This window comes from Delphinus delphis, chromosome 19 (genome assembly GCF_949987515.2).
Source record: "Delphinus delphis chromosome 19, mDelDel1.2, whole genome shotgun sequence".
Classification (NCBI taxonomy): Eukaryota; Metazoa; Chordata; class Mammalia; order Artiodactyla; family Delphinidae; genus Delphinus; species Delphinus delphis.
Window position 1 is genome coordinate 24,081,052 of NC_082701.1, and position 142,542 is coordinate 24,223,593.

Below are 142,542 nucleotides of genomic sequence, written 5' to 3' on the forward strand. Positions count from 1 at the left end.
ACGCACAAGGTCCTCCCAGCCCCCTCCAGGCGCGGGTTCAGAGGTGCCTGGAGAAGGGGCGGTCCCGGCAATGTTGTTTTTCACTTGGGATGAATTCGATGTTAAATCCCCTGCGGCTGTTGGAGTCTTCAGCGCCCAGTCTTCCCCCACCCGGCCCCCTAGGCTACTGTCTCTGAGAAGAGAGGTTTTGGGACGGGACCTCCTTGGAGCCCCCTTCTCTCTCTGCCGGGAAAAACTTCTTTACATCAGACTAAAACTGAATCGTCGAGCAAGTTGAAAGGTGGAATTATGGGTATTTAACCCCCAAAATGTTTTTAAGAGTTGGAGTAAGACTTTTTCTACGATATATGGAAACGAGCCCGAAGAAGCCCCTAACTCCTCCACCTGTGCTCTGGGTTCTCTCGGAGTCAGTCCCCTCAGTCTATAAACACGCTCCCGCTTCCCGCATCCTAGGACACCTTCTCTGAGCCCGCCACCCTCTCAAGCCTCTGTCCTCTCGCCTTCCCCGTCTAACTCCAGAGGCTGGGAGAAAGAAGTTCACCCCCTCCTCCCTCCCACCCTCAACCAACCCTGCTGACCTCCACCTCCCCACCCCCGTCCCGCCCCAAGCTGGCCTCCCTCCTTGTGGGACCCCTTGGGTGCTCCCAGGCTTCACCCTCCCAGCCTCCCTGCCCCTGTGCTCCAAGGGCCTGGTTGCCCCCGAAACGCTGTGCCCCCTGAGCTGCCAGGACACAGCTACCTCTCCACCTGCTCCTCTGCCCAATGACTGCCCCAGGACCAAAGCACTGGGTCCCCTTCTGGGCCTTTTATTCTCTCTAGCCCTGCTGTCTTCCTGGCTCACGTCCCCACTCTAAATGGCTCCCAAGTCTGTTACCTCAGCACCATCTGTCTCCTGATTTCCTCAGCTTTCTGGTTGCCTGTAAACACTGCCTTTTGCATGTTCTACTCATACCTCCAGCTCAACGCGCTCAAAATGCAACAAGAATTCCTTCTTTATCTACATCACCCCTCCAAAACCAAAGCAACAATAACAAAAGTTCCTCCCTCAGAGCTCTGTATTGTTTTTTAATATATATACGTATATAATTCAAAAAGCAGTTTTAGGGCTTCCCTGGTGGAGCAGTGGTTGAGAGTCCGCCTGCCGATGCAGGGGACACGAGTTCGTGCCCCGGTCCGGGAAGATCCCACATGCCGCGGAGCGGCTGGGCCCGTGAGCCATGGCCGCTGAGCCTGCGCGTCTGGAGCCATGCTCCGCAACGGGAGAGGCCACAACAGTGAGAGGCCCGCTTATCGCAAAAAAAAAAAAACAAAAAACAAAAAACGGAGAGGAGGACCTCAGATTGGGACAGGGAGAATTGTTTTTCTCTTTAATCTCTTCTGTTTAATTTTTTAACCATATGCATATATTGCTTAGTTAAATTATAAGTGTTTAAATAATTTTCATTATAAATTTCAACTGAAGAATTTTTTTTTGGTTTTCTTTAAATTTTTTTCTTTATTGAGGTATAATTGACATATAATAAACTGCACATATTTTAAAGTATGCAACTTGGTAGTTTTGACATATGTATACAACTGTGAACCTCTCACCATAATCAGGATAGAGAATGTATCCATCGCCCCTAAAAGTTTCCTTATGCTCTTTTTTTCTTTTTTTAATATATATCTTTTTCTAAATTTATTTATTTATTTATTTTTGGCTGCGTTGGGTCTTCGTTGCTGTGCGCGGGCTTTCTCTAGTTGCAGCGAGCAGGGGCTACTCTTCGTCACGGTGCGCGGGCTTCTCATTGCGGTGGTTTCTCTTGTTGCAGAGCACGGGCTCTAGGCACACGGGCTTCAGCAGTTGTGGCCCACAGACTCAGTAGCTGTGGCTCACGGGCTCTAGAGCACAGGCTCGGTAGCTGTGGTGCACGGGCCCAGCTGCCTCGCGGCATGTGGGATCTTCCGGGACCAGGGCTTAGAACCCTTATCGCCCGCACTGGCAGGCGGACTCCCAACCACTGCACCACCAGGGAAGTCCTCCTTTTGCTCTTTTAAATCCCTCCTTCCCGTTACCCCCAGTGCAGTTACTGATCTGCTTTCTGTTACCATAGGTTAGTTTCTGTTTTCTAGAGTTTTCTATAAATGGGATCGTCTAGCATGTGCCAGGTTTTTCGCTTGCTTGTTTTTTGGTCTGGCTCCTTTCACTCAGAATAATTATTTTGAGGTTCATACATGTTGTTGGCAGTATCAGTAGTTTATTCCTTTTTATTGCAGTGTAATATTGCATTGTACTTCAGTTTGTTTATCCACTCAATTGTTGAATGAAACATTTGTGTTGTCTCCAGATTTTGGCTACTACAAGTAAAACTGCTGTGAACTTCCATGTGTAAGTCTTTGTATACCTTTTTTAAAATTAATTAATTAATTAATAGTTTATTCTTTTATTTTATTTATTAATAGTTTATTCTTCTATTTATTTATTTAGGCTGCGTTGGGTCTTCATTGCTGTGTGCGGCTTTCTCTAGCTGCGGTGAGCAGGGGCTACTCTTCATTGCTGTGCACAAGCTTCCCATTGCGGTGGCTTCTCTTGTTGTGAAGCATGGGCTTAGTTGTTCCACAGCACGTGGGATCTTCCCGGACCAGGACTCGAACCTGTGTCCCCTGCACTGGCAGGCAGATTCTTAACCAATGCGCCACCAGGGAAGCCCTGTATATCTTTTTATATTCTCTTTTCTCTTGATAGACACGTCAGAGTGGAATGGCTGGATCATATGGTAGGTGTATACTTAACTTTTAAGAAACTGTCAGTTTTCCAAAGTGATTGTACCATTTTACATTCCCTTAACCGTGTATGAGAGTCCCAATTCCTCCATATCCTTGCTGACACTTAGTATAATCAGTTTCTAATTCTAAAATTTTAGCCATTAATAGGTAAGTTGTGGTATCTCATGGTAGTTTTAATTTGCATTTCCCTAATGACTAATATTGTTAAGCAACTTTTCATATGCTTATTTTCCATCTATATATCTTCCTTAAAAAAAAATCTCTTCAGATCTTTTGCCCACTTTTTTATTGGTGCTATGCGGCTGCTTCCCACTAGCTATTTGTTTTCTTACTGTTTTGAGAGTTCTTTATGTATTTCTAGATTCAAGTCCTTTATGAGATATAGGCTTTAGAAATATTTTCTTGTCTTTAAAAAAAATAAACTTTTGCAGTGGTTAAGAATCCGCCTGCCAATGCAGGGGACACAGGTTCGATCCCTGGTCTGGGAAGATCCCACATGCCGTGGAGCAGCTAAGCCCGTGCACCACAACTACCAAGCCTGCCCTCTAGAGCCCGCCAGCCACAACTACTGAAGCCCGCGTGCCTACAGCCTGTGCTCTACAACAAGAGAAGCCACCGCGATGAGAAGCCCACACACTGCAACGAAGATCTAATGCAGCCAAAAATAAATAAATAAAACACATAATTTTAAAAAAAATAAGCTTTTAATTTTAGAATAGTGTTACATTTACAGAAAAATAGTGCAGAGAGTTCCCACATATCCCACACCCAGTTTTCCCTGGTACATTAATATTTGTAACATTTGTTACAATTAATAAACCAATATTGCTACATTAATATTAAGGCCCATACTTTATTCAGATTTCCTTACTTTTTATTTAATGTCCTTTTTCTGTTTCAATATCCCATCCATGACACTACATTAGTCTTCTTAGGCTTCTTAGGCTGTAACAACTTCTCAGACTTGCCTTGTATTAATAACCTTGAGAGTTTGAGGAGTACTGGTCAAGTATTCCGTAGAATGTCCCTCCACTGGGATTTGTCTAATGTTTTTTTCATGATTAGACTGGGGTTATGGGTTTGTGGGGGGAGTGCCATTTTTATCACATTATATCAAGAGTACATAATACTAGCGTTACTTATCACTGGGATGTTAACCTTGATCACCTAGCTGAGGTAATGTTTGTCATGTGTTTCTACTGTAAAATTACACATTCCCCCCCACCTTTCCATACTGCACTTTCTGGAAGGAGCTCACACTTAAGGGATGGGAAACTATGCTCTACCTCAAGAGTAGGGTATATGTTATTTAGACTTCTTCTGCATGAGAGATTTGTCTATTCTCCCCCATTTATTTACTTACTCAATAATTTATTTATATCAGTATGGACTCATGGATATTTATTGATATTTTATACATTGAGTTATAATCCAACACTACTTCACTGATTTTGTTGTGCAAATTATTCCAGCTTTGGCCATTGGGAGCTCCTTCAGTTAGGTCCTGTGTTCCTTTGACATATCTTCATGACTGTGTGTGTGGGGAGGTTGTTTATTTGTTTTGTTTGAGCATTTTCTTACCTCTGGCACTACAAGCTTCTTCAGGCTCATCTTGTGTATTTCCTGCCCAAGTCCTCAAAGCAATCATTTTTCTAAGAATCCCCAGTTCCTTTTATTGGAGAATGGTATTAGAAACCAAGATCTGGACATGAAGTGTGCTCCTTTCTTTTCTTTTTTTGGTAACATCTTTATTGGAGTATAATTGCTTTACAATGGTGTGTTAGTTTCTGCTTTATAACAAAGTGAATCAGTTATACATATACATATGTTCCCATATCTCTTCCCTCTTGCGTCTCCCTCCCTCCCACCCTCCCTATCCCACCCCTCCAGGCAGTCACAGAGCACCGAGCTGATCTCCCTGTGCTATGCGGCTGCTTCCCACTAGCTACCTACCTTACGTTTGGTAGTGTATATACGTCCATGCCACTCTCTCACTTTGTCACAGCTTACCCTTCCCCCTCCCCATATCCTCAAGTCCGTTCTCTAGTAGGTCTGTGTCTAAGTGTGCTCATTTCTAATGGGTGTGGTTTCTTCTGGGCCCTCTCAGTTGACATAGCAAAGAAATATATGTATACTAACCCATGTATATAGATATGTCTGTAAATATTTCTATATATAACCATCTGTATCTATTTAAGCTAAACATGAGTTTATACTAATGGCTCCAACTCTAACCCACAAATTGTTCTGTCATTCTAGCCTCCTCTCCTTGCTCACCTATACCACTACACAGTAAGAAACCCGGCTCCTACACTCACTACCCATTTATTTAGTTGCTCAGTTCCAGTATACATACGTACCAGTATCAGAATTGTGAACCTGTACCCCTCCAGAAAATAACTTTATCAACTAGAACCAGTGCTAATGTCCAGTTTCTTCTGACTTTAGTCTTACACATGAAACTCATTCCCATATTTCCCAGAACTCTTTCTCCCCATCTCCTTTAGTGGGTTGTTTCATACATTTGTAATAGATTATTTTGTCACAATCTGCATTCTTTTGTAACTGAGCAGGACCCTATGGGGCCTTCCCAGGACAGACCCCCTCCCATGTCCTCTGCCTGCCTCTTGTTTAGCCTCCTAGGCCTTCCCCAAGTTCCAAAGAATAAGTTTAATCAGAAATGTGAGAAAATGCAGAAAGAAAGGAAACCAGTCAAGCAAGACAAAATAATAATAGTTTTGCCATTAAACAAAATCAAGGACTCTTATTTCCTCCTAAAGGGCTATAGACAATATTCTGAGCCATATCCTTTAGCAGTTTTGCAGATACTGAAACCAGGTGGAAAAAGTTAACTGTATGCTGCCCACAAGCCATAGACCCCGACTGGTTGGAACTAGAAGGAACTAGAAGGTTGATGATGTTGACTCCTGATTACCTCACCACCAACCAATCAGAAAAATGCCCAAGAGTTGATCACACACCCACAACCCCCTCCCTCAGCCTGTCTTTAAAAACCTTTCCCTGAGGGACTTCCCTGGTGGTCCAGTGGGTAAGACCGCACGCTCCCAGTGCAGGGGGCCTGGGTTTGATCCCTGGTCAGAGAACTTAGATCCGGCATGCATGCTGCAACTGAGAAGTCTGTATGCCGCAACTAAGAAGTCTGCATGCCACAACTAAGAAGTCTGCATGCCACAACTAAAGATCCCGCACACCACAACTAATTCCCGGTACAACCTAAACAAACAAACAAATAAATAAATAGATATTTCAAAAATAAAAATAACAAAATTAAAACCTTTCCCTGGAAGCCATTGGGGAGTTCAGGTCTTTTGAGCACTAGCTGCCTGGACTCTGCTTGGCGTCTGCAATAAACACTGCACTTTCCTTCACCACAACCTGGTGTCAGTAAATTGATTTTGCTGCACGTGGGGGAGTGGACCCAAGTTTGGTTCAGAACAATTTCCTGAGAGCTCTCAACTTCCTAGATGATTTTGTAAATTTGTATGCATTACAGTTCACTCTTTGTGCTGTAAGGTAATATGGGTTTTGACAAATGCATAGTGTCATGTGTCCAGAATTACAGTATCACTATCCTAAAACAAAATCCCCTGTGCTTCACCTGTTCAACCCTTCCTTCCTCCTCACAAACTCCTTGCAAACATTGATCTTTTTACTATCACTATAGTTTTGCCTTTCCAGAATCATATAATTGGAATCATACAATATGTAGCCTTTTCAGATGGGCTTTTTTGACTTAAAAATATGCATTTAAAATTCATCCATGACTTTTCTTTCATCACTGAATAATATTCCCCCGAATAGATGTACACGGTTTGTTTATCCATTAACTCACCGAAACATCTTGATAGCTTCCAGTTTTTGGAAATTATAAATAAAGTTGCTAAAAACATTTTCATGTAGCTCTTTGTGTGGACATACAGTTTTCAAATCAACTGGGTAAATACGTAGAAGGGTGATTGCTGGATCATATATTTAGCTTTGTATAAAACTGCTATACTGTCTTCCAAAGGGGCTGTACCACTTTGCAATCCCACCAGCGATCAATGAGACTTCCTATTGTTCCATATCCTTGCCAGCAGTTGGTACTGTCAGTTTTTTAAATTTTAGCCATTCTAATAGATATACCATTTGCGTTTTAATTTGCAATTTCCTAATGACAAATGATGTTGAGTGTGTTTTCATATACTTAGTTGCCATCTATGTATTTTCTTTGGGAAGGTGTCTGTCCATATCATTTGCCATTTCTTAATTGGTTGGCTTGTTTTCTTACTGTCAAGTTTTAAGCGTTCTTTATATATTTTGGATACAAGTCCTTTTTTAGAAATGTGTTTTGAAAAAAAAATAAAAAATAAAAAAAAAAAAAAAAAAAAGAAATGTGTTTTGCCAATAATTTTTCCCAGTCTGTGACTTGTCTTTTCATTCTCTTAACAGTATCTCCTGAAAAGAAGAATTTTATTTTGGTGAAGTCCAATGTATCCACTTGTTCTTTTATGAATCCTGGTTTTGGTGTCATATCCCAGAAATGTTTGCCTAACTCAAGGTTATAAAATGAATTATATTTTATTAATATTAATAATTAATATTTTATCAATATAATAAAAATCTTTCATTTTCTTCTAGAAGTTTTATAATTTTACGTTCAGGTCTATGACAGATTTTGAGTTTATTTTGTATGTGATGTATCATATGAGTCAAAGATTTTGGGTGGGGCTTCCCTGGTGGTGCAGTGGTTGAGAGTCCGCCTGCCAATGCAGGGGACACGGGTTCGTGCCCCGGTCCGGGAAGATCCCACATGCCGCGGAGCGGCTGGGCCCGTGACCCATGGCCGCTGAGCCTGCACGTCCGGAGCCTGTGCTCCGCAACGGGAGAGGCCACAACAGTGAGAGGCCCGCGTACCACAAAAAAAAAAAAAAAAAAGATTTTTGGGTTTTGGCTTGGGGGTTTTTTGGCATAGAACTGTCTAATCATTCCAGCACCATTTCTTGCAAAGACGACGCTTTCTCCACTGAATTGCCTCTGTACCTTTATTAAGAATCAGTTGCCCGTATATGTGTGGGTTATTTCTGGACTCTGTTCTGTTCCATTGATCTATTTGTCTATCTCTGTGCCAATACTATATTGTCTTGATTACTACAGCTTTATAATTAAGTCTTGAAATCAGGTAGCATTAGATCTCCAACTTTGTTCCAGAGCGGTACTCAGTCTAATCATTCCCCATCACTGAAGTAACACCTTCCTTGGTAGTCTACTCAATGCTGCGTGAATTATGGCTTTTTCCAGTCTGGCTGGTGGGAACAGGCACTATTCCTTGACGGACACTGCTCTCTAATCCTTTTGGATTGTCTTTCCCGGCCAGGGGTGGTTTTCTCACCCACATGCGCTGATCGGTTCTCTGCGGAACACCTGAGGGGTCTCCTCTGCAGATCTGGGGGTGACCTCTGAGCAGGTCTCTCCTCTCAGGTACCATTTCCTGTTAACTCTAGACTCCTTGGTCTCCCTGGACTCACCTCCACTCCTCCTCTGCAGGAGCCCCTCAGGCTCTGCCTCAGTCTCTCCCCGTGCACAGCCTGAAAACCCTCCCCAGGCAGGAGCTGGGGAAACTCAGGGCCCAGTTTCCTATCTCTCAGGGATTACTGCCTTCACCGCCTGATGTCCAGCGCCTTGACAACATTGTTTCACATATCCTGTCCGGTGTTTTGGGTTGTTTGGAGAAGGTGGGCGAACACGATCCCTGTTACGCCATCTTTAAATCTTGCCATTTATCTGGGACTTCCCTGGCGGTCCAGTGGTTAAGACTCCACGCTTCCACTGCAGGGGGCACGGGTTCGATCCCATCCCACATGCCGCGCGGCACACCAAAAAAAAAAAAATCTTGCCGTTTATCAAGACTTCTGATGATCTCCCTCTCCACACATGCCTCCTTGCTGAGTCTAAGATGACCCTGCCAGGGTGCAGGAGGGCGAGGACATGTTAGGCAGAATGAAATGTGCCGGGCATGGAGGGGGACCGCAGGGCAGGGTTTGGGGGCTCATGCCAGTAGGAAACAGAAGAGAGAAAGGGGAGCAAGGGAGAGAAAGTCACATGGCTATAGAAGAGCAGATGGAAGAGGCGTGGGATCCAGGGTGGAGCTGAGGAAAGGAGACCCCGGGAGGCCCAGTGAATCACCCTGGGGCACAACTGGTGCATGGTAAAGCCACGGCTGAATCTGGCTCTGTGTGACCCAGGAGCTCAAACTCTGAACTGCTTGCAACTTGCCCTGCTCTGAGAGCCCGGCAAGAAAGATAAAGAGGGGAGAGAGGGGCTTGCAGGGGCCTAGGTCAAGGGACCCTGCTGGAGGCTCACAGCTCCCAGGAGTAGCAGAAAAGTGGGAACAACTGGGTTTTCCTGGGCCCAGAAGGGCCTCTTCCCTCCAGAAGGCTGAGTGGAGCCCCTGTTATGTGAGAGGCTTAGCCTTGGAGGCCTCCCAGGAGCCCAGAGCTCCCGCCTGGTGCCCCACGTGGTGCCGAGAGCAGGGGAGCAGAGGCGGTGTCTCATGGGAGGTACCTTCTTGTGCCCCTGAAGATTCTGGGGGTCAGAACTGTTGTGGCCTGTAGTGTCAACCTGGCAACTTGCTGAACATTCAGAAGCCCAGCCCCCTGCCCCCTACGGGAGATGGAGATTGGATTCAGTTGGGCTGGGCCTCTGAGTCCCAGCTGATTCTTTGGCAGCAGGTGGTCTGGGATTCCATTCTGAAAGGCCACGGACATCTTTCACCCAAGAGTGCCTGGGGAGTTGAGGCCTGGGGAGAGCACAGGCAAACGTGGAGGGAAGGAGCCCAGGTAGGCAGGCAGAGGTACGTTTGGGAGGGGGCAGCTGTCAGCATCCCTTTAAAGTCTGCCGTACCCTGGGCTCCCCCCCATCCCAGGTCTTATCTCTGGGTGCTGTCCCCGGACGGAGCTTTCTCCAGGGCACCTTGGGGTCCCTGGGGCAGGAGGAGGGGACAGATCAAAGGGCAGGCGCCCTAACAACGGAACTTGAGATGGCCTCTTTGCATCCTGGAGAGGCCCAGACTGAGACAGGATGGATGGGAGCCCTGGGCCAGGGGGCAGGGAGGGGGTGTGAGTGGAGAAACCAAATCCTGGCGCATTCACTGTGGACAAAAGGAAGGACTTGGAGAGGGGCTCAGCCTCCTCTCACAGCTGCTCTGGCTGGAGGCTTCCGGAAAGGTCTGGGGACATCTGGTTCAGGTTCCCTTCAGGGGCAGGAAGGACCCAAAGGGGGTGGTGGTTTGCACGCCTATTGGTTGGGGACCCAGGCCCACTTGCTAAACCCTGTGTTTAGCTGATTCCAAGTTACCCATACCCAGGAGGGGGCCTAGGAGCAGAGCTGGGGGCAGGGGAGAGTAAGAAGTAGCCCCCTCCCAGATTCTCAAATCCCAGACATCCCTCCTGGGAAAGCAGACTAGCCACTTGGGTGTAATGCTATCCCTAGGCTTGGGGCTCCCCCACATCTGGAGCCCCAGCTGCCGACCCACCATGGAGGCTGGGAACTCTTCCCCCCAAATTCTGCCTGGTCCCAACAACAGTAGCAGAGCTGAGGGAGTAGCAGCTGTCTGCTCCGGGGCGTCTGGGCCACAGGCGGGCGCCAGGGCTCGGTAGGGGGTGATGGGGGAGAGGATCCGTGTTTCACCTGCCTCTGTGGTAATCTGGGGCCTTGCAGTTGGTGTTAGGGTTGGGAGGGTATTTGGGATACAGTTATCCTTCTGCCAACTTTGGTCTGAGTTCAAGGAGACCCAGAGACACTAGGACCCTCAAACTATGTACACCGCCCCCCCCACCCCCCGCCGAGGCCCCCACTGAGACCAGTTGGATTCCACATAGATCACCGGACCAAACACCCGATTCAGCCAGGCCAGGTCTGGAGGTGGAGATGGGTGGGGACTGGGCCGGGTCAAACCAGCGGCAGGTGGGATGTGAAGGCCTGAATTCAGCCCCCTCTCCTCCAGGTTCTCTCATAGCCCATGACCCTCCCCCCAGCATTCTCCCTGAGCCTCGTTGTTCTCAAGCCCACCTGGGCTAGTCGCTGAGTACCAAGCGCCACAATTTGGCAACCGAAAACGATGCCCGTTTATTAGCTCACAGTTTCCATGGGTCAGAGTCCGGGTCCAGCTTAGCTGGATGCTCCGCTTGGGTCTCACAGGCTGCAGTCGAGGGGTCGGCCAGGCTGCATTCCTGCCTGAGTTTGGTGTCTTCCGAGCTCGCAAGGTCGTTGGCAGAGTGCAGCTCCTAAGGCTGCAGGACTGAGGTTCCAGTTTTCTTCCTGGCTGCCAGCCGGAGGCTGCTCTCAGCTCCCAGAGGCTGCCCACAGTTCTTTGCCAGGTGGCCCTCTCCCAGGCCCTCTCACTACAGGCCAGGTTACTTCTTCAAGAAAGACCAACAAGAGAATCTCTCTGACCTCAGGGAGGGCTTCATTCTCCCTTTTAAGAGCTCTTATCTGATTAAGCCAGGCCCACCCAGAATCAGCTCCCTTTGGAGAACTCATAATCAAAAGATTTGGAACTTAACTACAGCTGCAAAACCCCTCCGTGTTCGTCATAGTCTATTGGCTAGAAGCAAGTCACAGGTTCTGACCATGCTCATGGGGAAGGGATTATACGCAAGGGTTTGACTCACGGGGTGTCCCCTTAGCCTTGCCTCTGCCCATGCCACCCACTGAGGGTCTTTATAACGTGGCCACCCTCCTTCCTCAAAGCTCTGCCATCTCTGGACTGTGGCAGTGAGAGCCTGGGCAGGGGCCAGTATGGACTCTTCTTTTTTTGCCTTCCAGTCAGCAAAGAGCTGTGAGTGGGCACGAGGCATGCGGGGGGTAGGGGGGGTAGGGGCAGGTGGGGAGGCTGGGACCCCCATCCTCAAGGGTGAGGCCAACCCCATAAAGAAGTCACTTTAGACCTTTAGGAGAGTCCAGGAAAGCTTCTGAAGGGAGGGATGATCTGAGCTGAGTCTGGTGGGATTTTGAAGGCAACCAAGGTTGGGAGTGGGTAGGGAAAGGGCTGCGCTCGCCGAGGGACAACCTGACCGAGGTGAATTTGGGGAACCGTGTGGCTGTTGACCGACCACAAGGCTTTAGATGGAAGGACCAGGCTAGAAGGCAGATGCAGGAGGGCTGAGCACGGCAGGCTGGGGCGGCGATGGGGAGCCATGAACGTGAACTTCTGTGAGCCGGGGAAAGACACGCTATCCTGCCATGGACACAGCCGGGGAGGCCTGTCCTCCTCTCTAAACTGAGCCCCCACTACGAGCCAGATGCTCACAGTTTGGCGCTGTGAACGCAATACTGAATCAGCAGAGAGGGGATTTCAGGGATCTGCGAGATGAGTCAGGGACACAGATATCAACCAAATCATCAATTCCATCTGGAATATGAGGTCGGAGGAGAGAAGAGGGTATTGTATGAGCGTAGATCTGGGTTCCGACCTAGTCTGGTGAGTCCAAGGAGGCCTGGGGGCGGTGAAGGTGGCCGGTATATCACACCCCAGCAGAGAAAGGAGGAAGCAGGAGAGTGCCCCCGGATTCAGCCTGAAAGCAGCCTTCCTGTCCCCAGATCACATCCTCTCTAATAGCAAAGGCTATCAGCACGTGCCCCTCCTGTGCGCCTAGCCCAGAGCCAGCACCCTCCCTCTGCCTTCACACCCTGAGAAGGAAAATCCCCTGTGTGGGCTCTCCTGCCCGGGGGGCACAGCGGTGTGTCCCCCAGAGCGGTGGGAGACCCTCTGTGTGACCACAGCAGGCCCAGGGGCCCTGCCCCACTGCCTCGCTGCTCGACACACCCAGCCCCAGATGTTCTCACGCCCCATCGCCCCAGACACAGCCCCGGACAGCTGCACAGCTGGCCGGCCTGTGGGAGAGTGGGCCTGCCAATAGCCCTGGGAAGGAGGACAAAAAGGGGACACCTCAGACAAACAGAAATGGCTCCCGGAGCCAAAGCATACACCCCGGTCAGAGGCCTGAGCAAGCAGGCTTGGGGGGGAGGCCTTAACCCCTTCTCTCCCAGCAGGGCTCCAAGCAGTCCCCAATACACTCATCTCTGCCATTCCCCTGCCTCCAGCCGGATGTCCCCGCCCCTCGGCCAACCCAGCAGACTCCTGGCTGGACAAGGGGAATCTTTCCCTGCTCCCTGGGGGCAGGTTCATTCATTTTCCTAGAAACAAGACACGGGTCTTGTCCCCAAGGAGCCAGGGTCTGGAAGTTCTTTCTGCTGTCTGACCTTGCTGCCACTCTCTGACTTGGTCACTGCTGTCCATCTGCTCCCCCTTGATCTCCAAGCAGAGAAACAGGAAACGCGTCCAGTTAAGGCAGGAGCAGAAGTGGCGGAGGCAGGGTCTGGAGGAGGCCCCAGGGCCTTGGTGTCCTGAGGGCGTCCCCTTGTTCTGGACGAGGCACATGCAGCGGGTGAAGCCTGGGCTCCCGACACAGTCCCCCACCCGCTGACAGCGTGTCCCCAGGCAAGATACCGAGGTCTCTGCTGACCTGTGTGTCAGATGGCAGTGAATGTCGGAGCTGCCTCCCTGGGGCTCAGAGGAAGCAAGATGCATTTTGTGCAAAGAAACGGGCCTAGACCCCTGGGGGCCACGGTAAGCGTTCAGACAGGGCTGCCAGCCACTGCTCGGGCGACAGCAGGGCCAGCGCGCTCCAGGCAGAGACACACCCGAGCCGTCTCGAGCTCCCACGCTGGTGGCAGGGGCAGACATGGAACATGTCAGCAATCAGCAAACGAGATCATCCCAGGCTGTGACGGGTGATAAGAAGGCATTCAGAGCGGGCTGGCTGGGGGCCTGGACAGATGGATAAGAGGCAGCGTGGGGAGGGCCAGGGTGCCAGGGAGCACCCACTTGTCCATCTCTCTGAGTCTGTGTCCCACTGAGCAGACGGAGACTTAACGGTGAGTGGCCGCCAGGCCCCGTGACCGAGACCTCGCAGTGCTGACAAACGCTCAGAGAGACATGAGGTTACAGGAGCACAGAGCAGGCATCCTTCATCCCCGGGGCAAGCAGAGGGAGAAGAGAGGCTTGGGGCTCTTGGAGAGAACGTTCAAGGCTGGGATGAGGCAGGGAAGCCCTGTGAGACCAGGTATGAAAGGCTCTGAATGCCAGAGAAGGAGCTGGGCATGGTCTCCTAGGGCAATGGAGAGCCATGGGAGGTTTGGGCCCAGAAGAGACAGTTCAGATGTGGGTTCTGGCTGCGGTGAGGAGACGAAATTGGAAAGGCTGGCCTGAGGGGAGGCAGGGAGCCCAGGCAAGGGCCAAGCCTATGTTTTATGGAGGAAAACCAGTAGTTCCTGGTGACTGATGGGACCTGCAGAGCAGAGAAACACTGGGTTTCCCTGAGCGGCACTGTGACTCTTCCTGCCCTGTTCAGTCCAACACATCTCAACACATCTGCTGGGGGCGAGAGACAGCCGCGAGCAAGCCAGGTGAGGGCCTCGAGGAAATCTTAGCTGGTGGGGAAAAACAGACAAGACACAAACCGCACTGAGAGTGGTGGTTTCTGAATTATTAAAGGAAAGTGGGACGGGCTGTCTGCTTTAGACCTGAGCTCCCTGAGGGCAGGGGCTGTGTCTCCCCTCCACACTCCAGATGCCTGAGGTCGGGACAATGTTTTCTCCATGAGGCTGGAGGCTCCCTAAGAGAGGGTCTGTTTCCTGCCGGTCCTGGGGCTGTGGTCTGGCAGCCAGGCGCCTGCCCACTCCCCACCCTTCCTGAGGGGGCAGGAACAGAGGGAGCGGGTCATGTCATTCTGAAACACTCGCCAGCCGCCCACCATTTCCTGAAGCCAGCCCACGGCTCCCAGGGTGGCAGGACCACCCGCTCTATCTCAGAAGCATCTCTTGGGGTGTGACCGGGCCAGGGGAGGATCAGTTCCCCATGGAGGGTCTCCGCTGGGGCTCACCACCCTCCCCCAGCTCCAACCTTACCTGCCTGCTCTCCCCCAGCTGTAAGCTCACTCAGTTGCCCATGTCAGGGGAGACTGCTAAAAGGGCCCCGGTGGGCGCTGGGCAGAAGCTGAAGGTCCATAGTCATCCTCAGGAGGGGCCTGAGGGGGCAGGACCAGGGTTGGAAGAAGACACTGGAGAGATTTTGCTAGAACAAGGAGGATCTAGGAACTAGAGCTGGGAGACAGAGCCCCCAGCCTCTGCCCTCCATTCCTGTGGGCCTAGGGCAAAGCTCTTCCATTCTATCAGCCTGTTTACCCACAAGGTGATGGGCCTGGGGTGGTCATTGCCGTCCCTCTGGCCCTCAGTCTTTTTTTATTCCAACAGGGACAATCATCTTAGAAAACTGTAAGGTCAGGAGACCTCATGTGAGAGCGCCAGAAAGCCAAATGAGAGGAAATGCTGCAGAGCACGAGGGATGTGAGGCTGACACTGAGGAAGACTTCCTGGAAGGACGGGCAGGAGCCCCTGGACAGGCCCTGGGTCACTGCTGTCCAGGGCTCCATCTGGCTGGGCAGCAGGAGGGACCTGTGACCGAGGCATCGGGGGCTACCTCCTGCCCTTGTCGCCGGGATGGCCGGACTTCGTCCTGGTCCGGCTGGATATCCCCTCCTGGCACGCATGAGGTTTGACCTTTGACCTTTGGCTTAGTCATGGGGCGAGGCCGTTTGTCCACTCATCCCATGCCATTAGGATCGTGCGGAGCCCTTTGCAGGCTCTGAGCGGGGCGGGCAGTCTGTCTGACGGGGAAGACACAGCCTCTGCCTTCAGGAGCCCAGTGGAGGAAAGGAGGCAGCCCCTCCCTCAGGGGAGAGGCCTATCACCTGGAGAAATGACCTAGGAGTTAGGCAAACACCAACCCCCCCTCCTCTGGAGGCAGCTGGACCCCCAACTGCGTGTGAATCTGAAACTGGATCAGGGAAGCAGGGCTGGCAGCATGCCCAGCAGTGAGTGCAGTGTGTTGGGGAGCTGGTGGGGGTGAGGAAACCCCCATGCATCCCCCCGCCCCCGGCCTGTCTGCAGACATGTGCACGGGTGTAAGGGAAGAGGGCTGGGTGGGGGACTGTGTGCGCATCCTTGGGCAGGTGTCCTGGTACCTGTGTTCAGGCCCGGGAGATGGGTGTGGTCACCATGGGGGCGTGGTCATGGGGGCGTGGTCCTCAGTGCTGGTGACGTGCTGTGCACAGGCTGCATGGAGGGTCTGCAAGGGTGTGAGGTGCAGCTGTGTGACTGCTCCTGCAACATGTGTGCGTGAGTCAGGATGCAGACCCCCCGGGGGAGTGGGGAGACTGGGTCCAGTGTCTGCCCCACGAGGTCATGCTGGGTAATCTGCCCGCCCTCCCTGGACCTCGAGTCCCCTGCACACAAGGAGGTGTCAGCAGAAGGCTGTGTGAGGCTTCCCCAGCTCCATCAGTCTGTGCTCTGAGCACCAGGGAAGACCCCAGGGGCCCTGCCTGCCCACTGCCAGGCCTTCTGTCTGCCCTTGATCCCTCGCTTTGGCGCCTGAACAACTGTGCCTGACCAGCGAATGCAGGCCGGGCCAGCTGTCACTGTGACATCCATTCTCCTCGGTGGGCCTGGGAGCTCCCACCCAGCTCCCCCAGCTCCTCTCGCCCTTCTCCCTCCCTGTTGCACCCACATCTGGAAATTAGGCAGGGTGACACCTGGAAGCATCCCATGGCCATGGGGTCTCGTGGGGTTCTGAGCCTTAATCCAAGAGCTGGGAGAGACGAAGGTGACTAGGAGTTCCGCTCCCAGCGCCCCCAGAGCCCCACTTTCCACTGTCTCTGCCCCCAGCGTTCCGGGAAGATTCCTGGGGCCCCAGCCCAGACCAGGAAGAAGCCTTCTTATTTGCATATCACGTACATCTGATTTGCATGTGCCTCCTGGTTAGCCATTTCTAAACAACCCTGGAATTCGGATCTCACAGGACGCTGAGCCTTTTCTAGGAGTTTGCTTCTCTCTGTCTCCCCTTGACCCAGGTGTCTCCTAAAGGACAGTCACACACACACAGACCCCTCCCTACACACACCTGTTCCTGCACACAGGCACAAGAGTATACCAGCCTCCACCTACATGCAAAAATGCAGAGTCCTGGGCTTCCCTGGTGGCGCAGTGGTTGAGAGTCCGCCTGCCGATGCAGGGGACACGGGTTCGTGCCCCGGTCCGGGAAGATACCACATGCCGCGGAGCGGCTGGGCCCACGAGCCATGGCCGCTGAGCCTGCGCGTTGGAGCCTGTGCTCTGCAGCGGGAGAGGCCACAACAGTGAGAGGCCCGCGTACCGCAAAAAAAAAAAAAAAAAAAAAGTGCAGAGTCCTGTTTCTTATCCCTGTGCACCCTCCCCCTTGCCCTGTGGAATACGTGCTGAGTATACCTCACACATGCAACTGCACAGATGCCCGTGCTTCTGTCCTCACACACACTCAAAACTCACACACATTTGTCTACACACATGCCCCCACAGCCCCAGTGCACAAGCAAACACAACTCAGCTTCACGTAGGAGTTGGGGGGCTGCACACAGATGCTGCCAGTGAAGTGCCCTGAGCAATAGATCCCTCCCAGACCCCCAAGTGGGCAGGACTAGCAAGGGCGCTCCCGTGTGATTGGCTGGGAGGAGACAGCGCGGGTCAGGTGGCTGTTTTCAGTGGTTTTACCACCAGTGGGTCCCTGGTGGTAAGAGTAGCACAGTCAGAGTAGCGGTCCTTGAGAGTTTTGTCTTCCCTGAAATATGGCTCCATCCTGCATTTTCTGCATCATTTCTGTTGCTCTCACCCCAGGCCTCCTCCCCTTATTGGTCCCCAAACACAGCTTCCTTGGGTGGCCCTGCCTCTGACCTTTTTCTCCCTGCTCCCCACCAAGAACACCTCCCTGCCTTCCTCCACCATAAACACTCACACCTTTTTTTTGTGCTGTGCTGTGCCCTCTTCCTGGATGGGCCTCTTTCTCTGTCCACCCAGCACACTCCTATACATCCTTCAAGTCCCACCTCGAATGTCACCTCCTAGGTGAATCCTTCTCTAATCTTACCAGGCAGAAGTAATCTCGTTCCTCACTCTGAACATCCAAAGGCAGCGCAGTGGGGTGGAGAGACATGGTTGGTCCTAAATATCTGTACAGGGGATGCCTAGGGGCTTGGAGGCTGCAACCTTTCATTTGTATGGAGGGGACAGACTTTTCTGAAAATTGCAATTACATGGTGAGCACTTCGACTTAAATGATATTTTGTGTTCATTTTCAGGGGAAGAGAATAGGCACAAGAATCAGAAAATGCTGCTTCCATCCCTTCTGCTGTGCACCTTGGGGTGATTGTTGCAGCCTCTCGGGGTCTCAGTTTCCTTGTCTGTAAAATGGTCTCACTGTTGGGGATTATGAGAAGCCAATTAGAACTTGAACAGTTATGGCCTTAAATTCTCATTTCATTGAACAGTAAAGATTATTTTTGCTCAAAGGATTTTTGCTCACTTCTCTGTCTCCCCACTGGACTAGAAGTTCCTTCACAGCAAGGGTTATATCTCTATCTACAAAATGGGGATAATAATGGGATAGACCTCATTTGTGAGGATTAAATGAATTAACTCACGTAATATGCTTAGAAGAGTTTGCTGGCACTACTCAGTGTTTACTATTATAGTTATTACCACATACCTTATCATTTAATTCTTACAGCCATCCTGTGTCGTTGGAGATATTGTTATCCCACTTTACATAGCATTTAGGAGCTTCCTTGCCAAGGTCACACAGCGAGCAAGTATCAGAATCTAGATTTGAACCTGGATTTAGCAGAGTCTTAACCACCGATCAGGATGTGACAGTTCTGGGCAGACAGATCAAATGTCCAGCCCACGACTTCCTGATACAGTTTATTTGCACATGCCCACATCCCTTACTGTGTCCCTACAGCACATAGGCCTGTGTTCCATCTGGACTCAGCAACTGATGACACCCTGAATAGGGGCTGCCCATTGGCCCAATCCCCACAGCTGACTGAGGTTCGTAGGTACCACCCTGAGAATAGGATTCCACCTGGGGAGGGGGAGACAGGGTGATGGCCCGGGGTGAAGCCTCTGTCCACACTGGGCCAGGATGCTGGTTATTCAGCCCCACCCCACATAGCCATTCAGCATCCCAGCCCAGAGCACCTGGATGGAGAGACACTCTCTACCCCACATGTCATCCTGTGAGTGCCGGACACTCGTGCTGGAAAGCTTGACCTGGAATGTGTTTCCGTGCAGCAGGCCAAGCCTCACTCACACCACCGCGCACCAAATACTCTGGTGCAACAGCCTCACGGGGCCCCCCAGTCCTGCTGGGGAGAGCCCTGGGGGCAGCAGAGGTCCAGGGAGGAAGGGAAACATGGAGTTCCCCAGTGTGCGTGGCAGCTGAATTCCTCCAGATCACACAGCCCGGCTCCCGGAATCAGTGGGAGCCCCTTTTCCTGGGCCTGCTGGGGGTTTGGCCAACAGGCAGCTGGAGTCCTTGGATGTTCTGCTGAGGGCCTCTCGTCCTATCCGTGTGCCCAGTAGCTCCAGAGAGCATGGCCCAGATGGCCAGAATCCCAGGAGGGAAAATCTCGGCTGGAGCCCAGCCAGCTCTTGGGCTTGGGGAGGGCTGCAGGGAGAGAGCAGGGGAGCAGAAGATTAGACGCAGGTGCATGGAAGGAATGATTTCTTGAACCCCTTCAGGCTCCAAATCCAGTCTGCCCACTTCGGCCCAGGCTCAGAGAACCGGACACCCGAGACCTGTGGACACGGTCGTGACCAGGGCTGTGGAGAGAAGAATCTGACGGATGGGGAGGCAGCGGACTGCGGGGCACACCCAGGAGGACCTCAGCTTCAGCAAACGGCTCAGGGACGCGCTGAGCCCAACCAAGTACTGCGGTGCCGCAGCGCCCTCTGTTGGCCAGAGGCGGAGGCCGCCTGTCCAGAGCTCTGCAATGGTTGGGGGAAAGCGGATGCCCGCAGGACTCCGGCCCAAACACAAGTTCCCTAAAGGGCCCCAGGAGTCAGCGCCCATTGAAGTGGTCATCCGAGCTGGGAGAACCTTGGCGACTCCTGCGTCAATCCCTATTGTGTCGCTGGGAAAACCGAAGCCAAGAGAGGGGAGATGATTGACCCCAAAATGGGCTGGCGCCAGGGACTGGATTATGGGGCTGGCTAAGTCCCAGTGCTGGTGCCATGGGATGGCCTGGGATTTCCCAGTCACCCCCACCGCCATGCTCCCCACCAACCACCCGGAATCGACCTACATCCGGGCAACTCCAGACAGGTCTCCCAGCCCCGCCTCTGCCCCCACCCCTTCTACCCAGACCCCTCCTCAGACACCATACCCTCCAATCTTCAGCACCCCCGTCCCCCAGACTCAGGAGACTACCTGTGCTCCCCAACAACCAACGATTTCCCACGTAAAGCCTTCGGCTTTTTTCTCATTTTTTTCCCCAGGAAATGAAAACTTGAATTTATTTCTTTTCTTTTCTTTTTTTAAATTAACTTTATTGGATTTTCTTTTTAATTACAAACCACAGTACTACATGTTCTTTGTAACAGCTAAACAAACCAGAGGTATCTAAAGAGAAAGTCGAGAATCTCCTCTCTCCCTTTCCAGCCCCACATCCCTGAGATCACTAACGTGGTCGAAGGAGTGTTGTCTTTCCTTATTGCTCTAAGGCTGTTCACTCAATAGGTAGGATTGAAACCTGCTGTGCATCGGGCCCTGTGCTAAGCCTGGGCTACTGAGGAAAATAAGACAACAGCCACGATGCCCACTGCCCTCAAGGGGCTTACATTCTAGAAGCGGGAGGAGATGCAATAGAGAGTAAATAAGAATATTTCAGGCAGTGACGAGTTCTCTGGGGGAGAAATGGTGGGGTGATGGGCTGGGATTGATGGGTTCTGAGTCAGAGACCTGGCCGCTTTGGGTGGAATTGCAAGAGGAGGGACATTTGAGTTGAGGCCCAATAGAGGGCACTGTAGGCCACTGTTCGAATGTTATTCTAAGGGCACCAAAAAGCCACTGAGCATAGGAAGGGGTTGCACAAGGACCCCTTGGGAGAATGGATTGAGGGTGGGCCAGTATGGCTGCCATGAGACAGAGGGAGAGAGAGAGAGATTTCTACTTTTAGATATTCCTTCTTTTTTATATAAAAATGGGCTTAGACTACATCCATTGCTCTGCTCATGTTCTTTTTCCTTCCAGTGCTTCAGTCAGAAAATGCAACTCCAGTTCCAAAGGGTTGGCAGGTCACACACACCCTGGGCAGCCAGCACCCCTCAGCTGCCGTAGCCCTGGTGGTTAAATCAATCTTTTAATTTTTCCAATCCAAAGGGTAAAAATTACATCACAGCAATTTAAGCAACAAAATTAATAAAGGAGTATTGGATTATAACCCAAAGTATAAAATAAATATCCATGAGTCCATACTGATTTAAATACATGATTGAATAAATTAATAAATGGGGAAAGAAGAAAGACATCTCCGGTGCAGAAGAATTCCAAGTAAATGACGTAGATACTTCATCCTAAAAGAGAAACGTATAATCCCCCACTCCTTACCTGGGGGCTGCACATAACGACTTCCTTCTAAAGGCATAATTTTACAGGGAAAAAGCCTGGCAATTAAGTCAAGAACTGTCATAAGTCACGTTGACAGTGTCTGTGACCGAGTCCAAATTGGCTCGTCCTGCTTGCCACACAACAGGCCAATGAGACGATGAGTTGTTCAGGGCAAGGAATAGCAGCTTTATTTGGAAAGCCAGCAGACGGAGAAGGTGGTGGACTAGCGTCCCAAAGAGCCCTCCTGGCTGGGTTTGGACGCAGCTTCTTTTATAGAACAAAGAGGGGGAAGTGAGGAGGTGAAGTTAAAAAGGCGATAAGTCACTGCAAATATTTCCTAGTTCCGGCCAGACTCTGGAGGGGATGTGTTAATTTCTTCTTTCCTGCAGACCTGGGCAGGATGTTTCCTGTGAGCTAAGGCTCAGGCATGGAGGCAGGTTTCCCAGAGATGAGCCATTACGTATACTTTAAGCTCTGCACAACATCATTTCACTGATTAACTTGTAGCAAAAACAATATAATACAAAGGTTAATGTGAAAGAAACAGATCCAATATGGAGTCAGGTTTGTTCTTCCCTATTACGTATGTACCCTTGATATGATGTGATAAGAATGGCGCTTTACCTCTGTGGTCAACCTCCCCAAAAGGCATAGCCCCCGCCTATGAGAAAAAGATCAAATTCCAGCAGAGGGGCATTCTACAAAATCCTGACCAATACTTCTCAAACTGTCAAGTCATCAAAAATAAGCACAGGGCTTCCCTGGTGGCGCAGTGGTTGAGAGTCCGCCTGCCGATGCGGGGGACACAGGTTTGTGCCCCGGTCCAGGAGGATCCCGCGTGCCGCGGAGCGGCTGGGCCCGTGAGCCATGGCCACTGAGCCTGCGCGTCTCTGCAATGGGAGAGGCCACAACAGTGAGAGGCCCGCGTACCGCAAAAAAAAAAAAAAAAAAAAAAAAAGCACTGTCTGAGGAAAGGTCACAGCCAAGAGGAGCTTAAAGAGATTAAATGTAATGAGGTATCCTGGATGGGATCCTGAGACAGAAGAATGTAAAAACTAGGAAGATCTGAATAAAGTATGGACTTTAGTTAATAATAATATACCAGTATCGTTTCTTTAATTGTAACAGATGCACCATGCTAATATAAATTGTTAATATCAGGGGAAACCGTGTATGGGGTGGGGGGAGGGGTGCCTATGGGAACTCTCTATCTGCTCAATTTTTTCTGTAAGTCTAAAACTGTTCTGAAAAATAAAGTCTACTAGTTTAAAAAATACATATCTCATGCAACTGACAAGGGCTTAATTTCCAAAATATACAAACAGCTCATACAACTCAACAACAAAAAAAACCATAAACAACCCAATCGGAAAATGGGCAGAAGACATAAATAGATATTTCTCCAAAGAAGACATACAGATGGACAACAGTCACATGAAAAGATACTCAACGTCACTAATTATTAGAGAAATGCAAATCAAAGCTACAATGAGGTACCACCTCACACCGATCAGAATGGTCATCATTACAAAATCTACAAATAACAAATGCTGGAGAGGGTGTGGAGAAAAGGGAACCTCCTACTTTGTTGGTGGGAATGTAAATTGGTGCAGCCACTATAGAAAACAGTATGGAGGTTCCTCAAAAAACTATAAATAGAGTTGCCATATGACCCAGCAATCCCACTCCCGGGCATATATCCAGAAAAAACTATAATTCAAAAAGACACAAGCACCCCTATGTTCATAGCAGCACTATTCACAATAGCCAAGACATGGAAACAACCTAAATGCCCATCAACAGACGAATGCGTAAAGAAAATATGGTACATATATACAATAGAATACTACTCAGCCATAAAAGAGAATGAAATAATGCCATTTGCAGCGACATGGATGCAACTAGAGATTACCATACTAAGTGAAGTAAGTCAGAAAGAGAAAGACAAATACCATATGATATCACTTCTATGTGGAATCTAAAATATGACACAAATGAACTTATCTACAAAACAGAAACAAAATCAGACGTAGAGCACAGACTCGTGGTTGCCAAGGGGTTGGAGGAGGGATGGATTGGGAGTTTGGGATTAGCAGATGCAAACTATTATATATAGAATGGACAAACAACAAGGTCCTATTGTATAGCACAGGGAACTATAGTCAATATCCTGTGATAAACCATAATGGAAAAGAATATGAAAAAGAATATATATATGTATAGCTGAATCACTTTGCTATACAGCAGAAATTAACACAACATTGTAAATCAACTATACGTCAATAAAATAAGTTTTAACAATACATATCTCATTGTTGTTTTAAATTGTGTTTCTCTGACACCTGCTGAGGCTGACTGACTTTCCATATATATTTTCTGTTAACTGCTTGTTTATACTTCTGCCCACTCTTTTATTTTTTGCCTTTTTCTTATTGGTTTATAAAATTTTTTTCATAGTAAGGATATTAACCGTTTGTCTATTACACATGTTGCAAAGGTATTTTTTTTCAGTGTGTTGTTGACCTTTCTATTTTGTTTGTGGAAACTTATGTCCCTCTGAAATACTTTCTTCTGTAACCAAATCTTTCTCTCTCTCTTTTTTTTTTAAAGAGAAAGTCTTTTCTTTTTTAATTAATTAATTAATTAATTTGGCTGCATTGGGTCTTAGTTGCGGCATGCAGGATCTTCATGGTGGCACACGGGCTCTTTGTTGTGGCACGCGGGCTTCTCTAGTTGTGGCGCGTGGGATCTAGAGCACACGGGCTCAATAGTTGAGGCACGCAGGCTTAGTTGCCCCTTGGCATGTGGGATCTTAGTTCCCTGACCAGGGATCGAACCTGCATCCCCTGCAGTGGAAGGCGGATTCTTAACTACTGGACCACCAGGGAAGTCCCTTTCTCTCTCTTTTTTATGGCTTCTGGGTTTCCTGTTCCCGCAAGGTTAAAGAATTATTCTTCTAACTTTTCTCCTAATATTTTTAGCTTTTATTTTTCACTCTAAAACTTTAATCCATCAGGGGTCTATTTTGTAGGTGTTGTCAGGTCAGAGGGAAGGATTTGGCTTTATTTTCTTCCCGATGGGTCACCGATACGGCAGCATCATTTATTAAATAAATCGACTTTTCCCCTAAATTGACATTCCCCTTTAATAAATAAGTTCCCATACAGATCCTTTACATCTGCGTCTGGAAGACTGAATTCCCCAGTTCTCCATGCTGCCATCGACATCCAGCTCAAGAGCCCATACCCACCTTCTCCTTAAAGGCTGTAATCCCCCACCCCATTCCTCCCAGCTGGAATCTGCCTTATCCCCACCTGACTTGCCATGGAATTCATTCATTCAAATTGCATACACGTTTATTGAGCTCCTCCTGAGTGTCAGGCATTGGACCAAAGAAGACTGTCCCTGTCTTCTAGGAATTCACAGCCTGGGGAGAGAAGGGAGAACAAAGTGAGGACAGGTGACTCTGGGGGAACAATGGTGGGAGAGGTGTCAGAAAAGCTTCAAGAAGGGAGTGCTGCCTGAGGTTGGTGAATAGTCCAATGGAGAGCAAGTGTTCACCCGACAGCCACGGAGGAAGGGGCCGCCAGGTGGCAAGAACTGTGTATACAAAGGCACGGAGGCAAGGCAAAGCCTGGTGTGTTTGGGGAGCTGCAAGTGGTTCAGAGGCCCCAGGAAAGGAGTGTCGGTAGAGAAGAGAAAGCAAGGGGCAGTCTGCAGAGTGAAGCGTGAGACAGGCTGGGACCTGGAATCTGGGACCCTTTGCTGCCATGCTTGCACCTGGACAAAATACAAAGAAACTACAAGGGACTAAAAATAACTGCGTGCATGTACAGTTGGGGCAAATTATGGACAAAAAGATACAAAAAGACCAAAAATCCCGATTGCCACTTCTGAAGAATGGAGAGCAGAAGCAGGGTACCGGGCATGCCCCCTGCACACAACACCGCCGAAGGGGTAGGCAAACCCCCTAAGCCCCCCCTCAGGCATGACCCCTGGACCCAGCTTGCCCTCCCTTTGGAGCGAGTGAGCAGGGGAATCTGTTGCTTGTTCTCACTCCCCTCTGCTGCAGCAGGGGTCCCAATAAAGCCTTGCCTGAATTTCTTGTTTGGCCTCTGGTCAATTTCTATTGATTAAGGACGTCAAGAACCCTGGTCCGTAACAAGTGGGGCCAGAGCACATGCAAGCGTACTGCAGAGTCTGCCATTTCTCCCGAGAAGCACAGCGTCGCAGCGAGTGCACCGACGCTCATTTCCCAGCTCCACATTCCGCCCAGGCTGTCACGTACTTAGTACTTTGCTTTCAGTTAGCTACTCTTTTCCCTTAAAATAAATTAATTTTAAAGGGTCACTTTGTATCACCTCCATAAATGGGAAACCAGTATCCCTTGCTATAAATAAAAGAAAATAGAACAAAAGCCTTAAAAGGAAACATTTCTATGAAAATTAAAATTGTTCATCTGTACTACTTTTTTTTTAAAGGAATCTCCCAGCCAACACAACAAATACTTCACTTTAGGACACACTGGTGTGGTGAGTAAAAGCATGGGTTCAGCAAGCCAGGCCGCCTGGGTCCAAATCTCAGCTCTGAAGAGTATTAGCTACGGATCCTCGGGGAAGCCAGCTTATCTCCTGAAGCCTCAGTTTTCTCATCTGTAAAATGCGGTAGTAATAGAAGCTACCTCAGTAGGTTGTGTGATTAAATGAGAGGATGTTGGTACCATTTCATGAATGTTCTCAATATGCATTGTCTAGTTTGGGGCTGTGGGAAGCCTTCCCAGGATTTGAAATAGGAGAAGGAGATCATCTAATTTGCATCTTGGAAATTAATCTCCCTTTGGCGTGGGGTACGTAAGGAATGACTGGGAGAGACCATTCCGGGCTACTGTGGTCCCAGTGAGCAATGATGGAGTCCTGAAGCCTCCAGTGGGTTGGAGGAGAGGCAACTGGACGTTGGGAAGAGAGGCAGGGGGCAAGGCTGGCACCAAGATTCCAATGAGGTGGATGGTGGCGTCCTTCAAGGAGGGAGGAACACAGGAGGCCACAGGACTGTGGCTCAGGATGTGAAGAGGATGATTTTGTATACTTGGAGTTGGCAGAGTCTGTGGAATCCCATGTCCAGAGTTGGCTGACTTTGGGCCTGGCGTTCAGGAGTGAGTAGGTTATGCCTGTGGGCTGAGGTCATTCCCCGATGCCCAAGCCTGAAAGGCTGCAGATCAAGCCAGTGCTGAGTCTGCGTGAGGAAGGTGTGGGCAGCCGTGGTGGTCCAGGGCAGAACAGGGGTCAGAAAAGCACCCCCAGTGGCGTCCTTCCTGCTGCCTCTTCATGGCTGCGCTGACCCTTCCAGGAGTGGCCTGACTGAGGTCCCTTTCAGCCTGTGGCCACTCCCAGGCTCATTCCCCCCATGTTCTGCCCTATATTGAAATGTGGGAAGGGCTATGGCACCAAAGGGGAACAGTGATGACCCCAAATGGGGTGGAGGGAGAATACTAGGGAAGTCTTCCTCCCGAACTCTCTGGGGTCTCATCTGGCTACCACCCCAACCCTGCCCCCCTCCTCAGTGCCCTTCGACTCCCCCTGCCCCTTTGATCAGATTTGGAATCGGAAGGTCTTGATGGCATCTCCGCAACAGAAGCTCAGGTCAGTGCTGCTCTGGGAAGCCCTTCAACCTCCTGGATCCCCCTGACACTGTCTCCTCATCTCCCCCACCCCAACGCCCCGCCCCCACCCAGCGGTGCCCAAGAGTTTAGATAGGAGTTCCTTGAGTGGAGGTTCCGGTTGTCCTTCCTTCCGCCGCCAGGCGTCACCATCGGCCTGGAAATGGAAGGTGCAGGCAGGCCGTCTGGACGCCCGGGCGACCGTCGGAGGGCGAGGGGGTGATGCGCCCCGCCAGCCCTATGGGGGAGGAGGGGAAGGGACCCAGCGGGGTGGACGCCTCGACCTCCGGAGGAGGCTGCCACGGGGGGCTCTGGACCCAGTGTCCGTTGGGGGTCCAGAGGGGCGCGCGCCCCTGAATTCGGGCCGGAATGGAGGCGAACCCGAGGGCCAGGGTGCAGGTGAGCGTGGCCTCTACGCCCACCCTGAACCCCTTCCGTGAAAAGGAAGCGGGAATTTCTCACTACAGATGTTGTACTGACCCTTTCACAAATAAAGAACTCGAGGCTCCCTTCGCGTGCCCGAGGGGGCACGACCCCCCTCCCCGTCTCAGTCGAGGCTATTTTCGCTCCAGAGCTGCCTCCTGGTCCGACAGCGACGTGAAAGCCTGTGGTTGACTGAATAACTGAATGCGTATATAAGAATAGGCGGCGTTTATTGAGCACTAACTATATGCCAGACGCCGTTCCCAACAAATTTATACTGTTATTATCCCTATGAAGAAACCGGGCACAGTGAGGCGTAATCATTTGCCCAAGACACAGTGGCAAACGCAGGATTGGGACCCAGGGGATCTGGCTCCAGAGCTCGATCGCGCAACGACATCTCTGAGCAGCACAGGCCCTTCATTGTCTTAAAGCGTTGTCATCAAACGCCTGGGCACCGGGCACTGGCGAGCGAGAGGGGGCAGCGCGGCGGTCAGGTGAATCCTCGCCTTCCTCGCGGCGCAAAGCGCCCGCAGGCAGCGTCCCAAGTGCCCACCAGGCGGCGCGCTGACCCCACTCACGTCCGACACGACACGCCAGCGCGGTCTCCTTATCATCCCCCGGGGAGTTGGCTTTGACCACAGCGACCTGTGTCCAGCCGACAGGTGGAGAACAGATGACCTGGTGCCAGGTGCGGGGCCCCTGCCAGGTGCCCTGCAGTCTAGCGGTGCAATTCAGGCCCTGTTTCTCCCCCTTGCTTCCCACCTCCGAAGATAACTGGCGAGTAGCTGGAAGGGGCGCGGCCAGACTCCTTTCGCTCAAGTGCTTCGCTGTTTACAAAGCACTTTCCACCAGCTCGATGCAGATAAAGGACCAGGGTGTACATGTGCCCAGTAGAGAGCCAGACGCTCTCACCCTCACCGAGTCCTCACCCCAGGAGAGGGGCAGTGTGATCCCCCTTTACAGACGGGGCAGCTGAGGCCCAAGGAAGACAAGAGGTTCTCCCAGATCACCCGCACAGCCGATCTCAGAGCCAGACCCTAATCCAGGAGGGCTGGACCCCACGTCCTTATCCTTTCCTCTCAACAAGAGCACACGAGGGAGCCTTTTGAGCAGGAGGGCCCTCCTGGCTGGAGAGACCTGTGAGAGGCAGGGGCATAGACAAAATGACCCCTCAAAGCCGGAGGCAGGAGGTAGGTACAGTGTGGGATGTGAGTAGCTTCCCTCAGGCTTCTGAGGCCAGGGGGTTCCCACCTGCTTCCTGGCTCCCCTGTCCCTCCCCTGCCCCATCCCCCCTCTCTTCCATCACTCTTCCCTACATGACTGGCCCTGGCAGCCCCATTCTGCACCCTCGCTGTGCTCTGTCCTTTGCGACTTCCTCCCACTCTCACCTCTGATAACTCTCGAGGCTCACACGCCTCCCAGTCTGGTCCCTTCAGTGGGAACTCCACTCTGCACCCAGCTCTTTGCTGCACCTGAAGCACCTGACGCCACCTGTCCAGGGTGGGACTCTGCATCCTCCCACAAACCTGCCCTCCGTCCTGTGTCCCGCGGGCCAGAAAGCTGGGGGCATCTTTGACCCCTCAACCCCAGTCCTAGAGCCTAACTCCTCTGCATTCCACTCCTTAAATGTCTGTCAAGGCCATCCCCTCCTTCCCATCCCAAGGGGTTCTGCCCTAACCCAGGACATCATCACCTCCCAGCTTCCAGTGTCACCCGCTCTCTTAAATCCTCTGCCATCAGAGTGATCGTTCTAAAGTGCAAGTCTGCCCCTTGTTTAAAACTTGTAAATTAAAAACCTGTAATACAAAACAAACACCTTTATCACAGGAGGAAGCCCCAAACCTTTCACTAGACCCATAGAGCCCTGAGCCGTCCAGCCCCGGCGCATCTCTCTGGCTCTGGCTCACTCCCCACTCCTTCACAATCCTTACTGCCTATGGCTTCTCCAAAGCACCAAACTCTCCCTAGTCTCTGAGCCTTAGCATGCGCTGTTCCCTCTGCCTGGAAGCCCCCACCCCAGCTCAATGGCTGGCGACGCCTCCTCGCCCTTCTGGTCCCAGCTGAAACGTCACATCTCACAGAGCTTTCCCTGACCACTTCCAGGTAAAGTGGGCCCCCTACTTGGTTTCTCTCTTACTCAGAACTTGGTGATCTTCATCCTTCATACCACCTTCCAGCATCTCAGAGCTTGTGTTTTTGTATGCTTAGCTATTTAATCTCTGTCTCTCCCAGAGCCCCAATTCTCCACGCGAATAAGGACTGCCATCTCTCAATCACAGCTGTACCCTCACACCCAGCCCAGGACCCAGACATACAAGTAGACACCCGATAACTATTTGTGGAACAAACGAGTCTTTCATCTTGTCCTCATCAGAACCCCATTCTCAGCCTTTCTTTCATCTCTGGCCTTTGCATGAGCTGCTTCCTCTGCCTGGAAGGTTCTTTCCTTCCCCTCCCACCTGAGCTGATCCGCATATCACAAGACCAATTTCTCTGGGATTCGTCCTTGGCCCCCTCATTAGAATTAGGGTTTTCCTCTGGGCTCCCCTGGTTCCCTCTATGTAGCATTCTATCATAACACTTAAAAATTGCAATTTTCCAGGTAAACATGAGAGATTGTTAGCAATAATGAACTACTCCCCCCTCTCCCCCGCACCTCTCTGCTCCAAGCGGCTCAAGGGCATCCATTCTCTGCCTTTCAAAGCATCAGGAGCCCCATTTCCTATTTATTCAATAAGCGCTGACCGGGCACCCCTCTGTTGTTTTCTTTCCTCCAGCACTGGGGTGGTAGGGAGGAGGGGAGGCATATAGACAGGATTCTTCCAAAGGTGAGACTGAGGCAGGCGAAAGCATCAGGGGTGCTAAGCAAACGCCCAGTCGACCGACATCCAGGGTGCAAGTGGGTGCCAAGGAGGCTGGGGGCCGCGGGGCGGTACTAGCAGGTTGAGTTCTTCCCCTTTCGTTGGGCATCTGCTGTGTGCAAGGTGTGGTGGGGAGGGCGTTGGGGGTAAGAGGAGAGGTGAGCCTGCATGGCAGACACACCTGGGGTTACCTCCAGCACAGCTGCGCACAGAGTTCACTGAATCTGCCATCTGTCTCCCCACCCTGGGAGCAGGTGGAAGGACCGAGGTTGGGTACAGTTGCCGGAGGAATCTCGGCCAAACCTGTGGTCACTTTTTTGTCTCTGCCTTGCCAGGCTGCTCTGCTCCTCTGAGCTGCTGCTTGTTCCCTCTATCCTGACACTCCCCATACACCAGTTTATCAAAGTGAAGTCCAGAGACCACCTCCATCGGCATTACCTGGGAAGGGGGCAAAAATGCCTGGTTCTGAGCTCCCATCTGCTGACCCTGGGGTGGGACCCTAGCATCTGCATGTGTACAATAACCTCTGCTTGGCACTCTCGAGTGTGAGAGCCCCAGTACTTCTGCTGCTTCCAGGATCAGCCCACACGCCCTCCTTGCCCCTGGCTGCCGGCTCCTGTCTGGGATCCTTTGGGGGCTGTTCTTCCTCTGCCCACCCCTTAAATGCCAGGGTGCCCAGGGGTCCTCCATCCAAGCCCCTTATTCCTCTTTCACATCCACACCTCCAGTACCCCCAGCTAGACTTTCATCTGCCCTTGTTTGGCCAACAGCACCCAGATTTGACATGACTGATACTGACCTCCCCACTTCCCCAGAAGCCACCTTCTACCCCCCAACACATCCTCTCGCATGTAGTGCCCACCTCAGCGAGCATCCTGCCTATTGCCCAAGCCAGAAACTTGGGTATCATACTTGACTCTCTGTCTCCCTTCCTTCCTCATTTCAGCAACAACTCAATCCTGATTTGCCTCCCTCCTAAAGATGTTTTCAGTCTACCCCTCTCTCTCACCCCAGACCATTGCATTTATCCCCTAACTGGTTCCTTTCCTCAAGTCTTTCCTCTTTCCAGTGAATTTTCCAAAAGCTTTCTAAACTGCAAATCTGACTACACTCACCAGCCCCCTTAAAACCCTTCAAACGATTTTCAAGGTCCTAACCCCCTTGACCTGCAGGAAGGACCTTCCGCCAGCTGGCCCCAGCTTGCCGCTCCAACTTCCTCCCCTCCCCACTGAGCTCCAGTAACAACAAACTGCTTCTTGTTCTGGCCTCCAGACCTTTGACCATTCAGTCAGTCCTTCGGCATCACCTCCTCCAGGAAGCCATCCCTCTCCGATCCCCCCACCGTCCCCGCCACCCCCCACCCCACCCCACCCCACCCCGCATGGTCCTTAGTGTATCCATCCTGCCTGGTAGAGGGATCTGTTATTCTACTCACCACACTGAGTTATACTCATTGATTTTCATGTCTCGGTTCCACGCTACGCAGTGAGATCCTTGAGGGCAGGGATGGTGTCCAATTCGTCTCCGTGTCCCAACCCCTGGCCCGGTGCCTGGCACTGAGGACAGGCTTGGCCGATGGATGATGGATGAATGCAGAGGGGAAACTTGAAGGAAGTGACAGCCAGGAAGAGCCAATAGGGCAGTGAAGGCCAGCCTGGCAGGAGGCGCAGCCAGAGCAAATGTGTGGGTAGTAGAAAAGCAAGAGCTTCCCTTTATCGAACGCCATGACTGCCTGCCAGCCATTGCGCCCGGGCTTCGCTTGCACATTCGGTCTCATTTAGTTCCTGCAACAACAGATCAAGACACTGGCATCAGAGAACCAAAGCAACTTGCCCAAGGTCACACAGCCAGGCTTGGAGTAGAATCCAGGGCTGTCTGGCCTGAAGACCTGTGCTCTTTCTGCTGGGTCACACTGCTCTCCTGGGGATAGGACCTCCTGGAGATGGACAAGGAGTGGGCCCAGCTACACACCTGCCTAGCTGAGGGCCAGAACCAGCTGCTCACGCTCAGGCCGACAGCTTCTTCCTCCCAGCCGGACCAGAGGCTCAGAGGCCAGACAAGGATTTATCTGTTCCTCCCTCCCCAGGCTTTGGGTGGGGGAGGGGGGTCTTTGACTAGACATGCACACACCCCCACCGCCACCACCAGGGAGGGGCTGCTGCATCCCATACTGCCCAGGGTGCCTGGGGAATGCAGGGGGCTCTGTGATGCTGTCTGCGCTCTGCAGAATCTGTCTCCCTCATCGCACTTGGCCCAGGCTGATATTAACATTCATCTGCATTCCCCGCGCACCCGCCTGGCAGATGGTGGGGGAGGAGGCTGGGTGTGTGCTGGGGGCTGCAGCCAGAGACCAAGCTGGGCCTCGAGGGCCAGAGCGGAGTGCCCACCCATCCTGCCCCATGGGCCCAGCCCAGGCTGGGGCTGCTCCAAATGCTGGGGTACCTCCTCACCCTCACAGCCTCTGAGGGGTGCTGGGTGCTAGAATCCGACCTTTGATTTTTCTAAGGACTAAAGGGGCCCTGCAATTCCAGGAAGAAAACCCAGAGGTGTGGGGGGATGGGGGATGGGCCCCACCTTTGGGAATCTTGGATGAGGGTCATTTTCTTCCTCCTCGCCTGGGAAGTTTGCAGAGACCGGAGATAGAGACCCTGCTGGCATAGGAGCCCCACATCCCAGCCTGGGGCTCCCTGGATCACAGGGAGGGCAGTAGTGAAGAATGGAGGTACAGCCTCCAGGGAGGCCTTGCCCACCTGGCTCCCCAGCTTCTCAGGAGGCTTACCCCTGACCCCAGCCCCAGAATCCAGTCTGGACCCTAGTGGCCTTTTCAGCCCAGCGCTCCAGCCAAAAGTTCCCTGTTACAGCGACTGGACTGAGAGGTATTGGGGGGAGGCAGGGAGGGTTATCCCTGCCCCTCTGAGTAACGTAGAAGAGGAAAGGAACTGACTCCTGAACAAAAGGAGTACAGGCTAGACATCTAGAAGAACTTCCCTCAGCACAAACGCAACTCTTGCGGAGAGAAGTGGACTTTGGGCTGTGGGAATAGGCTACAGTAAGGAAGACGTTCTTTTCTGGCTCTCGTAAAGAGTTCGGGAAAAATGACCTTTCCAAATTCCAGGCCTCTTGGGATTCAGGGCAAGGCAGCGGATCCCCAATGCTCGCGACCGGGGACAGGCGCCCTGCCAGAGGGGTGGAAAAAGTAGTGCCCCTATTCCCGAGGCCACCACCCTCTCCCTTCCTCGCCCAGTTACTCCGCCCCCACATCCTGCCCCTCGCGTCCTAGGTCCCTGGGTTGCTGGCCGGCAGGGGAGGAGTTAACTCTGGAGGTACCGGCTGGGCTCACAGTACCTGCCGCCGCCGCCGCCGCCGCCGCAGCCGGTGGGAGGGACGAGGAAGCGGGAGCCGCCTGGGCGCCAGAAGCGCTCCAGTCTGGCGGGGCGCTGCGCGGGTAGCGGCGGCGGGTCTCGGCGCGGCCAGGGGCGTCCGCCAGGGGGCGCGCCGCGACGGGGCGGGAGGGGCCGTCTGGTCTGGGGAATTAGCACAGGGACGAGCGCGCGCGCGGGTCCCCAACACATCTGGGCGAGAGCGGCGCCGCTGGAACCGAGGGGGCATATCTGGAGCGGCGGAGCCACCGCGCAGCTGGGGCCCTTCGAGGCGCTCGGGGCACCCATCTGGGACCTCGAGAGGGGGCCGTGCCGCGCACAGCTGGACCAGGGGAGGGGGGCGGCGGCTGCACAGCTGGACCGAAGGGGGCGGGGTCGGTCCTGGGCGGCTGGCAGAGCGAAGGGCCGCGAGTGGCCTGGGACTGGAGCATGGGACGGCGCGCCTGAAAGAGCAAGGGGTGAGGAAGGGCCTGGTACCCTGAGGGGGAAAGACGAGAGAAAGGGGCACGAGAGCAAAGGAGGAAGATGCAACTGACTCGCTGCTGCTTCGTGTTCCTAGTGCAGGGCAGCCTCTATCTGGTGAGTGGTCCGCGGGGAGCGGCGCGGAGGGGCGGGGGCCGGGAGGATTGGGGGAGAGCGCGGGAAGCTTCCAAGCCCGAAAACTTTCTCCCTTCCCCTCAGCATCCCGGGGATGGAGCGGAAGCCTGGAGGCTGGGGGAGAGGGCGGGGCCGAGGCCAGAGACTGGACAGTAAGGGTTAATAGGGGCGGGGAGAGGGTGCTGGGCTGGCCCACCCACTCGGCCTCTGGTGGCGGGAGGTGCGACGGGCACGAGGGAAAATGCCCGCAGCCGTCGCCAAGGGTTACTCGACCCCTTCCCGGGCCCCGGGCCGTGCGGAAGGGTGGTGGGGGATGGCTGTGGAGCTGATTACCTGCCAGAGTCATCAGAGCTGTGGGGCTCTTCCCTGACCTAGGGGCCCCGCGCTCTGGGTCCATCAGCGTACGAGCCAGTACAGGCGCGGGGCGGCCCCCGCGTCCCTCGCTGCCGCCTTCCCTCCCGCTCCCTCCCTCCCCGCCTGTTGTTTTCCTCTTCTCTCCCGGCTGCGCGCAGCCGGAGCCCCACAGGACCTGGGCAGGCGGCTCCCGCCCCGGGCTCTCGCGGCAGCTGAGCGGAGCGCCCAGAGCCCGCTCCCCGAGCGCTCGCTCGCTCCTCCCTGGCGGCCCAGGACGCGCGGAATCGACCCCAGACCCCAGCCCAGGGCTCAGCTCCCCTCCGACCCACCAATTGGGTCGGGTGGCCAACCGCCACCCACCAATCCCGTCTTGGAGAAGCCTCAGCCCCACACCTGGGTCTGCCCTTCTCCTCAAAACAATAATTATCTTTGCCACCGTGTGGAAGAAGCCCTCCCTTATCACATCCCCACCCGGGGCCCTTCTCCCCATCCTCCAGCCATTCAGCTGTGACCCCCGGCGGCCGAGTACACACAGGTCTGCCGCCTTGAGCCCAGCCCTCAGAGCTTCCCCTCCTACTGTCCCTCCGCCCCACCCTTGGGTCCTGGCAGGCAGGGCCACCGCACACAGCCCCAGGCATGGCCAGGGCCAGAAAAGAGACCACAAACCCCTTTGGAGCCCTCCAGACCTCAGGCATCCCCCACCCTCATCCCAGGGTCACCAGCAAATCCAGATGCTGCCCAGCTGTGAGCTGGTGCCCCGGTGCTCATAACGAGATACGTAAGGTAAGTACTCTCTTCAGAAGCTGAGCAAACCCACACCAGACAGCTGTCCTCAGGAAACCCGGTTCACTCCCTGATGCCCTCCTGAGCTGTCCTGTGTTTGAGCTCGTCAGGCTGTCCTGCTGGCCTTCCCCACAGCTCCTTCAGGAAGCCTCCCCAGATGTTGCCTGTCAATAGAGCTGATGCAGCAGAGGCCAGCCAGGCCTCCGCAGTTTACAGGAGATCCTGGGTGGGGATGGGGCTTGGATGAAATCCCAGTAGAAGGACCCATCTGGCTTGTGCGCCCGGGAGTGCAGTGGCTTGGGAGGTCTGACTCTGTGTGACAGCCTTGTAGTGATGTAACCTGTGAGTCTGGTGTCCCCATCTGTGAAGTGGGAATAATAAGAACTCCTACCTCCTAGTATAAGTAATGTCCTGGCAAGTTATCACCAGTGGTCCCCGGAGGAGAGTGTGGCCCTCCTGGGTATGGAACTCACCCCAGGTCTCCCTCAAATCCTCCTGCCAAAACCTAAACTGCATGTGTACTTGAGAGAGAATTTTGCTGGGTTCTGTTTTCTTTTCCATCATCTGTTGGTTCTCTTCGCCTCTGAAGGTAGAAACTACCCCAGGATAGGGGTGGTGTCTCATCCAACAGACTAGAAAGTCCCCAAAGGCAAGGGCTGTTCCTCCCCTGTCAAACTAGGGGCTCTCTCAGCATAGAGATGGAGCTCTCCTATCTGACTTGGGGCTTTTTGAGGGCAGAGACTGTACCTCCCCCATCAGCCTGGGAATTTCACAGAGTGGGAGACTCTACCTCTCCTATAAGAAAGGGGTGCTCTGTCATCACAGCTTCTTCTATCAGATGAAGGCTCTCCCAACATCGGGAGCTGGGCCTCCCCCATTAGACTTGGGGCTCCCTAGGAGCTGGGGCCATGTACCTCTGCTGCCGTGGTCTACTGGAGAGAATTCTCCACCATCCTTCCAAGACTTTGAACAGTGACCAGAGGCAGGACAGTGGGGAGAGGAGCTAGGGGTGACCTGAGTGTCAGAACATGAGAGGGAACCACGACACAGGCCAGAGTGCATACCCAGCCCCCAGAGTAGGTGGGCAATGTGCAGGGCCCCCTCAGCCCCAAGTCAGAGTGGAAGGGAGGGCAGAGCGATGATGCCGGTGGTGGGAGGCAGTGAACCAGAATTCCTGGGTCTTCTGGGGACCCAGGTGCTCATTCTCCTCCCAACTCCCTCCACAGGTCATCTGTGGCCAGGATGATGGTCCCCCTGGCTCAGAGGACCCTGAGCATGACGACCCTGAGAGCCAGCCCCGGCCCCGGATGCCTCGAAAGCGGGGCCACATGTCACCTAAGTCCCGCCCCATGGCCAGCTCTACTCTCCTAGGCCTGCTGGTTCCACCTGGGGAGGCATGGGGGGTCCTCGGGCAGCCCCCCAGTCGCCCGAACCACAGCCCCCCACCGTCGGCCAGAGTGAAGAAGATCTTTGGCTGGGGTGACTTCTACTCCAACATCAAGACGGTAGCCCTGAACCTGCTCGTCACGGGGAAGATCGTGGACCACGGCAATGGGACCTTCAGCGTCCACTTCCGACACAATGCCACGGGCCAGGGCAACATCTCCATCAGCCTCGTGCCCCCCAGTAAAGCTGTAGAGTTCCACCAGGAGCAGCAGATCTTCATTGAAGCCAAGGCCTCCAAAATCTTCAACTGCCGGATGGAGTGGGAGAAGGTGGAACGGGGCCGCCGGATCTCGCTCTGCACCCACGACCCAGCCAAGACCTGCTCCCGAGACCACGCTCAGAGCTCAGCCACCTGGAGCTGCTCCCAGCCCTTCAAAGTCGTCTGCGTCTACATCGCCTTCTACAGCACAGACTACAGGCTAGTCCAGAAGGTGTGCCCGGATTACAACTACCACAGCGATACTCCCTACTACCCCTCCGGGTGACCCTGGGCAGGCCACAGAGGCCAGGCCAGGACTGGAAGGACAGGCCTGCCCACACAGGAAGCCATCTGTCTGGATACTGGGCAGGGAGAGGAAGGGGCCTCAGGCGGGGAGCGCGGGGGTGGAGAGGGCGCCAGGGCCAAGCCTCAGGTGGCGGGGAAGGGGGCGCAGGTGCTGGCCCCAACCTGAGGCTGTGGAGCAACCAGGACACAGGAGCGCTGGCCGAGGAGTGGCTTCTCTGGGCGGCCTCCCAGGGCTTCCCCACGGAGCAATAGAGAGATGCTGGGTCCAGGAGGTCCCTGGAGCAAGCAGACCAATAAAGTCATGGAGGGGAGCCCAAGACCTTGGCTCCCTCCCTGCCATCCTGCGGAAGAACACAGCAAGGAGAGGGCTATTTCATCGGTGACGACAGCACGCGGGCACTGAAGGATGGCGGAGCTGGGGCTTCCTGGGAGCCAGCACCGGAACTCTCCAGCCCCACCCAGTGGGCCGACCTGAGCCCTCATCCTGGACTGTGGCTTGAGGCTGAAGTGGTGACCTGTGGAGTCTTCGATGTCTTGACAAAGAGACCATCTGCCCCCAGCCAGGCCACCCCTTCCCAAAATTCCCTCTCTTGCCATTGCTCCCCACCCCCACCCTTGTGCTGAAGGGGACCCTCGTCCTTAAGCTGAGACAGGGGGCGATCGTAATTCTCGCAGCACCAAGACCACACGTGGAAGCCCACCCGTGAGCCACGTGCATCCCACTCCTTGCTGGCTCCTCGGGGAATGACCTTATCCAGAGAGTGAGCCTTCCATAGCCAGCCTTGCCCATCAGCCCAGGTCTTGCCAGGACAGAGATGCTGCCTCCCCTGTGGCCCATGGGACCATCTGCAGCTCGGGGCAGGGTGAGGCCACACCGCGGCGGGTGTGCTGGGCCTGTCCCGTAGTGTCTGTCTGTGGGGGTGGGGAGGGGGGAGGTTTTGTGAAATCATCAGTTTGTTGACTTCTGTGTGCAGACTCTCGTTCTCAGATCAAGGAATAAAGCTTTCCTGGGCACTGGACTCTGAGTTATTGGGGAGGGGTATGGGAGCGGGGGTGGGGAGGGCCACAGGCACCCTGTGGTCCGGCCAGAGTTTCTCAGATGGCAACAGGACATTTTCTGGAGTCCAGAGCTGCAGGGCTCCAACAGCTACTGGAGCTGATGCTCCAGGGCTTCCCTCTCCACCCCCTTTCCAGCCACGAAAGCTGGGCCGGTGTTGTGCTGGGGCTGGTAGGGGGTGAGGGTGGCATCTGCGAAGTAGCTGGGGAGGAAGAGGTAGTAGGTGGGATGGGCCACATAAGGTGTTCCCTGTCACCTTCCTGGATATCCGTCTGATGGGCCCACTGGGGTCCCAACACTCTTGTCAGTATTTTGCTCTGTGGCCTTGGGCAAGTCCATTGTCCTCTCTGGTTCTCTTTTCATTTTTTTTCTATAAAATGAGGAGCTTGCCATTTGAGAACCCAGAGGTTCTCAAATGTGAGTGGGCTTCTGCATCACCAAGAGGGTTGTTAAAACCCAGATTTCTGGGTTCTACCCCAGAGTTTCTAATTCAGTAGGTCTGGAGTGGGGCCTAAGAATTTGCCTTTCTAACGAGTAATGAGTGCCCAGGTAGACACTGATGGTCCCAGCCCAGGGACCACACTCTGAGGGCCTCTCAGATGTCCTCTGAGTTCCCTTCTGGCCCTGGCTTCCTGGGACGAGGAGACACCTCTGATGCTTCTCCTCGTGATTTCCAGCGGCTCCTCCTGCAGAAGTCTCCTGGGAAGGGTCCCTTCAGAGAATCAGGGGTATTGGGTGTTCAGTCTGATGACATGCTCGGGGAGAAACAGGCCAGGGTGGGGTAGGGACGGAAGGGGCTTGAAAGCAGCCATGCCCCTGCCCCAGCCCATAGGAGGGCCTCAGAATGGAGGGCTGCCCGGGCCACCTCATCTGGGAGTTAGCTGGGCTAACTCCATTTAAGCTCCATGTGGGGAAGGCTGGGCCCCCGCTACCAAGATCACAGTGCCCTCTCTGGAGGCCACTGGAGATCTGCTCTCTTGGGAGGGTGGCGTGCAGGCCCCCTGGGTCCCTTTTGGCCAGGTAGCCAGAGTGAGGAGAGTCCTAGCGTGAGGGTAGGGAGCTCTGGCCACCCGCAGCCTGTCTCCCCTGCCCAGCAGCACTCAGCGCGGACCATCGCCCTCACACCGCAGAGCAGAGCTGGGTGGGGTCTCAGAAGCCACCTTGCTGTCGTCCCCTTCATAGGAAGGGACCCAGAAAGGGTGAGTGACTTGAGCCCACACTCCTATCCCAGCCTCTTCCCCGCCCAGCCACGCACCTTGCTTGCGGGGTGTCTCTCCTGAGCGGAGGTTTGAGACTCCCCAGCTCCTTCGCGCCACCCTCTCCCTCCCCACCCTAGGGACAGGGCTCGGGCCCTGCCTGCCATGGGGGGCTTGGGCTTGCTGGGCTCTGGTGCGTTGTCCCACCTGTGGACACACACTGGAGACCGACCACGAGCACCTCCCACAGTCCTGTGGCTGCGCTGGGCCCCTGCTCTGTCCCCCCTGACTGAACTGTCAGCAGGGCGGGGGGCCCTCTGGCCCCCGCCCCCCGCTCCTCTCCTCCTGTAGAGAGCCAGATGCTGCCGACAGCTGGAGGGCTGGCCTGCCTGGCACACAGTTCTGCCTGCACGGGGCGGGGGGGTTCATTTCAGTAACTTCATTTTGCCCGCGTGCTCTCTGCAGCCTCTCCCTCCTTTTCCGCCTTCCCCAGTAACACGGGCGGCTCGTCTCAATTAGGACCTTACTAACAGATTTCCTCCCGAATCATAATTCTGCTGGAATAGACTTTGTGCTCTACTAGTCTTGCCATCACCAGATACTTCCTGTCCCCCCTGGTCCCCACAGAGGGAAGGGGTCCATCTAAGCATCTGGCTATGAAGAAGCCAACCTCTTCCTCCTTGGTGAGCAATGTCTAGGCATCTCCTGGGCATATAGACCCCCAGTCCCCATCAATTGCTTGGACCTCCCACTCTTGCCATTCAAAACACAGGAGAGGGCTTCCCTGGTGGCGCAGTGGTTGAGAGTCCACCTGCCGATGCAGGGGACGCAGGTTTGTGCCCCGGTCTGGGAGGATCCCACATGCCACGGAGCGGCTGGGCCTGTGAGCCATGGCCGCTGAGCCTGCGCATCCGGAGCCTGTGCTCCGCAACGGGAGAGGCCACAACAGTGAGAGGCCCGCATACGGTAAAAACAAAAACAAAACAAAACACAAACACAGGAGAGCAGATTCCTCAGGAACAAACCTGTCTCCTGTCCCAGGAAGAAGCTCTAGGTTCCTATCCTCACCCCCAACCCTTGCCCCCTCCCACTGCCCTTCAGTGGCTGGCCTGCTGGCCCCATGGCCCTGTTCCCCCATCTGCTCAACTTGGCTGGGGAGCCGCCCCAGGGCAGGGGCCTTGGCTCCTCTGTTCGAGTGGAGCCTCTGGGACAAGCCTACCAGACTGGGGGCTCTTTGGGGACATGACCTGTATCTCCCCACCAGACTGGGGAGCCCCTGGAGCCAGGGTCTGTACCTGCCACGTCAGATCGAAGAGCCTCTGAAGCTGGGATCTGTGCCTCCCTCATCAGGCTGGAGTCTCTCTGAGGGCAAGAACTGCAATTTGGAGGCAGTGGGGAAAGCTTATTCTTTCCTGAGCACCGGAACACCTGGAGGTGGTCTCTGCCCTCAGCCCTGCGCATGTCTGGGCAAGGATTCCCACCTGGGCCTCGGCATCCCCATCTCTAATGGAGTGAATATTCCCAGCGGTCTGTGAAGCTAATAAGAGGGAATACATGTTAGGTCAGCTGGCAGCAATGCTGAGTCTTCCTCTTGATGAAGTTTAAGGCAAAAGCAAATGGGTGCCTGGGTCCCTCCTCCCTCCCTCCTTACCCACTTCCCAGGGATGAGCAAGCAGGAACTGAGTCACCCACTTTCCCATCCTTGGCAGGAATGCTGGTGACCTTGCATGTGGCAGACTTGTGTGGCGAGGCCCACTGCTCAGAGATGCACGAGGTGGTAGGTGGGTAGGGAAGCTGGGGGAAGGGCGTGTATGGGGGTGGAGGCAGCTGAAGGTCGTGGAGTGACCAGGGTGCTGGATTATTGAGTGGGTATGTGTAGGGGGTCGTGGGAGACACAATGAACCGGCTGCTCTGTGCTGGGAAGTGATCCAATGTCATGGCTGGGAGTAGGAGAGAGAAATGTTACTTCCGAAGGTTCTGAGTCCTCTGGTACTGCCAGGAGAACCAGGGGCTGGGGTGACGGGCAGGGAGAGGCACCACCAGCCCCGCTAGGCGGAGGCGAGATTGGCACCTGCCAATTATACCAAAGTCCTGGAGTGGCAGCTGCTGCCATCGCCAGGACACAAATGCCAGAGGAGACACGGCACTCAGCAGCCGGGCGCTGGGTTCTGGTTCCACAGAAGCCCCTGTTTCCTGTCGGCCTGCCAAGCTCAGAGGCTGACCTGAAAACCACCCAAGCTAAGGTGCCTAGTTCAAAGCCTCCCAGTTCATCATCTCAGGGCCGCCTGGCTAGATGGTCCCAAGGGACAAGCTGGCACCTCCTGAACCAATGAACTGACAACAGGAGAGTTGCAGAAAGATATATCTGGATCCCAATTCTGAGTCTGTAATTTATTAGTCGGGTGCCCTGGACAAATGACATAATCTTCCAGAGCTTCCTTATGTGAAAAACCAGGGACCTACTACCTACCTTGGGGCATTGGTGGGAAAAATAAATGAGTTGCTCGACAAATGTTCCTCTTCTTCTTTGCTTCTGGAGATGGGGGTCTGTGTTAACTTCAGCCTTGCTCCTGGTGTGGAGAGGCAAAAAGGCCCCAGGCTGGAGGTAGGCGACCTGGGTTCCCATAATAAGTGCGGCAGAGACCACTAATATCCATTTCCCCTCTCTCCGCAGTCATGGAATTCTCCATTTTTAGTTGGGCACTTGGCTGCCTGAAAAACATACATTTCTTTGCCTCCCTTGTGCCTAGATGTGGCCACGTGACTAAGATCTAGCCAGTAAGCCAGTTAGGTGGCAACTTCCAGAAATCTTAAGAAGTTGATATACACCCTTTGCCCCGTCTTCTTTGTTCTATCCTCTGTCCTGCTGCCTGGAACATGTATGTGATTGCTGGAGCTCTACCTGCCACCTTAAACCACGAGGGATAAGAGCCATACCCTAGAAGTGGCCATGAGCTGGAAGAAGTCCTGGTCCCTGAAAATTTTGTGGAATAGAAATATCATACCAGTCCTAGGCTCCTACCTTCAGACTTTTATGTGAGAGAAAAATCAAATTTCTATCTTACTTCTATCAAATTTCTCTTATTGGGTCTCCATCTCTAGCAGTTTAGTCCAGCTCCACTTGATTCAGTGGATGTGGTTGAGCACTTCACTTCTGTGGACCTCAGTTTCCTCATCTGTAGAAATGAGAAAATGCTCACATATCTCGCCGCACTTCAGAGAGATGTTATCGACTCACGGGCAAGAAGGAACTTGGAAAAGCTCTGGTTCTCTGCCCCCTCTCCAGCACTGAGGCGCACGGCCGCCATTTGCGAGTCGGAAGAAGTTGCTGCTGCACGGCAGAGGGCTCCCAAGAAGCTGAGAAGCATCCTCTAGCCCTGTCTGAAAGGCCTCCAGTCCCCAAATTCAGCCCCCACACATCTGAGTCCCCATCCACATTCTGATGTTGGTGACACAAAATCGTTGTTCAGGGCCTGACTGATCCCAGCCAGATGGGATCCTAATTTAATTAAAACCCTTTAATTACCTGCAGCAACACAGCTTTGGAAGTCCAGTGCAGAAGGGGGCCTGTAACGGGGGGGGGATCGTTGACAGGGCAGAGTAGGGGCTGCCCTTCCATCACTCTGGGAACCTGGGGTTGTAGAGCGTTTCTCCCACCAGGGTGGGCACAAACCGTACAGAGCAGCCTGTGTGGCCCGTGCTTCTAGCTTGGTTGGTTGACTGCCAAGCGGGGAGTGAGGCCCTTGGGAGCAGAGTACCAGCCACTTGAACCTGAAGCTGTCAGTGTTGGTTTTGTGCTTACACTGAGACCAGCACAGACTGTGTAAGCTCAGGTCTGAGTCCCTCAAGACGCTGGCGCTGCCCGGGACAGTCTGGGTAGGAGCAGGTACAGTTCTGATTCCTGCTAATTGGCCTGGCTTAAGAAACAGGGGTACCTCTGTCTCCACCAAGGAAAAGCAATGCCCCTGTGAACTCAGGGTGTTATCCATCTGGGGAGGGAGACGAAAGGGGGTGACTTAGGTGGGCTGCAGAGGAACCATGTGGTTTCTTCGGGTCTAGTAAGGAGCTCCCTTCCTCCAACGTGGTGCTGGCCCTCCACTGGCTTCTCCCTGTGAAGGCAGAAGGCAGTAGCCCAGGCCAGGCCAGAGACTGCCAAGCCCTGGCAGGGCAGACGCAGAAGCCCAGACTCCATGAGCTGGGCTGTTTTTAAGCCTTGTGGACATAACACGTTAATACCCTTCAGTTCTCCCTTAGTACTTATTCATTTAACGAATATTGTTTAATAAAGTCTCTGAAAGCTCCAGCTGGTCTCCATGGGGCCAGATCACTGGGGGAAGAGGTTCAGTTCGCACTTGAGCCATAGCCTTAAAGGACATGTTCTACTGCGGTCAGCATGATGTCAGTGGCTAGAATTGAAGCAAGAAACCCCAAGAAGAAGAAAAAACTCAAGGGGAAAAGGTAGGAGCCGTGAGGCCCCCCCACTCCACACCCCCAAATTTCTCCTTCCGTAGCTGAAGCCGGGAGCACTGCAGTTGAACGCGTTCCGCGGTACCCAGGCCTGTTGGCTCCCGCCTTCCCACCCCCTGCCTCTCTTCCTGCATCCAGCCGCAACTCCCCACTCCACCCTGCTTCCTCTGTTATCCCCCAGCATCCACGGCCTCTTGAAAGAGACTGCTCCTGCCTCTGACCCAGGTTGAGTCTGGAGTGCTATGTAACTGACAACCTGGGGACTGTCACGGCGGGAAATGTGGATGTGCCCCCAGACTAACTAGAGACGGGACATAGGAGCTGTCACTCCCCATCACATCGAAGACTTGTGAGCGCAGGGGCCGTGTGTCCTGTCCAGCTGGCCTGCAGGCTCCCCAGAGACAGGAGGGCCTTACTTTGAGGCATATCTGCTCAAAGGTGTCCTGCACACCAAACTCTCCCTGGGGAGTCATCCCTGATGGGCCTCACTGGACGGTGTGCTGAGGCATGATCACAGCCTTCACTCTGCCACCTTGGGAGAGGAAGTGACAACAGGGGGACAATCTGCTGCACTGTTCTCACTCCAGCAGCCCAGGTCCTCCTGGCTGGAGGAGAGGGTGGGCAGGAAGGGTGAGGACAGCAGAGGAGGAGGGCAGCATGTGGGTGTTGGCACACCCCTCCTCCCAGCTGTCCCGATATTGTGTGTTGTCTTCTCTAGAACAGCCTTCTGAGACCTGGCTTAGCTCCGGGGACACAGTGAGGGGCACTGAGCGTCACAGGAAAAGCCAGGGTCTTCTGGCTCCTAACCCGGTACCTGCTTTTTCCTGACCCCAGGCTTCCTTGATCCGATCCCCTTCATGACTTGAGGGGTGGCCCCACCTGGGGTAGGATGGCCTGCACAGCCCCAGGGAGACTGGGCTCCCCCTCCTTGGGTTCAGAGCAAGGCCATTCCCCAGCTAGGGTGCGTTTGGAGAGAGTTGGGTTTGAGCTGGTTGCCGTGTGACCTCGTTCTGGTCCCCTCAGCCCTCTGGGCCTGGATGGCAGTCCTTCCCCCACCTGCTCACATGGTTCCTGCAGAAACAGCCCTGGCAGCGGTGGCTCCGGGTCCGTGTAGGGCTATTGCCGTCTGGCTGGGGCTCACGGGCAGCGGCAGAGGGCTGGTTTCTCCTTCTTCCTGGGGGAGGCTGTGGAGAGCAGCAGTTGAGAGCACAGGTTCTGGAGCCAAGTTGCATGGATTCAAGTCCTTGCTCTGCCACTTCCTAACTGTAGACTTTCAGCAAGTCATTGAACATCTTTGTGTCTCAATTTCCCCATCTGTAAAATGGGGGTGTGGTCTTTACCTGTCAGAGGGCTGTTGTGAGCTGGAATGGGTAAAGCAATTGAACTGTTTGGCACAGCTGCCCTGAGTACAGTCCCAGCCTATGGCCCTCTCTGTTCCTGGCCAAGCCTGGGTGTGAGGGAGGGAGAAGTATGGCCATGGGCAGGAATGCGCAGGAAAAAATACCCACAGGGAAGGTCAGAAGTCTACAAAAGATGACTCACACAAAGGAATCTACTTTTCTTTTGATTCCAGTTGAGAAATGGAGCTCTTGGTTGTATTTCTACTGATCCTTGGGCCAGGAATCTCCCACTTCTGCAGTCCAGAAGCCCCTGGGTACTCCCCCTGGGGACCTCGACTGGTGAACACGACACAAGGCTCGGGGAATGCAGGGGGCCAAAGGGTCTTTATTTAGAAGCAGAGTTAAAGACCCACAGCAGTCAGCCAAGTGTACTCCCCAGGCGGCTGAGGCAGCCTGCAGGGGCCCCTCCTGCCTTACTTGCCCCACCCTCACCTCACCTGCCTTTATCACCTCCACCCAACGGATCAATTTCTCATCAGCCTGGATGGCCTGTGGTCCTTTGATGGTACTCCTGGGAACTGGGTGTGTGAAACAGGCCCATCTTGGACTGTAGCCCCGAGGGTGACTCCCTGAGGACTGGGCCTTACGTGACCCATTTCTTCTACACTTTGAGAAGGGCCAAGGGCATGGGGTAGGCACAGGGCCTGGCAGTAAATCTGCGACTCGCAGAGGGACTCTGAACGCTCTCTATCGTGAGAGTCTTTCACAGGGACAGAGAGGAGGAGATGGGAAGACACAGGTCAAGGGGCAGCTAAAACCCCGACAGGCGGCATCTGCACTTTATAAATGAGGAGGATGCTGTTTGGGGAAATCGCGGGAAGGTGGAGGATACAAGAGTGTGGAAAGGTATATGAATGCCCCATTTACCAGCCTCGGCAGCTCCCAGGCCTGGGATAGGAGGGGCCTGCCGCTGCTCAGTCAGGCGTTGCCATCTGTCACATCTCAGCGGAGATCAGCACTGGAGGGCTCATTGTAGGCAGGTTTTTATTATTATTTTTTTTAATGCTGCAGGATCAGGCTCAAGACGTCACTCTATTGAGCAGTACTGGAGACAGGGGAGAGAAATGTCTAGGAAATCATGGAAGCTTCCATGCTCCAGGAGGAGGGAAGGACAGGGAGCGGAAAAGGAAAGAAAAAAGAAAAGAAGCCAAAGAAGGAAAACCATGTAGAAAAGACGGCCTTGAATTAGCAGGTGTGCATCATCCCTCTCCCCCTGGCCCCTCAGGAGGCAGCAGCTGCCCAAGAAACTGGGCTCCAGGGTCCTCAAGTTACATCCTCTCCCCAGTCCCTATTTTCACACCTCCAAGCCGAAGTGCTTCTGCCCTGCCTCTTACCTTCCTCTCTGGAATGCCTACTGTCAAGCACTCCTAGCTTTTGGAGATTATAACAAAGATGATGGTGATGATCATAGATGAAGAGCTGTTCCAGGTGACTGAAAGGTCTGGGGCAGGCTGACTCTTCCTGAGCCTCCCCCACGCGTTACAGCAGGTGAGAACCTCAGAGCTCGCAGGACACAGGGCTGGCCAGGGGATGGCTCTCCCTCTCCCCACAGGGAATTCTGGCTCAGAAGATCCCCACACTCCCAAAGGTGCCCATTTCAGGGTCTCGTCACAGATTTACCTTCCATTCCAAGAAATCCTAAAAGGCCATGGACTCTAAAGGCTACATATGGCTTAGGGTAGGACCAACAAGAAGTACACGGCAATAACAATAGCATCAGTGGCAGTTAACCTTTCTGGAGCTCAAGAATGGTAGTCACCATGTTAAGGACTTGATATGTACTACTCATTAATTTCCAGGGGAACTCTATGAAATACCCATTTTACAGAAGAAAAACTAAGGCTTATACGAGCAGGTGCTTTGGCCAGGATCGTGAGTGGTGGCAGGAGATCAGAGCCGGGCTCCTTGACTCCAGACACTGTGCTCTCTGAACACCAACCTTGGCTAGACCTCCAGCGCTGCCTGCACTCTCACCCACCTTTCCCCAGCCACTAGGCTCATCATACCTCCCAGCCTCGACGCTATCCCAGGGATTCTCAGCCATTGATCTTATTTCCTACTTAACACTCAAAAACGTACACGTCACCAGATGCAAGCTTGCTCAACTTCCTACCATGAGACAAACCCACGTTCTATAGGACTCTCCTCATACCCAGAGAGGGTGTCCCTCCTCTTCCTACCTATGCCCACCCACCCGCTTCTCCTCCCAGACCACTCAGAACCTCCCAGCACAGATGGTCCTTTCTCTACTGGACCTGAAAGCTTTTAACTGCTTCCTCTCTACTGGATCCCTCTCGCCAGCTTTAAATGTGCTCATGTCTCTTCCATACTATAGGAAACAAATGGAACTCCTCCCTCTACTCATTTCCTTCTTCCAGTTTTGCCCGAACTTTTCATTCCTCATGACCCACCCACTCCTCACCTCACCCAGATTGGCTCCCTTCACTGAAATGGCCCCAGCTAAGCTCACTAATGACTTCCATGTTGCTACCTCCAATGGGCGATTTTATCGTTTCTCTTATTATACTGCATTTGACACTTCTAACAGTTTTGTATTTGTTCTCTGACATATGTTTCCTTCCTGTCTATCTCTAGCCAACTCTTTTCCTTCTTTGTGGCTTATCTTTTTTTACTGGCCCTAAAATATAAGCATTCCTTAAGGTTTAGGAAGCTTTAGGTTCCTTAAGGTTCCCGGGCCCCCTTCTCTCTTCACTCTATACTCCCTGATGATCCAACACACCAAGGGCTTCACAATTACACCTCGAAACCGGTATATCCCAGAACCATCTCTCCAGTCTTGATCTCTCCTCTGAATCCTAGGCTCAAAAATTCAATAGCCCATGTGATACCTCCATTTGGAATTCTCAAGGCATCTCATAAGCAACAAGTAAAATGAATTTAATGATCTAATTTCCCAGTTTATCTTCCCACTGGTCTCTATGTTGGTGAATCCATCCTACTCACCTCTTTGTCCTTACTCTATCCAATCAGCAAGTTCTAACAAATTTGCCCCCAAACCTCTCTCAAATGTATTTTTTTCTCCAGCTCTGCCACCTCCGTAGTTCAAGTTTTGCTATCTCTTGCCTTCCTCCATCCCCACTCTCAACATCAACTTTTCTACACTCAAGCCAAAGATCTTAGAATAAAAATCTTGTCACCCCCTCCTGCTTAATAAAGCTTCCATGATTTCCCCACTGTTCTTAGTATAAGTACCCAGATTCTAAATGTGACCTGTGAAGGTCCTGCCAGGTCTGGCTTCTAGCTTGCTCTCACACTTCTCCACACTCCAGCCACCCAGCCTTCTCTGGGCTCCTAGAACACAGGCACCATATGCTCCCTCCTGAGTCTGCGCTCCATGCAGGCGATTTCTTCTGTGTGGAACGTGACTCTCCAACGTCACCAAGTTGACAGCTCTTCATCCTGCAGCTCTCACTTCAAAAGTTGCTTTCTTAGGGAAGCCTTCCTGGATGCCCCAGAAGAGATTAACTCCCCACTCCAGGCTCTCACGGCGCCTTACACATTTCTTTCAGAGCACTCACCATGGCTTGACGTCATGTCTTTGTGAGATTATTAAGGACAATCTCTTCCCCATTAGACTCGTCAGGTCCAATGAGGGCAGGGAGCAGTTAGTTTTACTCACTGTTTATCCCTAGAAACGAGCACAGTCCCTGGCACATCATATATGGTATAAATAAATTTTTAGCAAAGAAAACAGAAAGGGCTCTAAAAATTCATTCTTAAAAGGCCAAACCAGGGCTTCCCTGGTGGCGCAGTGGTTAAGAATCCGCCTGCCAATGAAGGGGACATGGGTTCGAGACCTGGCCCGGGAAGATCCCACATGCCGCGGAGCAACTGAGCCTGTGCTCTAGAGCCTGTGCTCTGCAACAAGAGAAGCCAAGACAATGAGAAGCCCACGCACCGCAACAAAGAGTAGCCCCCGCTTGCCTCAACTAGAGAAAGCCCATGAGCAGCAACAAAGACCCAATACAGCCAAAAATAAAAACAAATTAATAAATTTATTTAAAAAAAGAAACGCAAAACCAATGCAAGGTTCTTAAACTTCAGTGGGTGTAGAAGACCTTGGGGATCACCCATTGGTATGCTGACCATGCTCAAACGCCCTCTTTTTTCCCTCTTTAACTGTTGTTCAGAGGTAATGGAGACATGAATAGAGGTAATGGAGACATGAATGATACACTGTGGAGACCACTTCCCTGGAATGACTGAAGATTACATTGGATTTATCAGGGGATGTGCCTACTTCTCATTAGTGTTTCAATAAAAATAAACACTCCCAATACCTGTAAGAGATAGCAAAAAAATGTTTATTTACCCAGAGAGATTAAAATGTGTAATATGACTATTGGTTCATGTATCAATGTCAATCTATCTATAAATTTCCAAAAAGGCAGTACTTCATTTTACCATTAAACTAGTAAGTGCATTTTAAAGTGCTGTAGGATAACAGGAAATAACAAAGCACAGATGTTGGAGGGCAAATGTGAAAGCACACCAGTGGTGTGCTGGAACCAGTTCACACTGGCTCTATAAAGCCATTCGTTAAAATTTTCAGAAATTTTGAGAGATGTTTGTTAAATGGCCAATTAAAAATTAAATTGTATCAATGTACAACTAACAGCAAAAGTAATAAATACTCAAAATTCATCTCTTCCTAATTATCTTACACTTTACCATTGCCTATGGCTTGAGGTTCTACTCGTTTACCCCATCTGTATGGTGGCAGTACTCGACAGTGGGGAGCTGCACACCCCTTCCAACTCTGCACCCGGTAACGTCACCTCAGGGTTTGAAATGGCCATAGTGGGGGTATTTACACCATGGAAACTAGCAAATGCTACCCATAGGGGCTGACATTTTGGGGAACTAAATGTTATACCTTTAAGTAGCACGCCACTGAACAAAACCACTGCCCAGAAAAACATTTTAAGGGTCTGTAATAAATGTGAAGCCAACTTTTACTTGGAAGATGGATAGGTTAAAGAAGTATAGAAACATGTGTCTGTCTTGAGGAAATCATTCTCAAAACTGTGTAAGGGTTGATGGTGATTGTTTTCTCAATTTGAAGCTATAATTATTCTACAGACATGACTTTTATTACAAACATCAGTCACTGAAGTGTCTGTAATTTTACGGAACAACCTGTATACCATCACTTCTAAACAAACGTAAGTGTGTTGACTAAATTGAGATGTTAAGTTCTTCAGAGTGGGCGGGAGAGATTCCCTTCCAAACTTCTGGAAAGAGTGGCTTACACTCAAGCCATGTTTGCTTACCTTCTCATCAGTCTTGGCTTCTGCCTCCACCATTTGACAGAAACTGCTCTAAGGTAACCGCTGACCTCCTTCCTGCTAAATTCAATAGCTTTTCAGTCCTCGGTGTTATGACCCCCCGGCTTTGTTTCTGTGGGCCACTCCCGTCTCCTCCATTAGACTGGATTAGTGGAGGGAAAATCCTACCCCTCACCTCAAACCTAGCCTAGCACAGTGTCTGCCACTTTCTAGGTGCTCAGGCACTGTTTGCTCAGTCAGTGGCCTGAGTTTTCGTCTCTGTGACCTTGAGCAGTCATCTCACTTCTGTGGATGTGTTTTCTCAGACATGAAAAGAAGATGAGTTATGTGGGGGCCCCTTTTTTTCCCTGACGTTTGTCAAAAACTCACCTTTCAGGGTCTTGAGGGGGCTAAAGCTCACCCCATTTCAACTGAGCATTATGAGCAGGGGTGCCCACTTGGGCAAATTCTTAGATTTCCACTTTCTTTCTGGTCTGGGGGCCTAAGGCCCAAAGCTATTCCTTTGCCTTCTGCTGCTTCTTGGCTCAGAGCCAGGTTGAGTGACCTCAAGGATGTTACGGTTCTATCACCTTGGGATGAACGGGAGCTGCACAACACAAGCCGGCAAGCGTACAGAACTCCCGTGAGATCTGTACGCTACAGGTCCTGGTGCAACATTCCCATACTGGAGTAATGCATATTTTATCTTCATAATGTTTTCCCCCTGAGGTTGATCCCCTTCAACTCCTTAGTCATTTCTGTTGCTTGTACTGAATTCCCTCAAGTCTAAAATTCTCTTTTCCTAGAGCTGCAGGAATCAGAACCAAAGAGTATTCCAGATGCCACTTTCTACTCCAGCATTACAGGATTTACAGAGGGGGAATGATATCTTGCATTATAATAGCTTAGCCACATAAAGATCCCATCAGTCGACAACATTCAAGTTTCCGCTCTCATCTGGAGGTCAAAGCTTCTGGTTCTCCCAGCTCATTATCCCCAATACTGATCATCCTACATTTGCTTCCTTGCTTACTGTCTCCAGGAGGTGTCCACCTATTGGGTCAAAGTCCCCAAGGTGGCAAGGTCACTTCTGAAATTAAAAGGGGGGAAACACATCTACCTTGTGCATACACATGCATAAAGAGCAGTCCGACCATACTCACCTGAATGCTGGATTAGTCAGCGAGCCATTAGAATTGAATCTAAATGATACAGGGCAGGGTTCAGGGAACAATCATGAGATAAAGGAAACACACAGGCCCGGGCTGATTAAAAAGATAATTAGCTGTGGAAAATAAGGTTGGGCTCCAGCCAAGAATTTGTCTTTGACAAAGATAAACCAAAGGATCCAATATAGTCACGTTGGGGGGATTTAGTTGCTGTTCTTTTATAGGAGTTGAAGAGCCAGAACAAAGCAACAGTCAGTTTCAAAGTACAGCTCAACTCCCCCCCGTCTGTTGTTTTGCTCATAAACATACAGGCTGTTTCCTTTCATCTGCACAGGCTCACGCAATATGGAGAACCTACAATAGTTTTAAGCCAGAATTATAAATGAATGCGCAGAGTGGTGGTCAAGCTAGAGATCTTTTGGCCTAAGAAAGAATCTTGATGTCTCTGGCTAGAATTTAAAAAAAAAAAAAAAAAAAAAGAGGAACCTCTTAAAGGCCTAAAAGCCCAGCAGACTTACCAGTGATAAGGAAAAGAGAGGCATCTCTTACCTGAATTGTTAAACCTCATAAAGGTGTTTGAGATGCCTAATAACACAGCTTTAATCTCTACATAAGGAACAAGAAAATTTTTCCGTGAATGGCCAGATAGAGGGGGGCTGACAATAAGGAAGGAGGGAAGTTGGGGCATGATGCCAGATACAGTATTTGGACCTGAAACTGCAACTCCAAAGGTTCTGTGAAACTACTTGCCTGAAATATTGTTTTGATAAATAAGCCATATCCTTGTGGAATTGAAATCTCCAACTGTTCCACTGGCACGGACATCTCTGCAGTGACAGCACATGCCCCAGACTGTGGAGCTAACTTGAATTAAATTTCAGATGTGGGGGAGCTCAGGGAGGGGGTGGTGGCAGTAGGAGGTTTATGAACAGTATGCTGGGGCTCTGATGTTGTCATAACCAGATGGCTTCAACTCTATCATTTAAACAGAAACAAACACGTCCAGAAAGAATAATGACAGGAGAGGCATCAAACAGCTTCACCTGTACCCGAAATCCTAACTGCTTTGTACCCAACAGTAAAGCCCACAGTGGAAATCCCGTAAATTTTGGGAAATCCCAGAAGAGACTTTCATCTTGCCAGAAGCTTGGTGCCAGAACTGCTACCCTCCTGAGGACATGTTCCCTGAACCTACCAGCCCCCAATCCACAGCTTTCTGTGAATGAGGAAGGGCAAATCTGAAGCCCGGTTTGTCCTCCTGGATCCTCTGACACACAGGCCAGCTGAGGCACCTTTCCAGAGCTTCTGCTCTTGCCATCCCCACAGAAAGAAAGCTTTACCTCAGATTGCGTACCTAAACATTTCAGAAATGGAACTTCCTCCAGTTGCTTACATAATCTTTTCAGGGTATCACATTAGAAGAACTCTCACTCAAGTTTTGTAACCTTAGGCATGTCCCTCAGGGTTTCAATTTCTCTCACCTATAAAATGGGAAGATGCTATCTATCTCTCATTTATCCTACCCAACCCATCGAGTTGTTGGGAAGTTCAAATGAGATACTGTACAGGAAGGTTTGCTGAAACGTGAGCAGTGCTGAGCCAGTGCAGTTACCTGAGAGACAGTGTGCGTACAGGAGACCCTGGGTATGCCCTGGTCCCCAGATCCACGTGCTGATCTGGAAAGTGAGGACTCAGGAGGCACAGGACAGCAGCCAGGACATGGAGAACTGGGCACTTGCTCACATAGGTGACACTTAGGAGGAAACCGAGAAGCGCAAAGGAGTGGTTTCTAATAAGCAAATCCTGCCTTTGATTAGACTGATAATAGGTCAAATAATACACACCTTGGCCCAATGGCCAATGGTTCTCCAGTGTATCCCACTGCCCTGTCCAGCACTGCTGCAGGGAAGGCAGAGGAGGAGCCCCAGAGCATTCCTGTGAGCTCACTGGGAATTTGGACATTAACTTTTCTGCAAACACATCCAGTCAGTGACAGAACCAGTCAGAGATAAGAACTTCCCTTTATTAAGTCTCCACATTCATGTCCCCTTGATATTTTTGTATTTACTTAAGGAGAAGGGGGATTGGGAATTCGGTCTTAAAACATGTAGGGTGCAGGAAAGCCCACTTCCGTTACTCGCCTTGGCAGAAGCAGCCTGATTCCTCAGTAGGATGTGGACTGTGAGCTAAGAAGGACAAGGGACTGGCGGATGCTGGTAGCTCACAAAGGAAACTTGAGATTAGGGAGACGCAATAAATTCCTACCGCTTAGACATCTGGAGCATAATCTCTGCAAGCTAAAGAATCAAACTCGGCCTTCAAAATCCCTTAAGGAACTCAGACCCCGAAGACAAGCCAGGTGAGTGAAACAAAAGACCAGAGATACCACACAGTACAAAATAGTCATTATTTATATTTTCAAAAAGAAAAAAATTAACATTTGGAAGTTCTCCCCTGTAGGAAGAGGGGCGAATTGGAAGGAACAGGACTGGCTCCTATGCAGGTGGCAAGTCAGGTACGAACAGCTGAGCAATCCGGGCTGGGAGTTTTTCCACACAGCATTAATAATAAAATTTCCTTTTCTCGTCTTTTTGCTCTGTTTTTGTTTTGTGTGTGTTTGTTTTTTAGAAAAAGGAACAGGGGAGAAGAAATAAAATCAGAGAAAAATGCCAAAAAACATTTTCCACAATATCTAAAAACAGAGAACCATAGTTTTTGTCAAGACAGTATGAATTCTGGATGAATTACTTTTTCCAGTTTTCAACACCAAATAAAGATTTTTTTCCAAAAGCTACCACATCAGAATACTCATCTTCTAGATCAAAATCGTCTCCTTTCCCTTTCACCTCTCCTTGTTGTTTTTCATAAAAGGGTAACGGGAAGTATTGTGTTCTTGCAAACAATAAGTGCTAACAACAAGAGAGCTCTTCTGATACTTGCATGGTGCGTGGCGAGTTCTCACAAATACCCAAGTTTTAGCACAGCTGGATGTACTAAAACTTCTCTCAACATAAATACTACTGGAATCCAAAAACTGATTTTTGAGAAATTCTGCAAAAATCCTTTCTTCTTTCCTTTTCCCTTCTCTTAAAACTAAATGTCCTTTTTAAATTTTCTTTTTGCTCCAGGCACCTGACGATCTGTTCTGCTCAGTCAGATGCAGACAGGTTTCTCCAAAGTACCACCGCTGGGATGTCCTCAGGGCTAGCGCCTAAACTGAATCCCCACAGTATCAAACTCGGCCAGGCCAAAGAGAACACAGTGACGCAGCAACAGGATTTTCATTAGGTTGAACAGCCCCGAGTCCCGGGCCCTTCCCTCCCCCCACCCCCATTTCCCCCAAGTTTACTTAGTGCTGTTTTAAAAGTCTGGGGCCACGATGCAGTCTTTTCCCCCCACAACGGAGTAGAAGCTCCACAGATTGCGCTGTCTACCTGGTGGTTTGTGGCAGCAACAGTGGCTGCTGCTTCTGGAACGTAAACGGAGTCTTACAACAGGCAGGATCTTAGGACTGCTTCAGGCGCTTGCGCGGGGGTCCCAGGAACGGGCACTGTGCTGAAGCCAGAGAGCGGTACGCCTCAGCCACCAAGTGGGGATGTGACACCACCATTGACTTCCACCCGGAGGTCTCCAAGACGTCCGAAGCATGACTAGGAGAAATGCGAGAGATGGGTTACCAGAGGGGTGAGTGGAGGATGAATCACACAGCCACCTAGACAGCCGAATTTCCCAGGGTTTGCTGTTATGGGTGTCAATGCAAGACGTACTCAGACAGAACCCTTAACATGCATGAGAATTTGCTTGTTAGAAAATGTGCAGACAGGTGACCAGGTTACAACTGTTGTAACTCTGAAAACTAGGACTCTGAGACGCTATGTTCTCAATTACAAAAGAGGAAATGTTCCTCAGGCTCTTCTCTACATCATCAATGCTCTTCATATTCGTTGGTGATGCTGATAAAGAGAAAGAGCAAGACTTCTCTGGGTCAGACAGCTCTGAGCTTCCATCTGGCTTTGCCATTTACTAGTCCCATAACCACAAAGCAGGTCACGGCCTGGGGCCTATTTGATAATCGAAAAAGAGGGGCTAATACTCACACTTCACTGAACGGTTAACATCTAAAAAGCACCAAGCAAGCGTCCAGCACAGAGTGAGCACTCAGGACAAGGAACACTTTGCTTCGGAACAATCTTACAGACTTAGAGGACATCATTTCCTGTTTTCAGGGCATTTTCTGAGTTAAGTAATGGTTACTCACCTACCCTGCGACCTCTTAGACCTCTCACCCCCCAGAACTGCTGTTTTGAGGGCTTTATTAGTAGGCCTGCTTCTCTTCCTGGGGTTTTTTCCAACTTTTGCTCCCCATCAGGCAAAGGAGTATAACATGTCCCACTGAGAATTATTTCAGAAAGTAATATGGTCATTTAGGATGAAGGAACAGTTCTACTGGAATTTACGCTTCTTTCTCAAAACAGTTATTTTACGACCTCGTCTCCTGATCATGCCTTCTCTTTTCCCCGTTCTGCAGTCGACCACTGGACACTCTTACTAACTCATAAAAATCCACTTCTGCTCTCCCAGAGATCTGCATGTCTTTTTTTTAACGGTGAGTATGAAGTACAGATACTATCGCTTTAGGGGACACAGCTTTTTCAGACCAGCAAGTTGGCATTTTCATCAATTCTGATCCTGCAAGGTAGTAATACACTTCACTCACCAATCAGATGAGACTGATGAAAGCAGAACCATTTTTCACACCGTCAAGCTGAAGGAAAAGATGGACACTCTCTACTTACTACTAAGAAGCTTAATGAAGCTACTCACCTGTTTCACTCGCCAATTCAAAGTCTTCCTTTCTCATTCGTTAACTAACCCAACTACCCTGAAAGAACTCTGAAGATGACAACTCACTAGTTGATGAAATCCACTGCCTGAGTTTTCAGCTGATCTGCGCTGTGGAGGTCAGCCAGGATGAGAATCTCTGCGGCGTTCTCCACGGAGAGGTTACTGCAGAGGGCATCCTCACACATGACCTTTAAACGCTCCAAGGCATACTGTAAAACACAAGCGTGGCTGTCGTCAGAGCAGGAATGCTCTGGACTGACCGCTACTGAAGTTGTTTTCTTCAGCTGTACCATCACGTAACTGGATACCTTAACAAAACTGCACAGACCACGAAAATGCTGCTACTGCAATTATAAAACAAAACCATACTCCGAAGGCCGAAATGAACAGCCAAGATACCTTGCATAGCTGCCATTCAAGTTCTAAAGTCTATTAGAAAAGTGGCAATTATGGAATAGACCCACATCTTCAAGTTTTCCCCTACCCCGGCTACCATTAAAGTGTCTCTTAAACCATCACCACCTACCCTTACAATGAGGTATTTCTCTGCTTCAAGTCGACAGGGACATTACATTTAAATTTCTGCAATCCTTTTATTTAGAGCCAGACTAGGGTGCAGCACAGTCCTTTCTACTTAAGCATTGTCACCAGCCCAGCAGGATATTCCAACTGTCCCATCAGGCTGTGAAAAGGAGCCCTGTGGTGACATTCACCAGCATCTCTACCACTAGTTATTCCTGAATGAGCGTCAACTAAAGGCCTCCTTTTCAACAGAAAAGGATAAATGGAGTCCTATCTTATCGGGGTTGAGGTTAAGATTCTTAGGGTAGAAGAACAAAGCAACAGAGACCCTGGATCCAGTTTCAGCCTAAAAACTTCCTATTTTCCAAGTAAAGGGTATAAATAAATGTTTTGGAAATGAAGGCCTAGGTTAACATTGGGCACATCTGATCTACCTGATTTGTTTTGATGCAACTGTGCTACTCGCTCTCAAATATATTATGAACTTACTAAGGAATTTCAGGCAAAAGGGGGAAGAAGGGATAAAGGAAGGCACAAAATAAAATGTCATTAATCAGCTCATAGGAGAATGATTTGCTCTGAGGGTATCCACAGTCTCCATACAGGTCCCATCTTGAGGGCCTGAGAACTGAATGACACAACACTCCTTCAGGCTGAATCATGACGATCAAACCAAGACACTTTTATTGTTATGAATTCTGGGTGAGGAGGCATATCTGCTGGCACTGTGATCTCCTGCAGCAAAAAGAGAATTTTATTGGTTTTGGGTGCAGCTTTAATTTCTTACATCTGAGTAACTAGAAAACAGTTTCCATGGAAAACGGGAATGACACTACACAAGAAAGAAATTAGGCTGCCGTTTTTGTTTTAAAAGACTGGAAAAGGTTAAGTAAATGTTCAGTCTTCATACAGTGCTGCAGAGAATATTCGTCTTATCCTTTCTCAATAAAATTCTTTTAAAAGGACTTTTACTGTGAATAGCTCTGATCCCTACTGCATAATTAGACAAGAGTAGCCATTTTCGTCCCTTGGGGACAAAGGTTTTTTTCTTAATTATGCTTCTGAAAAACCTGCCTAATGGTAGTCCTTACCCGGGAGATTGAAATTTGTCTCCTAGGCCTGGGCTATGTGTTTTGTTTTGTTTTTGGTCTAATTACACATGTCCCCAGGAGACTGGAAAAACTTAGAAGAAGCTGTTTTAGCCTCTTGGGTAAATTCTAGATGTTTAGATCCTTCCATGAAAATTTTCTTATTCTGTTTTCCTGAAGCTCACAAGGAGGTGTAAAGGTAAAAATGTTTTCAAATAAGCTTAGAGCAAGGACTGTCTAATGGGAAATTTTGAATGGAATTTGAAAAACGCACCCTTCCGTTACTTCTCATTCATAAATTTAGAGCACCGCTGTGATTCAACTGCTTTAACTAACACATTGTACTGAAAAGCACCAACCTCAGAACGTCAGTTCAGGCTGACCCCCGCTCTCTCTACTTACAATAGGTTCCCAGTAGGCTCTCTGGCCGAGGAGCAGGAATGAAAACCCAGGGACACAGATGTCTAACCCTGGCTCTGAGAATGTACAACTCTGAGTTTTAGTATTTCTGTCTAAAAATTGGACCTTGTGATGCTACTCATCCTTATGGGAGCTAGACAATGAGGGGGATAAATGCCTGGTATGTATAAGCACAAGTGACTGCTTCACTGAAAATCAGAGGAAGGGGAATTCCCTGGCAGTCCAGTGGTCAGGACTCTGTGCTCTCACTGCCGAGGGCCTGGGTTCGATCCCTGCTTGGGGAACTAAAATCCCACAAGCCGTGTGGTGAGGCCAAAAAAAGAAGAAGAAGAAAAAAAAAAAAAATCAGAGGGCAGATGAGGCAGAATCATTATAAACTCATGTTTATAAGAAGCAGCCATTTGGGCTGTGTATTCTACTTCCCCAGAACTCACAGCGAATATTTTCTTTCCGTTTCCACTGGAGGCAAGTTTCCTCTGGTCAGAACTGAGCTAGACTGGAAGGGTATAGGATGTTCACATTGCTTAATTGTACTTAATAAAGTCTTGAAAGGTGATAAGAAAGGTGCAGCTATTATTCAATCCTTTTCACCGGTAGCACTGATTGGGTTTACATGCCTCATCCTCTACAAACACTCCAAAAAGATGATCAATAAAGATAAGACCTCCACTGTAAACACAAACACTCTCCTCCGGGGTGCTAAGGGAGAAGGATGGAGATTACTCCCGGGAGTGAATCCTGAGAAGGCTCTAGTGCTCTCAGGCCAGAGCCAGCTGTGCCCCTCGGGTGGGCGCTGCAGCATCACGGCAGGAAAAGGAGGCACCTCCAGCAGAGAACCATCTTTCTCACGGGGTCTACTGCTGGCCGGGTTTAAGCCCTTCAACACCCTTGCCTCAACTGCCCCCCAATGTAAGAGAAGCTTCCACAGGATAAATAGCAATCCTTTTCCACACACCCCCACCCCCACCCCTCAGTCACGTTTCCTCAGACCACAGGGCCTTGGAGGAACAGGTCACTGCTCTCTCTGGTCTATCTACACAATGAAAGTCAGTTTCCCAAAGTGTGTTTTGGGGAACACTAATCCCCAGAGGTGATCCTTGAGAAAAGTAACTCCAGGGTTAACTAAATTGGAGAAATTTGTCTATTATATTCTCTTTTAGAAAACTAACAGTACACACTGACATACTAAAGGTTCTGAGAAAGGTCCTGCTATAAAAGAGCAACACAAAAAAACCCAGTTTGACTTGGTGTTTCATTAACCTCTTCCCCTCAACCCTATTTTGGGAATCACCAGCCTGTTGTTTTAGGTAATAACCATATTTCCTTAAGGCTAAGATCTATATTTTTATTTTCACACTTTAACATTTCTCAAATTAAAACGTGTCTTACAATCAAAGCATACATTTATTGTAGTAGTCTCTCCTTTTTCCCAAAGATCTATTCGTCATCTTTCAATTCTGAATATGGTATATTTCAATAACTTCTAAGATAAAAGCTGAAAATGCTAATAAGCAGGATACTAGGTAAAAGTTATTCTCTTACTGACAAAGTGTAAATAAAAGTTAATGAACTCAAGAATATTTTTGTAAATTACAAAGCCAAATTATAAATCCAAATGTTAGTATTATCTGAATCTTTAAAATCACTGTGGTTAAATTTGAGATCGGCAAGAGGAGAGGTAAACATCAACTCACCCTTCTTCTCCATAATTAGGATGACCATATAATTTGCCCTTCAAAGCAGGATACTTTTGAAAATAAAAAGGGCGCTATCAGTAACTGTGTTGGAACACGAGCGTAAACCAAGACTGTTCTGGCCAAACTAAGATATATGTGGGACTTCCCTGGTGGCCCAGTGGATAAGACTTTGCGCTCCCAATGCAGGGGGCCTGGGTTCAATCCCCGGTCAGGGAACTAGATCCCACATGCGTGCCGCAACTATGAGTTCGCATGCCGCAACTAAGAGCTCGCATGCTGCAACTAAGGAGCCTGCCTGCCGCAACTAAGAAGCCCACGCGCTGCAACTAAGGAGCCCGCCTACTGCAACTAAGACTGGTGTAACCAAATAAATAAATAAATATTAAAAAAAAAAAACGTAACTAAGATACATGTTCATCCTGCCCACAAAGCAACATAAAAGCCCAGTCATGAAACTCAAGAGGTCACCAAGACTCCTAGTCTTGTTGTTATTGTCCTGTTCTCATCTCACCTTGTCAGCAGCTGCCAGCAAATCGTCAGCCATTTTATCGAGGTTCGGAGCCTTCCCCGTGTAAATGAAGCACATCATTTCCTTAAAAACTTCAGGCTCCACATCATTGATTTCAACCCGATTCTATGCCAAAGAAACTAAAAATGAGAAACATTCCAACGAAACAGAATCCCTAGACAATTTTCATGATTTTAAGCTCTGATGAAGAGAGGAGCTCATACCATTTTAAATCTAACACGAATGGGAAAGTTCTCTTTGCCCTATTTGATTGTAATAGCCTTTTCTCCCATCATATGTACCACCTTTGTTTTCTCAAATACAATAGCAAGACAACTATACCTTTGATTTTTCACCTTTCTTTTCCTCAGTAGAAACACGTGTCTAATACCCTCACCCAAGACTATTTGGATGACCTGCCTGGAATAGTGTTTCTGCTTTACCTAGAATGCTTCCAGACTACCTCTCTCTGCTCTCAGAAATTGTCTGTTCGGGGAACTCTACTCCATTTGAATAACATAATAAGACAAAAAAAACCAGGAAAATAAATCTGCTGCCAAACTGGGAAATGATCTGATTCTAGCCACCTAGCTAAAAAGCGGTATCTCTATCCTGTTACATACCTTTTTGCTTTCCTCCATTTCATGTTCAAACATGGCACTAAAAACTGGAGAACGAGCTACAAAGTGAAAGGAAAACAGAAACAGATATGGTTATCACACCAAAATCTCTTGGTTCTTCTGTTATGAAGAAGAGATCATTTTCTTTTTTTCTTTTCTGGCCACACCATGTGGCTTGTGGGATCTTAGTTCCCCGACCAGGGATTGAACCTGGGCCAATGGCAGTGAAAGCACCGAGTCCTAACCACTGGACTGCCAGGGAACTCCAGAAGAAGAGATCATTTTCTTTCCTGTCCCACTACTACAGAAATGGTCTTTTATATCAAATTATGCCAGAATTATAAAATTACTTTCTTTTTATATTATACAATAAGTGAATAATTATTATATAATACGTAGGGAAAATAAGAAATCACTTCTTTCAAAATAATTTATTGGCTTCATTCCAACCATTCATATTTCAAGGAGATTACTCAAATTACCTACGTTAGATGACAATGACATCCTCTGAGTAGATCTTGGGGTTCAAATGGAAGCTCCTTCATGGTCTAAGCAGGGTGTCCTAATACCTGCATTTTTGCCTGGAACAATGATACCTACACTTCCTCCGCTTCCAGGGACCACACAGCAAGGAGGTCAAGAACAGGGCTCAATGGCATCCCTTAGCTAGGTGAAGTGCAGGCTTATTTATGGCAGGCTGTCTGTTCCTCCAAGCCATGCATTATCAACAGAGATGGTAACGCCCCAAAGAGGTGAAAACAATCTTAGGTATCACAATCATTTGTGGCCCTTCAGATCTTAACCCAACTAGACAAAATCTTATTCCTTAACGTCTTAATTTTTTCCTTAGGGGTGGGAATAATGAAAAAAAGGTTCAGAAACAGTGTTCTAAGCCATGCCCATTCTAGTCTAATGAACACCATGAAAATTAAGTAAACTTAATTTCAACCATGAAAGTAATAAAATGGCTAAGAACTCAAATTTTATCATGTCCAATAAATCAGGGGTTTTGGTGAAAGTTGAGATTACCAATCTCTATCGAAGAGAGGAGGGACAGATGGAATATATAGAAGGAGTTTCAGCTAACAGGCACCTGGAACTTTGACCTAATTTATGTCAGAAAGGACTAATTTTAGATTGGCCATTTTCTAACCACATAAGCTTGGGCAAATCACGTAACCCTCTGAACCTCAATATTTTAATCTATTCCAAAAGAATATCAGTTCTCATTGTTCTTATCTCTGCAAGGCTATAGACTATAAGGTACTATATAAATACATTACAGAAGCTGAAGACTAAAGGGCTGGTGCTTTTAATAAAGAGGGAAGGGTCCAAAGCAGCAATATGCCTAGAGGGATCAGTGGATAGAGAGAAGCTGATGTTATGAGAATAAATAAAATAATCTAGGGAGACTAAAGTAGAGTGAAAAGAGAACTAAGGCAGACCCTTAGGGAACAACAGCGTTTAAAGGGATGGGTGAAGAAGAGGGAGGCCACACATTAGAAGGCGCCAGAAAGCCAGCCAGAGAAACCAGAAGAAAGGAGTCAAATAATATATAAACTAGAGTCCCTCAAACTTAGGAACTAGCAGGTCATGTAACTTTGGAAAACCGCTTTTGTGGCATGGAGGCAAACTGAGGGTAAGTGGGAGGAAAGAATAGAGAGAATGAATATGTTAACTCAAGAAACTTAGCTCTGGGAAATAAAGAGAGAATTAACTAGAGGGAGAAGCTTGAGCGTGTTTACAGGCTGAGCGTGAACAGGCAACAGGAGAAAGAGATGGCAACGATACCGGAGAACAAGGGTCTAATTGGCAGAGTAAGGCTTCTGAGAAGGCAGCATGAGACAGAACAACGGTAGAAAGTAGTCTGCTTTGGACACGAAGAACACCACCTCCACTGAGAATGCAGAGAAAATGCAAGGGAGAGGCAAGAGCCCAGGGAGAAGGGCCTTGATTTTCTCTTGGAAGAAGTAGCAAGGTCATCTTTTAGGAGCTGGAGATTAAAGGAGAGTGGTAAAGGTGTGAAGTGTCTATTGTTGAGAAAAAGAAAAGGAGCTGACTACGCATCTGTAGAAAGAGGTCTCGGCAGCGCCGAGGGCCTAGCTGAGCACAGAGGCACGAACACAAGAGTTAATGCCTTCCTTTAGCAAGTCTCAGTAACACCTAGTTGAGAGAGGGATCAGGAAGATGGTTAGACTGAGCCAGACAGAGGTTTTGCCAGGTGTGTACTTCAGAATGACAGGGCTGATGGTCTTGGTAAGAAATCTGTTACCTGAAGGTTCATGTGATTTCCTCTTACATCTCTTGGCCTGAATATAATTTTGTGGCTGAAAGCTACGCTTCCCTGTGAGGTAAGGCCATCAGTCTGCCTTAACAGTTCCTGCTGTGTGCCAGTCTTTCTGGTCTTAAAGACCAAGGGCCTATTACTAGAACAAGACCTGATCTTCCACGTCACTGGCAACATTCTCATTCTTCTAGTAAGCTTGTATGGAAGAGAGGGCTAAGACCTCCAGGGCTGGGGATTTGGCTACGTGGTGGTTTAGTCCTGAGTCCAGAATCCTCTCCATTACATCCTAAGTCCCTGTCTAGGGGCTGACACCTGCTCTTAACCAGTGTTTTGACTTCTAGCCTCCAGGTGCAAAGGCATCCAATACACATCATCATCCATTCCTTGCAAATGATGGCCTAAGTCCACTACAGAGAGAAAAAAGAAGTAGCATTTTTATGGAGAGTAGCCTTTTTGGTTTTGACAACGAATGTCACCACAATATAAAAATATATTTAGCTGCAGTTTTTTTGGACTAGTTCAAAAAGTTGAAGTCATTCAAAAGGTGATTATGCAGCCTACTGTTTTTCCTCGTTTAACCACAACTAAAGCTCCCCATGAATAAATACCAACCTGCTAAGATAGCTTTGTGAGCCTGGAATTCCTGGCCAGCAACACACAAACAACAGTCTGTGAACCGGGAATTCTCCCACAGTCCTCCTAACTCATCCGCCAACCGGCACTCAGGAACCTTCACCATATTCATGGTGTTCTGGCCAGAAATGTTGACAGAATCTTGCACCACACTCACCTGTGAAAGATAAGAAAACACAGTCCAAAGCTTTTGTTACCAGGAATTTTCTTCCCAGCAGGAGGAGAGATGACTTTTACCTTGTTGTTATGGTACATTTAGAAACTGATGTTAGGCATATTCTCTTGAAACCACCTTCACAAATGAAGTCTTTAACCTCTGGATCAAGTAATTTCCAAACTATCATGATCATACTTATTCTACACCATCTCAGGACAGTAAGGAGAGAGCCCCACACATCTCCTTCTCTTCCAAACTTCTAACAAGCTCCTCCTTCCCTGCCCTGAAGACCTGGGCAAAACCCCCAGAGGGAAAAAACTGACAAAAACAAATGTTAAACCTCAAGTATTTACCTTATTCTGCCTTAAGCAAAAGGTTAAATATAAAGAACTCTATAGAAACTACCATTTAAACTAAACTCTCCAGAGAAGAGACTCTAGTCAGCCTAAAAGCACTTCACTTTTTTCAGTTGGGTCTGGAACATAAAAATAAAATGCAGCTTCCATAGGGCCTGGTAAATAATTGGCATTTCCTCACAAATGTTAGTTTAATGAACAGGACTGGGCCTGCAAGATCTTGCGCAGTGGTAACTGGGTGGGTATCCCACGCCATTTATACCCTCACTCGGTCATTGGTGACGACGACATACAAGATGACTGGCTCCACCTGGGCATGCACTTACAGCCGTGCAACACAATGACGACAACGGGTTTATAGAGGAATCCAACTTGCCGCTTGGCTTCAGCAGCAGCATGGTTTAACCAGTTGAATTAACTGTTCAGTCTAGAGAAAAACCCTGGTGACTTCTAGATGGATCAATGAAGCTCACATAAGTTTGTCAGGATACAAAATACAAGGATTTATAAACCATATAACATCATAAAATAAATGTAAATGACCAAACTGAAGATGAGACCGAACAGATCAGTCTTCCGCCTGACAACCCTGGCTATGCGTCCTCTCCTGTATCACATTAGGCTAGAAATGTTCAAATGAAAGCAGAATTCACAAACCCTGAGAATCAGCTCCCCACTCTTGCTATTCCTATGAGTTAGATGAGAAAGACAGCTGAGGAGCATCCTAAATGACCCAAATTTCTTTTAACCTTCAAGAGGCAAGTCATCCCTTCCTTAAATGCAGTCATAAACCCAGAGGCAAAGTTAATGCCCCATCCAAGTGACCTGTAGTCCCTTCTGCGTAGGAGTGAGATACTTACTATCAGGTCAAGAAGTTTATTCATTTGTTTAAAGCTGGCTGTTACGGTCTTGGGCAATGAAGCAACCAAGCTAATGAACTATGAATGTGCTTAGCATCAGTACCACATTTATCAGAGCCAGAGTATAACATTATTTTAATAGCCCAGGACCCAACACAAACCACTCCACAGAGATCGTCCCATGTAAGATCTCTAATTTGGTTCAGCAACTTTCTCATATTAACACCCTTACTTCTTTGATATAATATTAACACCGAAAGTAGAAGTAGCCTACTTCCAGCTTTAGCTTCAAAATACTGCTGATTTAAAAACAAACAAACAAAGCACCAAGGAAAAGACCAATTAAATCCAACTTCCTCATAGGGAAAGGCAGGAATCGCTTGGGATGGCCAATGAAGGGAATGGAGAGCGCTTTTGGCACTGGGTTCCTAAGCTTGAATTAAACCACGCTGACAGGAGCCCAAAGTCATTAACACTTGATGGCAATCTACTAGACTGGGTAAAATGAACTGGCAAGAGCCAAGCTGATTTGCAAACTGTGGTGACCAGTGGACTCTGTGCTGGTTGCACGTGCACTTGGTAATGAGTGCGGCCCAAAGACTGTGACTCCTCTCACTGGGGCAATTCCTCTCTTCAGACACAGACAGGAACACAGCAGGAAGGAGAATGTACCTTTACTGTCTGAGCCAGACTTGTTCTGCAGATATATGGATGCCTGGAGTCTCCAGAGCTCTGAATGTCTGGCACCTCTTACCAACATTAAATACGCTTAATTAAAAATAAATTTTAAATGGCATACACAAATGAGTCTTCAGAGCCCAAACTTTTAACTTAGAAAGGGATTGTTTTCCTCTGCAAATGATGATGCTAAAATGATACCATTTTGAGAAAAACTAAAGATTTTTTTTTAATGCCTATAAAGTTGACTACGGAGACTCATTCAAAATTGCAGCTGTGAAGATGACGTGACTGTGACATTTATGTCTTAGAAATGACTGCATGAAAATGTCTCAGGAAGGCTCTATAACCCTCTAAATTTCAAGTTGTAAAAGGGCCTCACTTTTAAAGTCAATTCCTTTTCTTAAAAAAGAAAATTTCATAAAAGACATAAAATTTCATAAAAGATTGTGCCATTTCTTGTTTACTTTGTCTAAACATAGAATGTCAAGGTAAAACCACTGAAATATATTTTTAATTTCTGTATAATTAAAACAATCAAGAAAAAATAAACAGACAGCATATAGATTGTTTATAGCAGCAGCACTATTCCTAATCAAAAGACTAGCAACAAACTAAATGTCCATCAGGGGACTTCCCTGGCGGTCCAGTGGTTAAGAATCCGCCTTCCAATGCAAGGGACGTGGGTTCGATCCCTGGTCAGGCAGCTAAGATCCTGCATGCCACAGGGCGACTAAGCCCACAGGCCGCAACTACTGATCCTGCACACTCTGGAGCCCACACGCTAAACTAGAGAGCCTATGTGCTGCAACTACTGAGCCCGTGCGCCACAACTAGAGAAGCCCACGCACCACAACTAGAGAAGCCCATGCACCGCAACTAAGACCCAAAGCAGCCAACTAGATAAATATTAAAAATAAATAAATAAATGTCCATCAGCAAGAGAATGAATAAACAATCAACTGTCGTGTGAATACACAGCAAACTACTGTACAGCACTAAAAATCAAGAATTATAGTTACATTCACGATATAAATAAATTTTAGAAACATAATATGAAAACAGCAAGTCCTAGATGACTACATACATCCTGACACCATTTTCATAAAGCTCAAAAACAAGTGAACCTAAACAATATATTGTTCAGGCATGCAAATAATGAACAAGGGAATGATAAACAATTCAAAAGCGCTATTTATTATCATCATCTGAGTAGGGAGACAACAGGTCTAAGGGACAGGGGAGAAGCATATATAGTTCTCAGTTATTGGTGATGTTGCTGGGTTGGGTGGTAGGTTTACTACATTATCATGTTTTATAACCTATAATGATAATACATATTTAATCACCAGTTTTGTAGGTCAAGATCAAATATTATTAGCATTTTCATAAGTTCAACTAATATATACAAATAATCCATTTAAAAATGATAAAAAGAAAAATTAGTAGACCCACATATTTAAAATTTGGCAAAAATACATATTCCCAGGCTTTGAACGGATATTCTGTGTTTGATAAGGAAAGAGATGTTTTAAGAGTTAACTAGGGGCTTCCCTCGTGGCGCAGTGGTTGAGAGTCCGCCTGCCGATGCAGGGGAAACGGGTTCGTGCCCCAGTCCAGGAAGATCCCACATGCCGCGGAGCGGCTGGGCCCGTGAGCCATGGCTGCTGAGCCTGCGCGGCCGGAGCCTGTGCTCCACAACGGGAGAGGCCACAACAGTGAGAGGCCCGCGTACCAAAAAAAAAAAAAAAAAAAAAAGAAGAGTTAACTAGTATTGAGATATTTCATATTTGGTATTTCATATTTCATATGGTATTTAATATTTCAACTTTAATTGCAACATTACAAAGAGGCACTGGAATCTTCTACCTGTCAGAGGCATATACATTGACGGTGGAATACATGTATATTTATTGCTAACAGCTACTTGTTTTCAATATAAATAAGTGGAAAGAAGATCAATAGAAGCTGAAACATTTCAAGTAGATTTTCTGTGGTCCAAATTGTTACAGAGAAAATTAAAAGTGTAAAGCTTTCACGATTCTCTCTTTCATTACCAAAAGAAAACTTGGTAGAGCCCATGTTTCCTTGGGTAAATGGCATTCAGTTTCACTTAGTGTAGCACAGCAGACTAGAGATGGAAAATGGAGAGCTGACATAGCCCTGACACTAATTTGCTGCACAATGTTAGTAAACTTACCTGACCTCCTTAGGCACTGCTTCTCTCCCCAGTAACATGAAATGAAGAGAAAAGAACGAACCTAGCTCAAAGGATTGTGATAAGAGACAATTAAGGGAATGCGTTAACTAAGCAACATCAACTTGGAAGAACTGCCATACTTCCTAATAGTCAGACAGAAAGATCACCGAGAATCAAAAGTGAACCCAGTGCAGCACATTACAAACAAGACTACTCAGTCGGCATTTTTCAGAGTTTCATTAATGGTTTTACCACTGAAATACAACCCAAACACACAAATGTGTGATTCTCAGTCTTTCGCCTTCGGATTCCCTCTTGTGGCCTCTGGGAACAGACCAAAAATATCCACAAAACAACTGTACTTATTACTTACATCAGGACAGGACAGAAGTGCCTGGGCCAAAGACCGAGTAAGGAATGGAACAGTGGAGTACTCATAACCTAAATTTGTATGTGGACATCAACTTCATAAAGGCCTCTAAATTATAACAAAATACTAACTAAACCAATAATAAATAAATATGAACAAAATAAATTTGTTTATAAATATTCTATTGATAGAAGTAGCACAGGTCAGAAGGATAGAATTTGCACCAAAGGACGATCCAGCTCTGAAATGCACTAAGAACTTAGATGAGCTGCAGACATTTTTAAAACCCACACATTCAAAACACACCCCCCACGCAACTGTCTTGCAATGCTGAATGCTACTAAGTCCACAGAGAGCCTTGGAACAGAAACGAGTCTCACTAGGCACAAGCCCAAGAACAAGAAGCAACACTCAGCACCTGTGGCCAACAGAGAAGTGTGAGAGGAACAGATGGCACACCTGGTCCGATGGTAAGAAACCGATGGCATCAGCAGAACTCAACAGACGTTTCCCTGTTCAACATCTCCTCATTTCCAAAGTGTCATCTCACTTCCCTTCTAAGTCAGTAAGGCATTTCTAAACTTAACCACAGGATTTCTCCTAAGAGAATTTCATATGGGGAAGCAAAGAGAGAGTGCACCTCGGACTTAACTACAGGATGAGAGATTGCCAAGTGAGGGCAGGCCAACTGGTTTCCAAATCAAGAATGTCAATACAAGGGCTGGAGCAGATGGAATGGATCTGGTGATGGTATAGAGGGGAAGCATGTAAGACAAGGCTGGACCCACTGTGGACTTGAAAATGCTACAGTAAAGGTTTTGGTGTTGCCTAAAGCACCAGATGCATTATGTAGAGGCGATTTCTCTTCCTTCAGAGAGCAGTTCAAAAATTGGCTTTCATTTCCAACAGAAATTAGAGTTTTCCACTCTTTTAATTTTTTTCTGAAATATAGGATCTCTAAGGTGGGTGAATATTAAATTGATGGTTTGTTTATGTAACATCCAACATGACATAAAACCACCTAATTGTTCTCATTTCTCCACTTGGGCAACTGAGTATGATCTACAACTACTTGGATTTATGTAGAATTCAAATTCCAAGTCCATCAGACAAAAAACAACTGCAAAATTTTATGTATTTTTACAGACGCCATCACTCTAGTATTTCCTTCTTTTACTTAGCAATTAAAAAGGAGAAAAGGTAGTTATTATGCAAACTATACTTTATGTATTCAGTGTGATATTTTAATAAACTATAGCTCCCAAATTTCCTAATCATCAGCAACTATTCCGTGGAAATATTCAATGAGCTGTGACTTGGAAAAGAAGCTGGCTACTGCTGGCCAGGCCTCGTCTACAAAGGGGCAAGGTTCCTAAGAGACACGTTTCCTACTGTGCAGGCGGTGATATGCCTATTATTTGACAGAGCACACTGCTAGTTGGGGAACTTGCCTGCACCTTCCCCATGAAGGCACAGTGGTCATTTTCATAAAGTGGTGTTGCTCAGGAAGCAGCTCCTTGACCATACGATGTACAGGGAATGCCAACATCCCAGCTGACTGGAGGTTTTATTCATTTCTTACACTGTGAGCTTATGAGTATTTATATATGTATTAACAGCATGAAATGACCAATTTGTATATACTCATTAAAGAAACCATTTTTCAACTCACTCTCAGTTTGGGAATTTTACTTCAAGGCTTCTCCTATAAACCTGAAAAAGGCTCTTTAGGTCGTTGGGGAGAGAAGGACTCTCCTAACTGACTACAGATAACTCTCTTAGCTAACTATGAGTTAGAGAGCTTTAACCTTTTTAACCTTCACTCTAGAAAAAATGGTTCTCACCTTCCTATTTCACAATTACCAGCAAGACAAACTGGAGACACTCAACAACCGGTAAGAGTCATTTAGTTCGAAAAGCAGAAAAGGAAAGTGCTCTATCAAACACACGTGGACTTCATACTCAAGGAGGAGCCAGAAAGCTCAAGGAACAAATACGTTTACATATCTAGTTGCTGGTCCTTCTCCTCAGCTTAAAGTTAACAGTCCTTCCAAATGCTTTCTGAAAAAATCCACAAGGAAAAAGCCAGAATTCTGACGCAAGCAGCTAAAAAATCACACATACCAAGATAGTGCACAACCTTTGTTTTTAAGAAAGTAACAGGTGGAAAGCTGAGATGCCCAACAACCTTGAAATCACGGCACAGCTTTTCAGTCAGTCACACAAATCGCATTTGTGCAGCACCACTCCACTTGGGGATTTTTCTCACTCACCATCCTTGATACAATACAATTATGTCTACTGATACCCATCAGGTCTGGGGATTGCTACTCTCACAGCAGGGTAAAAGGACTCACCTCACAGAAGAGGGTAAGCTTGTCGTCAGGGAGAAGCCCATTGGCCTCATCCAAGAGAAAATCTCTACGGATGAATTTTTTGAATCCCCAGTCTTTGCCTTGCACAAACCTATATGCCCGTTGACTCTCTGGAGTGAAAAAAAAAAAGTTATATTTAGGATTACTCAAAAAACCGTATCAAACCCACAATTTGTCAATGTATAAAGTTGCCATATGTGAAAATAAAGAGTCGAACAAAGGTAACATTTACCCATAGCTTTGGTTTCTTCTCCCTTGGCATTCAGGATGGAGAATTTGAATTTTGCTCGAACTTCACTCTTTGGACAGCTGACCAGTAACAGGTAAAGTGACAGGTAATCTTTGCTCTCTTCATCTAGCCCTTTTGGGTTTACCCGCAAACACCTACCCAAAACAGAAAAAAAAAATGTCGAAAGCGTCCATGTTTGTAGGCTCATGAAAGGACAGGAGGGAACTAGAACATTCAAATCGAGAGGGAGATGTTAAAAAAACAAAAAAGACAAACAAAAAAAAACCCAGGCCCCATAGAGGAGATTCTGATTCAGCGAATGACTACTTGGAAATCACTTTTCTAGAGCAACCTGAGGCACCTTTTAAAAAGTAAACAATAAAGGGGCATCCTAGGATCTGACAACACATCCCCTGCATCTCTTCCTCTTTCCTCATAATCTCCCAAATCAGTCTTTATTCCCCTAAAATATTTTAAAATTCAGCCTAGGCTCAATCTATTCTAATCCTCAATCTCAGGAAAAGCAGCCCCTTATTTTGCTGGGATTGCAGTGAAACCAGGAAAAAAAAGTCAGTGAGCCTTTCAATATCACCTTGGGAGAGAAAAAGAATTCTAGAGGAATATGTTAGTAGTAAATAATCTTTTATAGATATTTTATCAATCTGGCAATAATATTCTAAGATTAAAATAAAGGAGGCAGCATGGAGGAAGCACAGACAAAAGTAAACTCCCATTACACAGGGTAGAGTTCTAAGCCAGACTTCTAAACAGAGTTAGAGATGCCAATATGTTACCAATGGATCAAAACAAAATTCAGACAGAATAGGTTCAACTCAGTTAAGTTGTAAATGTCATTAGCTGAACTGCATGTGGTTCAAACACGGCTTCTACCACATATAATACACAGGCCATATGTATCCTTAGGCCTTGCCAGTGTTATAGCACCTCTCTCAAACAGGTGGCCCAATTCAGTGCTTCTCCAGGAAGTGCATATGCCACACAGATCACTACACAATTGTGCTAAAGATGCGGATTTAAATACAATGCCTAAGAATAAGCCTTCTCTCAGCACCTAGTAGTACACTGCTTATGTACATGGCCAAAAAGGACTAAACGAAAGGAGAGTTGTTAAAACTTTTCAGTGGGATATCAGAGGTCAAAAATGGTGGTTCACAGATATGTGTTCTGGTCTTTGTAGAGAGCATATGGTTGTATCCATAACTGCCTGCCCCTCCTAAAGAGAACACATGGTTTGGATAGGACTGACCCCCACTTCCAGATCCTATTCCCCTTGCCACAGGGATCAACTGAGGGAACCTAGACCTAAACCAATCAGTGCATTCTTGGCCACACAGTTCAGAGCAAGTTCAAAGCACTTGTGGGATGGTAGCGGGTGATGCTCATTGCTACCGCCAGTCACCCTTCAACCACAAGGGAAGCTAAGCTTGAAATGTCAAACAGTGTGGAGAGCAGGGCAGAGCAGAGAGCGATGGGGTCCTTAATCTAACCATTGGGCTGGCTGCTGGATCAAATTACCTTCAAAGACATCCTACACCATGGGCATTCCAGGTACATAAGTAAATAAATCTCCTTTGTTGTTTAAAAACAGGCAATCTAAAAGTCAAGAGATATTACATTAAAATCTAGATCTCTTGCTTTTCTTGAAAAATCAGAAAATAGGGCTGGTCAGCCCTTATTCACACATGCCTCTAGTCAGCTGGAGCTGAGAAGCCACCACTTCTTTTAGAAGGACATTCACTAGTTTGCCAAGTGGTCAACACTCATACCACGTATGGACGTTATTTACAACACTGGCTCTCTTTACACATTTACATTACCCTACAGCCATGTGAGTTTGCTGATCCCCTGATATACTCATTGAATTAATTCAACAAATATACAGTGAGCATCTGTTATGTATCAGACACCAGGGAATACATTAAGAACAAAACAAAGTCCCTGCCATCAAGGATCTTCCACTCCGGTCAGTATCCTGTGAAGCCAAGCAAAACAGGCAACTTATAGAAAAATTTGTATAGCTAAATGTAGTCTTCCTCACCATTTCAGTTTATCATTGGCTCCTGATGAAAAGGTTGAACTTTTAATGACTTCACCCATTTCCTCCCGGCAAAAGCTAAAGTTATTGATGGTCCACATGTAGGAGAATTTCACTACTTTGATCTGTTGATAGAAAACCAGGAAGCAATTAAATAGGAAGTGGGCAACCTGAAAAACAGGCTGGAGATCAGATAATTTTCCCCCTCCCTCCCTCTGCATAATCCCAGAGGAAGACAGCACTGTTTGGCCAGCATGGAGGCTCAGCCTTTTCTGTCTCTCATCTACATTTTAAGAAATCTCACGGTGACCAACTGCTTTCATAACTTTTCTCAGCTTCTGAGAAACACTAGACGGAAAGTGAGAAAAACATGGACAAGGTTGGGAAAGCAGGTGATTAAGCCACACCTAAAATGAACCTCTGCTCAGAGCAGTTGTTTGATGATTTAGATGCTGATACCACTGCCTGGGGTTGCAATCTCAAACCTGGTTTCCCCCTAAATTCCCCAACAGAGGAATACACTTCCATCAAGGTGGATGTAGGCAGCAGATCCAGTTTCAAAGATTCCCCTTTCAAGCTCCCGTGAATGCCTAGGGCATTCAGATTCCCCGTGGAAAACCAAGGCATGGAAAGCTGACAAGTACTTTATCTAACTATTTGGCAGGTATGACCCAGAGAAAGCAGGAAAGCCAACGTAGAAAAGAAATCTGATTCCTTTCGTCCCCCAAAATCCTCCCAAGAAGCACCTACCTGTGTGTAACACCAGCTCTCAGCTACTGGGCCACTCGACATTTCTGCCGGAGGTGGAGGACTTGGAACCCTTGACATCGCCAGTTTGAAGGTTAAACAAGATTTCCAAAGTCAGGGGACAAAGACTTCTGTTCCTCTTCACCCTGGATGATGCAAGAAGCAAGAGAATTTTATTAGATTAATGGTATACTATCCTACTGTTTCCATTTGACCTTCCAGAGACTGGAAACTTTGCCTCCTGCCTGGAATTCTCTACCCTTATCATTCAAATGGCTTCTTAGCATTCAATGTTAACCTCAGAGAAGATCACCTAACCTAAAGCAGTCTCATCACAATGATATCACCCTATTTTAATCTTCTGCACAATACTATTTAATATTATCTTACCAAATGAGTGTACTCAAAGGGTACTTAAAGTACATCCATGAAAAGGCTACCTAAAGAGGAGACAGCATGGTGAACACCACATACAGCTTTACCACTGTACGTGGGCTCCTTCCCTTGAGGGTACAAATACTTCACTCCTAAAGGAAAATTACTTTGTTATCTTTCCAAATACTGTCTCATCTTCTCCTACACTTCAGTGCAAACTTATTATTAAGAATAAATAGTCTTCTGGGCTTCCCTTGTGGCGCAGTGGTTAAGAATCCGCCTGCCAATGCAGGGGACACGGGTTCAAGCCCTGGTCCGGGAAGATCCCACATGCCTCAGAGCAACTAAGCCCATGCACCACAACTACTGAGCCTGCGCTCTAGAGCCCGCAAGCCACAACTACTGAAGCCCGCACGCCACAACTACTGAAGCCCACGCACCTAGAGCCCGTGCTCTGCAACAAGAGAAGCCACCGCAGTGAGAAGCCCACGTGCAGCAACGAAGAGTAGCACCCACTCACCACAACTAGAGAGAGCCCATGTGCAGCAACGAAGACCCAAAACAGCCCAAAATAAATTTTTTAAAAATGAATAGTCTTCTATTTATCAACCCATTGCTGGCTGCTCTCTGTAAGGGCAACATTTATCCCTTTCTTAGATGTTTTCCTTTCTCTGTATCATTAGAGATCTCTCTCCACTTACACTTCACTGGTATCTGATTTTCCAGATTCTTCTCGCTTTCTCTGTTCCTCTGTTCCACAGTATGGAGCTATAGGAACTCTCATACACTGCTGGTGAGACTGTAAATTATTAAGTATATTTAGGGTAGGAATTTGCCATATCTAGTAATGTTTAACCTACTTATACGTTAAGTCTTAGTAGTTCTACTTTTAACTATATATGTGCTAAAGTAGTGGTTCTCAAACTTTAGGTGCATCGGGATCACTTGCTAAACAGATTGCTGGGCCCTGCCCCCCAGAGTTTTTGATTCAGAGGTTGGGCCCAAGAATTTCCATTTCTAACAAGTTCCCAGGTGACCCTGATATGCCCTGGAATACTTTGAGAACCACTGTCCTAGAAAAACTGCACACGGGCACAAGAAGACATAGACAAGGTCGTTCAATGTGGCAGTTTGTCTGTAGACAAACAAACTAAAAATCCATTAGGCGGGAAACAGATAACTAAATTGGGTTATTTCCATACAATGAAAAACTACTTCAGGATTTAGAAGTAATGAACTACATCTACAGCACCATGGAGATGAGTGAGATCTAACACGACACTAATGAAAAAAAGCAAGTTTTGGAATGTCATGTGCAGTACACTATTTATGCAAATTTAAGATTTATATATTACTTACAGATATATGCATACAGCAGAAGTGAAAAAAATCATTGACAAGCTATGTATCAGATTCCTGATGGGAGAGCAAGGATGAAGAATGAAGCTGGGAAAAGAATGTAAGACATTTCAAGTTGATCTCTCATGTTTGTTTAAAAATTAGGATGACCTGAGGCAAATATGACAAATGTCTTTTAGTTTGGGATGAGAGCTATTTTAGTATATACTACCTTTGTACTGTTCTGCTTTATCTTTAAAATATATTTTATTGGGACTTCCCTGGTGGTCCAGTGGGTCAGATTTCACCTTCCAATGCAGAGGGTGTGGGTTTGATCCTTGGTCAGGGAGCTAAGATACCAACCACATGCCTCTCGGCCAAAAAATCAAAACATAAAACAGAAACAATACTGTAACAAATTCAATAAAGATTTTAAAAATGATCAAAAATGATAAAAAAAACACCTTAAATACAATAAAATATATTTTATTAATTGTGGGAATAGTGTAAGGATGTACTTACTCCATCATATCATACATTGTCTGGTTTACAATATACAAGGGAGAAATTTCTTTCCTGAACACCTGGTGTGTTTTCAGCTATGGACAGACAATATGAATCTATATCTGATAATGCTGCTCTCTTTGCTTGGCTGCTAGGAAGCCCTGAGACAAATCTGACCCATCTCTTGAAACTACAGGCTCATATGCTCATTCTACATGCTATACTCTATATAGGCTCATATGATCCCTCTACTATAGCTTTATTATTATTTTATATTATTATTTTTTGGCTGCATTGGGTCTCTGTTGCTGCGTGCGGGCTTTCTCCAGTTGTGGCGAGCGGGGGCTACTCTTCGTTGCTGCACGTGGGCTTCTCACTGCGGTGGCTTCTCTTGTTGCAGAGCACGGGCTCTAGTTGGGGGGGCTTCAGTAGTTGTGGCGTGTGGGCTTCAGTAGCTGTGGCTTGTGGGCTCTAGAGCACAGGCTCAGCAGTTGTGGCACATGCGCTAAGTTGCTCTGAGGCATGTGGGATCTTCCCGGACCAGGGATCGAACCCGTGTCCCCTGCATTGGCAGGCAGATTCTTAACCACTGCACCACCAGGGAAGTCCGAATAGCTTTATTATTTTCTTAACATTGTTATTCACTTTGCTATAATTCCCTGAACTGATTTATTTTACTGTTTGATATATTAAGTATTTCTGGAAACTGCCTCAAATCCTTCGTAGAAAGAGGTAAAAAAAAAAAAAAATCACTCAACTCACATTCACTGGCCACTTAATAAACATGGAGGAGTAATAAGATATAGTTGCACCCTCACAGAGTAATACCATCAGTATTACCAGAGTCCCCATTGGTTTTAACACTATCCTACATGTGTTTATAGTTAAAACATCCCATGTAATCACACATGAAATTAAGTCTTATATACATGATGTGCTATTTCACTTAAACTAAGCACTGCAATGGAATCTGGGCCTCCCTGGTTTGTGCAATTCAGGAGTCATGATAATATCAAGAAAAGAGACCTGTGATCAAGGTAGACTTGCATTTGATGGAAAACATATTCTCACAAAACTGTTTACTTATCTAGTAGTGAGTAAATGCACCTTAGGCGGTTTTACAAATCCCAGTTACCATTACTGCCAGTAGGAGCCAGAATGAATTTTCAAAATTCCCAATTAAAACTATCTTTTGAGCGGGTTGGAATGAAGATGTGAATTTTACATGTTAGTTAAGAGCATAAAACTTGGCTCTGTAGGTGTGAGGTGCAGGCTCAGCTCTATATTGATAGATCATAAAATACTAATTTGAGTTTATTTTTGAAGTTTAAAAAAATACTTCAAATTTATCTAACAATTAACAAGTTAAGAATTCTCTAAGCCTAAGAAAAAGACAAGTTTAAAAACCAGTTTATTTTAATGGCTTAACTGCTGCTACTGAACCATGGTTCACTATTACAACCAGGAAAAAAATACAACCTTGGTCTTGGCCATTTTTACCTATCTTTTTTGCTTCTCATTTATTCTGTAGAGAAGTCTTTGGTTTCTTTTAAAATATCACCAACCTTTCTTCCAATTTTTAAAAGTGTCCAACCCAGCAGTCAGTAGAACTGGAGAATCGGCTTTAGACTCTGAGGAGGTCTAACCACACAATCTGCTGGGAGGGAAATCGACTAGGACAGCACAAATCTAATTAATTTCACTCACAGCAGGCACCATGGGCAAAGTGTTCATAAGCAAAGTAGCCTCCCTGTACGTGAACTCTTCAGCACTTCATGCCAACTGCCGCAGATGCCCAGCAGAAAAACAATTTTAGGAAATAGGAGGTCTATTTGAGGGTCATGGTTTGAGAACCTTTGTAGGAGACAACTAGCACCAAAATATACTGTTCCTGGCTTCAAACAAGTTAAAACAAGACTGCCCAAGTTCTCTAATGAGAAATTTATTTTCCCAGGCTTAGCAAACTTCCCAGTATGCTGACAACTCAGAGGCTGAACATATCTGTTATACACCACCATTTATTTTCCTGTTCACTCTATTAAATCCTGACAATTTCATGTTGTTTAATATAATACACAAACATGCACAAACTAGATGGCTGGGAACATGGTTTCTTGCCAAAGAATGGTTTGTTAGGGACTTTTTAAAGCCTGTAACTATTTTTTCTCTTGGTTTAAAGCCTGGTACAGTTTCCAAGTAAGGAAAAATCCCAATGTTGTAACTATTTTAAACTTGAGAGACGTTTGCATTTTCCAAAACAGAAGATGCCAAAAAGACTTGACCAAAAAAAAAACAAACAAAAAACAAAAAAACCCCCCCAAAACTATAGAAAGATTTGGGTATATTCATTTTTGAGAAACTTTTGGGACCTCAAAGGAATGTCTGTATTTCTTCTGTTACAGTGTCCTCAATCATATACAGCCCAGGAGGTAATAACTTCTTTCTCATTACCCCAAGGACAGATTATTACAGGTCATACTGACTTCCTCTCTTGCAAGGTTTGAATGACTTCTGAATATTTGTTATGGGTAAACTTTTTGCAGATCAATCTACTCTAACAAAACACTAAATGCACTTTTTTCTTTTTCTTTTCTGTTTATTTTAATTTAGAGACACTTCTTAAAATGAAACCAAGGGCAATCAAGAGAGACTTCAATCAGCAAAGGAAAGACTAGGGTTTATCGTGTCTCATGTCTCATGTCAGGTTCATGTTTCCTAAAATTTACAAGTTAAAGATGACTGCTTTTTTAAAATTGAGATATAACTGACATGTAACATTGTATTTTTTAAAAATTCTTTAACAGAGGGAGTTACAATTGAGTGAATCTAAAGATCAAGAAGAAAAAAGTCAATAGCCTAACAGAAAAATGCGTAAAGAACAGCCAATGGTTTACAGACATGTAAGTATCAGTGGTTCTTAAATATGTGAAAACATAAATGCAAATTAAACCACACATTAATTCACCCAGTGAATTGGCAAAAATTAAAATGTTTGATAACACTTGCCCAGGATAAGGAGAACATTTCTGATTAGAGTATAAATTGTTATAAACTTCATGAAGGGAAATGCATATCAGAATGAATAAGAAATGCATATACCCTTTGATCCAACAATTCCATGTCTAGAAATTTATCCTACTAATATATTTAATATGATAAATATAAAAGGGTTTTCAATGTGGCACTATGTGTAATCACAAAAACATGGAAATAACCTGAAAATCCATCAATAAGGGATTGATTAAATAAATTATGATACAGACAATGTAATAATAAAGCTATTTAAAAAAGGAATGGGGAAGCTCTTTCTACCTAAAGAGGCAGAAATATTTACATATGTATGTATGTATGTATGTATGTGTGTGTGTAAGATATCTGTGTCTGTAAAGCTACACAAGACTCTAGAGACACTGGTTACTTCCAAGGAAGGAAACTGGGTACTTGGGTGGGAAGGAGAATTTCCACTGTTCCCATTTGTACTTATTGAATTTTGAACCATGTGAATATATTACCTTTTCAAATAATGAATAAAAATATTTTAAAAGGAATTAGCAGACTTCACAATGAATTCTTCTTGGTTATGAGACGGCTTATAAGTCAGACCCTTATGAGAAACAAGACAGGAATTCTTCAGTGACTTCCACTCCTATCCAAATAAAATCTACCTTTTGTCATGACTGCCAAAGCTTCAGTGTACCTCCCTGACCTCATCTAACACTTACCCTTCTCAATCACCATGCTTTAGTCACTCAGGCCTTTAATTCTACTTGGCAAACACATCAGCCTCTTTCCTCAGCCTGGAAAGCTCTTTCTTCCCTCAGATCTTTTCACAGCTGGCTCCTTCTTGTCATTTAGGTGTCCTATCAAATGTAATATCCTCAGAGAGGTCATCCCTGACCACCAGATCTGAAGCAGTCCCCACTTCTAGCCTCTTTCATCACATTACCCTATTCAAATTTCTTTTTTAATACCACTATCTGAAATTACCTTGTTTTTATATTTTCACTTGTCTACAGTCTCTCCCACTAGAAGTTAAGCACAATGAGAGAACAGCATCCCCCTGTGCCTAAAATGGTATCATAATAGGCACTCAATAAATATTTGTTCAATGAAATTGCTGTTGACTAACTAGACTACTGTCTTTTGGGATCATATTTTTCCTTAATGAGCTCTAGTTAAAAGATTAAAGTTTGGGAGTTGCTGAATGAGTAACAGCTATAGGAATCCAAGCATACTCTTAAAACAAGAAAATATTTTAAAAAGAAAACTATCAGTTGATCTCCTATTTTGAAGAACTAATTTAATACATTCCAAAACTACATTCTTCTTTGATTAAAAAAAAAAATCCAAGAAAAGTTGGGAGAAAGAGAAGTGTGCAGGGCTAAATGGGAAGTTCTTGACCCCATAAGACAATAGTAATCTAAGCACATCTTCCAGGATAAGTCGATCCTGAAAGAACCATTACAGCAGCTGTCAGAAACAGAGGACCTCTCAGTTATTTCAAGTTAAATTCTATACAGTAAAATTCCAGTATACTGATAAAAATGAGGCAGATTCTTAGCGTTTATTTAGATTTGATCTATAATTTTCATATCTGACACAGGGTTTGATTCCCTTAAAACTGACATGTAGAGAAACAATAATTAACATTAAATATATACACATGTACACATGTGTACAGATATAAAGAGAGACAGGGAGACATACCTTTAAGACATGTATAGACACATTAAGTTTTTTCTATACCAGGCTAAGATGCAGAACGTATTTTCTACCATAGCCAAATATTTAACTAAGAGTTCAACTGTTCTTGCAACTGTTGTGTATAAGGGAAACTTAGAAGAAACTACTGTATACAAGGAAAACTCAGAAACAAGTATAGTATTACATATGCATGTCAGTACCTTTAAGGTTTTCCCAGTTTACAGATCTCTTAGGCAAGCATAGACTCTGAAATGACTGTGAGGATTAGACATGCTTTTGTACATAAAAAGGCTATTTTTCCTTCTTCTCCTCAATCTAAGTGTTACAAGATAAGAGTTTTATAGAAATACCCCAGCTAGTAAAGTCCATCCAAAGTCAAAATGAAGAGGAACAAGAAGATACATGAAAGAATTTCAAGCCGTGGAAAGCAGAGTAAACAACAGACTGCTCCCACTGGCTCCCAAACCTCATCACGTGCTGGCTGTTCACAGCCTTACTGCCCTTCTCTATAGGTTATAAATAACTACAAAGTGTCCTTGTCCCCAAAGAGACCTCAGCAACCAGCTCAAAGGTTAAAATATGGAATAATTCTCAATATGGATGCAACTTTTCCAGTTAGGAAAAAAAAAATCAAAGAGCAGAAAAATTTATTGCCAATTTAAGTTAAGGGCTAGGGAATCATTCCCTCCCCCTAAAAACTATCCATTATGTAAGAGTTGTTGATATGGACATATTAGCATGATTCCCTACCCCAAAAATACGTCCAGGGACAGCACGCCCTGCTCCAAATGCAGAGGTCTGTCCTGGAAAGAGGTAGGTGCCATTCAACAGACTTGTAGGATTGCATCTCCTTAGACCTTAAAAAGACTTACTGAGTTTTTGTTTTGCTTTTTAATTTAGGCACAAATGACTACATCTACATAACAACATAGAAGGAAAAAATTCCTGCCTCCACTTGGACGGAGGGTCCTGCAGCATAAACCATGATGGCTGCAACAGGCACAGGTTTCACAAGGTCTGGGTTCTTTCCATCAGGTGATGTGCTGCTGTTGTGAGTTACTAACCCCCTGCTAGGGAAACAAAAAAAACCCTCCTCTAACTGCTTTAAAAAAAAAAAAAAAAAAGGCAGATAGGGTTCATAGGATTAAGCTTCTCCACACATCACCTTCAAAATGCATCATCTGGGAGATGTCTGAAATAGAATGACATGAATCCAGATCAGCAAACAAACCTGACTATAAAGGGGCTATTTCACTTCAAAGTGGATCTCAGTTCCAAAGGAAAACACCTTTAGAAATGAAATTAGATAGGCAGAGGCAATCAGCAACTCCTCTCTTTTCACAAATTATAATAATGTGTTGATTCCACTGAATGGCTTGGGCAAAAATCTCTGGGGCCACAAAGAGCAAACCTAGGAAAGATGAAGATTTTAACACATCCCACATGTTATCAAAGACTTCTCCTCTAGGTTGAGAAAATTTATTCTAAAACAAGAGCTGGAACAGAATTTTAAAAAAGAAGAAGGAAGAGGAAGAAGAGGGAAAAAACCTTATGGCTAAGAAGACTCTCTTTATTATATAATTATATTCCCAAAGCTGTTTTGAGATATGAGAGACAGTTTTTCACCTTCTCTCTCCCCTCAGCTACAATTATGAAGAACCTTATAAAATCAAATAGTAAACAGATGAATGCCTTGGCCTTAATACAATTTAAGCATGTCTAATTTGCAAGGAATTCAGAAACAAAAGAGTCATTTCATGAAACAAATAGGCAGAGTTTGCATAACCCCACAGGATCCTCTGGCCTTTACAGAAGCCAAATTCAACAAGCAGTTCTCTTTGGCCATCGATGTTTCAGTCAAGCCATTTAAAAATATTTCTTGTTAACACAGTCTGGCTACAGAAAGGGCTCAAGGAAGGCATACCAAAGAATAAATTCTAAACTGGTCTTAAGGTATATAATTTGGAATAACTTCATTAACTTAGAAGCTGAAAAGACCCACCTGCTCCAGAGGATTTGGTCTACTACAAGGGCAACCGATCCTCTTCAGCGATTACTACTACATACTATCTAGCAGTACAGAATTCAGTGTTCCCTGGAGACTCTTACCTTTATGAGTGACACTCAGACCTCCCCCTACCTATGAAAGAGAGATTGAGGTATATGTATGCTTTACTCTCCTCCTTTAAGTATGGTCTTAAGTAAAGAAATCTGATGATTGTTTACATGGACCCATGTTCCTTACCTAGAAACCACCCGCAAAAAATAAATTCTCCCTTCTTCCAAAGTTATTAAAAAATAAGCCAATTTCTATGTTAATGTTAAGGTTCTAACTAAATTAAATGGGACAAAGGATGAGCAGGAAGTTCTCAGTTCGAAGTGTTCATTCCAAAATTCGTGACGCAAGGAAAAAGTAAAACCACACAGGCAGACAAAACAGGGGAAAGTTAGACAGAATGTCCGTCTTAACACAATTTCCTGGCTCCCAATGATTTTTGTCAGAATTTAAAAGATTAAAATGCAATAACACCTATTTTACCCAATAAAACTGTGTAAAAACATACATAAGCATTTGAGGCAAGAATCTCATGCCACAAAGCAAAACTTTTAAGATGGTAGCCAGAATGGTAGAAACAGCTGTCTAAGTTCCCCATAGAGAGATGAGCTCTAAGGTTCATACACAAAGGCAACCTGCTCAGAATCAAACTCCTTTTATATGTAGAGTAAAAGGGAGCCCATGAATTGCTTTAAGGTATCTCCTTTTATAAGCTGGAATTCAAATTTCCCTGAAGATCTTTTCTCAGGAGAAAAATAATCTTACTCTAAAGTCTCCATATCATGTAATATCAAAAAATGTAAATCCAAACATCTTTTCTCCTCTCCATCATTAGTGTAAAGCCTTATCCTGTAGGTACTAGTCACCAAAGAAGATCTGAATAAATAACTATTGTTTACTCCAGGAAAGAATATTTAGAATAAAACCTCTTTTGAAACCATTTATGAAAAATGTTTCTTTAACACTGATTGTAATCCTCATTATTTTAAAAAAAACTTACATGCTCACCTTACATGACTTCCAACTATGCATACTATCTGCACTGAAATGAAACAGTAGATTGCACTACAAGATGTGCATTTTTTAAAGTCATGATAAATATTTCTATGCATTTCATTCCACTTCTGTCCTCATGATCTTAAACTATATTTAAAATTAAACTATGTAAAAACTCACCAAGTCAGTAGGAAGACTCTAATTTGTCTTGTCTAACAGGAAATCTTTGCTGGAAATAGAGATGATGAATCAGACTTAACAAGATTCTGAATCTCATGCAAGTCTTTACTTACTTAGGCTATTCTGAAAAGGGAAAATCTTACAAAAGCAGGTGATACATTAGCTAGGATTTACTAGTCAAAATTACCATTCTTATATCTCATCACTAGTTCTGAGAGCTCTATTTTCTAGTCATCTCTCAAAAAGATTATACTTAGAAATTAAAGTCAGAAATATTCAAGCTAATTCCTCTAATGAACTGGCCTATGAGTACAGCAAAAATGAAATAAGTGGCTTGCCCTGTGTCAATATTTACAAGATTTACAAGAGGGGAGTGACCACTTTTGCCAGCTACTTCACAAAATGCTCAAAGAATTACTATCAAGTTTCTATGTAAAAAAAACCCTTTATAAAAAGTGCTCTTGGTTGACCAGATGGCTTCACAGGCAAATCCTATCAAATGTTTAGAGAAGAGTTAACACCTATCCTTCTCAAGCTCTTCCAAAATATAGCAGAGGGAAGAACACTCCCAAACTCATTCTACAAGGCCACCATCACATCACCCTGATACCAAAACCACACAAAGATGTCACACAAAAAAGAAAACTACAGGCCAATATCACTGATGAACACAGATGCAAAAATCCTCAACAAAAGCCTAGCAAACAGAATCCAACAACACATTAAAAGGATCATACACCATGATCAAGTGGGGTTTATCCCAGGAATGCAAGGATTCTTCAGTATATGCAAATCATTCAATGTGATACACCATATAAACAAATCGAAGGATAAAAACCATATGATCAACTCAACAGATGCAGAAAAAGCTTTCGACAAAATTCAACACCGATTTATGATAAAAACTCTCCAGAAAGTAGGCATAGAGGGAACCTACCTCAACATAATAAAAGCCGTATATGACAAACCCACAGCCAACATCATTCTCAATGGTGAAAAACTGAAAGCATTTCCTCTAGGATCAGGAACAAGACAAGGTTGCCCACTCTCACCACTATTATTCAACATAGTTTTGGACGTTTTAGCCACGGCAATCAGAGAAGAAAAAGAAATAAAAGAAATCCAAATCAGAAAAGAAAAATTAGAACTGTCACTGTTTGCAGATGACATGATACTATACACAGAGAATCCTAAAGATGCTACCAGAAAACTAGAAAACTACTAGAGCTAATCAATGAATTTGGTAAAGTAGCAGGATACAAAATTAATGCACAGAAATCTCTTGCATTCCTATACACTAATGACAAAAAATCTGAAAGAGAAATTAAGGAAACACTCCCATTTACCACTGCAACAAAAAGAATAAATTACCTAGGAATAAACCTACCTAGGGAGACAAAAGACCTGTACGCAGAAAACTGTAAGACACTAAAGAAAGAAATTAAAGATGACATAAACAGATGGAGAGATATTCCATGTTCTTGTATTGGAAGAATCAACATTGTGAAAATGACTATACTACTACCTAAAGCAACCTACAGATTTAATTCAATCCCTATCAAATTACCAATGGCATTTTTCACAGAACTAGAACAAAAAAATTTCACAATTTGTATGGAAACACAAAAGACCCCGAATAGCCAGAGCAATCCTGAGAAAGAAAAATGGAGCTGGAGGAATCAGGCTCCTGGACTTCAGACTATACTACAAAGCTACAGTAATCAAGACAATATGGTACTGGCACAAAAACAGAAATATAGATCAGTGGAACAGGATAGAAAGCCCAGAGATAAACCCACACACATATGGTTACCTTGTCTTTGATAAAGGAGGCAAGAATGTACAATGGAGAAAAGACATCCTCTTCAATAAGTGGTGCTGGGAAAACTGGACAGCTACATGTAAAAGAATGAAATTAGAACCACTTCCTAACACCATACACAAAAATAAACTCAAAATGGATTAAAGACCTAAATGTAAGGCCAGACACTATAAAACTCTTAGAGGAAAACATAGGCAGAACACTCTATGACATAAATCACAGCAAGATCCTTTTTGACCCACCTCCTAGAGAAATGGAAATAAAAACAAAAATAAAAAGGACCTAATGAAACTTAAAAGCTTTTGCACAGCAAAGGAAACCATAAACAAGACGAAAAGACAACCCTCGGAATGGGAGAAAATATTTGCAAACGAAGCAACTGACAAAGGATTAATCTCCAAAATATATAAGCAGCTCATGCAGCTTAATATCAAAATAACAACCCAATCCAAAAATGGGCAGAAGACCTAAATAGACATTTCTCCAAAGAAGATATACAGATTACCAACAAACACATTCAACATCACTAATCGTTAGAGAAATGCAAATGAAAACTACAATGAGGTATCACCTCACACCAGTCAGAATGGCCATCATCAAAAAATCTGCAAACAATAAATGCTGGAGAGGGTGTGGAGAAAAGGGAACCCTCCTGCACTGTTGGTGGGAATGTAAACTGATACAGCCACTATGGAGAACAGTATGGAGGTTCCTTAAAAAACTAAAAATAGAACTGCCATATGACCCAGCAAACCCACTACTGGGCATATACCCTGAGAAAACCATAATTCAAAAAGAGACATGTACCACAATGTTCACTGCAGCACTATTTACAATAGCCAGGACATGGAAGCAACCTAAGTGTCCATCAACAGATGAGTGGGTAAAGAAGATGAGGCACATATATACAATGGAATATTACTCAGCCATAAAAAGAAATGAAATTAAGTTATTTGTACTGAGGTGGATGGACCTAGAGTCTGTCATACAGAGTGAAGTCAGAATGAGAAAAACAAATACCATATGCTAACACATATATACAGAATCTTAAAAAAAAAAAGGTTCTGAAGAACCTAGGGGCAGGACAGGAATCAAGACATGGACGTAGAGAATGGACTTGAGGACACAGGGAGGGGGAAGGGTAAGCTGGGATGAAGTGAGAGAGTAGCACTGATGTATATACACTACCAAATGTAAAATAGATATCTAGTGGGAAGCAGCTGCATAGCACAGGGAGATCAGCTTGGTGCTCTGTGACCACCTAGAGGGGTGGGATAGGGAGGGTGGGAGGGAGGCTCAAGAGGGAGGGGATATGGGATACATGTATACATACAGCTGATTCACTTTGTTATACAGCAGAAATTAACACAACATTGTAAAGTAATTATACTCCAATAAAGATGTTAAAGAAAAAAAAAGTGCTCTGGGTAAATTACACTGAAGCAAGATACGTTTAAACAAAGCCATGTATCCTATGGTTTTAATAAACAGCTGCCACACTGAGGTGGCTGTTGAAGACTGGTGAGGCATCTTAGCTAAACACCACCCCCCCAACACCTAAATAATCTACCATAGCCTACAAAGTCACTCAAAACAGAAACAGGGATAAGAGCGGTTGCAAGGGTTCTAGGAATATAACCTAGGCAGGAAATTCTGGTGCTATCTTCCTTTTTGTGGGAAAATGAAGTACTGCATACACTGTAGGTGATTCTTAAAAAACAGCATCTTGGGACCTCCTTGGTGGCTAGTGGTTAAGACACCACGCTCCCAGTGCTGGGGGCACGGGTTCGATCCCTGGCTGGGGAACTAAGATCCCACATGCCACAAGGCGCAGCCAAGGAAATAAAAGAATTAACAATAAAAATTAAATTAAAAAAATTTACTAGCTCCTCTTTGCTGCTTTCATTTCAAAAACAAAAACAGAATCTTTTCCTGAAAATGTAAATGCTATCTTTAACTGGTACACTGGTACAAATAAGTTCCTCTTACTTTGGTTAACCAAGTCTAGTTACTGTCAGTAATGGAACGAGCCCTCACCAAAAGCTGTACTGAACTATTGACTCTAAAACAGGACAAGTCACGATCAGAAGATTTAGAGTAGCAAGAGTCAGGCCGAATTCATTTAACAGATTATTTACTGCACACCAACTGTGTTTAAGGTTTCGGTTTCTCAGTTAATTTGCTTGAATGAACACTTTTAGGCCTAGTGGACTGGCAAAATTTAGAGTCTGACAATACCGATAAGGACTGGGAGGAACAGGAGCACTTTCACACTGCTGGTAGGAAGACATATTAGCACAACCACGTTGAAAAACAGTTTTTTCTTATCTAATAAAACTAAAGATTGGGACTTCCCTGGTGGTACAGTGATTAAGTATCCCCCTGCCAATGCAGGGGACAGGGGTTCGATCCCTGGTCCAGGAAGATCCCACATGCTGAGGAGTAACTAAGCCCGTGTGCCACAACTACTGAGCCCGCACGCCCTAGGGCCTGTGGTGCGCAACAAGAGAGGCCACCACAATGAGAAGCCCACTTGCCGCAACTAGAGAAAGCCTGAGCGCAAGAATGAAGACCCAATGCAGCCAAAAATAAATAAATAAAATTTTTTAAAATGTTAAAAAAAAATTAAAGATCCATTGTTCAGTTTGTTAAAAACTAAACAATTCTACCCCCAAATACAGCCAAGAGAAAGTCCTGCACATGTCCATCAGTGCACATAAATAAGAACATGCACAGCAGCAGTGTTCCTAACAGGCAAAACATCAACAGTAGAATGGATACACAAATTGGGGTATATTCATGACAGGGTTCTACATGGCAATGAAATTACGGTTCTACGTAACAACATGGATGAACTTTACAAACATATAGTTAGATTCTGAAAGAAGACATAAAAGAACACATATAGTATTATTCCATTTAATGTATATAAAGTTCAAAAACAGACAAAACTAAGTTCTATTGGTTTGCAATGAATCCCAGGTAGTAAAATCACAAAGGAAAGGAAACTACCATCACAAATGTCAGGTTAGTGACACCTGGCTATGGGTTACGCTCTACAAGTAACACAACACAGCAAGCTTCTTCTGGGCGCTGGCAACGGTATATTTCTAGGTCTAATTGGTGGTTATATAAGTACTTGCTTTTTTTTTTTTTTTGCGGTACGCGGGCCTCTCACTGCTGTGGCCTCTCCCATTGCGGAGCACAGGCTCCGGACGCGCAGGCTCAGCGGCCATGGCTCACGGGCCCAGCCGCTCCGCGGCATGTGGGATCTTCCCGGACCGGGGCACGAACCCGTGTCCCCTGCATCAGCAGGCGGACCCTCAACCACTGCGCCACCAGGGAAGCCAGTACTTGCTTCTTATAATTAAACTTTAAACTATACAGTTATGTTTTGTGTATTTTTCTATGGGTTATATTTCAAAATAAAAATGCATTAAAATAAAATCATAATTTAAAATGCATTAAAATATGCAATAAAATTACTCAATAGAGTATATGTGCATGTGTGTATATATCTCCTCCAATGTCTGAGGGTGAATATAGTGTATTGCACAGAATATACCCTTGATGTTTTTTTTTCAAAGACAGTTCAGGATGAGAACTCAGTAATAAATGCAGGGCCACCCAGGAATGAATATCTATAGACAGGCTTTCCTATTATACATTCTTTCTCTGAATTTAAATGCAATACCTAAGATCTGCATTCCTGCGAAATTTTCGGTACTGACACAAATGTTTAAATCTATGTATGACTACTCACCAGGAGCCATTAGTTAATATCCAAATTATTATAAGATACAAACAAAAGCTTTTGAAAAAGCAAAGCCAGGACACAAGTATTTTTTGGTATTACCTTTTTAGTTTAATCATGTCCTCTGATGGAACCTCCAATGATTTCCATCTCAACTCTGAGTAAAAGCCAAAGTTCTTACAATAACTGAAAAGGCCCTGCACAATCTGGACCTCATTACCTCTCTGGCCTCATCTCCAATTATTTTCTCCGGAGTTCACTGTGTTCCAGCCACACTGGCCTTCTCTGCTGCTGTTCCTCAGACAGAATAGGCTCATTCCTGCCTCAGGGCTTTGCATTTGCCCTTTCTTCTACCTGGATAACTCTTCCCCTAGATATTCTCTTGGCACACTCCCTCCCCATTGTTGGGGCTTTCCCTAATAACCACCATCTCTGTGAGGCCTTCCCTGACACCCTTAAGCATGTCATCCCCTCCCCCCAAGCCATAATCCTATTTCTCCTGCATTGCTTCATTTTTTTCTATAGCACACAAAGTCATTTACCACACTTTACCTGAGATGTAAGAAGGCAGACTCTTGTCTGTTTTGTTGCTGTACCCAGACAGTGTCTGGCAAGTGGAAGATCAGAAACAAATACTTATCTAATAAATGACTGAATTAATCTCCTCTTCTTTTGGATTTCTATCCTTGAAAGATTAGACAATAACTTTATACATTTGAAAAAAAGAAGGCTTCCCTTCTCTGTAAGTCAAATTTATTAACAAAGTTTGTTTTACTAACAAGTTTCAGATTTATGCTCTTATTAGTACTGAGTCACAGGTAAGACTTATAAAAAGTTGATACAAACTAAACTGTATTTTCCCCTAAAACAAATGTGCAGTGCATGTTTTAGTGACGGCAATGCTGGGAGAGCCCAGAGAGACAAAAGACGAGCTCTCCTGTACTGCTGGTGCGGGTGTGCGCTGCCGTAACCACCAAGGGAATTACTCAACAAGATGTAGCAACGAAGACGGAGTGATTGCTTCCTTTATTTATACTTTTCATTAAAGTTTCTTTTTTTAATGAGCTTATTTTCTTTAAAGTCAGGAAAAAAGGTGTGTTAAAAAAAGAATTATGCAAACAAAATATAATTTCAAGAAGAAGGTTCTTTATATTATACTTTGATGCCCACAGAAACAGTAAAGTCTTCTGTTATGTATCCAGATGAAATATCCCAAGACAGTAACTACAGTTAAAAGAAAAAATTATTTTTGACTTAGGAACTAAAACTTTTTATAGCAGAGTTTCCAGAGTGGAAGGGAAAACAAAACCCCATGGTGTTAGTATTCCACATAAGAACATACTTTTATTCTAAAGAAAGATTTAAAATAGGAACATTTCTCTGCAGCATAAAACATGGAATTGACAGGATAAAGAGCAGGTAAAGAACTCCATTCAAACTTAGTGATTACAACATAAGGAAGAAAAGTCACTGAACAATTCACTGCCTACTGAGTGATTACACATACTTCTGAGTATGCAGATAGAGCTTATACTTTTGGTGGAATACTTCACCTAAAATAAAGGCAGAATAAGCCTAGATCCGAAGGTTACTTTCCAACCACAATAACTTGTGACATGAACCATATCCTAGGACATAAACAAATCTGAAAGAAAATACACAGGCACCTGATATTCTACAGTTATATTTATTACTAAGATTTCCATTTTAAGGTCTTATCAATTACTTTTAAAAATACTTAGCACATAAATTCTTAAAGATAGTTGATATATTCAAGAAAGGAAGTCCTACTCAAACACTTCAGCTGGCGGAGTGTATTATTAGAGAAGAGTAACCGTTTTCATTTGTAACACTTTAACATTCCAAGTGCTCAAAGCTCTGAACAGGATCCACCTTTAAAGTGGGAAAAAAAAAAAACAACCCTAGAACATAAAAATTAAAAATACACCCTGGGACTTCCCTGGTGGCTCAGTGGTTAAGAATCCGCCTGCCTGTGCAGGGAACATGGGTTCGATACCTGGCCCGGGAAGATCCCACATGCTATGGAGCAACTAAGCCCGTGTACCACAACTACTGAGCCCGTGCTCTAGAGCCCATGAGCCACAACTACTGAGCCTGCATGCCACAACTACTGAAGCCCGTCCTCCACAACAAGAAAAGCCACCGCGATGATTAGTCCGTGCACCGCAACGAAGAGTAGCCCCTGCTCGCCGCAACTAGAGAAAGCCCGCACACAGCAATGAAGACCCAACGCAGCCAATAAATAAGTAAATAAATAAATTTAAAAAATACACCCAACCTCACAATAATGACTAAAGTATAGTGGATTAAAGACTCCAGAAAAAAAAATATAAATGAAAACTGGGACTTCCCTGGTGGCGCAGTGGTTAAGAATCCACCTGTCAAAGCAGGGGACACGGGTTCGAGCCCTGATCCGGAAGATCCCACATGTGGTGCTGCAACTAAGCCCATGCGCAAACTACTGAGGCTGCACTCTAGAGCCCATGAGCCACAACTACTGAAGCCCGCATGCCTAAAGCCCGTGCTCCACAGCAGAGAAGCCACCACAGTGAGAAGCCCACGCACTGCAATGAAGAGTAGCCCCTGCTCATCACAACTAGAGAAAGCCCACATTCAGCAACGAAGACCCAACACAGCCAAAAAAAAAAAAAGAAAAGAAAACCATTGGTCATTGAAACATATGGTCCCTGAACAAAATTTATCTGTAATAATTCTAATCTAAGGTAAAGGTTTACTTTTTTTTTTTTTTTTTTTGAGGTATGCGGGCCTCTCACTGCTGTGGCCTCTCCCGTTGTGGAGCACAGGCTCTGGACATGCAGGCTCAGTGGCCATGGCTCACGGGCCTAGCCGCTCCGCGGCATGTGGTATCTTCCCGGACCGGGGCACGAACCTGCATCCCCTGCATCGGCAGGCGGACTCTCAACCACTGCGCCACCAGCGAAGCCCAAAGGCTTACATTTTTAAAATGTCTAATTTGGCTAAGAATGCTCCAAGAAACTCCTTCATAAGTATCAGCTACATTTGGTTCATGATGAATTTGTAAGACAAGAATTGAATGAACTAGGTTGGCAATCAACCAACTAAATACTAGTCCTACATTTAATGAGTCGGAAGTATTCTAGGAGTTAAAAAGTAATGACAGAAAACATATAACGGAGAAAGGGAAAACGTGAGTAGTTACTGATGTTTATGAAAATCAGCTATTGGATATGAGACAATAAAAATATAAAATGTTAAATGCAAAGGTTGCCAAATTTATCAGAGTCCATAAAGAACCCACAGGATGGGCTTCCCTGGTGGCGCAGTGGTGGAGAGTCCGCCTGCCGATGCAGGGGACACGGGTTCGTGCCCCAGTCCAGGAAGATCCCACATGCTGCGGAGCGGCTGGGCCCGGCAGCCATGGCCGCTGGGCCTGCGCGTCCGGAGACTGTGCTCCACAACGGGAGAGGCCACAACAGTGAGAGGCCCGCGTACCGCAAAAAAAAAAAAAAAAAAAAGAATCCACAGGAAAAGAACATTTCAGAGCCTCTGGCCTTAGTAAAAGAAAACTGGCATTTCAAGTTAGAGAAGGTTTTCCTCATCCCTTCCTCTCCTTCAAAGGATGATTGTGAATACCAAAGTGGTAAACCAAATGGGAGAATTCAAATAAGATATTTAGGACAAAAATCAAGCCACCCAAGCAATAACAAGGAAGAAGGAGGAGGAGGAAAACACCACATGAGGTGGTTGTTCACTGAAGTTCTGTCTGTAATGGCAAAAAAAAAAAAAAGGAAACAATTTAAATATCCATCGAAGGGGTTTGGGAAAACTGTGAAATATACATACAGAGAAATTAAAAAATTAAACAGCTGAAATGAGGGACCTAGATCTACATGTATCCAGATGGACAGATCCTGAAAAACAAGAGTAAATGAAAAAATGACTGCAGGAGAATTTATTTATGCATTCACACACACACTCTGCACAGGATGCACACTAAGTTTATGGTCATAGATTGTCTCTGGGGAGTGAGGTGGGAAAAAGGACTGAGAAAGTGAATGAAGAGGACTTCAGCTGAAGGTCTCACAGCCTCTCTACTTTTTGTTCGGCTTTCTTTTTCTTTTTTTTAAAAAATATTTATTTATTTATTTGGCTGCGTTGGGTCTTAGTTGCAGCATGCGGGATCTTCGTTGTGGTGCGGGATCTTTTGTTGTGGCACACGGGCTTCTCTCTAGTTGCGGCACACAGGCTCCAGAGCGTACGCACGGCTTAGTTGCCCCTGGGCATGTGGGACCTTAGTTCCCCGACCAGAGATCAAACCCCTGGTCCCCTGCACTGGAAAGCAGACTCTCAACCACTGGACCACCAGGGAAGTCCCCAAAAACAATGAATTTAGAGGGAAAAGTAGATTAGAAAAGCTTTAAAAAGTTGACATCAGAGTAGTCTGAATCAAACCAAAAAAGCGAATGAATTCAGTCCAGATCTTCTCAATAATAAAAAATTTAGCTCTTGGTGAAATATTTTCCCCAGTTGATGGGAACACAGCACCGGGGTTACTTAAGCAGAGGGAGTAAAGAGACTGACGTTATATACTTCAGTAAGAAAGTACATTTTAAATAAGGATAACACTCATCCTAACACAGTATATCCTCAGAGACTGTCAATCCTCACAAGGAACCATATTTCCACAGAACACCTTCTCCTTCCTCTCCATCATCTACCTCTAACCTGAACACCTGTCCTCCCACTTTCCCTAATTTTACTCACTCTCCTCTAAGACCAACCTCTCCTTCAACCACCTCAAAGTATAGTACCTAAACTCAAAGACAGATTTTTAAAAAGAAAACTTGAGACTTTTGGAAATGATTTAAATGCTTTTCCCCCCTTTCAAATCTGTTTTTCCTCCCTCTTGCTTCACTTTTTCCATTCCCCAACCTGTTTTTTTCCTTCTTTTCTCTGGCTGACCAACAGTTGCTTTCAACTGCTAGCAAGCCTCTGGCATGTTTATACTTTTCCCTTCTTAAGGAAAAGATACTCCAAGTAAATCGAACAAAATGCCTCTCCATAGCCCAAGAGCAAATAAAGGGAAAATAACTTAAAAGTAAAAAATACTAATACTTTGCTGCCTTTCATTTTCATTACGGATAGGAATAAAGTTCTAACTACCAAATAAGACAGCAAAACCAAACTTACATTTTATCATCCTCATAACATTTAAATTTATCTAGGGTCCTCTGTTTCACAGGTCCCTTTGGTTAAGAATTATAAGGCCACTGAGAATAGGTCTGTACAGTTGAGTACTACAGCCTAATGGAAACCATAATCTCAAGATTCACAGTAGAGATACAACCGGAGCACTCCCACCCCCATCTTCCTTGTCTTTTTATTTTTTAATTTTTTGGCCATGCTAATTTTCTCTGTATCATTCAAATTTTAGCAGACGTGCTGCCAAAGCCAGCGCTTCCTTATCTTCTTTAAAGGGGCTTCTAAGGTCGTTTCGTGGTAAATGCTTTAAGCTATATAACCATTCCCTCACAAGCAGCATTCAACGCTTCACCGTCTTCCAAGTACTTTGACATTCATGATCTTATTTGGGATTTATTAACAGCTCTGTGAGGCGTGCAGGGCAAGTATTTTACAAATAAGGAAACAGAAGCTCAGAGGTTACAATCTACCATGGTTACATGGCTATTAAGGGGGCTGAGTTAAGACTGAAGTCTTTCAACTTCTAATCCAATACTTTAATTCCTGTGGCTAGGTGATTCTTAGATGAGGTATTATTCAACACGGAGGAACTGGAAAAATACCCGATAGAAAATACATATATATATATATATATATATATATATATACGTGTGCGTATATATATATATATACCCTAACTTTCGATTCTGATTTCGTTTTCAAGTGGCAACTCTGTTGAAAACGATGTTCTTTTGTTCTAACAAATTCTGAGCACAATTATTAATGACACCTGGGCAAACTGTTGATCGGCTCATGCCTACTTTCAAGACTAGACCCTGGGAACAAATCATATGTCCTCACATTTTTTTAAGGACTTTCCATATTTTAGCACCTAATCATCATTAATTTTTAAAAATAAAATGTCTACTTTTCTAACATGCCAGAGTATTTTCTAGTCTGAGTTTACAAAAAACCAGTGTCTTTTCCCCAGGAGATCTCTCTCTCCTTTGCCACAAGCTTACAGAATTAAAAAGCACAATTTCTATTATTCCTTAATTATATTCATCTGAAAAGTCTAACATGACGAAAATACTAAATGGCACTATCTTCTACCCAGTTGCTCAAGCCAAAACCCCTATCTTCTCATATCGCAACTATCAGCAAGTCCTGTCAGCTGTCCTGCTTCCTAATACAGTCCACATTTATCCATCTCAAATTTTACCCATTTCTGTGCAGTTTTCTCTCATCTGAACCAGCAGTAACTGGTGTCTAACTGATCTTCCAGCTTCCTCTGTAGCACAATCTATTTGCCACACAGTAGCCACAATGAACTTTAAAAAGGTAAATCATATCATGTCCCTCTTCCATTTAACCACACTTAGAACAAAATTCAGTCTCTTTACCTGACCCTATAGGGTCCTATAAAAACTGGTCCATTATGCCAAATTTATCACCTATCCCTCACTCCAAACACACTGACTGGCCTTCTTTCTATAAATAAGCCAAGCCTGTTTCCACCTCAGGGTCTTAGTGCTATCTTCCCTCAGCCTGGAAGACCCTTCTCCTAGTTATTCACATTACTTGCTTCTTGTTATTTATGTTTAGCTCAACACTCATCTCTTTTAAAAAAGGCCTTCTGGGGACTTCCCTGGTGGTCTAGTGGATAAGACTCCCAATGCAGAGGGCCCAGGTTCGATCCCTGGTCGGGGAACTAGATGCCGCAACTAAGAAGTCCTCATGCCGCAGTGAAGATCACTCGCGCCGCAAGTAAGACCCGGCACAGCCAAAATAAATAAATAAATGTTTTGTTTTGTTTTGTTTTAATTAGAAATTAAAAAAGGCCTTCTGTGACCACAGCCAAAAGTAGCAGCCCCATCCCTACTCTTCCATGGATTTGTTTTGTGTGAATTAACCCTCTACACTGTCTACAGTTTATAGAGCCTGATCATCTTCTGAGTGCACTTATAATACTGACATTCTGGTCCTGCAAGTCTGAAAACCAGAACCTAGACAGTGGGGGCTCTGCTGAGATAATGCCCAGTTCAAGGTCAGAAGCAGCCCCTGGTCTTTTTCTTGTTTGGGTCCAACAGACACTTGATTAAACTTTCTTTCTTCTTTTGGGTGTAAAAATTTTTAACAAAGCCATCCTTGATCTTTGAAACTTTTCTTATTGTATCCACTTAGGCTTCTCTTTTTAAAAATTATAGTATCAAGCCTGTAGACTCTGTCTTGCCTTAAAGAAATCACTAGTTTTGCTGACCACTAGGCCTTACTCTGTAGTACACAGTTTATTTTCTATCAGTTAAGGGAAACAACTGATCATAATGGGACTGGGAGCTGAGATCTGTTTCCTGAGATGGGAAACTGGCTTACAAGTAGAAAAATAAAAGGTAGACGTAAAAGCATTTTTGGAGATGGCGATATAAATAATAACAAAAATTGCAACAAATGCCTTTTGGGTGATAGTAAAAAACCAAGAAAACTTGCTAATGCTGCTTAATTCTTCAGGAGTAAAAGGCTGAAGTGATCTGAGTAAAGTGAAGGGAGTTCTCTGCTATGAGCCTGAACACGCTTTGAGGGCAAGGGACTTGTACCCAGATAATCCTGTATTGTGCCTGGCACACAGAAGGTGCTTCATAACATCTGGTGAATAAAGGAATTAGCAAAATATTCTAGAGATACAAAAGGATTTAATGGACATCCAGTAAAATGTTTTACAGATTGTTTTCCAGTCTTACCTAATGCGACTGTTCAAATTAAGTCAACTGTCAGGATACCCAATTCTACTGCTCAGTCTACATTCGCAACAGAATTAAAGCGGCTATAGAAACTGGATTCCTCCCCAAGGATGTGAGGTTACAAATATAAATTTGCAACTCTATTTGTTCTTGGCCCTCTGTAACCTCTTCTTCCTTTCAATTCAACCAAACCTTAACTGATTAAAGCTGCACATATTTGACTCTGATCCTCAAGCTGTAAAAAGGCTCTTTTACTCTATTTCCTGAAAACCCTTTCCTTCAAAGCAACGAGTCATCTTATTAGCTGAATCAAATTATTATCAAATAGAGGTCCCTTTTTGGGAGAGCTTATGGATTATTTAAATTTTGGAAGACTAAGTTTCTCCCACCTATACAACTAGTAGAGTCACAGCAAAAAACAGATTTTTATCCTAAGTCCAACAACTACTCTGAGCATTAATAAATGTGTTCCCATTGCTTAAGCCCTAAAGTCAATCAACCATAAAAAATATAAACTGAATACAGTTTGGATGTCCAGTCCCATGTTAAATCACCAGCCTCACTACTACCAATTTCTTTGCTTGGTTTGAATTAAAAGAAAATGTTTCTGGCCTTGAAGAGCCAGGAAAAGACTCAACTTATAGTTAAAAGAAGAACTCATATTTTCAAGAACTGAGGGTTCCTCCTCAATATATAAATTTTCCTCCTTTAAACAATTTCCCTACCATCCTTTTCAGTATACTTGGTCTTTAAATAGGAAGCCATTTAGAAGACACAAAAATTATTTCTCCATCTATTCATCCCTGGAAACTAGATGGAACAAAAGCTCAGTAAAATCAGTTTTAAAAATCTAGATAGGGCTTCCCTGGTGGCGCAGTGGTTGAGTCCGCCTGCCGATGCAGGGGACACGGGTTCGTGCCCCGGTCCGGGAAGATCCCACGTGCCGCGGAGCGGCTGGGCCCGTGAGCCATGGCCGCTGAGCCTGCGCGTCCGGAGCCTGTGCTCCGCAACGGGAGAGGCCACAACAGTGAGAGGCCCGCGTACCGCAAAAAAAAAAAAAAAAAAAAAATCTAGATAGTCAGCTAGTATTCAAATAAAAAAGGGAAGCTTTGGACTCTAGACACAAATTCATTTCAAATATTAAAAACTTACAGAACTCATAAATAAACTCACTTTTAAGGAAAAGTTACAAAATGCAGGTAAGAGTTAACACTACCACTTTACCTTTATTGCCAGAGGTAGTTACATGAAGATCTGTCTCACAAAGGTCAACATTTTATTGGGTCTTTCAAAATCAATTCTTCACAATGAGAAACGGACATCAGTTAAATAAACTGTTAGAACAGAACAAGTCAATATATTTATAAGCTCTTGCTGTCCTTGGGACCTGAATTCTAGTGTAGGCTTTGTAGATACTTTGCTAAATCTAAGTTTTCTTATATTTAAATTGAGGGCAACTGTCCAAGGCTCTCTAAGCTCCCTTCTAGAACTAAAGTTCTATGACCCTTTGGAAAAACTGTTAAAATGACATCTGCCTCTCTACACATATGCTTTTAAAAAAATAAAAGCAATATGTACTCAGTATAAATAATTCAAAAGTTATAGGAAGCTATAATTGAAAAGTAAAAGTTACCTCCCAGACACCCAAGTCCCTCTTTCCTAAGCCTAAAGACAACCACTGTTTTCTTTTGTAGCCTCAGAAACAAGCAAAAAAAACACACAAAACCAAAAAAAGGCATGTACCAGCACAGACACACACACACACACACACACACACACACACACACACACTCACTCATACTCCTTGGAGGCACACACATACCTTGATCTTTCTAAAGGCTGCAAGGAATTCCACTGTACCCTGCTGTGTGGTTTCTGGGTTTTTGCTACTGCAAACAATGTAGCAGACAGGTGTATCTGAACATAAATGCAGCAAGCCCAAGTCTAAGCACTGTTTATTTTGATAGATAATGCCAAAGTGCTCAACAAAATGTTGTACCAATATATACTCCCCATCCACATGACTGAATGCTCAATTCTCCCACACCTTTGAGTACAAGGAAGCACAAAGAGTAGGTGAGAGTGAGCAACTTGTACTGCAGATTCTATTAATTCCAAGGAGATCAAGTTCTATCTTAGATCAGGATGTGGATTTAATAGCATGTATGGCTAAATTCCTCCGCATATAATCTGGCCACTTTCACCCAGAGATGGATATCGGTACACTGAAAAATCAATTTAGTTCCTTATCTTCTTCACTGCCAGAGGATCCCTATTAATTCAGCTGTTTATTCCCAAGTTAAATGGAATAGTACATGATCTCAGAGTTGATAAGTGTTAACAGAGCACACAGAAGTAACTCCTGGGTATTTTTAAAGTGTTTTTTAATTAAATAACTGGTATAATGTCTAGCATGGAGTAGATGCTCAATAAGTAACTTAATTAAATTAATGAATGTCATCCACGTTGAAAATATCATCTTAGTTTACTAGGAAGTATTTGCAAAGGACCATATAAACATCAGGCAACTCCAGGAGGAGCACATGAGTTTCTAAAAACAAAGTAAACATATATAAAAGTTCTCATTTTACTTTTCTATAATTCATTATTTTAAGTATTTCTTACATCTTCAGTTGTAGTATGCCATCACATGGTGGGGAGGGAGCAACAACTTTGGTCTTACACTGAAATGTGGAAAAATAAATTTTTAAAAAATTTTAGAACCAGGAAAATGAGGTATATCTAATGCCGTATGTTTTCAGCAGAAGCTCCCTCTAATTTTATAAGAAAAGTGGTTAAACATAATTTAGGAACACCCACTATGAGATTATTCCCAACACATAATCTTTCCTTTCCTCATCCAAGTAAACCAACCACACACAACACTAAATCTCTTAAGAAAACTGCCCCCAGTTTCTTCTATTATCAGGAGATCACTAAAAAAAAGCCTCAGTTTTAAGGATCAACACGAAGCACTCAAATCAAAGCCGACCTTACATACACTTAACACGTAAAACTCACCAAACACAGCAAGTCCTATGCTAAGGGCCAGAAGCATCATTCAAAATGAGGGAAGTCTTCTCAACCCTTGCTCTGACTACAGCACAAATGATCAATGGGGCCCAACTCCAGACACTGGGCTCAGAGCATATAATCCAACAAGGCATCAACTAGGAAAGGGAGGGGCAGTTGAAGTAAATGGGACACGAAGTCAAATATAAGGGTTACCTGGCAAGGGTCCTGCCCGTGACCTTATCAGAAAATCACATGGGAGGTCCCCAAATTCCACCACTAACAACAACCAAAAACATACCCTTACCTGTAGGCCCTTTAGGATTGGTTGCAGCTGAAAAGAATTAAAGTCTTCTAGGTGCTAGCAAATTCTACCTAATGGAGTTCAACGTCCTATCTACCAGAATGAACTCCACAGATTAGAAGATAAAAATTTTAGGTTAACAGTTTTCAAATAAAAATTATAAACTACAGAAAAAACAAATATTACAATCACATAATAAAGGAGGCAGGCCTCAGACTGAGATGAAACAATTACGCCCTTCAATACAATCTACAGTTTCCAAGACACACAAGAATCTGTTTCTTGGACTTGAGATTGGTATTAAGTGGCAATGGATTAAGACAGAAAAATGACGACCTGAAACTAAACCAAAAATCAAAGACACTCAATTTAACACTGAGTTTGCACACACTGTCAGGAACAAACTAAAGCCACTATTAGTAGGGTTGCTGTGTTAAATGGCAAACTACTATGACGTAAGTAACTGGTCATAATTGGCTGGTAGACAGTCTGATAACCAAAGTGCATACTTATTGGTTACTGCCCATACTTGCCAGAAAAGTTCATCCAGTCAGATCATGTAATACAAATGACTTCCAAAAGTAAGCAGCAGTTGACTTCTGTCCCCCACTGTATGAGTTTTTAATGAGCACGCGCTCCAAACAAGGCACAGCAGTCAAGGCACAGGCCAGCGGAGGAAGGGAGGTGTCTTCGTTTTCCACTGCTGCATAACAAATTATCAAAAATTGAAATTACATGTTCAGTGTCTTTAAGACTGCCACAGAATTTATAATTAACCCAATCACTCCTATAAATATCTCATGTCTATAAACTTTGACTTTCCCAACTGTTGTTAATTTAGCTAATTCAAAATATTTTTGTTATTCTTGGCATTAAGATACTGTTATCCTCATTCTTTATTCTAGAATGAAATTATAACCTTTATTTCAATCCCTACCATACTTGAAGGAGATGAAAACATTCAAAAAGAAATTGTTTACAATTATTTTAAAAAATACTGTAGATATCTATGGGGAAAAATCATTCACAATTTATTGGTGGAAAAGAAGACTGGGTCAGTATAATCTGTAGACTCTTCAGACCCTTTCTTGCCCCTCTGTCTTCAAGTAGGAGATAACCGAAGTAGGGGGAGGACAGATAAATTTAAATCCACCCATTTTCTTATTTGTCAGGTTGGTCAGAGAACTGGTGGGAAAGTTTAGAAAAATTTGTTAATATGAGACTCTGGCATTATAAAAAGTTCTAAACAGATCCCATTAAAAGGATACAAAAGTATCCACAGAACTCTGGATGCATTTATTTATGTATTTAGCATTTTTATATACAGTATAATTTACCTTTTTGTGTACAAAATTTTTGACAGAATTCACATGTAACAACCACCAAAATCAGAATACAGAACAAAATATATGCTTTCAGGCAAGTTATTAATACTCAAAAAAACTCCCTGTACCTCAGACTCCTCACCTGTAAAACACAGGTAAGAATACCTCCATCATAAAGTTACTGTGAAGATTAAATGAGTTAAATACAAGTAAAACGCTTAGCGCAGAGCCTAACACACGATAAGTGCTCGGGAAACATCAGCTATGTTCTTTCTTTCTTTCTGGCTGCTTTGGGTCTTCATTGCTGCACACGGGTCTTCTGAGTTGTGGTGAGCAGGGGCCACTCTTCGTTGCAGTGTGCAGGCTTCTCATTGCGGTGGCTTCTCTTGTTGTGGAGCACGGGGTCGAGGGCGCGTGGGCTTCAGTAGTTGTGGCTCGCAGGCTCTAGGGCGCAGGCTCAGTAGTTGCGGTGCACAGGCTTAGCTGCTCCGCAGCATGTGGGATCTTCCCAGACCAGGGCTCGAACCTGTGTCCCCTGCATTGGCAGGCAGATTCTCAACCACAGCGCCTAGTTTTTTAATAATACTCTGACACTAGGAGGGGAAGGGACTGAGCAGACACATTTTCTAGGTCATGGAAAAGACTGCCCCTCAATGTACCTTAATAAAACCCTCACCATGTACCTTAATAAAACGTCATTCTGGTTTACCTGTCAGCCCAATGTGAGTTTGGCTAGCCACTTTTCTCTGAGACCAGTCAACTCTGGCGCACCGAAGAAACAAGTTTACTTGAAAAACTGAGGAATGGATCCTAAATCCTAAAGGCCCAAAAAAGTTAACAGCATCCTGAGAAGGCTTGTCCGAAGAGCTAGTCAGTCAGCTTATGACCTTGGTTCCCTCTAAAAGGCAACACTGGTCAAATATGCTTCAGTGAAAAGAATGTTATGCTAGGAGGGAGATACTTGAAGTATACCACAAATTAGCTTTAACACGATTATGTACTTTAAAGAGAGAGTCTGAGTTTTAAAAAGTACTAGTCAGTTCTCAATTATCCACACTAAAGGAGGTGAAGAGTGGTGTAAATAATTCAAAACAGACAGTAAAAAAAGAAATCCTTAACATTCTACTTTAGAATGTAATTTTTCCTATAGATTTATATCCAAAATTGCACCTGGATATGATCAACCTCACAGCATCCATTTGAGGCTCAATCTTAGGCCACAAAATTCTTTCAAATGCAAGTCTCTAAATGTTATAAAGAAGTAAAAGGTGAGAACAAATGAGTTTAATCGGTCTAGGCCTGGTAAGCCATGAGAGATCATCCAACTGAGGATTTTGCTCCCACAGACATGGGGGTGCATTATTGTGCCTAAGGAGCTGGAAGTGGGTAGCAGCCTAACTGCAGGCCAATTTATTTCATAAAATCAAGGTATTCTTGAAAGTTTATGTAATCATCTCAAGTGCCAGAAGACTTCAGCAACCACCCTGTCTAAACCCTTCGATTTTACAGAAGAAACTGAGATCCACAAAAGTTGCAACATGCTGTCAAACTATATAATAAAATGAATATTTAAGTATTGGGAAGTTCATTTTTTTTTTGAGATATACCTGACATATAACACTGTGTTAGTTTTAGGTGTACGACATAATGATTTGATATACATATATATTGTGAAATGATTACCACAATATGTTTAGCTAATATCCATCATTACACAGTTACCAAAAAAATGTGTGTGTGTGTGTGTGTATGTGATAAGAACTTTTAAGATCTACGGGAAGTTCATTATTTAAATAATTCACTTATATAAATAAATAACCTATATTTCTTGCAAAAAATTGACTATTCAGTTTGCTTAAATTGGGCCACATATCTGCTTTATCTTAAAGTTCCCTACTGTACAACTTCAGATGTACCAAAAATAAAATCAGTCCTCTGGAATATAACTTAACTCCAATAGAAGCCTCTCCACTGCACCACAACATGAACCCTCCTTTCCAATTAGTCTAGCCGCATACTCTAGCCTATCTGTCAGTTGATACACACCTTCCTCAAATTTGTTCATACAATTCTGAAGGCCAGGAACATTCTCCTACCTCGTATCTGAATACTACTCTTCTGGATCCAGGTCAGGTTCCACCTTGCCTTGAAGCACTTCCTAATCACCTCAGTTCACTCTGAATTCCTATCATATTTACTGTCACTTCTTAGCACTTAACAAATGTTACTTAGGATCCCTTATCTGATAATATAAGATGCCCAGAATTGTAATTGTTCTTTGTATGTGTTTTTCCCTACCCCCAAATTCTCTTTTTTGTAGGTGTAGTGAGAAAAACAGAACAACTTAGATGAGAAGAGGAAAACAGCTGGTAAAAGGCTAAAATCGATTTTTTTCCTTTATTAAAATGTCCTTTGGGGACTTCCCTGGTGGCGCAGTGGTTAAGAATCTACCTGCCAATTCAAGGGACACAGGTTTGAGCCCTGGTCCAGGAAGATCCCACATGCCTTGGAGAACTAAGCCCGTGTGCCACAACTACTGAGCCTGCACTTTAGAGCCCATGAGCCACAACTACTGAAGCCCGTGCACCTAGAGCCCATGCTCCACAACAAGAGAAGCCACTGCAATGAGAAGCCCGCGCACCGCAACTCGCTGCAACTAGAGAAAGCCCGCGTGCAGCAACGAAGACCCAACGCAGCCAAAAAATATATAATTAGTTAATTGATTTTAAAAAATGTCCTTTAATGTTGTTTAAATATCTTTTCAACTATAAAGATATTAAAAGAATAATTAGGAAAATATGGAACATTGCATAATCTTCAACACAGCAATTCTGTCCACTTTAGGAATCCATCCTAAGGAATCAATCTGATCAGTGTATAAAGATTCATCACAGCATAATTTATAAGCAAAAACTGGAGAAAAAGGAAGTTCATTAGGAGGGAACAGGCCAAATAAAATATGATGCATCCATACAACATATTTCTATGTAGTTACTTTAAAAGAGTATTAGTAATGACATGAAAATTTTAAAGTTGTTTCTATTTTTTCCTATTTCTCCATGATTTAATAATCAGAAAAAAGCAAACCTTTTCACTCTGAAAAAAATATAGTGTAGATTTGAAATAACATACAACTATTTACCACTTAAGAAGTGACACACTAGCTCATGAAGAGTAATCCTTAACAATGTATCAAAGTCAACATGTAATCAACTTCCCTGCTGTTTTCATGTTGTTTCTTCACGCCAGAAGTTTCTGAAATAATTACCAATAATTTTCATTGAAGGAAGTTTTCACCTATTCAGAGGACAGACATCTCCATAAGTGGTGACAGGACGGCAATGAGTCAAGTCATCGTCAAGTCAAGTTATATTCCAAAGGTCAGTGACGATGACCACCACCAACACCCCATCATCAGACCAACAAGGCAGAGGGGAAGTCCACTGAGTTAGCATCTCTAATCAACAGATGTGAATACTGGAGTACATGAAGACCAAGATGGTACTCTGTGTCTTTTTGTTGACAGGATTTCAACTCCAATGGCTCCCACAGCCATTCCACTTCAGATGCTCACTGACATTCTCATACCTTAGCAAGGATCTCTTGGAATTTTTTCTACTTCCCAGATGCTAACTTCCGAATTTTTCTCTCTGAACTTCTATTCCATCTACCAAGAGGAAGGGAACACTCAAGACGAGAACACAAGTACAAAAGCCCTGAAGGAGGACCTAGCTGGGCACATTGGAAGAACAGGAAGAAAGCCAGTGCAGCTTGAACATGGTGCACAAAGGAAAACTGCAGAAGAAACTGGAAGGGATGATATCACAGAGGGCCCAGCAGGTCATGATAAAGACTTTGGATGTTGTGTTTTCAAAAATGTTTCCACTCCCATGGTGAACCAATCTTATGTAAATAAAACCTAGATTTATGTTTCAAAGCTCACCTGCTCTTCCAAAACCCAGTGCAATAGATTAAACTGCCTGCCTGCTAAGCAGCCTCTCTTAAATGTCAATATATGCAAAGCCAAACACTATCTTTTTTCCCAAACCAGTTCCTCCTGACTATTTTATATCTGTTAACAGACCGACCATTACACCCAGGCCTGACTGACATCTTTTAAAGCTATCTTTCATTCCTTGTCTACTGCCCATCCCCACTACATACAGGCTCCACAGGTCCCCAAACCTCCAACCTACTCTTTCTTTTCTAGTCCCAATGCCCCCATCCTAGTTCACACTAGCACCAATTCTTATTCAAATTACTGGGATAGGCTAAACTTCCCAGACCTTCAGTTCCTTCCCCATCAAATATATCCTATATGATGTCATTTAGATACTTTTAAGACCATCAACAAGCAGGTTATATACAAATTTATCACCTCAAGTTCTGACTTTACGTCAAGCTCCACTCACATTTCTGCCTACTTAATGTATTTATACTCAGCCTCATTCACATCTCAAATTTTAACATGTCTAAAACTGAACTCCTGACTTCTGATCTTCCCTCCAAATCCCACACCTACTCTTCCCATTCCTATTTCCCACTCCCATCTCAGTAAGTGGCACCTCTACCCATCCAATTACTTGAGCCCGAAATCTGGGAGTCATCCATGACACTTTCTTCTCCCTAAACCCCCACATTCACTCTAAAATTAAACAGATTTTCTTTGACATACTTCTCAAATAATCTACTTCTCTCCATTCCCTCTGCCACTGAGTTCCACCTGCAAAGATGCTTATTCAGGTTGTATGAGGTGCAGCCCAGGCTTCAGGAGCTTTAAAAGCTCCCCGGGTGGTTCTGGCATGCAGCTAAGGGCTCACCCTCTGCTCTACAGGTCCTGGACTCCTACGAACCACTCCAAGCTTATTTCTACTACTTTCTCCCTTGTTCACCTAACTCTACCCATCCTGACCTCCTTGCTGGTGCCTTGAACATGCCAGGCACATACATTCCTCCTGGCTTTTGCCCTTGCTACTCCCTCTGCCTGGAGTTTCTGGTTTACTCCTCCACCTTCTACTTCTACAGATATTTACTCAAATATTACTATTGTAGTGATTTAGTGAGACATTCCCTGGCCGTTCTATCGAAGATTGCAATCCCCACCTCCACCTCAACGCTCAGCATTTCTTTCTCTGGCTTTATTTTTCTCCTTGGGACTTACCACATTCTAACATAACATATATTTTATTTATCTTGTTTACTGCCTGAATATGCACTTCATGAGAGCAGGGATGTTTGTCTGTTTTGTTCCTTAACTACATCCCCAGCAGCTAGAACATCATCTGGCACAAGGTAGGTACTCTATTAAAAATTTAACTCCTCAGCAAGGCCTGCCCAGATTCCTCAATTAAATTTAATTTCCCCATTATCCCCCATAGTAATTTATTCCTTTCCTTCATAACATTTACAGTAATTTGTAATTATATTTTGTTTATTTGTTGAAGTTTCTTTCCTAGAATGTAAATTCCATGAGAATAGGGATTTTCTGTTTGGTTCACCACTATATACAGCATTCCTCATGCTTAAGTGGCACAGAGCAATTTAAAAATTTTTAGATGAATGAGTTAATAAATGATTGAGGTCAAATACATTTTCTGAAAGCACACTCTGATCATGTTATTGTTTCAATCAAAAACTTTCAAAGTCTCTCCATCACTCACCACATTAAACCCGAACTGCCTGGCCTTGGTAGAAGACCTCCCACGTTCTGGGCCAATTTACTTTCCTGTCTTGCTCCTATTTTCCCATGTGTCTTTTGCTTCAGCTACACTACACTGCTCATTATTTCCAGTACGCACCCTATACTAACACTGCATTTCCTCACCTCCACATTTTTACTCATGACATTCCTTCTGCCTGAATTCCCTTCTTATTCCTGCCTATCAAAATTCCAGCCTTTAAAATACCTACCCTTCAAAACCCAGCTCAAATGTAACCTTCACAAAGATAGTCCTCCCACCCTAACTTTCCCAATTGAATGGTCTCTTCCTCTTCTTTTTTTGTTTTTGGCCACGCCATGGGGCTTGTGAGATCTTAATTCCCCGACCAGGGATCGAACCCGTGCCCTCTGCAGTGGAAGTGAGGAGTCTTAACCACTGGACCGCCAGGGAAGTCCCTCTTCCTCTTCTAAACACCAAAACACATAATACTGGTTTAATTCCCCACTCATTTCGGAACATACCCTCCCCCACCTTTTACAAACTCTTTTGCTTATAATTACTCAATAGATATTTGTTGAAATGAAGTCAGTTAACACCACTAATCCCCCTTCTCTGTCATAAAACATATTTAAATTTGGGGGGAGGGGGTGTCCTCTTTCACAAGACTCTTTAATGACCAAAAAGACTTAAAGCTGAAATAGCAGATTCCTAGCCTTAACCTTCCCTTCCATGCTTTTTCTGAAAAGGCAAGATCTTCCCAAATGTAATTTTTGGAGCTCAGATTTTTTAATGTACTCAACTGCTTGAAAAAAATGTTAAGCTGCACGTGCTACTATGATGACAGAAATTCCATATGCCATATTAAAATGGGTTACCCTAAGATTATGACATATTTGAAAGACTATCTGGCTAAAAATCTGAATACCTTAAATTCTGCTGTTTGAAAACGATAATTACTAGGAAAATATTTCTGTTCAACAAGAAATCTGAAACTTTTTATGATCTTTTAAGTATCCCACTCATTTCTACATCATGTTAAATGATGTTAAGTAACACTACCAGCAATCCAGTAAAACTCTACCATGAAACACTTGTTGTACCTCAAATAATAGACTTTTGTTTCCCTACCCACTGGGGTTCCCAAAGTGTAGTTCAGAGATCCCTGAAAAGCCCCTTTCATTGAGTCTGTTAAGTTGAAACTATTTTCATAATACTAAGAAACTACTGCCTTTTTCATTGTGTTGGCATTTGCACTGGTGATACAAAATCAATAATGGGTATAACTGTGGATGCCTTAGCTTAAATCAAGGTGACGGCATCAAACTGTACTAGAGTTATGTGTGTCTTTTACCATCATGGACTAGTGATCTTTTTAAAAAGTCAATTTCACTTAAAAATGTTCTTGATGAAGCAATAAAAATTACTAATTTTATTAAATCTGAGCCCTTGTACAGGTCTTTTAAATATTCTGCGTGATGAAATGGGAAGTACGCAAAAAGCACTTCTACGGGATAGTACATTGGTTGTCTCCAGGAAAAGCAATTGTGACTCTGATTAGTGAGCTAAACTAACTGCTTTTTTCATGGAACACTACTTTTACTTGGAACAAAGGGCAAACTGTCGTTATTCAGACATGAATATTTAGCAGGCATTTTCTTGAAAATGAAGTGATTCCGTCCCTTCAAGGAAAACAATTGATAGTACTTGTTGCCAATGATAAAGTCCAAGCTTTCAATCAAAAATTAAAATTTTGGAAATACTGTAGCTGCTTAATAGACGCCCAATACTTACAAATTTTTCTGATAAGAAGGACAGTGATATTAGCTAATGTGGGTTTTTTGGTATTATATTATGAAACGTGTCATTTGGAAGATCTGCTTAACTCAATGAACCAACATTTCCTAAACAACCAATGCATGATATTATAAAATCATGTATCATGATATTATAAAATTCATGTAAATGAATTTTAATGTAACAGTAACATCGTATGATTTCAGATTCCACACTGCAGCCTAACTTGTGAAGAAACTACCAATTATCAAGTTTTGGTGTAGTATCAGAGAATAATATGCACAATTGTCTGAAAATACTCCTCCCTTTTCCAACTACAAGTCCTTTAAGGCCATATTTTCTTCATGTATTTCAATCAAAACAATTTATCACATCAGATTGAATACAGAAGCAGATATGAGATTCTAGCTGTTTTCTATTAAGCTGGATATTTAAGAGATTTGCAAAAATCTAAAAATGTCACTCTTCTAATTTTTTTAAGTTATTTTTCATAAAAATATATTATTTGTGTTAATATGATAGCTTTTTAAGTAATTAATATTTTTTCATGTTTTTTGTTTTAATTTCTAATTTAGTAACTATCACTAGATATAAACCACATAAAGAAAATCTCAATAATTTTTAAGAGTGTACAGAGGGACTTACCTGGTGGTCTAGTGGTAAGGAATCCGCCTTCCAATGCAGGGGACACAGGTTCGATCCCTGGTCAGGGAACTAAGATTCCACATGCTGCGGGGCAACTAAGCCCGCGCACCTCAACTAGGGAAAGCCTGCTCGCCACAACTAGAGAGAAGCCTGCGTGCCGCAACAAAAGATGCCACAGTGAAGATCCCGTGTGCTGCAAATAAGACCTGACGCAGCCAAATATAACATATAATAAATAAATAAAACAAATATATATTAAAAAAAAAGTGTAAAGAGTTCTGAGACCAAAAGGTTTTGAGAAACACTGCTTAAGAGAATTTGCCTCTGATTCCAACCCCAAATTGTTTTTTGTATCCTCAACCAGAGTTGAACCTGGGGTAGATATCTGGCCCAGGCGAAATCAAGCCTTAGACTGACCAAATCAGATATTGCTCAGGAATCTGAATTAAGCTTCATGGATACTGAAGTCTGTTTATGGTGGAACACTAGACTCCATTAACTCTAACTGCTGAAGTATTGTACTTGGAACTGTTTTGGTGCCAGCCCTTTCTGAAGCCTTGCCGTTCACCTTTTCCTTGGATTCGACGACAGCTATTTCCTTCTGATAAATCTTTTATATGAGCTATTTTAAATAGGCTTCTTTTCCTTATGATCAAGAAAGCCTTAACACCACAGAACCTCAATGCCGTTACCAGAAGTGTTTCATCTGGTGTCCTTGTATGAAACAACAAATTATAACAAGATTCTCCTCCATCTGAAGACCATATTCCCATATAAAAAAAAAATTATCACTCCAACAAAACTAAAAATTGAATGTAAATTATCGGCTCATTCAGAATAAGAGACAAACTTAATGACCAGCTGCAGATAAGGGAGGCTTGATTTTTTTCTCTCTTTTGGAGAAGACCATTATATATCATGTCAATACAATTTAGACAGCAAATGGCTTCACTGCAATACACCAATCTGACAGGGTTTTTCAGAGAGGTTGTTGAACAGAAAAAGAACAAGGTAATGAGACCTGCCCTACCAGATATGAACAACTATTATAAAGCTATGATAATTAAGGCAGTGTAGTACCAGCACAAGATATGTAAACAGACCAATGGTACAGAATATAGAGAACACAGACACAAATCCTCATATATTTGGAAACATGTAGGTGGTATTTCAAGTTGTAGGGGGCAAATATGACTATTCAATAAATGATGGTGGCATATCAGGTTATCCTATGGAAAGAAAATTAAATCCCTACTTTGGGTTATCCTTATGAAAATAATTAGATCCCTACTTAACACCAAGCGTCAAAATAAATTCCAGGTGGATTAGAAACCTGAATGTGAAAAGCATAACTTTAAAACTTGTAGAAGAAAATACAGGATGTAACTATTACCTCACAAGAAACACACACTATAAAGGAAAAAAAAAAATCCTACTTTAAAGTTTAAATTTAGTTTCAATAAAAGATAAAGTTAAAAAACAAATTAGGGGCTTCCCTGGTGGCGCAGTGGTTGGGAGTCTGCCTGCCGATGCAGGGGACACGGGTTCGTGCCCCGGTCTGGGAAGATCCCACGTGCCGCGGAGCAGCTGGGCCCGTGAGCCATGGCCGTTGAGCCTGCGCGTCCAGAGCCTGTTCTCCGCAACAGGAGAGGCCACAACAGTGAGAGGCCCGTGTACCGCAAAAAAAAAACAAAAAACAAAAACAAATTAAAACATACCCATTATGGATGGCTATTATTTTTTTAAAAAAGAAGAAAATAACAAGTGTTGCCAAGGATGTAGAGAAACTGGAACCCTTGTGCACTATTGGTAAGAATGTAAGATGGTGCAGCCACTACATTAAACTGTATGGAGCTTCCTTAAAAAAGGTAAACATAGAATTAACATATAATTCAGCAATTCCACTTCTGGGTATATACCCAAAAGAATTGAAATCAGGGTCTCAAAGAGATATTTGCCCGCCTATGTTCAGAGCAGCATTATTCACAACAGCAAAAGGTGGAAGCAACCCAAGTGTCCATTGGTGGATGAATGGATAAACAAAATGTAATTACATACATACAAAGAAGTATTATTCAGCCCTGGAAAGGAAGGAAATTCTGACACATGCTAAAGTATGGATGAACCTCACAGACATCATGCTAAGTGAAATAAGCCAGATACAAAAGGACAAATACTGCATGATTCCGCTCATATGAAGTATCTAAAAGTAGTCAAAATCATAGAAACAGAAAGTAGTACCTGTTTCCAAACACCAAGAAAAGGATTATGTAAATCTCAAATTAAGGAGATGAATGATTACATATACATCTTTTTTTTCTTACAAACAAATAGATTGATAGGAGGAATCAGAGGTCTTCAGAGAACTACTGCAAGCCCTCCTTTGATGTAGCTGGTGCCACAGCCTGAAGATTTATGCCAACAGCTTCTTAGAAAGCAACAGTCAAGAATAAAGGTCTCTAGGGCTTCCCTGGTGGCACAGTGGTTGAGAGTCCGCCTGCCAATGCAGGGGACACGGGTTTGTGCCCTGGTCCGGGAAGATCCCACATGCCGCAGAGCGGCTGGGCCCATGAGCCATGGCCGCTGAGCCTGCACATCCGGAGCCTGTGCTCTGCAACGGGAGAGGCCACAACAGTAGAGGCCCAAGTACCGCAAAAAAAAAAAAAAAAAAAAGAATAAAGGTCTCTGGGACTTCCCTGGTGGTCCAGTGGTTAACTCTCTGCGCTTCCACTGCAGGGGGTGTGGGTTTGATCCCTGGTCAGGGAACTAAGATTCGGCATGCCGCACGGCGTGGCCAAAAAATAAAAAAACTTTTTAAAAAGAGTTGTTGGGACTTCTCTGGTGGCGCAGTGGTTAAGAATCCACCTGCCAACGCGGGGAACACAGGTTCGAGCCCTGGTCTTGGAAGATCCCACATGCCGCGGAGCAGTTAAGCCCGTGCGCCACAACTACTGAGCCTGCACTCTAGAGCCCACGAGCCACAAGTGCTGAGCCCACGTGCCACAACTACTGAAGCCTGCACACCTATAGTCCGTGCTCTGCAGCAAGAGAAGACACTGCAATGAGAAGCCTGTGCGCTCCAACGAAGAGTAGCCCCCCGCTCGCCGCAACTAGAGAAAGCCCGCACGCAGCAACGAAGACCCAATGCAGCCAAAAATAAATAAATAAATAAAATAAAAATTTTTTTAAGTGTGAAAAAAAAAAAGAATAAAGGTCTTCACGGTCAAGCAACAGTTACTGTCTGAATGTAAAATTCCCATTCTGCGGTCTGCATCCAGCTCTCCCAAAGCAGCATGACCAACTCTGCCACACAGAGCAACTAAACAACTCCTGCCAATTCTATTAAAACATGACCATAGTTGTAAGCATGAAGGCCCAAGTGTTCCCTAAAGAGGCTAAACTTCAGAATCTTTTTTCCTATAATGGGAGCTTGTCAAAAACAAAAGTAAAAGAAGCTACTGGATCTTAGGAGCAAATGTATCAGCATAGCCTTTCAGAGTGATTCACCATGACTGAAAACAAACACAAGAAACAGGTGTGCTTCCCTGAATACACAACCAGAATTTAATATGGAGGCAGTATTGTTATGAAACTAGGTTAAGAATAACCTTATAAAATCTGAAAGTAAATATGACAAGATGGTAAAAAGAAAAATGAATTTCAGATAAATATCAGAATACTGTTATTGTCAGGCTCTGAGTAACTTGAAATCAGTAAGTTACTCAAAATACCACTAAACGGTAAGAATCTTATAAATCATTTTCTGCTAAGGCAGGAATTAGTTTAGCCCCAAAACAGTTTTAGAATGTATAAATCTTTCATTTATATTATCCTTCATTAGTGTGATGGATTTTCAGAAAACACTGTGGATGCATCAACATTTCTGAGTCCATAGTACACGATAAAAATCCACAGGATCCAGCACTGTTCCACAATCTGTGATAAGACAGCTAGATATCAGAGTTCACGGCCTATCTGAAAATTTCCCCTAATTAAGAAAAATTTGTCTCTTTTTTATGATGAAATCTAGTGATAATGAAAAAAACATGCTATTACAGCATAATCTTACATAACAGTCCAACTGTGTTGGAGAAATGTGTGTAATTGAGGAAAAGGGAGGAAAGACAAACACATACTTGTACATATATACATATACACACAAAGATTTATAACAATCAAAACCCCATATCCCCAAGATACTACATACAAATTATCAGTTTCTAAATTTCATCCTGTGTACCTTTCAATCTCAGAAAAAAAGCAAGGTTGCTCATGAGAGAAGAAACTCCCCAGTGTCCTCTATAGCTAACCTTATATTAACGATGTCGGGGTGGAAAGCAATGCCCTCTTCAGAGATACTACCTGTCTTTCACAAAGACTATTCAAGATAAGAAATCTGTGAGGTCTCAGATTCAGAACCCAGCAATGCCAGTGGCACAGAAGTGAGTCAAACACTAGGTGCATTGTGTTAAAAGAAAGGCACCTTTAGTTTTTAGAATGTGGTGCCAGAAACTCCCTAGGGAGATGAACAACATAATTTATTAAAAGGGAAGAAAACGTAATTAATGTATATATAAATGTACAGAGGTGAGGTGAAGGGACATTTGAGACAAGAAAAATACAAAATGATCCAGGGACTTCTTTTACTAGAAGCATTCAGACACCAAGCTTAAGGGTTCCCACAGGTCAAATATGGGACATTTTGAGAATCAAAAAACGGCTATAATTATTGGTAAAACATAGACTAAATTAAAATCCACGCGTTTATGATACTAAAACCAAGAGAGCAAGAAAAAGAAACAATTCATTTGCTATCATTAAAGGTATACCAACTCCTTGTTCAGAAAATTGCTAAAGGGAAAATTAAGAATTTACCTGAACTTTTGGGAAGAAATTATGATTTATTCCTAACTGATGAGGGAAATCTTTACAGAAGATGGAAGGCAAAGGAATGGCAGAATTCGAAAATTACCATTTTGTAATAACCAAAGAAATAACTGATTCAGGCAAGGATCATCATCAGAAGGTGAAAGGAGAAGTAAAACACTATCACGCCAAAGTGTCACCACTCTACAGATTACTTGCTAATTACAAAGGGGAAAAGAGTCTTTACAGTGGAGAGAGCTGGTATTTATGATCTTGAACAAACAAATTCATCACCATTAACAGTCAGACATTATGACATGATGTTTCTCTTACTGTGATGTGATACGAGGTACATAGCATCACCTATGAAGTATTATTACCAAAAATGTTTAACCTGAATCTAACCAAGACTTCACTGCCAGTTTGTAGGAAATACAGAGATAAAGGAACAAATTAAATGAAACTGTGAGGAAACACTCAGAAAATTCCAGAAGTGATATGTTATACAAGACAGATGGCCTGGTCTCTTCAAAAAGGCAGTACTGCATGGCTCCTAAATAAAGGGTTCTAGATTGAGAAAGAGACTAAAGAGGGGACTTCCCTGGCGGTCCAGTGGTTAAGACTTCACCTTACAATGCAGGGGGTGCGGGTTCGATCCCTGGTCGGAGAGCTAAGATCCCACATGTCTCGTGACCAAAAAACAAAAACAAAAAAAACCCAGAAGGAGGCTTCCCTAGTGGCGCAGTGGTTAAGGATCCGCCTGCCAATGCAGGGGACACAGGTTCGAGCCCTGGTCCAGGAAGATCCCACATGCCGTAGAGCAACTAAGCCCGTGTACCACAACTACTGAGCCTGCACTCTAGAGCCCGTGCCCTGCAACAAGGGAAGCCACAACAGTGAGAAGCCCACACACCACAACAAAGAGTGCCCCCTGCTTGCCTCAACTAGAGAAAGCCCACGAGCAGCAACAAAGACCCAACACAGCCAAAAATAAAAACAAATTAATAAATAAATTTATAAAAAAAAAACAGAAGCAATATTGTGACAAATTCAATAAAGACTTTAAAAAAAAAAGAGAGACTAGGGCTTCCCTGGTGGCACAATGGTTGAGAGTCCGCCTGCCGATGCAGGGGACACGTGTTCGTGCCCCGGTCCGGGAAGATCCCACATGCCGCGGAGCGGCTGGGCCTGTGAGCCACGGCCGCTGAGCCTGCGCGTTCGGAGCCTGTGCTCCGCAACGGGAGAGGCCACAACGGTGAGAGGCCCGCATACCGCAAAAAAAAAGAGAGACTAAAGAGACATGTTTGGAGAAAAAAATACCAATAGCTAACAAGCGTTGCATTGGAGACAATTGGGAAAATCTGAACATGAACTGGGTATCAGATGGTATTAGGAAAGTATTGTTAATTGCCTCAGCTGTGACAATGTAAGAACAATTAACTAAAACAATGTTTTTATTTTAAAAAGATGCATCTAAAGTAAAGCATTAAAGTATTAAGGTGTCATGATATCTACAATATAAAGATTTATATATTATATGTAAAGACACATACATAGATAAAGCAAATACAGAAAACATGAAAAATTGTTGAATCTAGGGGATAATTGGTATAAAGGTGATAACGGTACTGTTCTTTCAATTTTTCTGTATGTTTAAAATTTTTCACTTAAGCAGTTGTGGGGGGGGGGCTCAAAATGTACTTCCTCCCGGAAGGCCTTCCAAATGACCTCGCCTCTAAATCTTAATCGCTTCTTTACAAAGTCCTCTCAGCATGTAGCACAGTATATTTCTGTTCCTGTTCTGTTTTCTAATTGTTCTCTTATAATTTGATACATTCGGATTTGGTTTTCCAATAAAACTGTAAGCTCCTTCCAGCACAGACATCTTTTAATTCTTTTCTATTTTCTCAGAGGTCATAGCGAAGCACAAATTCTGCAATTAGCAGACTTTTTTTTTTTTTTTTTTTTTTGCGGTATGCAGGCCTCTCACTGTTGTGGCCTCTCCCGTTGCAGAGCACAGGCTCCGGACGCGCAGGCTCAGCGGCCATGGCTCACAGGCCCAGCCGCTCCACGGCATGTGGGATCCTCCCGGACCGGGGCACGAACCCGCGTCCCCCGCATCAGGAGGCGGACTCTCAACCACTGCGCCACCAGGGAAGCCCCTAGCAGACTTTTTTAAAGTACCAGTAGCGAACCGGTTTTCAAGGCAGAAACAGAGACACAGATGTAGAGAATAAACGTCTGGACACCAAGTGGGGGGATGGTGGGACGAACTGGGAGATCAGGATTGACATATATACACTAATATGTATAAAATAGATAACTAATGAGAACCTGCTGTATAGCACAGGGAACTCCACTTCGCTGCACAGTAGAAACTAACACAACATTGTAAAACAACTATCCCATTAAAAAAAAAGTAAATAAAATAAAAATCAAAAAAAAAATAAAAGTACCAGTATCAGTATTCTGTGCAGGCACTCAGAAAAGCACCTTAACTAACTGGGTTAGCTTTCCAACTCCTCAACAGAATGGCAGTTCGCTCGTATAAACAATTTTGAGTCACTGCTATCAAAAAGAGATCATCAAACATCACTTATGGGCTTACAGAATTTCACATAGAGAAACTAGCAGCAAGAGTTAAAGGGAGAAATTAGAATATAGGTTCTACATGTCTTCCTAGCGTTGTTAATGGATTTCCCGTGTTACCCAGGCATACAACTTTATTCTCATTATTCTTCAGTCCAACAATGTCTATCACCACCACCCCCATCTGCAAAACAGTGACAGTATTTATCCACAACTCCTGGGTGTAATGAATCTTAACAAGCTACATAATGAACTTTAAAAACTTAGACAAAAGAGTGCACACTTTTTTTTTTTCTCTTTTTGGCAGCGCCGTGCGGCATGTAGGATCTTAGTTCCCTGACCAGGGATCAAACCCATACCCCCTGCAGTGGAAGCGTGGATTCTCAGCCACTGGGCCACCAGCGAAGTCCCCTGCACAAAGATTTTTAAAATTTGATAATACAGTGTTGGTGAGAAAAGAGGCAGACTCATACACTGCTGGCAGGAATATAAATACAACCTCCATGGAAAGCAACTTAGCGATATCTAACAACATTAAAAACGCATATATCCTTCCACTAGGAATTTATCCAACAGACACCCATGTACATAAAAAGTACATACAAGGAGTTAATTGTAGCACTGAAAACAACCTAAGTATCCAATAAGAGCTGGCTGAATGACGGTACATCTATACAGTGGAGTATCTGCCATCTTTCAAAATGGGAGAGGTACTCTATGTACTACATGAAATGACAGCCAAGATATACTAAGTAAAAAAAGCAAAGTGCAGAATAGTGGGTACAGTATCTTATTTGTATAAACAACAAATAAAAACAAAATACCAACGAATACATAGTTGTATATGCTTATAAAAGCATTACCTCTCGAAAGGTAAACAAAATACAGGTAACAATAATTTCCTTTGAGGGAGGTAACTAGAACGATGAAAGGAGGACAGGAGAAGAAAGATTCTTCCCTCTCTCTGTGTAGCGTTTGAGTTTTATTTCATATGTATGTACATGTGTTACCCATTTAAAGAGTTATTTTTTTAAACATGGCTCTGCACCAGTTCGAATTATGTAATTAATATTATCTTAACCTAAAAGCATTTCATGTCTTCATACCATGAAAATTTTACATGAGACTTCAGTGAATTCAATCAGATAAAAACAAAGCATCCTACAGGACAGAAGCCTACTGAGAAGAGAAATGGACATTTATTACCTCCATAGCTTTACTACAAGATTTTACCAGACTACCTGATGGAAGTCTGGACATAGGCAACATTAAACATCTCCAAGCACCAAACTAACCACTATGAAGAGCTCTAAAAGGAGAAGTCCCAAAGTACCAAATAGACACCAGCCACCCCCAGCCTAAGTGTGAAGCTGTCACAATAACTTACACTCCTCAGTCTTCACACAAGGAAAAAAAAGATGAGTCTCCAGCTCTTTCACAGGACACGAGAAAATATATGCCCCCCCAAATTCCTGTGCTTCCTCTGTGTCCTCTCTCGGCTCCAGCTGTAACCATGGCAACAGAAAACAGCACAAAAGGCAGTTGAACTATGAGAAGGCCAGAGTTAAATGGAGAAGTGAAAAAAATATATATATACTTTAAGGCCCAAGAACATAAGGTCCTAGAGTTAAGAATGGCAGCAAAAAAAAAAAAAAAAAAAAAAAAAAAAGCCTTGAGAGGCGAATACCAAAGAAAGAACACAAAGGAAAGAGAAGAGAAAATAAGGCTCACTAATATGTCCCATTCCTAAGTTATCCAGATAGGAGACAAGGTTGGCAAAGACAACTGAAAAACACAGAAAATGTGCACACACCCCCCCCCAACAATTTAGTTATTCATTTCAATGCTATTCAGCAAACCTTTTGCTTGTAACAGTTTATTAACTCCTCACTCTGTTCTGATGGCAGAGGTAAGAAGCAGCAAGTATCCAAAGCAGTGGCAACACAGGAAGGAGTAAATTAAGGGACCACGTGTAATCTGCCAACTGAAAACCCTGGTTCTAGATCACTGAAATATTACTGTACCTTAAAGTTAATTTTTAAAAATTTGCTCTTTGTTATTTGCAAATGTGAAAGAAACACCACTCTTGTTACTTAAAATTAAAACGTCCACTGGGTAATTTATTGTCCACCAGTAGTTTCAGATTGCTTTTGTTTTCATGTGCTGTTCAGAGCATCAATAATGTACAGCTAAAACGAAAGCGCTAAGGAAGATCTTTTACCAAAAAAGAGGCAAATAGGTCACACAAAGTAGGAGGGCTGGAGATGAGAGAACCCTGACGTCTTGATTTACAATTACTATTCTAAGCCCTATACCCTTCGCTCTTTATCTAGTTCTGTGAGAATAATAAATAACTTTACTAAACGAAACTCCCCTTACTTTCGTTTTTATGACCCTAGTCCTCCTTAGAAAGGCTACCAAAATCCCCTGCCAGAATAATTGAATGGGTTGGGGCACCTACTCCTAAATTTAGGGGAAGTTTGCATTAAAGATACAACATGACGATGGGAGTATCCGAGGAAAGAAAAATAATGCTAGAACTAGGAGCTGCAGTGACAGTTTCAAAAGAAGGGTCAGCGTGGGGCACGTTGGCTCTGGGAGGCGTTTGTAGCCTGGGAGTCTCTAGGACAACACAAGATGCGAACGGTGCTTTGCCATAAACTCCCTTAAATAATCTAAATTCTCCCTTTTGGATAAAAGCAACAGGCTCACTATCTGGCACCAAGTCTAGCCCACTGCCCGGGAAGAAGGCAGGCGCGTGGTCAAGGGTCTCTTTATCCCGCAGGTCCCTGCAACACAGCGATGCGCATGCGCCCCGAGGGCAGCGAACAAGCACCCCTGGCTCGTTCACACTCGCGCATGCGCAGTCACCCATCTCGCCGCAGGCGACAGCTCACTATTTGGCAAGGGGGATGGGGCTGGGAAAATTATGGGGGGGGCCGAAGGCGGGGGCGCGTTTACGGTTGATTAGGCTCTGGCATTCGCGGGCCACGTAACCCGGCATGTGGGAAACGGGGCAGAGAAGAGTTATGTGAGGCGGCGGGGGGGGCGGGAGTGTGGGGGGGTCAGTCACCCCTTAAGGGAGACGCCCCGCCCCCACTCCGACAGGACAACCCTCTTCCTCGACTCTCCTCCCCCCACTCACCTGAGAGCGGCGGCGACAGCTGCTGGTCCCCGTCCCCCTGCACTCGCCTCATACTGTCCGCAACATCCGGGACCTGCGGAACCGCCGATACACAAATACACACACACTCGGAGCGCGCACACTCACACATACACACACACACCGAAACACACCAGCCGGGGCGTCATGGCGTCAGCACGTCGACGCAGCGAGCGCGTACCCGCCAGGCCCCACCCCGCACGGCCTCCGCCCCCTCTACTCCCCTCCCCTCCCCTCTCTGGGTTCTCATGCCTCTCCTCCCTCTGCTTCAAGACTCCGCCTACCTTCCCTAGTGCGCATGCGTCCCGGTTCTCACCAGGCCCCGAGGATTTGAGGGGAAGGAGGGGCCTGAGAAGAAAGAGGCGGGAACTCGGAGGGGGTCGCGTGCAGGGCGCGGCAGGCTTCGCGGAGGTGCGAGGACGAAATAGAGGCACACCAAGAGTGGGAGTGGGGTGGCCGTAACAATAAAGGCATTTAACAACAGCAGCTTATACTTACAAGCAGGGTGTGGTTTACTAACGACTTTACCTCATTTTTTTCTAACCAACTGTCAGTAAAATATTTTTTAGACTTTATGATGATGTTAGAGACTCTTTTAAGTAACATAAAACTGAGCATTTGGAAACAGAAAGGAGAAGGACCGTTCTTTTGAGGGAAGGCAGGCATATAGGTGGCTTAACTGAAAGGAAGCTGATTCAGTGACAATTTATTGTCTTGGACACCTGGGTCCCCAACTGGTCTCACATCCTAGCTCCCCAAGGGCTATGGTTGATTCCTGAGTTGAGTAAAAGAAAAAAGTCTCAGGGGTTTCCCTGGTGGTCCAGTGGTTAAGACTCCACGCTTCCACTGCAAGGGGCATGGGTTCAATCCCTGGTCGGGGAACTAAGATCCCGCATTCAGTGCAGTGCCGGCAAAAAAAAACCAGGAAGTCTCAGAGCATCTTGGCCCTGGGAGAAAAAAGTCATCTCCACGTTATTATGTTAGAGTCATAATGTCAGTGATGGGATATTTGTTATTGTTACAATTCTTTCCTTTAGCTTCAACTGTAAAAAAATTATTCTTACTGAATCAAGCCAAATAATCTGGAACAGGCGTTGTCTCTTTTCCATACTGAGATTATACCATTACGTAGACACGCACACAAGTGCACGAGAAGGCATCGTATCCAAAGGAGCAACCAAATGAATCTATGGGTCGTGGGGTGACAAAGTGTGGGCCCTGCCTTGGGGATAGCTACCGGAAGCTCTGCTTCTGTGGGACTGTCTCCTGCCACATGCATCCTGGCTCTGGGTGGCTGGTGAGTCTGTTCAGCAGGGAAAGCTGGGAGCCCATGAGCAAAGCCACCGGGGAGGCTGTGACAGTGCCAGACTGCCTTCCACTTTCAAATATGCAAGCACACCCTACAATCCCACAGCTTAAAATGTCCTAGGAATGACAGACAAAACACTCTAAACTCCTTAAGCTTGCTCAACCCATATTTCAGCCAAAATGATCAAGAAATGGAGATCCTAAATTCAACAGTGATGTGGTTACGGTGCCTGCCCCACTGAAAACAAAAAGCACTTTCGTCACCTATTAGGCTGGTGCCTGAAACTTTCCAATTAGATTTCACTCAGCAGCAGCAGCAAATATTTCATTCTGTTAGCTGAAGCCAGCGAGGTTTTTGGTCCTTGGGAAGAATCAGAGTGCCCCCCAGGCAACCCAGTAACCAGTTACAAGTAACTGATTCCTGGTGTCACTGAAACTGTTCAGTTCCTGTTCTTTTGACTTCAGATCTCACAGGATGGCAGGGAAGAAAGAAAAGGGGTACTGCTTGGAGGGAGGAGCATGGAGGTGGGAAGGGGTGCAGAAGGAGGAAACTGGAGGCACGGACAACATACTTTAGCTACCTTACAACTGGGGCTAATCATTACAGTTTAGTCAGATTCTGCCTGGGACCTGGGAAGTGACTCCTCAGAGCTGGTGAGTCTGCGCCAGCAGCTTGTCCAGGCTGGCCCTGAATCTCCAGAGAGGTAGAAGGACATAAGAGTCCTATCTCCATCTGTAGCCTGGTGTGACGAGGCTCCCATTCTACTGTGGGGACCATACCGCCCACCTGAGATGTGATCCCACCAGCCTCTGTACAAAGGACTTTGATTTGGTGTGGATCTGATTAAATGACTGTAGATGTCCTTGGAAGCACTGTGTGGAAGAATTTTAAACAGCTTCTCCTTTTTAATATGCACTTCCTCTTCAGTTTTAATTATTTTGTTCCTACATTTTCCCTTTCAATTTACTAAAATCTAGAAATGTAATTAGAGCAGAAGCTGGGCTCAGAGAAAGCTGCCAGGATTTCTACAGCATGATTAAATACACTAGGCATCCCTTTAGTGTGGGGCTGAAAAATAGGATTCTCATTATTATCTTTCCTTATCCAGGAAAGAATCAGTACCACGTACAGATACGGATTTATTGAAAACGCAGCACTAATTAAAAACTCACCCAGCCTCTTGATGAGGTTTGGGAGGGGAGGAAGTGCAGTTATTTCATTATTTCCTCCATTTACTGTTTCACAACAAGCAAGGAACCCCCTCTTCTCTCCCCTCACGAGGGACTTAATGAGGCTTTTATCTGTGCAACAACAATCAACCTTACAATGGTACCAATTCAATTCACTGCTCTTTGTGATGGTAGGAAACACACAGAACTTGTTTTCTTAATCCAAAACACAAATGACAAAGTGTTCTTTGGCCATCACGAGCCAGGTCTGGGCAAGGAATCTGTCCCAAAGACCCCTAGACGTCTGGTATTTATTCTGCCAATGAGGATCTTCAGCTCCATTTTACAGTCCAATAAGCAAAGGTATGGTTTCCCTTGAAGGTATAGGGGAGGTAGAGGCAGGCAGGAATGAATAGAAGATGAGTGCCTGGATAGGAGGTGGAAATTCAGGAAGGAAGATCCTTAGTAGGGGCATGGTCCTGTCTAAAGTGACAGATGACACCCCCTGGGATACAGATGTAAGACCACACTCAAGGAAGCATACCAACAAGAACACACTGATGAGGTTGTGCTAGGGCTGTGATGGGGTTTAGTAGAAAATTGGCAGCGATGAAACATTTATTGATTGATTAAATTTCATAGTGAAGCAGCTGTGGCTTAATGAATGAGCTCCAGCCACCTCGGAGACTCAAGTTCAAACCCAGCACTATCGCTTTCTACATATAAACTTGGACGAGGTTCTCTGAGCCTGTTTTTCCATATGAACAATGGAGAAAATAATGCTCACCATATCATAATGTTGTGAGGATTAACTGAAATAATATATGAACATAGCACAGTCCCTCTACACAGAATAGAATAGACCCCACTTATTTACGGATGTATTACTGAATGTGGATTTGGGGGTAAGTGTTCACATGCCTGCTGGTCTTCAAGCCTCACTCTAATCGATGTGCCATCCGTGCTCCTTTCCTTTATGCCGTTCTTTAGAATTCTTCAGGAAGCATGGAATCAAAGAGAGCAGCACGGGCTTCTCGGCCAGAACACTGACACTTGCTAGCCAGGGTCCCTGAGCAAGCTCCTTGACCTCAGGGTCTGTTTCCTCACAGATCAGTCAGGTTTCTGGTTGTAAGAACTGCCCCAACGCTGGCTATATCAGCCCCAACTGGAATTTACTGAAGAAATATCTCTGGCTCCCAGAATTGTCAGGAGCTGAAGAATCAGTCTTGGAAATTCGGCAGAAACCAAGGGCTGGTGGAGGAAGAACGACAACCTTCTTTAGTAGGACCTTCTGGCCAGGAGGTCCAACCGCTGGGCACTGCCACAAAGTGCCACCAGCAGACACATGGCTCCGGCTGCTGCCGTTGCAAAAGGACCTTTAACCTTTCTTCCGTCTGTGTGCCTCAGGCTGCAAACCCAAAGCCCAGGCAGCAGCACCCTGTTGACTAATCCTAGACCACATCCTGGGCCCTGACCACCATGGGAGAGGGGGGAGGGGCGGTGAGGAGGGAAACGAAGAAAGGTCTCGCTTGCCACGGTGTCCACGGTGTAACGTTCAGCACTCCTTCTCACTGACGCTGTCCGCAGCAGGGTACTCATCCCAAACAGGAAGGGGGTCAGATGCTGGACCACCAACCCTCCCACCTCATCCTTGAAACAGGGCATTCATCATAGGGTAGTAAGCAGCGTCATATGACATGTTTGTTCAAAAGTGCTTGGCATATGAAAGACATTCTGTTACTTTACTTCCCTCTTTTATAAAAGGCTTGGAATGGTGTGCTTATCTGACGATTTGATCAATGTGCTTATAGATATTGAAGTTCTGAGTTTTTCAGATGGTTGGGAAAGATCATGTCTGAAGAGTGGAGTATCAAGCAGACGAGAAGCAGTGGGAAAGAGAAGAGAGGAAATGGCAAGTCTGAGTCCACCTTGTCTTTGATTTTTGTCCTGGACTGGCCACGCAGCTCCATCTCCATCTTGTTCATCTTTAAAATGGTTCTAAGAATTACCTAAAGTCACTGTTTCAAAGTAAGTTTTAGAGGGTCAATATTTGCTTTCAAGAGAGAATATATTACCAAAAAATGGATTACATTCACTGTTACGAATTATGTTCAGTGGTTTCTTGGCCCTATTCTGAATGGGCTTGATCCACTACCTCTTGGTATTTGCCCTAAAATAACATTTACCTAAATGTAGATAAGTTGTTTAGGAAAAACATTTTTTTTCCTCTGCCTCCACTCAAATAGAAATTACTACGGATTTTACAACTTTAGATTATCCTTGCCATGGCTGTACTTTATCAAGGTGAATTGATTTCAACTGAAAGTTTATTCTACATTAGAATCCTATTTTTAAAAGGGAATTTAATCTAAAATTCTATCATGGAAGGTCTGTGCCCAAATGAACAGTCACGTAGCACTTACTGAGTGCTCCCCAGGTACAGAGCTCTACGGAGGTAACTACAGGAGAAATCAAAAGAAATAGAAATAGTGTCCCTATTCACAAAGTTTTCAGTTTAGAATTTAAAAATTTCAAAACCGGAAGGGACCATACTGATTCTCCAGCCCAGTGGTTTTTGAACAATGTTTGCCTCTCAAACTCTGGGCTTCTGAAGATTTGCCTCAGGGGTTCCAGGGAAGGGGGAGCAGCAAAGGGGGCTTGGGCAGTCCAAGCCAAGCCAGTCTGGTTCTCTATCCACTCATTCAGGCCAGAAATTGGGCACCATCCTTGAGTCCTCTTCTCCCCTAATACCTTACCTCTAATCCATCAGGCATTCCCATAAATTCTAGTTTCAAAGTATCCCTTGAATCCATCCACTTCTCTCCATCTCCCCAGTCCCATTCAAGTTCTAGCCAACATCCTCCTTGGCCTGAACTACAGCGAGAGGGTCCTAACTGGTCTTCCTAATTCTTTGCTGTCCCTCAATCTATTCTTCACTCAGCAACCAGGGCGATCTAATTAAAACTTAAGTCAGATCATGCTTCACCCCTGCTTAAAAACTTTGAATAGCTTCCCATTGTACCAAGAATAAAACCCAAACTTTGTACCACTGCTTTTAAGAGTCTCACATTCAACTATGTCCCCCGTTGCTCTTTTCTTCCCCATCTTCATTTCATCTTCTTCTGGCCATCTATCAATTCCTAGAGCCCATCAGCCTCTTTCCTCCATGAGCATTTGTGGTCACTATTCCCCCTACCTTGAACAATTTTCCCCTAAACTCTTCACATTGGCTGGTTCTGCCTCTTCTTTCAGGTCTCAGTTTAATTTTTACAGCCCCAGAGAACCTTCTCTGACCACTTGCCTTATCTAAAATAAGGACCTTCTTGGTATCTTGGTACTCTGTTTACTTCCTTTACAACACTAACAATAGTTTGTAATTGTCTTGTGTATTTACTTGTTTATTATCAATCTCTCCTAATCAATTGTTGGCTCCAGCCTGTTTGTTTCTTTTGCTCTCCATAATGTCCCAGCATTCAGCACGGTGCTGACACATGGACAGAAGGTGCTTAGTACATACTGAATGAATGAATGTACCACAGAAAACCCTAGACTTGTCTGGAATGTCAAAGAAGGTTGGAAGCATGAAAGGAAGGTTAGTAGGCAAAGAGCGTGGAGAAGGGGAACGAGGAAGGAAAGCAGGCCAGGCGGATAAAGATCCTAAGGCCAGAGAGAACATGGAGTTTTTGAGAAACTCAAGGAAAATTAGTGTGGCTGGAGTACACAGAGTAAGTGGGAGGGCTGCGGGGAGTGGGTCAGGAGGGTTAGGAATAGCCAGCCAGCGTGTCTCCCCTATGAACCAAACCGCAGGACTGAGAACAGGGGAGGAGTGAATTGCCCAAAGGAAATTCAGGGCCCTCTTGGCAGAAGGAGGAAATGAATGCAGGGGGCCAACAGCGGACGACCATTACTCCTGGTTTTTCCTTCTACCTCTCTGGCTACTCCTTCTCAGTCTCCTTGACAGGCTCTTCCTTTGGCCATCCTTTGAATATCAGCTTTCCTTGGATTGTGTGCAGTTCCTCTCCTCTTCACACTGTCCTCTCTTGCCTTGAGATGGCTCCTTTATTCTCACCGCTCCACTGCCATCCATCTGCTAAAGAATATTCCAAATCTATCTCGAGCCAGGTCTTTCTCTTGAGCTCCACTTACATATCCAACTATCAACCTGATATCTTCAGTTGGATGGTCCATAGGCACCTGAGATTCAGCAGAGGTAAAACCTGATTCTCCTCCGGTGCTCTCTTGCCTCACCAATAGCTCAAGCCTGGGAACGGGAAAGTGTCCTCGACTCCTCAATCCCGCTTCTAATTCAACACCAAGTTCTGACAGTTCCATGCTTTACTTATCTCCCAGTTCTGCCTACTTCCTTCTGTCTCCACTGACACCTCCCCAGTCCTTTCTGGGATTGCAGCAGCCTCCTCCCTGGGCTCCCAACCTCTGGTCTTCACCCTTCCAGTTCATGACTGCTCTGCAGCCCTAGTGAGATGTCTAAAAAGTCAATCTGATTGAGGCACTTATTTGTATTCCACCCTTCACTGCCCTCGATGTAAAAACCATACTCCTTAATAGAGGTGAAAGGCTCTTTACCAGTGACCTATGCCTTAGTCTCCAGGTGGTCTCTGATGCTTCCCACCGCACCTAGCAGTAAGGTTTCCTGTCACACAGAGAACTACTTTCAATTCCCTGAGTAAACCAAGTTCTCTCTTTTTGCACATACTGTTCTCTCTTCCCAGAACAGTCTTCTCCACGGATTTCCCTGCCCCTACCCTCACCTTCCCCTGGTTAATTCTCTGCTGATTCTCCAGCTTCAATTCATCCGTCTGTTCCTCCAGGAAGCTGTGCATGTCCCCTAGCCCTGAGCTAGGTCTTCCCATATTTCTCCTCTCACTGCAACCCCTGTATCGTGGTTGCCTGATTCCCTCTCCGTCCCTCACTAGATGGCAAGCTCTTTGCGGGTAGGGATTTCCCTTTTTTTTCTCTCTCTATCATGTTTTCAGCACAGGGAAGCATTCCTAGCATGTAATAGGTATTCAGATAAATGCTTGTGTGATGAATAAATGAATTAACTAGTGAAAGAAACATCCTTTCAGGAACTTGGATCCTGTCGTTTCAGGCACAGAAGCCTCCAGGAGCTTCCTCTTCCTGCATCCTCTGTTTGGTCACAGGCTGGTCGGCAGCCTGTGAGAACCCTGAACGATCTGCTTGAGAGGCTCCTTGACTCACTGCATCCACTGGGAGCCCAGTCTTCCCTTAAAAGGCCACCTTATCGGAAAGTACCAGTGATGGCATTTATGAGCTCTATTTTTATCTGTGTTGGAAAAGTCTCAAAGTTAATTCCCAAGCCAACGACATTAAACTCAGGAACGTGGATGAGCAAGAAAGCATCTACGTGATGCCTTTGAGTCACAGCTTTGTTTTCCGTGGCAAGACTTCCAGTCCTCCCGGTCACTGGGCCCTTGTTTTTCAGGACCGGCTGACTCTAAAAAGCTTTTGGTCCCCCATTCGTTAGAACTAGATCCTGCAGCCCTTAGTGGTCTAGGAAATGGTGTCCTCTTCCTTAAGCTTTGCTTAACTCTGCTGGGGCCTTCAGAGAAGAACACAGAATAGATTGCCAGACACCTCCCAGTTTATTCAAACCAGCTTTCTACCCCCATTCCCAAATGGGAATGAATCGTGGGTGATAGCATTGCTAGCAGCAGGAAGGAAGGAGGCGCGTGGCCACAGGAGAGGGCTCCCGATGAGCTTGGCCAGAGAGATAATTGGACAGAAGCTACAGAAATGAGAAGAGTAACCCAGCAGAGCTGGCAAGCAAGTCGAGGGCCTGTGCCAGGGAAAGGATTCGCTGTCAGAACTGGGGGAGATTGAGAGAGAGAGAGAAGGGAGGAGTATGGAGAGAGGAAAATGGCATGAAGGACTGAAGGAGGAAGGCTGCAGGAGGGAAACAGGGAGCAGCAGAGATGGGAGGAACCATAGGTAATTTGTAAAGTGGAGAGGAGGGAGGGGGCACACATTTCCCTTTAATCCAAGTGGGGTCCTTTGGGGAAAGCGGATGTTGGAGAGTCAGGTGGAGGCCCCAGAGAGATGGTCAGTCACACCCCCCCACGGCAGACTCGAAATGAGACAAGGAATGTCCTCACTCCCAGATTCAAGGTACTAAATTGGCCACGATCCCTGCCTCTGGAAATTTAGGAAAGATAGTTTTTGACAAAGGATGCTGGAACTCGGAGGACTCGAGCCACTATTTGAGTCTCCTCCCCTTTCCCTTAGCAAAAGCCTAAACAATTCAGGATCCATGCCCCACTGTCTTGCACCCCGATCTCCCCTTCCCAGCAGCACCCACACAGCCCAGGATCACAGCCCCCTGTGCGTCTCTGCCCCTGCTGGCTACTCTGGGCCAGGGACCAGCCTGAGAGCTTGGAGTCTGGGCTGAGTCAGCACTGCCTGTGGGAGAGATTGCTTCCTGGAAAGTCTTGCTTCAAAACTTCGGGCTGGCCAAGCGCCGGTAGCGAGCAAGAGGCACACTGGAGGCTGGACGTTGCATCTTTGGCTTTCAAGATACCTCTCACCAGAGAGAGAATCATGGCACAGAAATTTCCATAATCCCGCTTAAAGAGTGACTCCAATGTACTTCAGGCTGCCCCTCCACCCTCCACCCTCTCCGCTTCGGAAAATCACATTTTTCAGGTCTCACAAGAGATTTCAGGGCCAAGGTGGAAGTTCTGATTCCTGATTGATCTGGTTACTTCTCCTGTAAATCAGACAAAATATATGTTCTGAGCCTCAGATATCTATTTTCTGAAGATATGTCCTTATTCATGGGGGCAGCAAGAATGCTCCCTTGTGTGGGCACAAGGCAGAACTCTCTCTTGATAAAAAGGACAGCATACCGTTAGCAGGATCAGAAGACTGCTCCAGGGGCCCCGCTCTGTCTCTGGGGGCTGCGATGCGGAGTCTAAGCCATCCCCACCCTTCTCTTCAACTTGGGAGTTTTGATCCCCCCAATGCAGGGTGAAGGGTCATTTTGATGGTCTCACTTTGGACAAGTGAGAAGAGGGAGCATTTTACTTTGACCCCCACAACTGCTTGCTATGCAGCGGGCACTCTAGCGGGTAGGCAGTGAGTGGGTGGCAGCAGCTGCCAGACACCTTCCCCTGAGGATGTATCAGTTGGTGCCAGAAGCCTCTATAAGCTCTTTCTGATCTCCGTGCCAGCGACTACGGGTCCTGGAAGGAAGCCAGGCGTCCACCGTCAGCCCTGCATTCTTCTCCACCCCCTCATCCGCCAAGAATGAGGTGGGATGGCTTGGGAGCTCACTGAGAAAGGAGCCGATGGTTCTTAGACACATTTTCCAGCTGTCACACCTGCTAACGTGGGAACTCACACTCATGAACACGTGCACACTCAGCAATAAATTGTTTCAGGCTTTCTTGTTCCATCCGTCCCATGCCCAAAGCAGTGGGAATAAGAACTTCCATCAACAAACTGTGGTTCCCAGTTTGCCTCCTTCTCCCTCCCTTCTTTCCACCCTTCCACAAACACTTATTGATGTCTGACTGGCACCTACCCTGTGCCAGTCACTGTTAGGGGCTAAAGACACACGGACACAGTCTTGGGGGAGAAAATATATGTAAGTACTAATCAGACACAAGACAGTGATACAGTGTTGCAATATGAGAGGTGGCAAACCGGTGGCCATGGGCCAAATCTGACTTGTAGACACGTTTAGTTTAGCTGGCAAGGAATTTAAAAAATTGTCAGAGTTCACATAAAAATCAATATTTCCATCTGTTTTTGAAATAACACATCTGGCAGTAATCTGGAGGAGGTAAAACACCACTGTCCCCTTTAGCTGGGATGTGCTCTCAGTGTCATAGGTCACATACCCACCCCCCACCTCACCCACTTCCCTGTTGAGTTAAACTGGTTCGTTTCGTTCATCCACGTTCACTACCACCATCGTGCATGTGTTAGAATTTGGGACCCTTAGAATGAAAAGCCATCAGAAGACCCAAAGGAGGGAACCATCAGCTCTGCTCAAGGGAGTCAGATCGGTTATCCCTTGAACTAAGTCCCAGGACTTTGTTGATTTGATGACTTGTATACTGTTTCTCCCCTGCCCCCATCGTCAGATGCATAAGGGAAAGGCTCCAGTCGGTTCCCTCCTCCAAGCATCTCCAGCCCACAGCAGAGTGCCTGGTACAGGGATGATCTCAATGCACACTTGTGAAATGTGTTGAATGAATGGAGCCGCTAGAAGCATCAGGTGGAAAAGGGAATTCCAAGCAGAGGGAACTGTGGGTGCAAAGGCGTGACAGTGAATAGTATAGTGGGAAGCTGCAAATAGTTGGTGGTGAATGGGGGTGGGGGTGGGGTGCCGGAAGTATGAGGAGGGTGGGATGAGGTAGGGTGGAAACAGCAGGAGTTGAAGCTGGGAAAAGACTCCCGTGGGACCCGGAAGGGCTTTTTAGAGTGTATTAGGAAGGTAAGCACGGAATCTTGGAAGTGATTTAAGGAGTGAAGTGACAGGATCAGAGTCTTGCTTCACACGGATGACTCTGGCAGGGTGGTGGGGTGGGGAGAAATGGGAAGCTACAGAGGGAAGACGGAAGCAGCAAATAGAAACTTCAACTCAATATTCCCCTTTCTGAGGCCCTTGAGATGCCACTGGGGATCTATTTTAAGAAAATGGTGCCCCCTGCTGACTTGGTCTGGGCTTGCATCTCCCCCTGGCCAAGAGGGAAATTACAAAATGTTTTGGCCCTGAACAAAAGTATCTGGAAGCCCTGGGCACGGAATTGCAAGTGGTGATGCATCTGAGAGTGCCTTCCTTTCCTAGATGAAGAGGGGCCCATGAGAACGGGTGACAATGACTAATGCCACAAACTGTTGCCAGATAAATACAGAACCAGCTAAATCTGAATTTCAGATAAACAAGACACAATTGTTTGGTATAAATATGTCTCAAATATTGCATGGGACATACTTATACTCAACAAGTATGTGCTGTTTATCTGAAACTCAAATTTAGCTGGGCATCTTGTATTTTTATTTGCTAAACCTGACAACCTTAGATAAAGTGTGTTGGAGGGGCCAGGAGAAAACTAGAAATGAAATCGGATGCGTTACCCGCCTTGGGTTTCTCTGCAAACTCCATCTCACCCCTCCATCTAAACAGAGCTGGAGATGATACTTTCTCATACTTTATAGTGTTGCCCAGTTATACAATAACTCTATTTGGGAAATCAGTTTTCATTAAATGAGGCCATGATTACAGTGGACCCCTAAGAGAATCTAAAGAGAGCTGTGGACCCTTTTTACAGCAAAACTAACCTACTAGCTTGACATATGTGCGAGCACCTGTGTTACACACACATTCGTACATTAAAATTTCAGGGAGTTCTCAGCCTTCGTGTAAGAGTGACGTTCCCTCTAGGGCTATGGTCTGAACGTGGCAGTTCCAGGGTCCTGAGTAGGAGGAAATGGTGTCTAGTCAGCCCCTGAGCTAAAACATGATGCTTCTGCTAGCTCTGGCCACCCACACACCATGACAAAACACAGAAGTGGGCAGGAAGAAATATCCTGTCCCCCCCTCCACCTTGGAGAATGCCTTGAACCTCTTCCCTCTTCCACCTCTCCCAGAAATAACAAGGAGTTGGGCCTATTTGGACAGAAAACCCGCCAGCCCTTGTGGACTTGCGCCTCAGCTGAGTGGAAGGCACGGGATGAAATCGCTCCCCGTTCCAAGACCCTCTTTGCTCTCCTTTCCAGCCTTCTTGCCACGGCAGGTGGAGCACCCTGGTTCCCAGTCTGAGGACTGTCAGAAATTAGCTTTCAGCAGTAGGTGGAAGTTCTTCCAGGATAAATTCTGGGTGCTCTGAGCTGGGTGATGAAAAGCCTCGGCCTGAACATCCTGGGAGCAGACCTCGGAGTGGAGGTGCCGCGTCTTGTCTCCCTCCCGCAGCCCTTAGAGCCTGCTCTCCTCTTGACCCTGCAGAGGGAAGGCAGAAGGTCAGGCAGATGTTGGTTTAGACTCTCTCAGAATGTTCTAAATGATGTAAAACCTCATCGCCTGCTGCTTCCATCTTTGTCAGCATATGCTTATGCGACATTCAGCTTCAGTAGACTGAATCATGGAATACAAGCCCCAAATTGACCAAGGCGTTTCAAGCCAGCAATCATAGTGATATGCCTACAATATATTAGCATAGGATGACATTTTATGTTGACCATTTTCTGCAGTTAATCAATTTTTCTTATTACCTATATAGTGGTATGATTTCCAACTATCATTTCTTTGGAAGAAGGATTCTTTATTCCGAGGTGGATAGCCTTTCCTAAAATTTTTGGACTTAAAGTGTCCTTTTGTAAGTCATAATGATATTAGATTTTTTTTTAAGTCCTTACTTGAAAATATAAAAAGCCAGCATACTTATATCAGCCCCCCAAATTATTTGAAAATTCTACTGGATCAGGAAATCCAAACAGCCGGAAACCAGTGCCTTAGGCTTAGCTTGCTGACCTCTGACATGTGCTAAGTGGAGGCTCACTCTGGGCCCTGCCCTGCCACGGAGTCGTGTGACCTTCAGCCGATGCACTTTGGTGGACTTTGGGCTCCCTGTTCCGAATATGGGGAGACTTGCTTTTGGCCTAAGCTCTCCCCAGGAGTGTTGTAAGGATAAAATGCCATGAACTAAAAGAGCTTTGGGAAAGAAGGAGCTCAATAAATATGAGATTGCTGTTCCTAAAGACAGCTGGTGTGTTTTCAGTGGGAAGGGCTGAATGATCCCGCAGAGACCCAGGACACTTTCTCTGCCAGGACATCTGGGGAGAGTGACCAGCACCACTCAGAAAGTGTGCAAACTGTTCCACCGACAAGTGGGACCAGACGGCAGAGGCAATGGGCCTCCTGAGGAGGTTGGCTTCTCCCCCTCCAAGGGCATAGGTCCAAGATGCAACTAGAACTCGCGGAATCTTGAGTTCTAGTTAATCTCTCTGGGACACACCCAGGGACCTACTGCAAGTTGCCCCCTTCCCTAACTTGTTTTTCCATTTATAAAAGGTGCAGATGCCTGCTCAGTCCTCTTCACAGGGGTGTTACAGGGCTGTGAGAAAACACATCATCCAATCCTAAAGAACTCACTTTAGAGATTATACACAGTGAATGTTTAATTCCTGTCTTTAAGTCCTTTGAACAACAACATATAATTTTTCTTCCTTATAATGATTAATTGCAGAATAGCCTTCCCTATAGTTTTACCCCAAATCACATTTGTGCATCGCTCCCCTTGCCCTAGGCTAAGAGATGTACAGGAAATGGAAAAACCACTCTACCATGAACCTGAGCACAAACACCTAAGGAAGTAAGCCAGATAGTTTGACCAAAATAGACATTAAGTACAGTACACCCCAAAAGAAAAACACAGTGCTTGGGGAAATGTGTGTCCGGTGCCCTCCCTTATACACATAGCTGAGAATTAACTGCAGATGAAAGTCCTTTGATGCTTAGAAACCTGAGACATCAGGCTGCCCAGGGTTAGTGATCAACAGTACTTCTGTTTGAACTTGCCTGGTATTTCACGTTTATCGGTACCATTATAACCTAGCAGAGTGTTACCAACGCCGAGTCTGACTTGGCACTCTCAGTTCCTGTGATCCTGTAGGTGAGTACGCCACCCCGAACGAGCTGGCAGCTCACACAACATTTTAAAATATCTTGCAATTGAGCTGAAATGACGCCTCCCTGTAGAGCCACTCACCTGCTCCTGTGCTCTCACTTGAACTGAGTTGAAGCAGGAGCACAGGGAGAAGCAGGCAGTTTAAAACCCCATTTCGCACTTGGCGGTAGAGCCAAAGCTGCCTTTCCACTTCCTTTCATCTTTACGTTCTCTCTCCAGCTCAAGCCTCACCTTGCCCAGACACCTTCCTTCGTTGTTAGCTCTGCATTTCTGAGATGCAGTGATTTTTCTACCCGTCTCCCTATTAGACTGTGAACACCCTAGAGGGTAAGTACTGGTCTACTCAACTTTGAACTCACAACATGTTCACAGGACATGTCACACTGAAGGAAGGGTTAGATGAATAGACACAGGACTGAATGAATATACCAGACCTGGGCTCCTGGCTCACCTAGGACAGGCTTGCTCTAGTATCAGGTGAGAGCCAGGCTGAGCTGTTGGAAATCCTTCTTGCTCTTGGTGACTGGTATGAGGCACGTCTGAGACCCCTGGTTGGGGATGGCAGGGGGTAGAGGTGGAGGGGACTGGCCTGATAGCTGGGAACACGTCTCTGGATAAAACAACAGGCCCAGGTGAGGACTGCTTATAGGCCCCTGGCCCTGGTAACGTGGTCTCACCACCTAACCAATCCACAGAAGACAGTTTGGAAGAACTATCAGTCCAGTAGGGAAGGAGCTAATTGATGCAACTTTCAGGATGAGAAACAGAGAAAACAAAGGGGTGGAGAAAAGAAGGAAGTTCAGCCAGTTGTATTTAAAACCTCTTCTCTCAAGGAGGAGTTCAAGATGAGAGGGGGCCTTTGGGGGCAGAGCTACAGTGAACTCGGGCCCCTAGAGAGTGAGATGAGTGCAAGTGAGGCAGGTCTTGAAAGGCTGGGCGGGGGGTGGGAAGGCAGCCGCGCAGGAAGGAGGCTGGGCTCCCATCTGGAGAGCCAAGGGGCTGGGGCTGCTGAACAGATGGAGCGAAAGTTGCAGCTGGTGGAAATGCACTTTCATGTGTAAAGTTTGGTCCACGGAGGATTTCGACTTCCAACTCTGAAGGCAGCACTGGGCAGGTGGCTCTGCTCCATGCTCCGCCTTCCCCTCCCACTGCCACACAGAAAATTCGACAACGGCGGCTCTATGCCAGGACTCAGCCACCGTGCCTTCCACCAGCATCCCTTTCAACAGGCAGGAGTTGGCATGGGGACACCAGGGCACAGCCAGGATGGCGGAGGACTGCAATGTTTTAGCAGCTGAAGGGGGCAGGGGAATAGGAAGGATTAATCCAGCCTTCCCAGGAGGGGACCGAGAGAACCAAGAACAGACGCGGAGGTGGAGAAAGGGAATCAGACCTTCCAAAGCTGTTCATGACATACACACTGGGTCTCCGCTCTGGACTTGGTTGAGCTTTGGCTGAAGGGGACGCACTGGGGAAATGTGAACACACAGCAGACTCTGAGGCTCTGGGCTCATTTTAGCTCAACCTTGAGAGAAGTTTCTCAAGGGGAGAATATATCTGTAGTTTTTTAAGAAATATTTGCCCACCAGAGCTTTAAGAGAGAAAGTGATTTTTACATCCTCTGGCTCTGACAGTTACCTGTCCTGATATTTAGACCTTGGCCTGTGGGAACAGAAGCCACAAGCACAGCAGCTCTTGGGGGAACTGGCCACCCAGCCAGGTTAACCACACCCACGAGGGAGCAGCCTGGGCCATGAGCACCAAGCTCTGCCTCTTCCCCCTCTTTCTTTCTTTACTTGTGCGAGGCTGTGCTCCTGGCCATCAAAAACAGAAACAGGCACTCTGTCTTGTTAAAATCCAAATGCTGTTTTTAGAGTACGTGATTTTGCTTCCTTAAAAAAAAAAATAACAAAATAGCCGACTGAGACCTAGTCCTTTATCTCTATTGTGTCCATTTTCCCAAAAGATGTCACTGTTCGAGAAAATAACTTAAAATATTCTTGGAGTGGAGGTAGTCTCTCTCTTCTTAGTGGGATGTCTTCTTGGCTCCTTTCCCAAACTTGGCATCGAGACCAAGACCTATAGAGAGAGAGAACACGGGCTTAACTTTATGGGGAGAAATGAAGCCTACAAATGATTTGGGGGTGGGGGGGGGTGGGGGTGAGCCTTGGTTCTCCAAAATTGGAGCTTTAAATAAAACTAGTTTTCAAACATTGGTTTTATAAAAGCTCCTCAGAGAAAAGAGATTGGTATCAAATGAAAAAAAATCACCAAGATACTGGTAATTACATGTATATTTGAAATACAGCAGGGACTTCCCTGGCAGTCCAGAGGTTAAGACTCCACGCTTCCACCGCAGGGGGCACAGGTTCGATCCCGGCTTGGGGAACTAAGATCCCGCATGCTGCGTGTGGTGCGGCCAAAAAAAAAATAATAATACAGCAAGACTGAAAGAAATTTAAGAATCAAACTTCTAAGCTAGGTCTCTCAGCTTACCCACAGCAGCATAAATGAGTAGGGAATAAGTATAATAATTTTACCCTGCTCAGTATCTGGGGAAAGCAGAATCACTGGAAAGAAATCACTCAAATGAAATGTTCCTTAGGAAAGCTAGAGTAGAGGTAATGCTTCCTTTTCTCTTTTAAAAAATTTTCTCTAAAGTAACCTAATGAATTTCACAAATATACAAGTAAATATTAAGGAAAAAGAATAACGCTCTGTCACTGTCCCTTTGTGTGGTCCAGAGCTGCCCGCTCTGGACGGAACTTACCCAAGAACACAAGCACAGTGCCCACCCACTGCATGGGGCTGATGGGGTTGGCGAAGAGGATCACAGAGGCCAAAATGGTGAAGAACTTTCGAGTTGTGGTGATGATGGAGCAGGTCAGGGGACCAAAATACACCACTGTCATGAAGATGAAGCTCTAGAGAAAGACAGGGAAAGACTAGGTCAGGCTGGTTCTTGGCTATCTATCTGCCAAGAGGTCTAAAGTCTGTAACAGGACATCACGGCTAATCTTGCCACCCCTCTTCTCGCAGCCAGGCCAGTCTCTTTTGGGGAAGCCAAGCCATCCTCCATCAAGGCACTCACCTGGCCCAGGGCACTAGTCAGGCCAAAGAGCAGGATGTTATAGATGATGGCAGGGTATCTTTCGGCAAAGCTCAAGAACTCCCAGAGCTCCCCAGTGAACAGGATTCCTAGGAAGAAACGTCAAAAGATGAACGGTGCATCTTGTGTGCCCGTATTCACACCCCTGCAGAGGCCTGCTAAAGCACTCTGAAGGAGGCCATGGAAAAACATATGGAGTGAGTTTGTATTGTCCCATCAGGCATCTCCTATTTTTCTGATAAGAGAAACTAACTAAAGACTCTTCTGGGAAATACTTGGAAGTTAATGAGTTACTTCTGCCAAAGTGATTGAACGCAGCAAACCTCAGATGCTGTGAAGATACTGATCCACACATCCCGAGCTCAAGGCAGCCCCAAGCACTGCTCGATTCCAGCCATCAGAAGCCTCCTCTGTTAACCCTAGTGTGTTGTATGAAAAATACTCCCTGTGTGCGCCCAGATTTGAAAAAAGTTAGGAAGCACTGATTTAAAAGCAAATACATCCATGTTTGAACAATATTCAGTATTCACCACATACCAGTGTCTCATCTCCCTCAGAAGAGGGCAAGTTCCCAGGGCACCCCAGCATTTTACTACTGTGTGTCCTCCCATGATACCTGGCACAGGTCTACCCGATTGTGCCACTAACAAGTAGCAAGTAGAGCCAACTGGTGAAGGTTTCTCCAAGGCTTCTCAGGGGCCTGGACATAAAGGCATCTGAGAACTGATGGGCAAAGTTAGCAACTGGCACCAGAGCTAGAGATTATGTGGATGAGGGCAGTCTGCCCTCTGCTGATACGTAGAAAGAATAGCAGAACTGCTCCTTACCGGCTCCCAGCAGCAATGTCGACCAAAGGTTGATGTTCAGCATCATGTGGTTGGAGCCTGTTTGGTAGTGAGCCCGCATGTGGTCCTGGGAAACGCCGGTCAGCCCATCCAGGGTGAGAGACAAGAGCTGGGAAAGAAAGAGTACAGCCTGCAGTGAGAAGGCCACCGGGACCCTCCCTAACGCAGGACACAGAACTCTCACCTTTCTGAGACCCCTCAGAAAAGCCGCTGCCTTAAGACAGAGTCCTCAGAACAAAATGCTGCCATTTGTCCACAGGTGGAGGATGGGAGAGACCACGTGAGCTCCCTCCTCCCCTCAGGCACTCAGAACGACAGGCGATCTGAGCCACATGGATGTAATGTGATCAGAGCAGGGCAGGAAGCCTACCACTTCCCAACACAATGCCGTGAAGTCTGGCGTGCAGGGGCCTAGAACGGCTCATGGTGAGCCACACTCATTCTTCCACTAAAGCTGGAGAGAGGAAATCTAGTCCCAGCATGTTAGCCTCCTGGCTTGGAGTATAGGGCTCCAGAGACTGGATTCTGTGGTCACACTGCCTGGATTAGATTCCGGGGCAATGTAAGCCACTAACTCTGCCAATTAACAGCCATGTGACCATGGGCAAGTGATTTAACTTTTCTTTGCCTCAGTTTCTTCACCTGTAAAATGGAGATAATGCTATCTAAGTTATGAGGTTATTGTTGTAAAAATTAACTAGTTTACACGTAGAACACTTGGAAAAGTGCCTAACACCTAGTAAGTAATAGCTACTATAGTATTTTTTTAATTAATTAATTAATTAATTAATTAATTTATGGCTGCATTGGGTCTTCGTTGCTGCGCACGGGCTTTCTCTAGTTGCGGTGAGCAGGGACTACTCTTCGTTGCAGTGTGCGGGCTTCTCATTGTGGTGGTTTCTCTTGTTGTGGAGCACGGGCTCTAGGCGCGCGGGCTTCAGTAGTTGTGGCTCACGGACTCTAGAGCGCAGCCTCGGTAGTTTGTGCACGGGCTTAGTTGCTCCGCAGTATGTGGGATCTTCCCAGACCAGGGCTCGAACCCGTGTCTCCTGCATTGGCAGGCGGATTCTCAACCACTGCGCCACCAGGGAAGCCCTATAGTATTATTTTTAACCCTGGCTTCCATGTTCCTTGGAAAGCCACAGTGAGAGACACACTACTCCTTTCCTCTTTGCTCTCAGGTCTCTGGAACCTCACACCAGCATTTAGACACAGGCCTCAGAGTCATCCCTTCCCCAGAAGGAGAGCTGACCCACAGTGAAATATTTTAGGCTCCCCACTATGGCCTTAGCAGAGCCAAGGGCTTTGCAGCCAGAGACAAAGACCAGAAATGTGGGGCAAGAAACATCACAACCTCCCTCAAAACATATAACTGGCCTTCTGCCTGCACAGGTGGGGATACTCCTCTGTTAAGATTACTGGAAAAGGCTTCCTTTCCCAACAGAATTGCATACCAGGAGCAGCTCTCCATAGCCAACTGTGTGTTCTTCTATCCCGACTACTTTCTTGGGTTTGTACATGAAAAGGGCCACTCCAGCCACAATTAGCAACACACACAGGTACTTGGCCATTGGATACTTCTTCTTCAAAAGGGTCACTCCAAGGAGCATGACTACAGGGAAGAAACAGAGTGGAAAATTCAGGCACCCATAGGCATTGACGAGCCCAACACTCTCCTTCTAGGAGCCAAAGACTCACGGGAAAAAAAGAATGTCTGAGAAGGAAAGCCGACAGAGGACAAAAGGAGGGTGCAACGCTGGCACCTAGACAGAGACGACTGAGCAACAAGGTTGAGCAAAGAGTATAAGGAAGGGAAGAGGTAGAGAACAAAGGTGAAAGTTCCAGGAAGGAACAGGGCAGGGGAGGGGCAGTAGGGAAGAGTGACAGGTTGAGGAAAAGGAAACTGATGATCAAATGGGATTTAGGGTGTCTAATGACAACGTGAACACATGGGACACCAAAATGATTGACTATGTGAAGCAGGTTAGGTCAGCCTCTGGCTCTCAGTGAGGATTACCAGCTAATGAACACCCAACACCACAGGAAGTGATAAAGGATGGGCAGGGGGAAGGGATGGAGGGAACCCGAGAGATAGCTATGGTGAGATGACAAAGCCCAGAGGCATAGAGCTCTAGCAGAGGAGGATCAAGCTCACTGCAGGAAGAGTGAGGAAGGAAGATGGCGACCATCTTCTTCTGCTTACCTGGGATGGGCTTGCACGATTTACCAAGGACCTGAAATTAAATTCAGCAAAAATAATTTCTGAGCGTCTTTGATGTGCCAGGTACTGTACTAGGTGCTACGATAAGATGAGTTAAGTGTGAGGCCTGCACCAGAGACTGCAGCCTCGGAAAGCAGCCCTACCACGGCCAGCCCACCACCACTAAACCTCAGATCTATGGTTCTTCACACTCTTAACTTCCCAAACACACTCTCTTTTTATTTAAGTCACAGGCCAGAGGGAAGCATCTTTCATCCTTTTCAAGCAACTTCTGAGCCAACCCTCATTCCACCCTAAGGTTTCACCTGAGTTGGGTAGTTGACAAACTGTAGTGCTGAGTTGCTGGAGACCATGGCACCCAGATAGGAGACAGAACAGGCAGCATAGAGCCAGCTCCGAGTACGATCCACCCTGGCAGTGTCAAAAAACTGGATCACTGGGAGAAGACAAAAGAAACATACAAGAGAAAGCTGGTGGGCCTAGGATGGACCACTGAGCAAAAGTTGAAGCCACATGAAAGGAATTTGCCTGTCAAATAAGATGAGAAGCACAAACTATTTCTGTCCTCTTAGACTGGGAAATCTCTGAAGATTCTCCAACTCTCCAATCCCACCTAACCCTAACACAAGACCTCATGGAGGGCAGGGGTGGGGGTAGGGTGTCCATTC

At 45.7% G+C, this 142,542-nt stretch overlaps 3 protein-coding genes across 6 annotated transcripts in view; 1 reads left to right on the forward strand and 2 right to left on the reverse strand.

Annotated features, from left to right (window-relative positions):
* Positions 1-34,005: 34,005 nt before the first annotated feature.
* On the forward strand, positions 34,006-38,316 carry NXPH3 (neurexophilin 3). The gene is made up of 2 exons (XM_059998729.1): positions 34,006-34,209; positions 36,591-38,316. Exons 1-2 carry the CDS (start codon positions 34,156-34,158, stop codon positions 37,293-37,295), a joined length of 759 nt encoding a protein of 252 aa, XP_059854712.1. The 5' UTR covers positions 34,006-34,155; the 3' UTR covers positions 37,296-38,316.
* Positions 38,317-53,765: 15,449 nt separating this feature from the next.
* On the reverse strand, positions 53,766-121,687 carry SPOP (speckle type BTB/POZ protein). 2 transcript variants are annotated; one of them, XM_059997508.1, is made up of 11 exons: positions 121,532-121,687; positions 102,037-102,210; positions 74,544-74,686; positions 73,797-73,918; positions 71,741-71,892; positions 71,491-71,618; positions 64,492-64,669; positions 61,596-61,651; positions 60,976-61,098; positions 56,804-56,946; positions 53,766-55,542 (listed from the first exon to the last, which is right to left on the reverse strand). In XM_059997508.1, the coding sequence occupies exons 3-11, from the start codon at positions 74,619-74,621 to the stop codon at positions 55,398-55,400; spliced, it is 1,125 nt and encodes a 374-aa protein (XP_059853491.1). In that variant the 5' UTR covers positions 74,622-74,686; positions 102,037-102,210; positions 121,532-121,687; the 3' UTR covers positions 53,766-55,397. The 2 variants fall into 2 exon arrangements, with proteins under 2 accessions (XP_059853491.1, XP_059853490.1); XM_059997507.1 differs by lacking the exon at positions 102,037-102,210 and having other exon boundaries at positions 53,769-55,542.
* Positions 121,688-135,187: 13,500 nt separating this feature from the next.
* The window catches only part of SLC35B1 (solute carrier family 35 member B1), an 8,937-nt gene continuing 1,582 nt past the window's right edge, over positions 135,188-142,542 (reverse strand). For 2 of the 3 annotated variants that reach the window (XM_059998445.1, XM_069540143.1), the window contains exons 3-9: positions 142,180-142,285; positions 141,857-141,887; positions 141,108-141,265; positions 139,636-139,762; positions 138,791-138,897; positions 138,470-138,623; positions 135,188-137,778 (exon numbers count right to left, since the gene is read on the reverse strand). In XM_059998445.1, the coding sequence (XP_059854428.1) occupies positions 137,726-137,778; positions 138,470-138,623; positions 138,791-138,897; positions 139,636-139,762; positions 141,108-141,265; positions 141,857-141,887; positions 142,180-142,285 (736 nt within the window). In that variant the 3' untranslated portion in view covers positions 135,188-137,725. Of the gene's footprint in view, positions 137,779-138,469; positions 138,624-138,790; positions 138,898-139,635; positions 139,763-141,107; positions 141,266-141,856; positions 141,888-142,179; positions 142,311-142,542 lie in introns of all 3 variants that reach the window. The other variant, XM_059998443.1, reaches the window with a different exon arrangement.

Coding starts and splice junctions, on each gene's coding strand:
- NXPH3 (XM_059998729.1), top strand. CDS start 34,156: ATGCAACTGACTCGCTGCTGCTTCGTGTTCCTAGTGCAGGGCAGCCTC. Junction 34,210..36,590: donor TGCAGGGCAGCCTCTATCTG/GTGAGTGGTCCG, acceptor CTCCCTCCACAG/GTCATCTGTGGCCAGGATGA.
- SPOP (XM_059997508.1), bottom strand. CDS start 74,621: ATGTCAAGGGTTCCAAGTCCTCCACCTCCGGCAGAAATGTCGAGTGGC. Junction 61,652..64,491: donor TCACAAAGCTATCTTAGCAG/GTTGGTATTTAT, acceptor TTCACTTTGTAG/CTCGTTCTCCAGTTTTTAGT. Junction 61,099..61,595: donor AAATGGAGGAAAGCAAAAAG/GTATGTAACAGG, acceptor TCTTTGGCATAG/AATCGGGTTGAAATCAATGA.